Source organism: Tauraco erythrolophus, chromosome 31, assembly GCF_009769465.1.
Source record: "Tauraco erythrolophus isolate bTauEry1 chromosome 31, bTauEry1.pri, whole genome shotgun sequence".
In the NCBI taxonomy this organism is placed as follows: Eukaryota; Metazoa; Chordata; class Aves; order Musophagiformes; family Musophagidae; genus Tauraco; species Tauraco erythrolophus.
In genome coordinates this window covers 1,355,564-1,486,330 of record NC_141495.1, presented here as the reverse complement: position 1 = coordinate 1,486,330, position 130,767 = coordinate 1,355,564, and the positions used below count along the sequence as shown (strand labels likewise).

At 64.6% G+C, this 130,767-nt stretch overlaps 4 protein-coding genes across 7 annotated transcripts; 1 reads left to right on the top strand and 3 right to left on the bottom strand.

The window, feature by feature from the left end:
* Window positions 1–12,808: 12,808 nt before the first annotated feature.
* Window positions 12,809–19,140, top strand: COXFA4L2 (cytochrome c oxidase hypoxia associated subunit FA4L2). Its single transcript, XM_086628584.1, has 4 exons — window positions 12,809–12,865; window positions 16,879–16,967; window positions 18,793–18,853; window positions 19,084–19,140. The coding sequence occupies exons 1-4, from the start codon at window positions 12,809–12,811 to the stop codon at window positions 19,138–19,140; spliced, it is 264 nt and encodes an 87-aa protein (XP_086484710.1).
* A 1,310-nt stretch (window positions 19,141–20,450) lies between these two features.
* On the bottom strand, window positions 20,451–24,776 carry SHMT2 (serine hydroxymethyltransferase 2). Its single transcript, XM_086628521.1, has 12 exons — window positions 24,753–24,776; window positions 23,577–23,774; window positions 23,394–23,473; window positions 23,000–23,200; window positions 22,835–22,916; window positions 22,459–22,581; window positions 22,189–22,328; window positions 21,791–21,956; window positions 21,621–21,720; window positions 21,192–21,347; window positions 20,839–20,946; window positions 20,451–20,698 (listed from the first exon to the last, which is right to left on the bottom strand). The coding sequence occupies exons 1-12, from the start codon at window positions 24,774–24,776 to the stop codon at window positions 20,571–20,573; spliced, it is 1,506 nt and encodes a 501-aa protein (XP_086484647.1). The 3' UTR covers window positions 20,451–20,570.
* Window positions 24,777–26,142: 1,366 nt separating this feature from the next.
* On the bottom strand, window positions 26,143–26,910 carry NXPH4 (neurexophilin 4). Its single transcript, XM_086628579.1, has one exon. It carries the CDS (start codon window positions 26,908–26,910, stop codon window positions 26,143–26,145), a length of 768 nt encoding a protein of 255 aa, XP_086484705.1.
* Window positions 26,911–43,873: 16,963 nt separating this feature from the next.
* On the bottom strand, window positions 43,874–82,790 carry LRP1 (LDL receptor related protein 1). Of its 4 annotated transcripts, none has more exons than XM_086628512.1 (77): window positions 82,743–82,790; window positions 82,094–82,219; window positions 81,345–81,485; window positions 80,902–81,027; window positions 80,560–80,676; window positions 80,325–80,405; window positions 78,005–78,172; window positions 77,458–77,640; window positions 77,087–77,287; window positions 76,759–77,004; window positions 76,219–76,416; window positions 75,520–75,724; window positions 75,207–75,371; window positions 74,547–74,791; window positions 74,120–74,251; window positions 73,783–74,010; window positions 73,457–73,631; window positions 72,724–72,818; window positions 72,335–72,484; window positions 71,954–72,094; window positions 71,512–71,640; window positions 70,134–70,265; window positions 69,764–69,898; window positions 69,548–69,677; window positions 69,084–69,210; window positions 68,650–68,801; window positions 68,398–68,522; window positions 67,769–68,140; window positions 66,411–66,600; window positions 65,805–66,009; window positions 65,384–65,576; window positions 64,799–64,924; window positions 64,570–64,698; window positions 63,909–64,028; window positions 63,092–63,205; window positions 62,470–62,619; window positions 62,402–62,404; window positions 62,040–62,174; window positions 61,383–61,499; window positions 61,018–61,146; window positions 60,440–60,562; window positions 59,858–59,998; window positions 59,596–59,783; window positions 59,144–59,327; window positions 58,847–58,932; window positions 58,367–58,486; window positions 57,818–58,005; window positions 57,420–57,625; window positions 56,995–57,183; window positions 56,634–56,782; window positions 55,977–56,070; window positions 55,433–55,549; window positions 55,205–55,324; window positions 54,556–54,678; window positions 54,056–54,181; window positions 53,693–53,809; window positions 51,700–51,806; window positions 51,358–51,490; window positions 50,973–51,092; window positions 50,299–50,421; window positions 49,888–50,031; window positions 49,671–49,805; window positions 49,289–49,408; window positions 48,728–48,999; window positions 48,460–48,638; window positions 48,066–48,172; window positions 47,728–47,844; window positions 47,197–47,373; window positions 46,658–46,798; window positions 46,405–46,578; window positions 46,147–46,308; window positions 45,764–45,938; window positions 45,317–45,421; window positions 45,063–45,127; window positions 44,714–44,801; window positions 44,390–44,534; window positions 43,874–44,014 (listed from the first exon to the last, which is right to left on the bottom strand). In XM_086628512.1, exons 1-77 carry the CDS (start codon window positions 82,765–82,767, stop codon window positions 43,874–43,876), a joined length of 11,262 nt encoding a protein of 3,753 aa, XP_086484638.1. In that variant the 5' UTR covers window positions 82,768–82,790. The 4 variants fall into 4 exon arrangements, with proteins under 4 accessions (XP_086484638.1, XP_086484639.1, XP_086484636.1 ...); XM_086628513.1 differs by lacking the exon at window positions 62,402–62,404 and adding an exon at window positions 79,263–79,313 and having other exon boundaries at window positions 82,743–82,767; XM_086628510.1 differs by lacking the exon at window positions 62,402–62,404 and having other exon boundaries at window positions 62,052–62,174; window positions 71,948–72,094.
* Window positions 82,791–130,767: the final 47,977 nt, after the last annotated feature.

The window sequence follows — 130,767 nt, the reverse complement described above, 5'->3', positions numbered from 1 at the left end:
GAGCCGGGAACAGGTGCCCGGGCGGGCGGCGCGGCCGGGGAGAACCCGCCCCGGGGCGGGCACCGCGTCGGCGCCGGGGGCTCGGGAGAGGGCGGCCCGGCGGAGGCGGCTGCGCGGGCCGGGGCCGTGACGTGCCGGGGCCGTGACGCCGGCGGTAACCACGGCGACGGGCCGGAAGCGGGGCCGCGGGGGCGGGCAGCGCGGTAACCACGGCGACGGAGGCAGATACCGCGCGCCGCCTGTCGCCACGGCGACGGGGAGCCGCCGGACGGGGCGGCCCGGCCCGGCTCGGCGCAGCGGGGCCGCGATGGTGGCGGAAGCCGCCGGAACGGAGCGGGCGGGGCCGCCGCCTCGCGCGGCTCCGGGCGCTCGGGCCGTCCTGCCGCGCGCCGACCGCGCGGGGGCGCCCCGTGCGCGAAACTCTGCGCGTGACGCGGCGGGCGCGCGGGGAGCGGCGGCGCCCCCTGGCGGGCGGCTCCTGCGGCGGCGCCCCCAGAGCCCCCGGGGCAGCGCCCACCCCGGGGCAGCGCCCACCCCGCGCCCGGGGGGCGCCGCCGCTCCAGCTCCCGCCGCCCCGCTGCACGTGCGGGTGCCCCCTCGTTCCCCGTGCGGCGCTGCGCAACGAGCCGGAGCCGGGGGTCGCTGCCTGCCCCACACCGCCCCCCGGGGCCGGCTGCATCCCCGTCCCTGTCACCCGCCGCCACCACCGTGAACGTTCACGTCCGGGCGCTTGGCGAGCCGGGCTGGGGACGCGGGGGGGGATTCAGGCAAAGCAGCTCCCCCGATGCCCGCCCCCCGGGAGGGCGTCGTGATGCTGCCGGCCCCTCCCGGGGCGAGGGGCGCACGCCGGTCTAGGACTGTCCCGCGGAGACCACGGGCGTGGGCGTGGGGGTGGGTCCCCGCGCTCCCCCAACCCCGCGGCCCCCCAGTCCCGGCCCAGCTGCCCCCTCCCGCCTGCAGAATAATCAGGAGATGCAAATGCATCGAGGGGGCCGCGCTGGCAGGGACGCACCTCCGCTGGAGCGACGGGACCGACGCCGGAGTGGGGGGCGCGGAGGTGGCTCTGCTTCCCCCGCGGCTTTGGAGGGGCTCTGGCTCCCACCTTCTTTGGCTACGTGGGCTGCGTCTCGGAGCAGGAGCTGCTCCTGGTGATGGAGCAGGGAAGCAGGCACCACCTGTCCCTGGATTTGTTCTCCTGGGGGCTTGCTGCCAGCTGATTGGGGAGTTTATGGCCCTCATCCCCAGTCATCTGCCAGTCCTGACCCACCTGGCTTAGCCCAGGTTAACCTCTGCCAGGTCCTGCTGGCACCACGAAGGGCCAGGGGGTGCAGGGTCTCCTGGCCCTGGAGGTGTCCCGGGGGCTGCTGCAATCTGCTGCTGGATGGGGGGCATGGGGGTGGGCACAGATGCCTCGTCTCCGCATTGGAGGTCCTCTTCCAGTCCCAGCACCTCGAGCACCAGCTGGGAGATGTGCTGCTCCGGGGCGGCACAGAATAATGGAAATCGGAGGGTGAGAGGCCGGGGGGGGCAGGAGGGGGGCAGTACACATCTCACAGCACTGTTTCCTCCCTGCTCACTCGCGTCCCTATCTCCTGTCAGACAGCTTTTAAATGCTGAACCATTAAAATTTTCCACCTCATTTGCAGCTCCTCATACGGTTAATTTTACTGGGACCGTCTATTTATTTATTTGCAGAGCCCTGCGGGGGGGAGGGGGGGGCTGCAAGCTGATTTGCTGCATCTGAGAAGTAGGGAGGGGAAGGGGGGGGAACCACTCAGGGAAGGGGGGAGGGCTCCAGCTAATTTAACAGCTGAAAAGAACAACTTAATTAGAGTCATCTGGAAAATTGGGTAAAACCCCTTTCATCAGCCTCCCATTCCCAGACCCCTTCCCTGCCAGCGCTCATGGACTTCTCCGGCAGCTGCACAGGATCGGACGTGCTTTGGGATGGGCAGGGAGTGCTGAGGCCCGGCCCTGCCAGGCAGATGGCCTTCATTACACGCAGGATCTGATTGGATTGATCAGCAGTTAATAGGAAATTAAGAGGTGAATCCTTTCCCCCCTCCCAGCTCCACCATGTGGGTCGTGGCTGCCCGGGTGCTCCTCGCAGCCTCTCCAGCCAGGTGTAACCCAGTCCCCTGCTGCCCTCCTCCTCCTCCTCCTCCCTCGGGGAGTGCAGCTATTTGGCAAGAGAGGTGTGTGGGGAGCATCGTTCGCCCCTGATAAGCGATGGGCTGAGAGTGTCGTGCACCCTGGGGAAGGGTGGGTGGTGCTGGGTGGCCGTGTAGCAGCCACGGGGGACGCTTGCTGCTCTCGTGGCGTGGGTGCGGGTCTGTGTGCTCCAGAGGCTCGGTGGTGTGCACCCACCAGGTGTGCGGCTGCTGAGCGGAAGTTTAGGGTTTGGTGTTGCTTGTGTTTTTCCTGTTCCTGGTGCCAACAGCCTGGTCGTGACCCAGCTGTTTGCAGAGAGGGGCTGTGACTCTGCCGCCATGGGGATGCTCAGCGTCTCACTGCTAAATCCTCGGCAGCTGGTTTATGCAAAGGGTCTGTCACCCACTCCACCCCGTGTAACACATAGGGAATGTCAGAGTGGAGGAGCCACCCTGACCTGCCAGATTAATCACCTCAATTTCTCTCTGCACCTTGTGAAAGGTCAGGAGTCTTTGCAAGGCCCAGAAATTAATTGAAATACTACTGGTCTTGTGCCGGATCCATACATCATCCCATGAGAGCAGCACTGGCATGGAGGGGATGGGGGCATCTGCCTCCTGCGTGCCCTTTCTGGGGTGCACGTGAGGACAGTGAGCCCCAGGGAGTGTGGTGGGAGGCAGAGGTGTCTGGGTGCTGTGCCCCACAGCCTGCCCACCTCTTGGCCCCACAGGTGAGGCCCCTCACATCCAGCCTGGCCCCGAGGTGCTCCCGTCTTCCTGGCTCTGCCTGAATCATCTCCTCTGGCTTGGCAGATGCAGAGCTCAGAGACTGTTCTTCATCTCGAGGCAGGGAAATAAATGCATTAAAATAAACTAAACCATCTCCCCTCCCCACCTGCCCCCCCCCCAGCCATAAATCAGCATAAATGCAATTTACATATTCATGGTATTTATCCAATAACTGTCCTGTCCCAGATTAAACGTGCCCTGGGGATCACTGGGGCTCCTTATCTGTGCCAGGGTGCTCCCGGGAAGGAGCAGCTCTGCTCAGGGATTCGAGCAGCAGGGGGGGGGGTGGGGGCTGTGCTTGTCATCCTCTTCCATCTCTCCTGCTCCAGGCGGGTCTTGGGAGAGAAGCTTGAAGCAGGAAAGCCAGGACTCGGCAGTAGTCCTGTCCCACAGCCCTGCCCTCCTGTCCAGAGCTCACTTCCACCCTGGATCAGCACCCTGCCATCGCTGTCTCCCACCCAGCCCAGTGCCTCTCTCCTCGGGGCTGCCTGCCCTCCCTGCTTGTGCCCCTTCCTTCCCCAGTTTCCCTCTGGCACCAGCAGTGCTGCTGGGGAAGCCCCAGGGTCCCCACACAGTTCCCTGCGCCTTGAGTCTCACCCTGTCCCCACGCAGCAGCGTGGGCAGGAGAGGAGTCCCTCACCGGGAAGGGCACACTTATTTTCCCACTTGGCTCAGAGGGAAGGGCCCAAGAGGAGCTGGCAAGGTTTGGGGGGTGAGCATCCCCAGCTCTGTGGTGTGCTCCCCCATATGCTCCCGCTGGCGGTACTGTGCCTGGGAGGGGGACACACACTACATCTCCCACTTTGACAGGTCCTCGTCAGCAGTAATGACCAGCTTCGAGTCCAGCTGGGCCCCAGGGCTCAGTGCTGAGCTCGTTAGGGGGGATTTAATGAGGGCAGGAGGAAGGCACTGCCTCTGGCTGTTTGTCACACTGTCTCTGGCCTCACAGCCTGCCTAGACCCCGGGCTGTGCCGCACGGTCCCCCACGGCATGGCACAGCACGGTGCCCTCCACAGCCACCAGCTCAGCCCCTTGCTTCCCTCTGTCCCTAGGCACAGCGGGCGGGCTGGAAGGGCAGGCTCTTGCTCTGGCACCCATGCTGGCTGGCTGAGAGCTGATGGAACCAGCATCCCGTCTCAGGGGCTGTTCCCGCATCCAGGCTGCATCCCTTGGAGGCAGGGAACCGCACCGGGGCTGTTTGCATTGCCTTCCCCCCCCCAGGGATAGGCATAAGGGCTCCTGACGTTCCAGTGCTGTGAACAGCCTCCTCACTCAGCTAAGAGAGTAAAGAGAAGGTTATGGGGTGCAGCTGGGCAGTGCCCCCCTCCTGCCCCTGCTCCAGGCTGCCCCAACCTCTCTGGTGCTGCAGAGGAGGAGTAGTGTTGCTCAGGGATGCCTTGGGGTGCAGAGGAGTTTGGGGGCCCTTGGGCTGTAGGGTGGGAGTGAGAAGCACCCGGAAAGCCAGATTTCCGGGGCAGCAGAGCCAGGGGCAAAGGGGGCTACAGCCAGGGCATGGGGGCACGGCACAGGGGGATGGTGCTGGTGTCTGTCCCGCCCACGGAGGTGCGGGACGGGGGCCAGCGGCTGTGCAGCGTGTGTGTGTCCCAGATCCCAGGGGCTGCGTGGTGCTCCGTGGGACAGGGCTGCTCCTAGCTGAGCGCTGCGCAGCGCTGAGCACGGCGGGCGCACGGGGCGTCAGTGCTGGGGGGGCTCAGCCGTGTGTCACAGGCAGCAGCGGGGAGAGCCCGGGTGCCCCGGCTCTGCGGGGAGGAGGGTGGGCTTTGTGCCTGGGGGTACCGTGTGCAGTTTATACTGTCTTTGCTCTGAGACAGCCGGGAGTCCTTGGCTCAACAACAAGCTGCGTAAACAGGAGCTTGCAGGCACCGTTAATTAGTTAAATATTTGGCAAGGGAGGAGGCATAGGCAGAATTTGAAAAGCGGGGGAGGGGGGGAGCTGTGCTGTCACCTGCCCCGCTGCAGAGCAGGGTAGACCCCGGGTGTCCTGGGATGGTTGCATCCTGCTAGGTGCTGCTGGCCTGTCCCAGCCGGGCCAGGGCTGGGACCACCGCCTGCTCCCCAGCGTGAGGCAGCCCAGCCTCCAGAGCAGACCTCCATCTGCATTTAAAAGGCTGCTGGTGAAGAGGGGCCTTCAGGGACCCCCTGCCACTGCCTGTTGTCGATGCATCGCTCTGAGCCCTGCAAACCAGTAGCTCCTCACTCCAGCCCCGGTCCCCGATGGGCCTGAGTCCACAGCACCCATATTTGCCCCATCGAGTTTGCTCATTACCTCTGTGGTCCAGTAATATCCTACATGGGTATTAATCAGGGGCAGCGATGAGCTCTTTCGGGAGAGGCCTGGGAGGAGAAGATTTGTCTCCAGCGTGGGGGATACCCTGGGCAGGGGGTAGGGGAGGGATGCTGGCCAGCGCAGGGATCCTGTGCAGGGCTTCGGAGCAATCCCTGCTTTACCTGCTGCCCCCACCCCGGCTCCTGACCTCCAGACTGTGTGGTCCGCCCTCCCAAATCATTAACTGAGCATGAAACACCCCAAAGCCTGGCTGGGGAGTGACAACCACGTGCAGCGTCTGTCCCCACAGCCCCTGTGATGTGAACTAAATCCATCCTAATTAGCACTGATTTGCATGGGGAAATGAAAATTAATCTAGCCTGGGTTTATTGGAATTAGCGATTCTAGTTGGGCACATCAGAAAGTGGCAGCTGTCCGGGCAGGCAGGACCTGGTGCAGCAGGAAGCCGTCTGCCTCCCTCCTCTCCCTCCCAAACCCTGTTTCAGGGGTGCTGTGGCACAGGGCTGTCGGTGTGCCCCACTCCCCCTGCATCTCCCTAGTTGCAGGATACAGAAAACAGCACTTTTTGGGCCCAGGTGCCCAATCCCACATATTGTTTCTGGGCACGGTAGGAAAAGAACGCAGGGCAGGGGGGACGCAAGCTCCGGCACCGCCAGTGTGGGAGGTGCTGCAAGGCCTCTGGGCCGGCAGGTTGCTGCGGGTGGCAGGTGTGTCGTGCACACTCACGCACCCGCATTCGTGTGCCGCCGGGCACGTGTCCTTGTGTCTGTTTTTCCACACGTCTCGTGCGTGTGTCCCTGCAAACCTGCTCCTGTGCATCCTCCCGTGCATGTCGGCGTGTGTGCGCGCACCCTGTGCGCGTGGCTGCCGTGCACGCCATGCAGGAGCACACGCAGGAGCACGTTCTCATTCTGGAGGTGGGGGCCCACCAGGGAATGGGCGCAGCAGGGAAGAGCCCTGACTGTGCCCCCTTTGGAGACCTCTGGCCCCGGCTGTCTCCTGACACCGGTGCTGCCTGGCCCCGGGGTAGCACCACGGCTCATTGTTATGGGGTGCGTGGCAATGCGGTGAGCAGAATTATCATCACACTCATGAAAAATTAATGAGGAGAAAACAGCTGGGCAGGAGCTTTGTCCGCCAGGGCTGGGGGTGGCACAGTGTGGGCAAGTTGGTGTTGGCCACAGGATGGAGTGTGGTGCCTGTCACTTCCTCACAGGTCACCCCCTTCTCGGTGTGACCCTTCCAGCCCCAAAACCCGGCCGGCCCTCTGGGACTGTGTCTCCCCGCAGGCAGGAGGACCCAGACCTTGGGCAGGTGTGTCCCCATGCCCCATCACCGTCGCTGGGGCACGTCTGGACGTGGTGACCCCTCCCAGCTGGCCTCGGGGATTTCAGCCCGGCTGACAGGAGCAAGACCTCCAGCTCCTGCGGCTGCATTTGCAAGTCAACCACGAGCTCAAGGGCTGCTGGTGGTGGCAGTGGCAGGGACTATCTGTCCTGTCTACCTGGGGACAAGGACGGGGACGTCCTGAGGAGGGGAGCGAGGACAGAGCAAACCCTGCCCCAAAGGGATGGGGCTGTACTATCCCCCCTCCCTATGTGTCTCATCTGGTTGGAGTGGGCAGGGGGTTCTTTTCTGCAGAGCTGTTATTGCCCCCCCCACATCAGGGCTGTAAACACTCAATTAAGCACGAGCGCTTGGTCCTGCCTTCCCTGTCGCTGCTGGTAATTATGTAGGTTTTTCGGTGTCAGGCACCGCGGGGAAGCGCGATTACAGCTAATTGGAGCGGCTCTCCCCAGCCCAGGCCCTTCTGCAGCTGCTGGAGCTGCCACGTGACAGCGGCTCTGTGCCCCCCCCAGATCTGCGCCCGCAGGATGCCCGGATCCTTCCCACCTGCCTGCCCCATCCTTTTGGTGCTGCGGGTCTGGGCACAGAGCCCACCGGGTGCCTTCTTGCTGTGCCCTGCTCCAGGATGGGCTTAACTCCCCCTGCGACATTGCAGCGACCCATTTGGGCTCCCCGGTCACCTCGGACACGGCAGTTGGACAGGGTGGACCTGCCAGAGCCGCTGGCCGGGGCACTCAGGCCTCTGTGCCATGGGCAGGAATCAGCCTGGCCCCAGCAACAGCGCAGGGCTGAGCACAGCCGGGGTGCGTGGGAGTGGGGAGCCAGGGAAGGGGCAGGGGCTTCGAGCAAGAAGGGAGCTGGCCTGCACTGTGGGCCCTGGCAGAGCCGGGGCCTGGTGAGGGGACACGACCAAGGGGCGATGGGCAAGGACCTGCTGCCGCCTGTCCCAGGGGAGATGCATCAGGAGCGCAGCGTCCGCCATTGATTTCTTATTACGGAGTTCAGCAAGAAAAATGAGGCGCTGGGGCTGCGGAGCAGCAGCCGTGATTTGTTGCGTTCTCGCCGTGTCCTGGCGGGGATGGGAATTGATTTTGGAGTCTCTGGCATCAGTCAGCAGGTCTGGGGGTGGGAGACGGGGAGCTGGAGAGGGGCTGAGAGCTCGGCAGGGGCCCCCAGGTCGCGGGAGACAGGACCTGGACCAGCTCGTTGTGCAGAGGGTGCTCCCCGCCCGGGGGGCCCCACTCTGCGTCCGGAGCCACGGGGCTCTGGCAGGACGGGCGGGGGCCCGAGCGCCTCCCTGGGGGGCTGCGGCTGAGGCGCTTTTGGGGCGGGGATCCCCGGTACGGCGCTGGCTCCCTGCGGGCAGCCCCACGCGGGCCGTGTCCGCGGGGGGGTCCGTGTCCCCCGGCGCTCTCCCACGGCCGCCGCACGGTGGGCGGCAGCGGGCGGGGGGCGCGGCGGGAGCCACGGGCCGTCCCGCCCCCGCGGGGCCGTTCGGCGGCGCACGGCGCTGCACAGCCCGGCCCGCGCGCGGCCACCAGGGGGCGCCACGGGCCGCCCGGAGCCCCGGGGCGGCCCCACGCGGGACCGAGCGCGTCTGTCGGTGGCGGCGGGCTCGGCCCCGGGGCTGCCGGCCCGGGCGGCGCGTGTTCCCGCCGCTCCCCGTGCGCGTCTGTACCAGCCGTGTGCACATCTGTATCAGCCGTGTGCACATCTGTATCAGCCGTGTGCACGTTTGCATCAGCCATGTGCACATGTGTATTAGCCGTGTGCACATCTGTATCAGCCGTGTGCACATCTGCATCAGCCATGTGCACATGTGTATTAGCCGTGTGCACGTCTGTATCAGCCGTGTGCACATGTGTATTAGCCATGTGCACGTCTGTATCAGCCGTGTGCACATCTGTATCAGCCGTGTGCACGCCTGCATCAGCCATGTGCACATCTGCATCAGCCCTGTGCACGTCTGTATCAGCCCTGTGCACATCTGCATCAGCCCTGTGCACATCTGTATCAGCCCTGTGCACATCTGTATCGGCCGTGTGCACATCTGCATCAGCCATGTGCACATCTGTATCAGCCGTGTGCACATGTGTATCAGCCCTGTGCACATCTGTATCAGCCGTGTGCTCGCGTGTCTCAGGGGTGTGTGTGCCTCAGCCATGTGCACGCGTGTCTCAGCTGCGTGTTCCTCTGCTCGGCGCAGCTCCGTCCCCACCAGTGTCTTTGTCACGATGAAGGAAGAGGCCATTATGTTTATTAAATTGTATCAAGGCAGCATTACAGCAATTGGCAGCTGGTGACCCCGGTTATTTATAAAACAGGCTTTGGAAATCACAGCTCTGGGCTTGGGCTTTTCTTCAGCGAATTATGGAAAAAAAAAATCAATATTGCGGGACGGGGCCAAGTCGGTGGTTAATTGTGGACTCGGTTCCAGGAAACGCCTCCTGGTGCCATGGCAGCCATGGAAGAGCTGACCTCCCCAAAACCCCCGGCCAGGGCTTCTGTCCTGCAGCCCCTGCCCTCCGTGCTTGTGGGGAACATCCCTCCTTTCTCAGGACCCAGCACGCCGCCTGGGACCAGAGCAGGCCAAGGGAGAGCGGCTCCTTTCTTGCACTGGGGTGCTGGTCCCTGAGCCACGGGGGACAAGGGTGGGCACCATCTCGTCCACCTCTTACAGCATTACCGGGGGGCGGGGGGATGTCAGAGACTCAGGGTATTATGCTGATGTTCCCCCCCTACATCCTGCAGCAGTTGTGGGTCAGAGATGGGCCCTCCCGGTGCTCATCACACCGTGCCCCGTGATTAATGGGGGGAATTAGGATGATAATAGCCCTTTAAATGAAGGTGCCAGCTACAAATGATGTGTGCCCATGCTGCATGATGGATGGTGCCAGGGCCAGCCCCTGGGTGCTGGTAGACAGGCATGCTCAGAGGCACACTATGGCCAGGGCAGGAGCAAAGAGGGGATTGTGATATCATAGAGATCAATATTATGGGGTGGGCATGACATCACACGGTAGCTCGAAGTGAGGGGGTGTGGGACAATCCCAGCACTGTGCGCACCTGGTGGGCTGGCAGGGAGGAAGGGCCACGGTTGCTCCACCATTATCTGGCTGTGCAAGTCATCACGACATGTCTCGATAGTGCTGACGTGTGATGCCCTTCGTGGAGCTGCTGGTGCTGCCCAGCCCCACCAGCCCTGCAGGGCCACTCATGCCCCCTGGCATGGCCATGTGGGGGCCCAGGCGAAGGGTCCTGGGCAGCAGCTCTGCAGGGCCCTTCTGTCCCTGGGAGGGGCTGGGTGCCCCCAGGATCCAGCCCCTTCTGCCTACGCTGGGGCTTGTCCCACAGCGCGGCTCTGTGGGGCCATGAAATATATCCCGTTAATTCACCATTTAATTATTGGCTGTTTGTTTATTGTTTGTTTGCTTTACTTGGTATGAATTTTTTATGATGGTTTCCACTGCGCCCCGCCAAAAGCCAGTGAGATTTACAGCTTCGGCATGAGCAGAGCCTTAACGAGGGAGAGGTGCCCGTTAACAGCGAGAGATGACCCCGTGTCACCATCAGAGGAGGATTTGGGGTGGCTCCTCCCAGGGCTGGTGGGGGGAGGCAAACAGTGGGTGCCAGCTGTGGGGCAGAGAGGCTATGGGGAGCCTGTGAACTGTGGGGCAGTGGCCCGTGCAATGGGGGGCTGTGCAGAGCCGGGAGGCTGGTTGGGTGGCTGGGGAGGGCTGTGTGGGGGTGGGGGGGGCTGAGTGCCAGGGCTGGGAGCCAGAGGAAACGGCATGCTCAGGTGCAGGCACGTTCAGCCCCAAGCTGCAGCATCTCCCATTAATGAAGCACTTCATCACCGCGGCGTTGCGGGGGGGGGGGGCACCCAATTCCAAATGATAAATTCCCCGCGACGGCCCTGCGCTCGCTCGCAGCAGCCGTGATTCTCCTTCATCTTGAATAATATTTTTGGAGTGGTTGTAAAATAACCCGCCACAGCAGCTGCGAATGGAGACACCAAGGCCCAGCGGCTCTCTCCAGCTCCCCCACTCCATTTGTCTTTTCATCTGCCCACCCTGCGGGGGCAGCTCCCCATGGCCCTTGTGTGGGACCAGAGACACGCTGGTACGTGTGTGAGTGTGCACCAGCCACGCGTGTTCGGGTGCCAGCAGGTGTCTGCTCATGAAGACGTGTGTGTGTTCGTGTGCATCCGTTGGGACGGGTGTGCGCAGGTCTCCAGCACACGTGTGTGCAGGTGTGTGTCGCTGCGCAGGCAGGGCTGTGCCTCGGTGCCCGCGCGCGTGCGAGAGCAGGGCTGCCTGGACAAGCACATACGTGTAGCTCTGCATTTGCGGGGGGTGCGTGTCCATCCACGCGCATCCCTGCTTCCCGAGGTCAGCTGCTGTAGTTCTTTTCTCTCTAGGAAGCATTTGTGGGCTCTTGTTCTTCCCCAGGAGCGCTGACCCATCAGATCCGCCTGGTGCCAGGCAGGGGCAGCCATGAAAGAGCAGCAGCTCCTGCAGCATCGCTTTGCTGGTGTTCATTGTGGCTCCCTCAGGGGTGGGGGGAGCACACGGACCCCTCCCCAGCGCTCTGCGGGGCTGAGCCCCTTGCGATGGTGGCTCCCGCGGGGCTGCAGCTCCTACCCAGGAGGGCTTCCGAGCAGCGAGGCACGCGCTGTAATCACCACGGAAGAGGGAAGCACAGCACAGAATTAAACTGTCTCTTAATTACAGTCATTAATGAGCATGGAGGCAGCTGGGCTGTGTGGGCAGGGAATCCCACTGCACGTCTCGGAGAAGTTCTGGGCTCATCTGCAGGGAGTTGGGAGCTTGAGTTCGGCCAGGGTGCAGAGGTGCAGGGTGCCCCAAAACAGACCTGGCTGTGATGGGGCCGGGACTCCCCAGGCATCCTGGGCTCCTAAAGCTGCGGGACACCCGAGGATCCCTGCTCAGCGCTGTGCTCCAAAGGGGTTTGGCACTTGATGAGTCCCACCACTTACACATATGTGCATGTGCACGTACCCTGTGACCCCCTCCCACATTCCTCTGCTGTGACCTTACGCACATCCCCCCCTCCCCACAGCCCCCACACTACTGCCCCTGTGCCACAGCAGCCATTGGCAGAGGAACGCAGCGCAGGACGCGCGCGTGCCTGTGCTGAGGGCAGGATGCACTCTGTCTTGGGGAGTGGCACTTAATCAATCCCATTTCAAAACTCTAATTATATCAACAAAGGCCTCAACACAGTGCTGCTGGCTGCAATTCAGGCCTTGTTTATTTATTTCCACACACTCCAGAGAAGTTTCTCCCCTTTGTCCTTTTATACTTTGCTGAAAGAAATGAGGTTAGGATGGAGTGGCACAGATGGGGCTGTGCTGTGCCGGGCAGAGGATGCTGAGGTGGGGAGGGAGGCTGGACTGTTGGGCTGGGGGGGCAGCGGCGGGGCTCTGGGCATGGATGGGAGAACAGAGACTCCCTGGGGTGCTCCAAGCCAAAACTTCGAAGTGGGGAACACAGCAAGAGCAAGACAAGCCCCCCCAGATAAGGGTCGGGGGGGGCCCCAGTTCCAGCCTGCTGCTTTCAGTTGTCCACCCCGTCCATCTCCTCAGTCTTTTGTTAAGAGCCAGTGGATACAAATAGCTGGTTTCCATATGCACAGCAGCATCTGTTACCGCCAGGGAGATTTGCATTGCTAAATGTAAATTGGGTGTTATGTCATTTATCATAAACGGGAGGGTGGAGGGGGGCGCCGAGGGGAGGCAGCAAACATGGGCGAAGTTGTCATAACAAATCACACGACTCATTGTTCGCCCTGGCAGCAAAGTGCAGAGCAACTTGTGAGGGATTTGCACGTGGAGGGAAGGGGGTGGCCCTTTGTACAGAGAGGGAAACTGAGGCACGAATGCCGTCTGGGGCGCAGCAGCATGCGGGGACCTCAGTTATCCAAACCCAAAGCTCGTTGCTAACCCGGCGATCGGGGCTTGCTACGGGAGAGGCTGGAAGGGGCAGAGCGCAGCCGGAGCTCAGGACCGGGATCCTCAGCCTCCCTCTCCCCTTCCAGCTTGCAGCGTCCCTGGGCCGGGATCCCCATCCCGTCCCGCCCCGTCCCTCCCAGCCCAGCCGCAGACGCCTCCCTCACATCTCCTGCTCACCCTCCATCCTCGGACGGCACTCGGAACCCGCCAGCGCAGTCGGACCTTCCCCACACCCTCACCATGAAGGGCCCCCTCCTCGGACCCATGTTCTCCCGGCATGTCAAGCGGCACCCCGGAGTGAGTCACCCCACACCCTCTCCCCGCAGGGACCCCCCGTTCTTCCCTATCCCTCTGCATCCCTCTTGTCCTCCCATGGACACCCCCGAAGCCCCATCCCACCGGGCTCGTCCTTGCCCTTCTCTCACCAAGTGTCTCGGGGACCCTGTGCTTCCCCACACCCTTTGTCCTCCCCCGCCGCCCTCCTCTGCCCTTTGTGCCCTTCGACAGCCCCCTCTTCCTCCCACTCCCCAAACGCTTTCTCAGTCTCCCAGTCCGGTTCCTCTGCCCTCCCCGTGCCTTCCCAGGCTGTCTCTGCGTGCCGCCTTCCTTTCACACTGTCCTCCCGGCTCTTGCAGCATCCTTCAGGTAACTGGGGTGGTCCCTGCAGCCCCCAGTCCTCATTACTTGAGGAGAGGTGAGACTGCCCTGCACTGCCTGACCTGCTCGCTCCGTCCAGCGCTGCCAAGGTGCCAGGGCTCCTTTGCTGAGCCGGGCTGGGCTTCGGGCACGTCGAGCTTTACATGCACACAGGCTTACCCTGACCGGCACGCTTGGGTGAAGGCTGCTGCTCTGGGTCCTCTCCCCCCTGCTACACCTTGCACCAGGGCATCTTTGGGGGGGCTGGGAATGGAAATCAAGACCCTCTCAGCTCACCCCAGCAGCCCCAGATTTGAAATGCCAACTCCCATCCTTTCAGCTCCGATCTGTCCCTGTCCCGCTGCTGCCACAATTTCAAGCTGAGGGTTTAATGTACAAAGATGCTTAAACCCTCGTGAACTACAGACCCTCCAAGACAGTGGCAGCTGGGCAAGTGTTCCCGCCCTGCCACGACCCTCTTTTGCTGCCGGGCTGTATCCCCTCCTGCAGCAGGGACTTGGCCCTTGCCGGAGGGTCCCCAGCCCCACCTCGCCTGTCCCCATTCCCCAGTGGCCTCCCGAGGGACCTGGCAGGGGCTGGTGGCTTGGGGAGGGTTAACAAGCTGCAAGCACCAGGCTGGAAGGCACGTAAGCTGTTGGCAGTTGAGTTTGGAGCGGGTAGAGCAGCCAGGCTGGAAAGGATGATGAGCCGTGGCTGAGCATCCAGACGCCTGGCTCGCCAGCACGCTCGGGCAGGGGAGGGGAGGCCCGGGCTGGAGCGGGCGGCACTGTGGGGCTGGGCTCTTCCAGGGCAAGGCGGGTGCCTGCACGCTGCCAGTACCAAGAGCACGGACAGCCAGGACAGCCTCGGTGCTTTTCATGTCCTTGGTGAGAGCGGATGGACGGGCAGGACGGGCCGGGGCTCCTGCGCTGCCTTTGCAGCACCGCCGCGTGTTTCTCTGTGCAGAACAGGGGAAATTGGGGCTTTTCTGTTCGTGCCTCTGTAGTTTCCCCAGTGTCAGAGGACTCTGTGTGACTCGGGGGGCACAGAGAGGCCCCCAAACAGAATACGTAAGGGGGGATGGTATTGGGCACCTGTACGTAAAGTGCCTGGCACCATTCGGAAGCTTTGTTGCTGGCAGAAGTTGCTGGGGCAATTTTTGACATGTCATCCTTTACAGCTCACCTGCAGCTCGTGCTGGGCACGTGCATCAGCACTTTCACCTGGCAATAAACTCTCCCATCACAGCGTGCCCAGCTGCCCACCCGCCTGGCAGTGATTAATGTCCCAGGTATGCCAGTGGAGCACTGTGGCAGTGAAGCACAGCAGCTTTGGCAGGACAAGAACCCACCTGGCATGGTGGTCTAGGGCTGCACGGCGCAGTGGGCGCCTTTTGGGCACTGGGCAGAGCCCAGCACTACGTCCCACTGTGCACCCACCTCGGCACATGGTCCTGCCGTGGGAGGGGATGCTCGTCCACACCCTGGCATGAGGTGTTCGTCCTACCCTGTCCAGGCACAGGGTCCCTGCCTCACCCAGCACCTTCAAGTGTTTATTTTCTCCTTCCTGCTATTTTTGTAGCCGGAGTGGTGGGAATGGGGCCAGACCCCCACTCCGGCAGAGCTGGCGCCAGCTCGCTTGGAAGTGCAGGGTGGTGGCTGGGGCTGCAACCAGCCTGCAGCAGGGACCGGCCGTGCTGGGGACTCTGCCCCGGTGCTGGCAGAGACGGGGGTCCCGGGGAGCAGGGCAGCGCCCGCCTCGCTCCCAGCAGGACCCCACGGTCGGGGTTAAAGCGCCAACGCTGCGCACGAGCGAGTGGCTGTTTGTCTGTGTACGCCTGAAGTCAGACTCTCAATGTGTCTCGTTTGGTTTTTGTGTGTCTTGGGGGCATCAGACCCCGCTGCCAGCAACTGCCGCTCCGGAGCCCCTCACCTGCTGCATAAGTGCTCCCCCAGCTCCCCCTACCCTTAACTCTTCCCAGGCATTAATTACCCAGAAGGTGTCAGCAGCAGATGGTGAGACGAACCCGTTGCCCCGAATCTCCTCCAACAGACACGGCAATTCCTGGCGGTGGGGCGTTTGTCTTGATTAGCCACTGCGGTTGGGTAACGGCTACTGCCAGATCCTCTTGGCACCCGGCCGCACGTGGCGCAGAAGATCATTATCTGCTGATGCCTCTAACCTCCCGAGTTGGCGCTGGCATCTGCCGGGCACTCGATCAGTCGGCGTGACTGCGGAGCACTGCTTGGCTTGGGCATGGGCGCTGCTGAGCAGGAGCTGGGGGCACTGGGAGAGGAGGGGGGGGACAACTGGGGACCGAAGACTGGGCAAGGACTGCCTGGGGAGGGGGACACATTTGACTGCTCGAGTGTCTTCCCCACAAGACCCCCTCCCCATGCAGGTCATCGAGGTGCTTGGCAGAGAACAGAGGGGTTTGGGCAAACCCTTTTCTTCATGTTTTAGAGTCGTTGTCGTCCCCCAATCTCATCCAAGTGGGGAAACTGAGTCACTGTGCGGCGGGTGGTTGGGTGGGGGTTTGGAGACACTTGCTAAGAGCTCAAGCTGCCAAGCAGAGCTGCAAATATAACCCAAGCACTCAGTGCTGGTGATGCAAACCGTGTGGAGCGCACAGCTCTCATGGCACCGCCAGCCCCTACTCCCTGCTCCGCGCTAATGGGCACTGCGAGGCGCCGGCTGCGTTTGCCTTCCCAGGGGCACGGGTTGGCGGGAGGTTCATTACGCTCGGACCGTCTTCCCCGGCGCAGGGGCCGCGGCAATTTGGGGGAGGTCAAAGCAGCCTCGTCTCGGCTCCGATTGAGGCTGCGTCCCCCCGGGCACCAGGGGATTGGCAGCGTGAGCGGAGGGGGGAGCAGAGACGAGAAGATGGAGCTCGTCGCCCTGCGAAGGCGTGATGAAAGCCCCTGTGTGCATGGAGGGGGTGAAGGGACCTCCTGCTCACAGGGACACCCGCTGCAGAGCTGGGGCAGCTGCCGAGGGGGTCACCAAGTGCCCCCCCACCTCTGCACTATCGCCACGTTTCCCAGATCTGCTCTGGGTCCGGCGTGATGCCTGGTCCCAGCATGTCCCAGTCCTTCCCTGCTGTAGGTGCAGGGGAAGACGAACTGACCGCTCCTTATCTCGTGCTTCCCTGCGAGATGGTGTGGAAGAGGCGCAGGTCTCGGGGAGGGGTGGGGGGGCAGGTTTGGGGGGACGGGGAACGTGCCCGAGGTGGGCAGCGTGGCTTGGGGCGAAACCCTGCCAAGGCTGCAGCCCCGCGCTGGGCAGGGACGGGGTCCCTCGGGAAGGAACCATTAGCCGAGGCTCAACCCCTGACCAGGGGCACCGTGCGTGCCCGCAACAGGGCACCCGGGCCCTCACCCACGGCCGTGCCAGCCAGTGCCGGCACCGGACAGCAACAAGCAGAGGGGAAGCGATTTCTCATTCCAAATCCAATTCCTCTCCAACACGAGCCGATTTTTCTCTCCCTCTTTTAATTCAGTCACTCAAGCTGACAGCTACACTGTGTACCGCAGCCCAGCTACAGGATTGCTCTGCCATATTTCCCCTGTAAATCTCCCGGTGTGTCAGCTCTCCCTTTCACTCTCCAGTCGGCCTGATAAATATTCATTTTATTGGGGTATTTTTCATTTCTCTCTCTCTCTCTCTCTCTGCAGCTCATTCCCCTCATTGGCTTCATCAGCGTTGGCCTGGGCAGTGCTGTCCTGTACTTGCTGAGGCTGGCCCTGTACAGCCCGGACGTCAGGTATGGGTTGGGGTGCCCTGGGCACCCCTCGGGCACTTGCCCCGTGCCCCTGGAGCTGAGGGGGCTGATGCACAGGTGCAGCAGGCACTGGGGTGCACAAAGCGCCCGGCTGTGCTCTGACATCTTCACGGTGTGTGGGAGTGGGAGGGGGAACCCAGATGCTGGGGGGCCTGGAGGGGGTGAGGGGAACTGGGCACCATCTGTCCTCCCCTTGCCTGGGGGTGGGGGGCACAAGGGCCCCTTCAGCCCGTTGCTCTGGGCCCTGCACTGGCTGCTGCGGAACTCGGGGTGGACAGGAGAGAGATGCAGAGAGGGGACGGGGACGGCAGAGGGAGCGGGATGGATGGATGAAGGAGGCAGATAAAAGCAGTATGTGACTGATGGAGAGGGGGAAAGACAGTGGGGAGGGATGGATTGACAGAGGAATGGGAAACCAGTGGGATGGATGGTTGGAGAAGGAACGGGGAGCGGGAGGGAGGGACGGACAGACATAAAAACTGTGCAAGGATGAATGGAGAGAAAGAGAAGGGAGAGGGAGACGAGGTGTGAGGATGGATTGATGAGGAATAGAGGGTGGATGGATTGGCACAGGACAGGCAGGCATGCTGTGGTGCATGAGGCTGTTTTTTTTTTTTTCCCCTTGTAGCTCAGTGGCCCACGGTCCCTGCAGCCCCACGCTGTCTAATGCCTCTCTAATATTTGTTCGCTCCCGGTAAAACGCTCATTGATTTAATTTGACGCCAGCTGCCCAGGGTACTTAGCTCAGCAATTAACAGATCCAGGCACCTTGTCTGCGATGGAGGAAGCGCAGGGGTGTGCGTGTGGGTGCGCGAGGGGGATAAAACAACAGCAGCACCCCCAGAGCACATTAATGCTATTAAACAGCTCCAGGAGTCTGCACTTCCAGCACAGCCCCCCCATCTCCCAACGTGCGCGTGCACACACACACACGTGCACACACACACACGTGCACGCGTCTTCCCAGATGGAAAATTCTGCTCTTGGCCAACACCAGCAGATTGCTGGGCGACGAGCGAAGGGGAACATGAACTGCTCTCTCCAGGGGCCCATCCCATGGCTTCGCTGGCCTTCCACAGCCCCTCCTGGGACAGGACGGGACGTGTCCTCTTGGAGAAGGCTCCATCTGACCGACACCAGCCACCCGCTGCAGCTGCCTTGTGTGTTCACGAGTGCTGCACACGGCTGCTGTGTCCCTGCTTGCTCACGGCAGGCGGGCACAAAGGGCCGGCAGCAGCTTCCCTGCTCGTACCCCCACCAAACCAGGGAGTGCAGGCTGGGAGCTTGTGGTGGGGTGCGGGGGCTTTTGGGCAAGGGGAGGGGGGGGGCAGAGCAGCCGAGGCTGGAAGGCGGCCCCCGCCCCAGGTAGGGGTGCAGCAGGGCAGTGCCTGCAGAGGTGCCAGCTGGGGGGAGGGAGGGAGCAGGCAGACGTGCACCTCTGCACGTACGGCCAGTGCAGCGGCTTGCGGGCCAGCCCCGTGCTGGGGCAGAAGCCAGGCTGTGGTTTGGGTGAGTCAGGCCATGGCCGTGGCACAAGCTTGGGCAGGGATGCTCTGGGAGCAGCGCCATGGGGAGCCTGCCCAGCCCCCACCCCAGCTCCTCTGCCCAAGGGGTTGGAAGGGCCCAGTCAGAGCCCCCCAACCCACCAACCACAGCATAACTGGGGAGCGCGGGTCCGATGGTGTCTGGGGTATTTCTGCAGAGAGCCGGGGCTGTGGGTACTGGTGGGGGTAAAGGGGGCGGGGGGGGCACGGGCTGTCTCCCCCATCCTCCTTACAGGTGCTAATGGCCCCATCGTCCCTCGCAGCTGGGATCGAAAAAATAATCCTGAACCCTGGAATAAGCTGAGCCCCACAGACCAGTACAAAGTGAGCACTGGGTGAACCGGGGGCCTGGCACTCCGGGGTGGGGGAATGGACATGATTAGGGCAAGACATGGTGTTTTCCTCGGGGAATGGGGGCAGAGGCGCATGAGCCCTCCAGCTGCTCGTGCTCAGATCTGGGGGGGAGCGCTGTCCCCCCACCCTGCAGCCAAAGCCAGGCTGCAGTGACGGCCATGGGGGACACGGCCCCCCTCTCACATCCCTCCCTTCTCCAGTTTCTGGCAGTTTCCACTGACTACAAGAGCCTCAAGAAGGACCGTCCCAGTTTCTGAGCCAATCCTGCGACGTGCTGCACGCGCACCCCTGGCAGCACCGCCACGGCCCCCACCAGCCCTCCCGGCTCCGTGACGGTCCCCGCTTCCCCAGCACCCCCGAACCGTGGGGCCACGATCCCGCAATAAACCACGTCACTCCAGGAGCGACACGACCGATGCTGCCGGCACCCCGCACCCTCCCGCCCTGCCCAGCACCCCACTCCCGCCATTGTCTCACCCGCATTAAACTCGCAGGACAGCACCGACTCACCGGGGGCGGGGGGGCTGCACAATGGGTTACGCCATTTCCCAGGCCCTTCAACGCAGGAGACGTCCCACACCCCACGCCGTGAAGGCTGGACTGGGGGCTCATGTCCCACTGGAAGCAGCGGTTCATGGCCCCCGGGTGTCGCGTTTCCGCTCTCCCACGCTCCAGGGCCCTGGGGGCTGCCTGGGACCACTCTGATCCCAACCCGGCCCCTCGGGAGAGGAAAAGAGCCGGGGTGGTGGGGGCGGGTGGGTGGAGGGCGTCACGCACACACACACGGGCGCTGGATGTACGTGTGTGCGCTGCACGCGCGCCCTCTGCTCCCCCGGGTGCCGTGCCATGGGGCGGGGGCCCTGGCCTTTGCCCGCAGTGGGGAGCCCCGCCGGGCGCTGTGTGGTTTGGCCAAGGCCGTGCGGGGAACTCGCGGCCAGTAAACACGGAGCAGATGACCCACGGGACGTGCCAGGGAACAGGCAGCCGCCTGCCCTGCCAGGGGCTGGGCTGCCTCCCACCGGGCAGTGCTGCGCAGAGCGCGAGGGTCTCACCGCGGCTCTGCACCCTGCAGCAGGACTCGGCAGGGGGGACAGCCTGGGCACAGCCCCCTTCCGTACCCATCCCGTACCCATCTCGCTCCGGGGCGCACCGTGAGCCCCCACCTCTCCCCCACCCTCAGAGCCTGCTGGGTGAGCACTGGGGTAGAGGAGAAAAGGTGGGGGGACGCTGTGGCACGACCATGGGCAGTGAGATCTAGGGGTCCGTGCCCCACATCCACCCACAGCGCCCTGGCACAGTGCCGAGAGGCCCCGGGGCCGCTGTCCCCCATGACGCCTTGTCACCAAGCCCTCCCTCCCAGCCAGCACCCACACACCTCCACGCCGCAGGCTTTGCCCCAACTTTTATTAGCAACCCCCCCTGTAGAAAAGTGCAAGACTTGCTTGGACAGAAGGGATGAGGCTGGAGCAAGGACTGGTCCCTCCCCCCATCAGGGTCTGGGGGGGTGGTGTCTGTACCCTAACACTGAGCAGGACGGGGGTGGGCCACCCCCCAGCGCGGGGAGGCAGCGCCCGATCCCAAAGGTGCCGCTGGGGGCCGAAGGGGAGTGGGGAATGCAGAGGGTGGTTTTCAGCCTCCCCTGGCCCCCGGGCAGTGCTGGCCCGGCAGGAGGGGCAAGAGCCCCCGCTCAGCGGTCACTGAAGCCGGGCATGGGGAAGGCACGAGCAAAGGTCTCCACGCGCTGGCGCAGGTCAGCCAAGCGGCGCTGCGTCTCCGCGTCCTGCAGCAAGAAGGTCTTGAACTCCTGGAGCTTCGCTGGGGGCGGAGGGGCAGCCGGTAAGAAGGGTGGGGGGACAGGGCAGCCCCGTCCCTGCGCAGGTGAGGGGGAGGCAGGCACCAAACAGAGGTTCCAAGTGGCACCCAGGAAGGGGGGGACGAGGCCCCTGCACACTCACTGGTTTTGCTCTTGATGTCCAGGGCCAGCGCGATGCCCTCGTCGATGAAAGCCACGACTTTCTGGAAATCCTCCTCGCAGAAGTGGCGGGAGGTCAGTGCGGGGGCACCTGGGGGACAGAGCCCGTCAAGGCCCAGAGCTGCACAGGGGCACCATCTGCAGAAGCCAATCCCACCGAGGGGCTCCCCACGTCCCAGCCCCCGTGGGGGCCTGAGCCCCTCTCTGAGCCAGAAATTGGCTCCAAATTCCCAAGTGGAGTCCTCAGAGAGGGGTGAAACCCTGGGGATCCCCCCGCTCCCAGGGACGGGGCTGGATGGAGTCAGAAGTCCTCCCCAAGCAGGGCCCATCCCTCACCCAGGCGCAGCCCCCCTGGCGTGAGCGCGCTCTTGTCCCCCGGGCACGTGTTCTTGTTGGCAGTGATGGAGACGAGCTCCAACACCCGCTCAGCCCGTGCGCCATCGATGCCTTTGGGCCGCAGGTCCACCAGCACCAGGTGGTTGTCGGTGCCACCTGCAGAGCAAGGGAAAGGGGTGACGAGCAACAGCCTGAGCACCCCCAGCCACCCCTCTCCCCACCATCACGTCCCAGCCCCCTCCTTGCTCTACAGCGCTGCCCCTGTCCCATCTCCCAAGCCCTGCCCTGCCTTGCACACCCTCCTCCGCCTGCCAACCCGCCTGCACTCCCCACTGCTGCCCAGGGGCACCGAGACCGAGCGGTGCCACTTGTGACCTGCTGCAGCTTCATCCCTCCATGTCCCCAACAGCACGGGGAAGGCGGCGTTACCTGACACCAGGGTGTACCCGCGCTGCAGCAGGGCCTGTGCCATGGCTTTGGCGTTCTTCAGCACCTGATGGCAGTACTGGCGGAAAGCTGGCGAGCTGGCCTGGCGAGGGAGGAAACGTCAGCGTGGGGCACAGGTCGCCCCGAGCCCCGAGCCCACCACCCCAACAAACCTGTTTGAGGGCCACAGCCACGGCAGCGATGGCGTGGTTGTGGGGTCCCCCTTGCAGAGAGGGGAAGACAGCAAAGTTGATCCTGTCCTCCAGGTCGTAGAGTGTCTCCTTGCCTGTCTTCTTGTCCACCGAGCGCACGCCCTTGCGGTAGAAGATCAGTCCTGACCTGGCAGCAAGAGAGAGCTGGTGCAACTCCTCCCGCTTGCCCACCATCACCCCATGGCAGGGGCTCAGCCTCCTGTACCACAGGGCAGCACCAACACCACTAACACCCTCCCGCAGGTCCCTCCTGCTCAGCCGTGGCCGTAGCCAGAGTGTGAAACACAACCCCTGCTCCGGGCTCCCCTGCCATGGGTGGGCATCCTCCCAGGGAGGGGGGCGGCAGGACGCAGCCTCACCTGGCGCCGCGCAGGGTCTTGTGCGTGGTGCTGGTGACCAGGTCCGCGTGCTCGAAGGGTGAAGGGATGGCCTTGGCTGCCACCAGCCCGCTGATATGTGCCATGTCCGCCAGCAGATACGCCTTCACCTCCTCGCACACCTGGAGACAGGGGGCATGGGGGGTCATGGGCTGTCCCTGTCCCCACGGCCGCGAGCAGGGTGTGACTGCCCTGGAGCAGCCGCAGGCGCCAGGGCTCCCACCGCCCGGAATGGAGCCCGCGGCCCTGTACCTTCTTCATGCGAGCGTAGTCGATGAGGCGGGCGTACGCACTGGTGCCAGCGATGATGAGACGAGGGCGGAAGAGCCGTGCTGTCATCTCCAGCCGGTCATAGTCAATCAGCCCGGTGGCTGGCTGCGAAGGACAGACAGACAGACAGCTTGCCAAGGCACATACGCGTCCCTGCCCCAAGCTCTGAGTACAGCACATTTGGCTGAACCACAGGCAGCTCCCAACCACCCCATGGCACGGGAACATGGTTGGGACACAGGGAGGGGAGGGCAGTGGATGGCAGAGCAGTTTAGGCACCCCAGGGGCACCACCGAGACCAACAGCTCAGCCAGCAGATTCCCCCTCTTCCCCCAAGAACCTGCCCCTCTCGGCTCACATCGAGTTTGTAGGGCATCGACTCAAAGAAGATGGATGTTGCTGAGATTCTCTTGATGTCCGACATGTACCCGTGTGTGAGGCTGCAGGGGAAGGCAGAGGCACAGGATCAGGCTGGGCTCCCCAGGAGGCAGCAGGCTCCAGGCTGCCCCATCCTGCTACGTACTGGCCCCCATCAGGCAGGTCCAGCCCCATCAGGCGATCATGGGGCTGCAGCAGGGCTGTGTAGGCTGCGAAGTTGGCTGGAGACCCTGAGTAAGGCTGAACATTGACACCCCAGCGGGCAGGATCCAGGTCAAACGCCTCCAGAGCCCGCTGCTCACACAGCAGCTCGATCTGGTCCACCACCTCGGCTCCCCCGTAGTACCTGGACAAGAAGGGAGGTGGTTACAGGGGACCTTTCCCCCTGCCAGCCCCGCAGCCTCCCACCCTGACCCACAGGAGACCTCAGTGGAGAGGAGAGCCTCCCCTCGGAAGCATCCGCTCCTGCCCTGGCTGTGAGAGGACTCCTGATGCCAGTGGTGCCCTCCTGCCCCCTAGAGCCAGCTCCCCCTTTTTACCTCTTGCCAGGGTACCCTTCAGAGTACTTGTTGTTGAGGCAGGAGCCCAGGGCTTCCAGTGCCGCTCTGCTGCAGAAATTCTAGGGGAAGAAGGGGGTCAGAGATGGGGCAGCAGATCTCCCACCCGAGCAGGGGTCCCCCAGGACCATCAGCACCCCCAGCCCTAAGCACCCCATACCCCACCTCAGAGGCGATGAGCTCCAGCCCCCGGCACTGCCGATCCTTCTCCTTCTGGACCAGGGTCCACATCTCGGGGTCGCTCTCGGCCAGACTCTCCTGCCCCGTCCAGCTGGGCACGTGCCCAGTGGCAGCCGCCACGGCAGTGCCATGCTGTGCCCATTGGCTGCTGGTGGCCACCTGGCCACCACATCGCTGCAGGGCCTGCATAGGAGAGGGGGGGCTGACAGGCTGCGACCCCGCGCAGGCAGCAGCGAGGCCCCCGTACCCCCGAAGCGTCGCTGGACCAGCAGGTGACAGCGCCAGGAGCAAGACCCCGCGGTGGGCACGTGGAGACCCCCAAGGACCCCAGAAGGCTCATGGGGACCCCCCGCAAGGGGGCCCAGGGCCGGGACCGGAGCATCTCGTCTCCGCTGAGCGCCGGTGCCGGAGCAGCACCGCGGCCAAAGCCGCCGTGGGCGCAGCGCACGTGCGCGGCCGCGCTGCACACGCGTGTGCGTGTCCGCGTGCCCAGGCGGGACGGCCGGACCCCCGGCCACCCCCCGGCGGTGCCCCCGTTGTGCCCGGTGCTCCGTGGGGGTCCGCTGCGGCGGTCCCCGCAGCACTCCCCCCCCCTCCCCCTCCGCGAACCACCGTGCACAACGGGGGGGCCTCCGCGGCTTCCCTCAGCCCAGGGCCCCGTCGCGGGGCACGGAAGGGGAAGTGGGCCCCCGCTCTTCGCCCCGCCGGCGGTGCCCGCTGCCGGTGCCCGGTGCCGGGTGATGTAACCGCCGCCGCCACATTGCATCACCCGCCGGGCCCCGGCCGCCGGGCAGGGGCCAAGGCCGGTGGCTGCCCCGGCGCGGGGACTTTGGGATGGACGCGAAGTCCGCGGGGGCGGGGGCGGGCCCGGGGTGCCGCTGCCCCGCCGGGGGTGGCCGGGACCGGGCACCGCTGCCCGCACACCCGCCGGGCAGGAGCTGCGCTTCCCGGCTGCAAAGGGGCGCTGGGGCGGGTGGGGAGCCGAGAGAAATGGGAGCGCAGGGAGCGCCCGCCCTGGCACCGGGACTCGCCGCGGGGTTCCTGGACCCGCCGCGGGCACCGGGGCCCCCGCGAGTACCGCGTCACCCCGCGGGCTGGGGCACCCGCGAGCACCGGGACTGCTGCGGGCGCCAGGGCCCCCCTGCGCGCCCCGGGACTCACCCGGCCCAGTCGGAACGGCCACATCGCGCTCCGCGGTGCAGGCGGGTCCCGGCCGGGTCCCGGCCCCGGCCCCGGTCCCGGCCCCGCCCCGCGCCGGCCCCGCGCGAGCGCTGCTGGGGCGGGGCCGAGGGGCTGCCGGCGCCCCGGGGCCCGACGGGAAACTGGCGGTCCGGCCGCTGCGCGCCCCCGCCGGAGCGACCGCGGTCCTGGCGCCGTCCGCTCCCCCCGCCCCGGGCCCTCCGCTCCCCCCGCCCCGGCCCCTCCGCTCCCCCCGGCCCCGGGCCCTCCGCTCCCCCCGCCCCGGGCCCTCCGCTCCCCCCGCCCCGGGCCCTCCGCTCCCCCGGCCCCCGGCCCTCCGCTCCCCCGGTCCCGGGCCCTCCGCTCCCCCGTCCCTCTTCCCCCTGCGCCTCGGCCCCTGCCCGCGCCCGCCCCTCCCTGCCGGCGGCGGTGGGAGGACGGTGGGCCCCGCCGTGGCAGTACGGGATCCGCACACTCCAGCGTTTTTCCAATGTTTTTCTTTATTTTTACCATTTTAATTTTCTTAAAAAAAATACAGAGAAGACCCCGCCCAGAGCCGGGGTGAGGGCAGCCTCCCCCCAGGGCCCCGCCGGCTGGGAGACAGGGACCCCCGGCCCCCGGCACGGCGGCGGGTGGCCGGCAGCAGCCGGGGGCTGCAAACCGGGGAGAGGGGCGGCGAATCTGGGCAGGGTCCTCCCGGCAGGTGGGTGCGCTCCCGGGGCACCGGGGGTTCGGTTCGGTTCGGTGCCCTCACGCTGCTGCAGCCTGGGCGGGGGGGGGAGTCTCGAACATACCTGGGCAGGTGCCCTCGCACACGCACCGACTGGCGTGCACACACGTGCCCAGATGCACACACGTGTACAAATGCACACGCATGCACGTCTCCCACGGCTGCAGAAAGACAAAACCCCCCCGCAGCGCAGCGGGTGAAGCCTGAGCTCTGCCCAGCGCCCTGACCTGCTGGCACACAGCAATCCCCCCCGCTGCAACCCACCTGTGCCCCCCCCCGGAGGTGACATGCCCAGCCGATGCCATCGCATGGGGCTGTACCCCCCGACTGACCCACACACTCCCGTAGGGCCCAGCCCAGCCCCTGGTGTGGGGCGAGGGGCTGGGCTCTGCACCTGCACCCCCCACCCAGCTGCAGGGATGGGAGCGCAGCTGCAGGGTGGGTGGTGGGGCCGGGACCCTCGGTGCCGGCTGTGCCCCAACTGGGCTGGCCCTGCTCCCATGCCCCAGGGAGGTGCTGCAGTGATGAAGGGTGGGCCAGTGTGGGGGCAGTGGGGGGCACCGTGCAGCCGGGACAGGGCGCAGAAGCCTCGGGCCCCCATCTGCCCCCAGCTCCAGCACCCACTGCCCCTTCCCATCACCATCAGCCGAAGTAGGGGTTGTCGTGCTGGAAGTTGTAGTCAGGGCAGACCTTCTGGACCAGCTTGTAGTCGATGCTGAGGAAGGAGATGAAGATGCAGATGACCTTGAAGGGCTTGGCGCAGAGCCAGGCAGCGTGGCTCTGGGTGTGCTCGGTGAAGCACACCTTGGAGGGGTCGTACAGGCAGGGCTTGTTCTTCCGCGCCCGGTTGGTCTTCTCGTACTCCACGTGGCAGTTGAGGGCCTTTGCTGGGCGCCCCTCAGGCAGGGTGCTCTGCTGGAGGGGTGGGTGGGGGAGCAGCGGGGGGGCTGGCACCAGCACCTCAAAGCCCACCGCTTTGGAGGGGGGCACGATGCTGACCGAGACGTTGCCCAGGCTGGAGGAGTTGTGGCGGAAGTAGACGCTGAAGGTGCCATTGATATGGTCGACGATCTTCCCCGTCACCAGCAGGCTGAACTTCAGCGTCTTGATGTTGAAGTAGAAGTCACCCCAGCCGAAGATCTTCTTGGTGCGGCCAGACTTGAGTGAGGGCTTGCGCCGGGCGCGGGCGCTCGGCAGCTCCCCGGCTGTCTGGTTCTTCTGCCAGTCCCAGGGGCTCCGTGCAGCACCCAAGGATGTCCCCGTGCCCCGGGGGGGCTCAGCCGGAATCAGCCGCCCGGGGTCAAGCATTGGGGGCTTCAGGGTGCCATAGGGGACATCCTTGAGGAGGCCGGAGGTGCCCAACTCCAGGTACCCCAGGGTCTTCGTGATGTGGCCCCCAGCACACACCATCTGGGGGAAAGAGGGCAAAGACTGCACAAGCTGTGCCTACCTCCCCCTCGCTCATCCTCCTGCCCGTCCCCATGCACCCTTCTGTCTCTGGGTACCCCTGCTGCACCCATGCACCTTTCTGTGTCCATGTACCCCTCCTGCATCCCTTCTGGGGCCATGCACCCCTCTGGCACTATGCCCCCCCCACCCCGTCTGCTGCACCCCACTCATGCTACCCCCAACCCTTGCTTGGCCCCACACGGGCCTGTCCCAGACACACCCCAGGAGCCAGAGCTGCTTCTCCAGCATCATCAACGTCCCCGTGACAGGACAATTCATGCCTGCCCGCCCTGCCACAGCTGAGGCCTATTAAAATGCAGGGGGGTGGCGGGCAGCAGCATGTACAGAGATGGGGAGGCATCCGAGCCCCGCGCCGCCTGCCAGCGAAGCCTAATTGCGTTACCCAGCGCCTCTGATCTGCGGCTGAAATTACAGAGACCCCCGCCAGGCTGCACGGCAGCCGCTCCGCCCTCCACCATAATTGCAGCGGGCAGACGCGGCTGAGGAGTGGGGCGCATTGTGTGCAGAGGGGGGCACGCAAGGAATGAGTGGGGACCCCTTGCTCTGCTGGGGGAGGGCAGGGCTGGGGTCACTTTCTGCATTCTGGCGAGGGAGGGAATTTGTAGCAAAAGCAGAAAAGATGGGCAGTGGAGGGGAGGAAAACACCAGACAGCTGCAAGGTCCCCGCACCGGCCTGGGGACACCCGCCGCCATCCAACACAAAGCCCAGAGCCCTTGGCAAGGGCTCTCACAGGGTGGGGAGAGGCAGCTCCTCCCCTGGTGGGGGTAAACCGAGGCAGGGAGCTGCGATGGAGACCAGCTACCTGGTCTTTCCCACCTGGGCGAGCTGCGAGCCCCGTTAAGGAGGTGCTGATGGGCACTGGCACACCAGGACCCTCTGGAGATGCAGCCAGAGCTGGGGTGTCACACAGCAGCTCCCAGTCACACCGGTTGAGAAAGGGACCCCGCACACTGAGGGGGCTGGGACCCCCCTCCCACCAGGCACCAGCTGGCACAGGACCGCAGCATCCCCTTCCTGAGGTTCCCTACGGCCATCGCTCTGCCTGTCCGGCTGCTGGGACCGACACCGTGCAGCTCAGCAGCGGTGAGCAGAGCCAGCTGGCACCTCTTCAGCCCTGGGACCCTGTCTCTGACATGTCCCGTGTCCCTCCCTTGCCTGAGCCCACCTGCCCCCCCACTTCCCCATCCCTCAGCCTGGCTGTTCCTGGCTCTGCACCCCGGTGCCCGGTGTGCCCCTGCCTGACCTGCCAGCTGCTCCCGGCATGCAGGATGCTGCTCCGTCAGCCCTGGCCTCGTCAATCACTGTCGCCTGTGAGCTGGCAGGTGCTCAGGCTGCTCTGGCAGTTTTTGCTCTGGACGACCTGTTTCCCGAGGGTGATGTGGGGAGGAGGGGAGCAGGGAAAGAGGGTGGCGAGCAGAAGCATCAGAAGAGCCTAGCAGGGAACATGGGGGGGCTGTGCTCCTATAGGAAACTGAGGCATGCTTCAGCGCTGAATCTGAGCCAGTGGGGCTGGAGGCAGGGCAGGAGGTGCTGGGGATGGCTCCTGCCTGCCATTGCTGGGGTCTCATCCTGCCACCAGCCACCCTGCAGCACTGTCAGAATGGCTCGATGCTGTTTCCCCCCTCGGAGTGCCACGTGCTCTTCCCATGACTCCCATCAGAGAGGGGTGACCCCCCCGCGCCCCCTCCTCTGTGGCAGTCAGGTCTGTGTGGGGGGACTGGACTCTGCTGGGCACCCACCAGGGATGGAGCAGCACCACGGAGGGCTGCCCCACGGGGCCCCACGCTTGCCTCGTTCCTCTCCAGCTGCTGAGCTGGCGCCTACGGCCGGGCTGCGCACTGCTGTCTCCGGGATCTATTGCCTTATCCCCTAACGCTGCGCGTGCCGGGCTGAGCCTGTAAATCTGCTCTGGCATGTGCTCGCTCTTGCCTGTGCTGCACCGGCACGGGAGGCTGGCTGGGCACAGGAGGCAGCCTGGGCACAGGAGGCAGCCTGGGCACAGGACGCAGCCCGGGCACAGGTCGCAGCCCGGGCACAGGACGCAGCCTGGGCACAGGTCGCAGCCCGCGCTGCTGCTGCCAGCACCGGCCATTCTGCCCGGGCTACCAGCCAGCCTCAGGTCTGTGGGCAGAGGAGGGGGATTTGTGGGGTCTCAGCCCTGCCCGGGGAGCAGGGGCACAGGGAGCTGTGCAGTGCGAAGCTGCGGCTGAGCATCCCCGCAGCCCCCCGCTCCGCTCTGGCCGTCCCCCGGCTCCCCCCCAGTCTCTCTTTGAGCGCGGCTCTGCCTTTGCCCTTATCTATATTTCAACGCAGCTTCAAAGCCGGTGCCTGCACCAGCCGGAGAGAGAGGGAGCGAGCGCGGCAGGACCGCGAGATGCAGAGATAAATGGGGGAGGGGGAGAAGGGCAGCCCCCCAGCACCCCCGCTCCGGCCTGGAGAGCCGCGTTTGGCGAGAGGGGGATGGACGGTGGCCCCAGCGATACAGCAGCCCCCCCTCCGCCCCAGCTCCAGCGTTAATCCCACTCATAGGTGTTCATCAGCCCGGGAGCCCCCCACGTCCCACCATGGGGAAGCGGTGGGCCTCCCTCACCACGAGAGGAGCTCAGGTGGGCGAGGGGCACCGGTAATACCACAGCTAGAAGAGAAGCCCCCAAAACCTGCCTGCACCCACGGGGAGGGGACAGGGAGCAGTGCGGAGACTGCAGCCCACGGGGAACACGTGCACGTGGGCACACGCCGCCCAAGCCCCCACCAGCCCAGGAAAGATTTCTGGAGGTTTCTCTGCTCTGTGCTGCCTTTCCATCTCCGCTAGAGCTGAGAGCCAGAACGACTGGTTCCCCCCAGCAGCGCTACGTGAACCTCTGCAGCCCTCCTCCCTCTGCCTCAGTTTCCCTTTCAATTCACCCCCCTTCCATGATTGGCTGCTAGCAGTGAGGGGGATGCAGTGGAGACAGGGATGGAATGGGGATAAGAACGCCAAGGAAAAGGGTTGTGATGGGGAATTGATGGAGACAGAGATGCAGAAGGGACAGGGACGGGCAGCGGAGAGGGGACGCAGTGGGAGACAGTGGGGACGGGCATGTACTGGGGAAGGAGGCACTGGCAGCAGCTCCCTGCGTTACGGAGGGCTGCGGGTCCCTGGGCCAGGCCTGTGCAGGAGGATGGGGCAGGATGGGGCCAGGGCTGTGGGGCACAGACTGGGCACGGACAGGGCAGGGTAGGGCACTCCTGGGGGAAAGAGGCCCCATCCCTGCAAGGAGAGAGGTGCCCCCCAGCCGCTCTGGGCGAGGGGCCAGGCTAACAGCCTCCCACTCAGCCCCAGGTCCCTCCCCAGGATCTGCTGGGGGAGCGGGGGATGAAAGGGAATTGCAGAGCAGAGCAGTGACTGCCCAGCAGCCAGGGCTATCGATTGCGGCACGAGCGCAGTCCGGGGCCACGGGCAGCACAGGGCGTAGGATGGCTTCCCCTGGCAGGCTGGGGGGTCTCGGAACCCACGGGCAAAGGGCACGGTGGAGCAGGGCCGCAGCAAGCCTCTTCCACGGCAGCGCCGAGGGGAGCGAAGGTCACCCCCCTGCACCCTGCCAGCGCTGTCGGCATTCCGGGCAGGTCCCGCTCGCACCTCCTGATAAATATTCATGGTTCTGCTTGTGAGTGGTCGGGGTGCAGCATGCGCACACGTGCACGTGAACCTCTTGGACACGCTACACGGGTGTACATGGGGGTCCCAGTGCCTCCGAGCCCTGCTCAGGGGTGTGCAGAGCCACCTCCCTCCCTGACTGCATCAGGATCTGTCCCCCGTGCCAGAGGAGGGCCATGCCAGGCTTGTTTTTCACTGTTGCACATGCACGCGCTGCTGCATCCACACATTACCCCAGGACAACGACATGTTTTTGCTGCTCTCAAGCCCCTTGTGCACTTTTCTGCGAACGTGTGGGGCTGTGCAGGGCTGCCACGCTTCTGCAGGCACCTGCGTGTCACTCCGCGTGTGCACAAGCAGCCAGGCGAGGATGCGGGAAGGGCTGGGAGGTGGCTGCGGAGAGACTGGGAAGGCTCTCGGTGCCGGCATCAATTTGGCTTGTCAGGACCAGCAGTGATGGCCACTCACATCCCATTTGCTGGCGGGGCCAAGCGCCGTCAGCTGCTCCCCCGAGACCCACGGTCACCTTGGTGGAGGGGAGCGGATCAGCGCGGGGAGGGGTGGACTGGCTGCCCCAGTGTGAGCTGGGATGAGCTCCCAGCCACCCCGAGAACAGGTCCATGATTGGCGGGGTACCACCTCAGGGCAAAACAGCCTCTGCCTGCGCCAGGAGCAGAGCACCTGCGACAACCCTCACCAAAGGCCCTGTCCCTACAGCCGGGCTGTCCCCTGCACCCGGCTCTGAGCTGCCCCCCTGCCTTGGAGGGGCTTGGTGGCAGAGCAGGTGCCTATCAGCTGATCGGGCTCCCCAGCTCTCCCCATGGGCGCAGGGTCAAGCTGGTCTCTCCCCTGTCACCCCGCTGCCTTCGTTAGTGCAAGGAGATTAATTGGAGGTGGTGAGCGACAATCCCCGTGGGCCCGCTCCCCCCGGCGCGGCGCAGCCCGGGGCGGTGTGGCATTTCCAAAGGTTAGCAGCAAACAAGGTGCCTCTGACAGCTCCCATTTATCTCGCCGGCGCCGCGCGGGTGCTAATGCGGTGGCAGGGTGACGCGGTGCAGCAGCGGGCTCCGCCAGGCTGCGGGGAGGGACCCAAGCACACGTCCGAGCGTGCTGAGGCGTGCAACGCGCATCCGAGTGACTGCGTGTGGGCGAGAGTGCACCGCCAGCCCCGAGTGTGCGTGCTCCCACGCCCGTGTGCGAGGGTGCACGCCCGCGGGCGCAGCAGGTGTGCACTGAGATCGCCCAGTGCCTGCCCAGCCCAGTGTGCACCTGCAGCAAGCATGCAGGTGAATGCAACAAATGCCTGCAGTTGCTCGTGCCGTTCTGAACGTGCACAAACGCCTTCGCGTGTCCTGCGCATCCCTGTGAGCACACCCGCGTGCGTACACGCAGGGCTACACACGCACACATGAAGCGGGGTGGCTCTGCGTGAGCGCGTTTGCCGGGGAGCCTCTGCTCCTCAGTCTTGGAGTGCCCAGGGATGAACGCGTTCCTGTGCCTCCTGTGCCCCAGCATGTGTCGGGGTATGGCAGTGCCTCTGCCTCTGCCCCACTGGGCTCAAGCGCGCTGCTCCGCCTCGGCAGGCGCAGAAGAGGCTGGCGAGTGGCACGCTGCTAATGAAAGTCCCCGTGAGGCAAATCTGCAGTGATGGCTCCTCGGTGCCAGGGACACAAATTAACCTGCCACGAGGGCTGAGGGACACCTGGGCTGGGTCCAGGGTGCTGGTGGAGCTGGGAGGAGCCCAGGGGCTACAGATCAGAGACCCAGCCCAGCTGCCCGTCCCTGCCTGGGGAGGCTGTGGCCGTGGGTGCTGCTCCTCCAGCAGCGAGGGCTCAAGGGCAAAGGGACGGGGCTGCAGGATGGGACGTGGGGCAGGTGAGGGGTGTCCGGGTCGGCAGCGGTGCACAGCCCAGCGGGGGTTACAGGGGAGGACTGCGGGCTGCAGGGGGATGCTGAACCTGCCCCAGTCCCAGGCACCGAGGGGTCGAGCAGGTGACAGACAGGGACAAGCCGGGATGCGCTCATGCACGGCCACCCTGCCCCACGCACACAGAGCCGCGGTGACGGCCAGACAAGTGCTGCCCTGGAGGGGAGCTCAGCGCGAGCACCCAAAGGGCTCCTCCGTCTTTGCTTCTGCGCTGCGGCCACAACCACCGGCAGTTCGCACGCACCCGGTCACAGCCCAGGGGGCCGGCGGCGGCAGAACCCCCAGCACCGGGAGAGGGGAACCCAGCACCGTCACGTCCTCGGGAGCGGGAGAGCCCAGACAAGCTCCCCAGAGCTAAAACCACCATCAGGTCATCACGGCGCCCCAGGGCTGCTGGCACCCCCCTCCACAAGCAGCCCGTGGCGGTGGCAGGAGCCGCGGGGGCCGCGTTGGGGTCCTGCTCCTGGTGACACCCCGGCCTGAAGCAACGCTCGTGCAAGGGCCAGCGTCACCTCGCGCGGGACCACGGTCTGCGTGGGGCTGGGGGAATCGGCTTCCCACAGGGGCATTTGCCTTCACCCCCTAAACAGACACCTCGGTCCTCACAGACGGAAAAAATATGCAAATGCTGCGGCTTTATTAACGCGCTCGGCACGCGCTGGCTAATAAATATTTCATAGCCCGAGTAGGACTTTTTTTTTCCTCCTTCTTCTTTCTTTCGTTTTGGTTCCTTTTCCCTGTCACTCGTTTCCTGCCTTTTCTTTTCTCAGCCATTGTTTTATTTATTTATTACTTTTAAGGGCTTCATGGTGAGACAGGAGCTGGTAGGTGGCTGGGGGGGAGCAGGGAAAAACGTACATCCCCAGTCTCTCCCCCACGGGTGAAAAAGAAAAGTGCTGTTAAGAGCAAAGGAAAAAATATAATAGAAGGGAGGAGACAGCACCAGGCAAAGGATTCAGGGCTTGTGTGACTCATTGGACTCAAGGAAGAAAAGAGAATGAATGAGAAAATGAGAAGATAAACAGAGCGCAAGGGGGAGAGGGGTGCGCAGGCGGGTGCGCACGGCCCGCGGCGAGGGGGCACGGGGGCGGCGGGAGCGGGGCGACCCGTGGGCTGATGGGCTCGGCGGAGATTGAGCCCCGCTCGCCCTGGCAGCGCAGTGCCACCGTTCCCCGGAGCCAGCCCAGCCCGGCCTGCCCGAGGGCACGGCGTGGCACCGGGCACCGGGCAGCACCGCTGCGCGCCCAGCGAGAGCCAGGGCACCGGGGCCACAGCCCCCTCGGCGGAGCCGCAGCAGAACGCGGGCAGGAGCGGGCAGCTCACACGGAGGCCGTGCGGGGAAATGCGAGCAGAGCCGGCAGGGACCAGCCCAGGTCCCTCCTGCATCCCCGGCAGCCAGGGATGCCCCGCCGGGATGCCCGCATTCCCCCTCCTCGGCTCTGTGGCCCTGCCTCAGTTTCCCCACAGTGGAACAGCCTGTGGGGGTCCTTCCAGAGCTGCCCCAGCTCTTTGGAGGACGAAGCCCTTCCAGGGGATGCAGAGACACGGCAGCTTCCCCTGAGCCCCCTCAAAACCAGACGGACCCCAGACCCTCAGCGACACAGCCTCCTGCCCAGCTGCCTCTCCGCCCCCCCCAGCCCCCCCCACCCCCTTGCCTCACCATTTCACTTTATTATTGCAATAAATGTAGCCATAAAAGTGGCAGGTATCAGCGTACGAGGAGATCGCTTCTCCTGAGCTATGGAAATGTAATTTCGAGTGTGCCCGGGAAATTTTATAAGATCGTATCAGGCGGGATCATAAATTGCATTTCCAGCCCCCACTCCCCCCTGCACCACACGTCCCCCCTTCCCCAATGAGATGGGGCCAGCGCGAAGGTCACCACAGAGAGGGGCAAATGTGGGGCTGTGCCCTCAGTGGGGACCCTGTCCCCGTGCCCCCCCCAGCACTGCGCACCCCCCCGCTGTCCCCATTTGCCCTCCAGCACATCCCCACCGCCAGCTGGGATTTATTCTCCCCAGGAAGAGGAGGAAGGGAGGAGCAGCAGCAGGAACATGGCTGTCCCCCGCATTCCCCCCGGCAGCAGAGGCTGATTAAAACTCTCCGAGAGATCCAGGGGTGCAGGGGACCCTCAAGGGCATCGCCGGGGCCACAGCTGCTCTCGGGCTGTGCCATCCTGGGGTTACAGGAGCTGTGCCCGGCCACAGCTGGGCATGGGCTTCCACCAGGAGCAGGGCACGATGGGTCCCTGCAGCCCACCATTCTCTGGGAGCCCCCTCGCAATCCCGGGGCCAGATTCAGCCCGACGTTGCACGCCCCACCCTGCCCACGCTCCCAGTCCCGAGCAGGTGCCAGGCAAAGTGGTGTAAAGCATCGCTCTGCTCGCCGAGGAACCGAGGCCAGAGGCTCCGCTGCCCAGTGCTGGGGCAACAGGAGGGTCTTTGCCCACCGTGACGCCCGCCAAGGCCAGCCCAGCTGCTGGGACAGCCACGGGGGCTGGATGGGGTCTGCGCTGCTGGCGGCACTGGGCTGAGCAACGTGCCGTGCTCCAGCTGTGCAGCAGCCAGCCCCTGTCTGAGCAACAGGGTCTGCTGGGGATTTATTTGGGGAGGGGAAAATTAATCCCACCATGAGCGCAGGGCCCTGCAGGCTCTTTGCAGCTGATCATTTCTGCAGGCTGGGCGCTCATTTCCACAATGACTTTCCTTTTGCAACAGCGATCAGGAAAAAAGGCGAGGAGGGGGGAACACGGGCACAGGGACGTGATTATTTCTTTAGTAGCAATCCAAGCGGCTGGAGAGGAAGCTTCATCTTTCCTGGGCCATTTACCTTCGGCGCCCGAGCGCGAAGGCTGAGCCAGGCAGCTCTTCAGAGATGCTGGAGCTTGGCCAGGGCAGGCGGGGGGTGTTAGAGGCTTTGGCTGCTGGGGGTCTCAGCGCAGCCCACTGTTGGGCCACCAGCTGCCAGGACTTTGGCTCCCCAGGAGGAGGAGCTGTGGATGCAGGGAGGGGGGGCAAAAGTCATTAATCTGGGAGTGTTAATTGGCATGGGTGTGATTAGCAGCAGGGCTGATGGGCACACAGCTCACGGCTGCTGTCGCAGAGGGAAGCACCTGCTTTGCTGGGCACCTCGCTGTCCCAGCTTGGGCCACCCCCTCCCAGCCCCCCTGCCAGCACCCGGCAGAAAACTGGCAATTGAAAACAAGAGGGGGAAAAAAGCAATAAAGCAGGCCCCAGATTTCAGCCAGAACAACACAGTGGAGGAGCAGGAATGGGTCTGGCCGGGGGGCATGCCAGGGTGCCCCCCCTCCCCAGCCGCTGCTCCCCCCACCTTGGCGGGAGGCTGAGCTGCGCCACGCTCCAGGCTCCAGCCTTATTGAATCTCCCAGCTCAGGGTGCAAAGGGCACCACAGGGAAGAGTTATTAAAAAAAGGGAAATGAGTCGCTTGGAAACCTTCTTTCGGAATAACAGTGTGTGTTTGTTTGGCGATAGATTAGCTCAGCCATGCTGAGCACACAGCACCCGCCGCAACGACGGTCAGCTCAGGAGATCTGCAGGAACCAGGGGAGGGGGGGACGAACGGAGTCACTCCCCTGGCCCTGGCAGGTGCCATATGAGCACCACGCTGCCGGGGCTGGTCCCTGAAGCTCTGTGCCCGGAGGGACCCTGGCCAGACAGGGGCTTGCAGGGCTGTGCCACCACCCAAACCCCATTTCTGCTCCCTTGGCTCTACATGGGGTATAGGTCTCCGAGCCATGAAAGGGTTAAATTCTCACCATTAATGGGAGCTGGTGAGGGGGGTGAATAGGGGTGTCCTTGCACCAACAGGGCTGGCAGCATCTGCTTAAGAGCAAAGCCATCTGTCAGCCGACAACCCCGTAGACGTGTGACAGCTCTTGGGTGACAGCAAGGGAATGGGACCGAAGCGGGGTGAGTTTCCCGGAGGCTGTTGTCCTACGCCACCAGCCTCCCGCTGGCACGGCCACCGGCACTGCAAAGCAGGATTTTCCTGGGAAGGGTTAATCCAGGAAGGAAAATCTGCCAGCAACACTCCAGGTGCTTCGCAGACACCCGCTATCTCACCTCCCTGCCTGCCAGGAAGGAGGGAAACCGAGGCAGCGTCGGGGAGGCACTTTCCTGCAACGGCACCAGCAGGCAGCGGGGCCAGAGCAGGGCTGAGGGAAGACACCCGGTGTCCCCAATCCAGCCCCACTGCACCCCGCTCTCCTCCCAGACAGCCCGGCTGCATCCTGGTCGCACTTGCCTGCTCTGGGGCCAGGGGCACGTCACCCCCCCATCCCCTGCTGGCTCTTATTCAGTGCCCGGTGTGGATCACACTGAGCAGGATGCAGATCGGTTTGTCACCTGGGCATCGAGGACCACGGGGCTAAGTCTGGCTTCTGCTTCCCGGGAAGGCCAGGAGGTTGCTGGCCAGGAATTGCCCTTCCTCTCTGCAAAATTACAGCTGTGCCTTTGAGCCCAAGGACGACTGCAGGAAGCGCCCAGGAGCTGTGCCCAGCCTGTGCCAGCTGTAGGTCTCTCCTATTGCTCCTGGGTGCACTTGGGGGGCTGGACAGGACTTAGACCAGTGGGAAGCCAGGGCAGCCCTACTCTGAGGGACCCCCAAGATTTAATGCTCAATGCACAGAAAAAATCTAATACATAAACCAGCAGCCTGAGGAGGACCGAGGCAGGGAGATCACCTGTGGGGAGCACTGGGCAGCATCTCTCCCGTCTGCCCAAGCGCTGCCATCCTGAGCCCGGGCACAGGGAAGAGGGTGGCAGATCCTGGGCAGCAGCAGCCATGAAGGGCCGGGGGGAGGTGATCTGCACACACACGGTGGAGACGGGCACCCGCTGGGCCGGGGAGCGTGTCCATCCCAGCAGGGAGACGCACACAAACGCTCCCCCGGCAGGGACGATCGGCAAACACGCGGCGTGGTGGGAGACACCCCGGGGGTCCGTCCTTCCTGCAGCGGGAACGCTCGCACCAACACACTCCCCAGGGGCGAAGGGCCCCGCTGTACACCCGGTGCTCGCCTGGGAAAGGCAGCCACATCTGCCCCTTCGCCCGTCGCTCCCACCACAACCCCGGCCCCGGAGGGACGTGGCACTGGGGAGCTCAGGTCCGGGGCAGCAACTGGGGTCGGAGGGAGCCAGCGGGGCCCCCCCGCCCACCAGGCTGCCTCCTGTCCCCCAAGAGGGGCTGGGAAAGTTTCTCCCCAACGGGGCCAGGGGCTTCGGGTGCAGGATCGGCTCCATCTCCCTTCCCCTGCAACCTGGCTGGGTGTGCGGCTGTGAAGACCCCGGCCCCTCCTGCGACCCGTCCCCACTCCAGGAAGCCACAGACCACTGGCCAGCCCTGGCCCCACACCACAGGGTTGGGGCTCACTGCCCCTGCCAGCATCTCCCGGGATTATTCCCCACACACGTGGCAGGAGGGTCCTGCACCCGCGTGCCCGCCCTGTGCCCTGGCATGGGCCTGCTCCCCCTCGCCACAAGCTGCCACCTCATCCCTCACTGCTGCTGCCTGCGCGGGCAGGGAGGGGGACAGGGGCAGCGCCCTGCTCCCGATTTCATCAAAACAAACCCATTTGTCTTGAAGCAGCTCCAGCACCGACAGATGCTCTGTGTTAGATGGACACGGGGAGGGGGGGTCACGCAGAGCCACCCCCACACACAGACACACAGACACGTTCACATCTGTCTGTCTATACGTACAGAGAGGAGCACGCCAGAGAAAGACAAGTTGCAAGAGCCTTCGCCTGGGGGGTAGGGTTGTGCAAGGGGGGGCGTCCCTGATGTGCATCCAATTCCCGAGAGGGAATTGACTCGTTTGATTTTATTCATGAAACACAGAAAGTAAAAATGGAGTGTCAGGAAATCAGATCTGCTGGGTGATGAGCCTGGCCCCCCCAGCAGGCCCAGTGGGCCACAAATCCCCCCATTCATGACCACCACAAACACTGGCACCAGATGCAGCTGTGGGCCCCCAAACCCGACAGGCTGGGGGTGGGGGGGGGGGGGAAGCCTCGCTGGGTTCCAAGAGGAGGTGGCAGAGGGGAGACATGCAGGGGTGAGTGGCCTTGGGAAGCATTTGGTATCTGAGACGGAGGGACATCACGGGGAGGGCTCTGCGGGCGCGGAGGGTGTCTCTGCATCTGCAACCTCTCCTCAACCTCCACAGAGGGGTGATGGAGCTGGTGGGAGATGCCTTCCTGGGCAGAGGCGGAGGCCACGCTGGTGCTGGAGCTGAGCCCGCCCCAGGTCAGGACAGAAATGAGGCATCACCTCTGCAGGTGGTTTCAAGGCTCGCACCCTCGGCAGAGCCAGGGAAACCGCTGTCACCCCAGCTCTGAGCGGGGCGCAGCAGGGCCCCCCAGCACCGGCCGGCGGGGGGGGCTCACCCACCTCCCCGTGCCCGCTGCCCCACGCCCACCCGCAGGTGCGATGCAGGTGCGGGGGGTGCGGGACAGGTGCTCCACCCGCCCACGCGTGGCCGCCCCCACACTCACGCTCCGTCTCGCGCGTCTCGCTGCCCCCCCCCCCCCCCCCCCACCTGCCAGACGGCGCCTTCCGCGCTCTGCAAGGGGGGGGGGGGCTGCTGGCAACCGTGGGGTGCAGGGCGGCTGCACTGGCGGTGAGACCCACCGCTGCTCTCCTCGCCCCACGCCCCCCCCCGGCCCCCAACTCAGCCCGATGTCCGAGCGCGGTGCCCCGCACCCCCCGCGCCGAGTCCGGGACAGCCCCGAGCCCTCTCCAACTTGGGGCGAGCGGGACCCCCGCGCCGTGCAATCCCCGCCCGGTGCCCCCCCGCCATACAACTCTCCCATTCACCGCCCTGCAAACGTCCGTGTCCCCCCCGTCATTGCGAGACCCCCTCCTCAGGATGGCACAAGCCCCTCCGCAGTTGCCCGCTATCTCCGCGACTGCTTGAGCCCCCGCGCGATTGCTCGCCCACCCCTCCCGAACCGCACGTCTCCCCAGTAGCCGCACGTCCCTCCCCACCACCGCACGATCCCCCCCCCCCCGCCAAGACTGCACGTCCCCCCCCGCGGAACGGCACGGACCCCTCCAGAATTGTACCATCCGCTCAACAATTGCACGACCCCCCCCCCTCTTGGAACTGCAAACCCCCCTCGGTAATTACACGACCACCCCCCCAAGAACCGCGCACCCCCCCGGCGGCAGCAGCAACTTTGTCGCCCGCGGGCGGGCGCGGCCGGGGCGCGCCCGGTGCCCCCGTACCTGCAGCAGCAGCCAGGGCCCGAGCGCGGGCAGGCGGCGGCGGAGCATCGCGGGGCTCCGCGGGGCTCCCGGGATGGAGGGAGCGCGGCAGGGCGGGCGGCGGAGGGAGGCGGCGGCGAGGGGAGGCAGGAAGAAAGTTGGAGACTTGCTGGGGCCGGGCGGCGCCTCCGCGGCGCCCCGCCAATCCCGGCCCGCCGCCCCCGGCGGGGGGGGCACCGGGCGGCGGGCACCGGGCAGCAGGCGGGGGCGGCTCCGGGGGGCGCCCCGGGGACCCTGCACCAGGATCGCCAGACCGGCTCCGCGCCTGGAGAGGGGCCAGAGCCGGGGCTGCCCCCCTCTCCCGGGAGACCCCAGCACCCCGGGATGCTCTCGGTTATGCCCCCTCTCTGCCGGGAGACGCCAGCACCCCAGGATGCCCCTGGTCCTTCTCTCCTCTGCCAGGAGATGCCAGCACCCCGCTCTGCTCCTGTCCGGGGGGATGTGCTAGCACCTGGGGGGGACAGTCCCGCCCATCTCCATCCTGCCCAGCTACACCTGCGAAGGGGAGAGGGTCCCCTGCTGCTGGGCCCCTCCCCAAGGACTCCAGCAGAAAAGGGGGACCACCCTACAGGAGGGTCTTTGGGGGGCAGCCCCCAGGCCCTGCACACACACCGAGGGTGCCTGCACATGGGCACCCCCACCTTGCACACCCTGGAGCGTGCAAACACCCCCACCTGCAGCAGCACACACCGCGTCTCAGGCTGGACATGCAACCCCCGTCACCTGCGCGTACACGTGTGTGCACGTGCACGCACACACATGTGCCCATCTCTCCAGCCTGGTGCCAGGCCCCTCTCAGAGGGGGTCTGCCAGGTGTTCTCATATCCCGCCCCCCAGCTCCGCAGGGATCCCTCCCCAGCACTATCACTGTACCGTTATTACTATTATTGTTACTGTTATTACTATTATTATCTACTCGCCTTCCCCGGGAAGCTGCCGGCGGGGGCTTCGGTATCAGCAGGGCTGGGGGCAAGCACAGGATGGGGGGAGCACTGCAGAACCACACGTACGTGTGGAGACAGAATGAATAAAAGGTAAAGGAGAAATAAGCAACGTAAAGGGAGAGGGAAAGAAATGAAGGGAAGCAGGAGAGGAAGGAAAGGGAAAGGGCAGTGCCGATGCAGAGTGGGGGACGAAGGCGTTCTGGCACGGCGGGGCTGTGGGGCCCCAGCCAGCCCCATGCCGGCTCCGTACAAGCCCCACACCCAGACCCACAGCAGCTCTGGGCAGTGCGGTGCTGGCCCGGGTTGGCACCTGGATGCAGTATCGCCTCGGCAGGGGCATGTGGCACCTCGCGCTCAGGGTCCACAGCTGGGGTGCAGGGGAGCCCACCCTCCAGGGAAGGTCCCTATCTCAGCCCTTCTCTTGCTGCTGCCGCGATGCCAGCGCTACCAGCTGGTGTGAGCCACTGCCAGCCCCACAGCCCGAGCTCCCCGCTCCTCCTCGGCTCCTGGCTTCCCACGCTGGCAGGAGCCTCCATGCTCCTCTCCTTGCCCAGCCCCGATCCTGCAACAATCCCACCAGGGACTCAAGCGCCGGCTCCCCCCAGTGCTGCATTTACCCTGTTTGCCCCAGGGCCGCAGAGGGATGGGGCCCCCGAACCCCAGCCGGGGGCCGCGTGGGGCCAACATCACCAGCACGGCCCGTGGGCCCTTTAGACCCGCTACCCCGCTGCGGCCAGGGCCTCACCCCACATCACCAGAGCAAACTCCCAGGGAGGTCCCAGTGTCCTTGATGGTCTCACCGGGAAGCAAAGGGACACCAGGGGCTGCAAGAGGTCCAGCGGGCCCCTCCCGCACAATTAACAGCCACTGGCCTAAGATCTGGGAGGGCAGAGGCACGGCGGGGGGAAACAAGTGAAGGTTTAAAAAAATAAAAAAGATTGAAGGAAAAAGAAGAGAAAAGCGGGGGGAGAGAGAGGGGAAAGAGAGAAAAAACCCTCTAAAGGAGATATAAGAAACCGATAAGTGAACAAAGAGCCGGGATGGAAATAGATCTGAGGGCCGCGCCGCGCTCGGGCCGCGCCGGATCCCTTTGCGGATTTGGGGTTCGGGGCTTTCAAAGGCGGCGGCCGCGGCTCGGCGCCCGCAGGCGGCCGGGGGGGCTGGCACCGAGGCGGGGGCTGGCAAGGAGGGTGCCGAGGGCTGACCCGCTGCCCAGCCGCAGGACTGGGGGCGTCGCGGGGCGCTGCCACGGCCCGGGGCTCCCGGTGCAGCCCGCAGCCCTGGCACATGGCGAGGCTGCGCGTGGCCGGGTGCAGCTGCCAGCCCCGGGCCGGCCAGCGCTGCCCTCCGGCCCCGCCGCCGTCGGGGGGCGCGATGCTCCGTCCCGAGCGCCCCCGCCCTCAGCGCCCGGTGCCCGAGGCCGCGCGGGGCGACGGCGGGACGGGGAGACCCGCGCGGTGGCTGGGGCGGGCACAGCCGTCGGTCAAGCGACCCCCCCCCGGGCACCGCCCCCCCCCCGGCCGCCCCGCCGCCCCCCGGCCCCGCTCGGTTCTCGGCGGCGGCGGCGCCACCTGGTGGCGGCTCCCGGGACGGCGCGCGCCGCCGGTGCCCGGTGCCCGGTGCCCGGTGCCCGGTGCCTTGGGGCGTTTCTGCTCCTCGCAGCGCAGCGGAAGGAGCCGCCGCTGAGGCCGCAGCAGTTCGGGGCCCGGGGTGCTCAGCGGGGGCCCGGGAGGTGCCGGGGGCGGCGGGGAAACGTCGCGGCACGTGGAGCGGCACTCGGGCCGGCACGGGCGCTGCACCCCAGGGGGCACCCGGGCAGCGCGACGGGCACAAGCCGCTCAGTTCTCCCTTCCATCCACCCCCCGGCCCAGCGTCCTGCACGGAAAACCCCGTGCCCCCGCGTGCGCACCCAGGGCAACGCAGCGAGAGGCCCCGGTGGGATCCTCCTGCCTTACACCACCCGTCCGAGACACCCCTCTTCGCCGCTGCCTGGCCCACGACTGGCGCTGCTGGACTTCCAGGGCATCAGGGCTGTGGCACCCGGTGACCTGGGGCCCGGCTGGCACCAGTGCCTCGGCCTCCCCCCCCCCCCACTGCCTCCCTGGCATGTCCCTTCCCACCAAACAGCAGCCTGCTCTTCAGTTTTTAAAAATTTTATTTATAACAATATCTGTTTTGTTTAGTTGTAAAGTAATCCAGCAAAAATTATTAAAACATTTCCCCCCAATAAAAGGATGGGGTCGCCCCCCGCCCTCCCCCCACATGCGTTTATTTATTTCCACTACAAAAGCGAGATCATCTCCAGGGCTGTTTGCTTCCTGTTAAAAAATGTGCACGTTGGAGAGCGGGCGAGGTGCAGGCAACAAGCCGGAGCGAGGGGCCGTAGGGCCGGGCCCGCCGGGGACCGGGACCCTCCGCACCACAACGGGGCTGGGGGCAGCGGTGGGGGCTTTGTCCCTGTCCCCTGTAACAGTCGGGCAGAGCCGAGAATGGCGGGGAGGGAGGGAGGAGATGGGCAGAGGATAAGGTGAGGGAAGGGAACGGGGCCGAGGGAGGGTTGCAGAGGCCAAGCTGGAGGAGAAGGGGGGACCCGGGGAGCAGCAGACTGGGGGGCGGAAGGAAACGGGACCCCCATGGAGGGGAGCTGCAGGGGCTGGGGGGCACGGAGCCAAGAGCTGGGGAGCCCCCGCTCTGCCTCCCCCCTGCCGGCACCGTTGCTGCCTGTGCCCCGCGCAGCGGTAACCCCGTGTCCCCTGCCAGCCCTGGCTGCAGCGGCCGCAGCGAGTTCGTGCCAGCGCACCGACCGCAGCGCCGTCCCTGCTCCCAAACACCAGCTTGTCCCGCGGGTGGGATGGGGAGGGAGGGGGGGGCCCAATGTAAAGAGATTTAAAATAAACCAAAGCCGGATCTGGCAATGAGGGGCGCTGAGGCCTGGGACCGGGGAATATACAGGTAATAATACTGCTCACATAGAAAAGTAATAATCCTTCATTTGTACATTTATACAGTGGCTCTTGGCTCCCCCGGCCCCCGCCTCTCTCCTGCAATGGGTGTCTGTGCCAGGCCCGGGCGCCGCAGCCCAGCGGCCCTTCGCCCCCGTCCTGCCCCTATGCCAGGGGGTCTGCCAGGTCGTCGTCCGCGCCCCGCGACAGCAGCTCCCGCTTCTCGTCTGTGCTAGCCAGCGAGTTGCGGCTGTTGTGGGCGCCCATGTACAGCGTGGCGTAGACGGGGTTGGTGAAGTTGGTGGGCTGCGGAGAGGGTGGAGCATGTGGGAGGGGGCATGGACACCCCCCTCCCCAGCAGCGCGGTCCCAGAGATGTTTCTTGCCCCAGGGTGCCTCAGCAAGAGCCCACACCAGCCACAACCTCCTCCCAGTACAGCACCACTGACCCTGTGGCTGCCGCCATCCCTCCTCACCGCCTCCATCCCTCCCCACCGCCTCCATCCCTGAAGCCTTTGTGGCCCCTCGGAGGCTCCCAGCACAGAGAGCACCCCCACGGAGCCCTGACACTGCCACAGCGACGTGCCCCCCGCCTGGGCACGTGCCCCTCTGCATCCCCTGCTTCGGGCTGGACCTTGTGCAGTCAACGGCCCCTCCGTGCCATGGTGGCCCCGCTCCTCACCTTGTCAGGGTCCAGGGCAAAGTCTGCATCCAGCAGCTCCCCCACATCATCATCAGGCTCCCCCTCGTACATTTTGTAGGTGGGGTTCCCGATCTCCACGTTCATGGCACCATTTGTCATCCGCTGGTGCTGGAAGCCCTTGGCACTGGGGAGGGTGTGAGACAGGGGGTCAGTGCCAGCAGCACCGGGTGCAGCGAACGGGACCCCCACCCCACGAGCAGCTCTGCTCATTTGCCCCACGTAACCGAGGCTTTCGAGCCCCGCAAGGAGGTTCCTATCAGGGCTGGGTAATGCTCCCTCCTGGCACCCACAGCCTGGACTCACCCTTTAATCCTCCACTTGTACCAGACAAAAGCCACCGCGGTGAGGAGGATGAGCAGCAGCAGGATGGGGATGACAATGGAGGCTGCTCCTGCATGACGAGAGGTGCAGGTTCGGTCAGAGCGTGCGTGGGGGCTGGCGAGTGCGCGCCGCGGGCAGCAGCGGGTCCGCAGCCTGCACTGGCCCTGCCTGCGGGAAAGGACCTGCCCCCTCTGCACCCGAGAACGGGGTTCGGGAGTTGCACGGGGACACCACGTAACCCTGGCTTCACAGGCAAGAACGTGCCCCCGACCCCCCCGGTTTGGTGTTGGGCCTCGCGGTGCCCCCCGGGGCCGGACTGCCCCTTACGTACGGTTGCTCTGCTGCTCGCTGACGATGAAGTCCTCGCAGCGTGTCCCCGTCATCCCCACTGGGCACCTGAGAGCGCAGGGAGAGCACTGGGGTTAGCGGGGGCAGGATGGCATGCAGGGAGGGGGAGGGAGAGGTGAGGCACAGACGTGGGGGTTGAGGAGGGCACACAGATTGGGGTCTGTCAGTCACTGCTGCCTCTGCTTGGAGGGGCAAGTAGCCAGCCTGTAGCCCACCCCCAGCCCCAGCTCTGCTTACAGGCACTCGGGCAGCTGCGTCTTGTCGCTGACGGAGCAGGTACCACCGTTCAGGCAGTAATTGTCGCAGGTCAGGCAGCTGGGCGCAATCTTGCCATCCGGGCAGCTGTGGGGCAGAGGATCAGGCACATGTGTACCCCTGGCCTGCCCCGTGTCCTCCCGCCCGGCACCCAGGACTCTGCCTGCGGGAGGCTGTTACAGCTGTGCCACACTGATGGCTGCTGGGACATCAGGACGAGGATGGCCTTGGGGGAGAGACACCTCCGTTGTCTCCTCCCGGGGCCCTGAGGTCTCCCAGATCTCTTGGCTGCCCTGAATTACTAACCCAGCCTCTCTCGGCTGCAGCCGATCCCCAGCGATCCGGCCACAAGGACACAGATTTTTTTTCTTGGGTCCTTGTGCCCACCATCCCCTCTTCCTCCCTGAGTTCAATGTCCCCGGCACCTACATGCAGGAGACTTCCCCACTCTGCTTGTTGATGTTGCACTTGCCCTCCTGGCACCGGGAGCACTTGTTGTCCTGGCACTTGGTGCCTTCGAACTGCGGAGGGCAGCGGCACTGCTTGGCACCACTGGCCGTCATCTGGCAGATGCCCTCGTTCTCACAGTAGTCGAAGCATTGCCCTGCAGGGGACGGTGGGGTCAGGGTGGGCAGCCCACGCCAGCCCCTCGGACTGCCGGCCCCTCCAGAGGGCTGCTCGTGGCCCCGGTCCCCCCCAGAGCACCACTACCCCAGGTCCCCAGACAGCGTTCCCCAGAGAAGGGGGATCCGGCAGTCCGACCTCCCAGGCGCCATCCCGCGCCACCCTCGCCGCGAGCGGGCGACACTCACGGTACTGGCAGCGGTCCCCGATGAAGGTGGGCGGGCAGCGGCAGTTGGGCTGGTTGCCCTGGTTGACGGTGCAGCTGCCGTTATTCAGGCAGTAGTCGGTGCACACTTGCTGGTTGCACCGGGGCCCCGTGAAGCCGGTGGGGCAGCGGCAGGTGGGCATGCCTGAGAACGAGAGCCGTCAGCACGCTCCCCATCCATCCGTCTGTCTCTCTGCCCAGGACCAGCCTCGACCCCCGCGCTTGCCCCCGGAAGCCTCACCCGATGGGGAGGCGGCGCACGTGCCCCCGTTCTGGCAGTAGTCCCAGCACTGGTCGATCTGGCACTTCTCCCCGTTGTAGCGCGGCTGGCAGCGGCACTTCGCCTGCTTGCGGGCGTTGAGGAAGCAGCTGCCGCCGTTCAGGCAGACCAGGTCGCAGGTGTCGGTGGTGGGCACTGGGAGGGCGGGAGGGACGGAGGTGAGCGGGGCTGTGCCAGGCAGGACCCCCTCCTTCTCCTCCTCCGCACGACGTACCGACAGGGGAGACGGTGGGCGAGGGGATGACCACGCAGGTGCCGTTGTCCAGGCGCTTGCCGTTGGGGCAGGTGCAGACGGGGCCGCTGGGGCTGAGCAGGCAGAGCCACTCGCACTTCTTGCGGTCGCAAGGGTTGGTCACTGCCGAGAGGGGAGGGAACGACGTGGGCTGAGGATGGCGGGGTGACCCACAACCCTTCTGGCCAACAACTACCCCCCAACAGCTTTAGGACATCCCCCGTGGCCCTACGGCTGCCCAAGCCCCGTGCCTGTCCCTCCATGCCCTGGGGTCACCAGCTGGCAGCTCGACATTGCAGCTGGTCTCCCCCCAACCCTCCCTCCCTCCCCACTGACCCCTCCTGCTCTGTCCATCCAGATGCCCCCCACGTTGGGCAGGGAAGTTGGACGGCTGAGTCCCCTCTTGGCTCAAGCTCTGCCAACACTGCCCTCGCCTGCTGGCACCTCGCATCACAGATCAGACCCTGGGCACCTCCCTCCCACCCCATGAGCAGGGTGGGGGTCCCAGGGCTGGCACGCACCCTCCGGTTGCTTGTACTGGTGGTAGAGCACAACGTCGGTGGCGTGGTTGAGGCCAGACGTCAGGTTGGTGACAGCCTTGTGCCCAAACTTGTGGATCTTGAAGATGCGGTTGTTGATGTAGGTGACACCATAGATGTAGTCCTCGAAGATGTCAATGCTGAAAGGATGGCTCAGCCCTGGGAAAGCAGAGAGGGGACATGTGCAGGCAGAGGTGGCACAGCTGGCTGCTCGCTGCCTTGGGCAGGGCTGATGAGGGATCCTGGATGGATTTTGAGGCTACAGGCTCCCACCCTGCACAAGGAGGATGGTGTCGCAGGGACAGCAGTGCCAGCAGGCTCCGGTCCTGCTGTGGAGCATTTAACAAGGAAAACCCACCCTCGCTGCCACCTGCTGAGCGTCCCTGGCTCAGTGCTGGGGTCTGCCCCGCAGCACGACCCAGGGGCCCTGGGGGGCTGGGCTGTGCCAGGACCCCACCCCAGGGACACTGACCCTCCCTCCCCATGCTCTGGCTGGTCCCGGGTGGTGCTCACCCTTCTTGTTGTCGATGGCCACGACGGGATCCGTGCCGTTGAGCCGGATGCTGCCGATGACAGAGAGCTTGGCATCGGCCCAGTACAGCCGCTCGTTGTGGTAGTCCACGGCCAGGCCTGAGGGGCACACACTCCCAGTGAGGTACAGGCCCCTGGCCCACCCCGAGCCCCTCTGGACCACGCGACCAGCAGAGCAGCCCCCCAGCTGCCCCTACACACTCCTGCCACGGGGCTCAGAGCTCCCAGGCTCAGCCTCCCCAACACGAGTGGGTTGTGTGTCCCTCCTGCCAAGGCTTTTGCCAGCCCTCGTGCCCCTCCTGGCACCCGTCTTTGTTCACCTGTTGGCCACTGGATGTTGTCCTGCACCAGGGTCTCACGCAGTGTCCCATCCATAGCAGCAGTCTCGATCTTGGGGTGGTTGCCCCAGTCTGACCAGTACATAGTCCTGCAAAAGACACGGGCAGGTCATTCCCAGCAGGTGAGCAAGAACGGGAAGAGCAGGACAGTCCAATGCCCCATCAGCAGAGAAACCCTTCCACGTTCTCCCCACGGCGTCCTGGAGTCACTGACATGACCCCAGTGGGCCGACTGACTCCACGGCACAGCAACTGGAGCTGACACAGACAGTGACGCTGGGGCACAGGGAGCTTCCACCACGGACGGGCTTGTTGGTGAGAGAAGCCAGGGTGAGGGCTGGGCAGAGGGGAGGCAGAAAGGGCTCCAGTCTCTCACCCCCTAAGCGGGTCCACTACGATGGCATGGGGCTCATCGATCATGCCCGAGATCAGCGTCTTGCGATTCTCGCCTTTCATCTGTGCCACCTCAATGACATCCCGCCCAGAGTCTGTCCAGTAGATGTTCCCAGCAACCCAGTCGATGGCAATTCCCCGCGGCATCTTCAGCCCCGAGATCTGTGAAGGGCAGAGAGTGGGGAGAGGTGAGGGCACAGGACGGCGGCAGCCCGGCCTCGGTGCCTCCCGCTGCGCCCGACAGCGCTCACGTTCAGGTGGGTGACGCCGCCGTCAATCTGGCGCCGGTTGCGGTTGGAGGCGGTGGAGGCAGCGGAAGAGGCAGGCAGCTCCCGGTACGAGATCCTGCCAGTGTGCCAGTTGGTCCAGTAGATCTTGTTGCCCTTGACGTAGATGTCCATGGCGTCGATGCGCACGTTCTCGTCGCCCTGGAAGGCTGGCTCGTAGGCTGAGTTGGGGTTGAAGGGGTACATGCTCCGGATCTTGTTGTCGTCCGCGATGTAGAGGATTTGGTGCTCGGAGCCTGCAGAGGAGGAGCTGTTGGCATGGGCTGGGTCGGGAGCAGGGAGTCAGCCCAGCTCCACGGTGGGGCATGGGATGAGGTCGCTGGGAGCTTGGCACTCCCCTGGGGCTTGCTCTGCCAGGGAAGGACAGACTGACAGCACCACCAGAGCCCACACCCGCCCTTGGCAGTGCCAGAAGGAAGGGTGGGCAGGGGTGCAGGGGGAGGAACAGGGAGGGAAGAGTGGCTGGGCTCTGCACGGTGGCACGGGCAGGCGCAGGATGTGCGCACAGCCCTGTTCCCTCCTGACCTTCTGCCTTGCACATGTTGTCCGTCTTCATGAAGTTCTTGGCGCAGCTGCAGACGTGGGAGCCCTTGGTGTTGTTGCAGAGCTGGGAGCAGGTCCCAAAGCGCAGGCACTCGTTGACATCTGGGCAGCAGGAGACGAGAGTCAGGGTAGAGACCAGGAGGGTGCCCCACGCACGGCCAGGGATGGCCCCTCTCCGGGGGGTGGTCTGCACTACCCAGGGCTCGGAGATCCCATCTCCCCCAGTTCCCCATGTCTGTGCCCAAGGACAACGTTTCCGATGCCCCAGCCACTCCACAGGCATGAAGACACATCTTACTGACAAAAACCAACCGTAAACCCGACGGCCTGACCCCAAGCCCTCTCTGGCAGTGGCAGGAAGTACCTTGGCAAGAATTCTTGTCTGGCACCTTCTGGAAGCCTCTGCGGCACGTGCAGTACGTGGTGGACTGCGACTGAATGCACTGGGCCTCATCTCCGCACATGGTGGTGTTGGTCATGCAGTCGTACGACTTGTGGTCTGGGGTGGGACACGCCGTCAGCCCCTGCGCTTCCCCAGCGTCCACCCGCGGTGCCCACCGCCCGCCCAGCTCCCCACCCACCGTGGGAGCAGGACTCCTCATCGGAGCCATCGCCACAGTCGTCAAAGAAGTTGCAGCGGAGGTTGGCGCTGATGCACTTCTTGTTCTCGCACAGGAACTCGTTCTTGTCCTGGCTGCAGCTCTTGGGCTTGGCTGTTGGTGACTCTGCGGAAGCGCGGGCAGGGGCTGTGACGTGCTGTGCCCCCTGGCACCCTGCGGGAGCCACAGGGTGCGAACGGCACGGGAGGGGACCAAGCAGGGACCCTGGACACCTGCACCCGCCTCCCAGTTTTGGGAAGAAGGAGTGGGCAAAGCAAACACCAGCACCTGGGCTGAACCCAGGGCTTGGCGAGGATCAGCCTGAGGGCAGCGGCGACACGCTGCCCTGTCCGCGCTGGGCACAGGGTGGTGCCCACGGGCAGCCCCACTCACCGCAATCCTTCTCATCCGTGTTGTCTCCACAGTTGTCGATGCCGTCGCACTGTCGACCGATCCACAGACACACGCGGTCGTTCTTGCAGCGGAACGGTCTGTTGGGGGGACACTGGAATTTCACTGCACCAGCAAACAGAAACAAACGGTGACGGTGAAAGGAGACGCCATGGCCAGGCTGTCACGCTTGTCACGAGCCGCTGCTCAGCCTCTGCCCGCTCTCCAGGGAGACCTGTCCCACGAGGGCGAGCGGGCTCCGGAGACTAAAGCAAAGAGACTGAAGCAAAGACAATTGCCCGGTTGCTGGCCCAGCTGCAGGAGGGTCAGCCCTCTTCTCACCCGTCCCCCTGCCCACTCAGCCCCCTCAGCCCCCGCTCCCCGCTGCCAGCCCTGCGCCCGGCTCAGCACTTCTGCAGCTCAGCTCTCTCGACCGGAGTCACCTCCTGCCCCCTTGGCCCCACCAGCCACCCCGAGGGGACTCATCTAGACGGGACGTGCGGAGCTGCCAGAGGCACCCACAGCCCCCCCTGGGTACCTGCAGCGGTGCCCGCGCTCTGGGACTGTCAGCCCTCCCCGGTGCATGGGTGCTCGGGGCAGGCTGCCGCCCCTGCGGGCACACGTGCGCCGGGCAGGGCCGTGCCAGCAGCAGCCAGAGGCAACGCAGCGTCACTCACAGCACTCCTCGGGGTTTTCATCCGAGTTATCCCCGCAGTCATCCTCCCCATCGCACTTCCAGGCCAGGGGCTTGCACAGCGTGTTGTTGCACTGGAACTCGTCCAAGGGGCACGTGCGAACTGTGACAGCACGGGGCAGGAGGAGACACGTCAGCCAGCGCTGCCTGGCTGCCAAAACGCCGCTCTGGGGCCGCGATTCCAATTTCCAGCATAGCTGGGGGCTCTCCAGGGCTCGGAGATGTGTGCGCACATGCCCTGGAGCTGGGCAGAGCAGGGCTGACACACATGCAGGGGGGCGCTCCCACCCACAGCGGGGACACAGGGGACACGAGGGCACGGGGAGAAGACGACCAGCCCCGAGGGAGCCGCGCAGCGCTGCTGTTACCCCCAGTGCCACAGTTCTCCTCGTCAGTGCCGTCCATGCAGTCCGCATCAGCATCGCAGCGCCAGCGCATGGGGATGCAGTGCCCGTTCTTGCACTGGAACTGGTCGAACTCGCAGCGCGGCGTGCAGTCTTTCTGCAGGGGGAGGACGAGCGACAGCGGTCAGCAGGGACAGCCCTGGCTGCCGCAGCCTCCTGTCCCATGACTGCATCCAGGACCAGGCTCAGCCCTTCCCCTGGTGGCAGGGGACCCCTGGCACAGACAGACTGGGTGGGACCTGTCCCCACTCCCACATGTGGGCAGGACGAAGGTACTGGCAGAAGCCCCTGCTCAGGGTACTGTACCTCATCAGAGCCATCCGCACAGTCATGGTCCCCATCACACTTCCACCTGCCGGCAATGCAGCGGCCGTTGGCACACGAGAACTCGCTCTCCGAGCAAGGTCGGGGCGCTGCGGACAGAGAACATGGGACATTGCCCTGAGCGCGCGCTGCGGGCAAGGCTGCGAGGGCAGAAGGTCTCCCTGGCCAACAGCTTGGGGGGCACAAGCTGACACAGACACACATCCAGTGGCACTGGGGACAGGGTGGGGTGCAAGCAGAGCCAGGGGAACTGCCAGAGATGGGCACGGCTGATACCACCTCCCAGCCCCCTTCCCATCCCGCGCCAGGGCTCCCAGCTCCCTGCGGGGAAGTTTGGGGGTACTATGGCCATACAGACTCGCTTCTGGCGGCTTCGCGGCTGCACGTCTCCCAGGGTATTCTCCGAAGGTGGCACTGGCCCCACAGCTCCCTGCTGCCCATGCCTGCTGCCCCACAGCAGCCGTGGGCAGGAGGAACGGCAGCGGTGCCCCGGGCAGGTCTGGCAGAGCCAGCACACCCGTCCCCCCTCACAGGGCACGGGGACAGAGACCCCCTCGCAGCTCAACGCACCCGCTGGGCCAGCACTGGCACAGTCGGTGCCAAATCCGTCTGCGGGAGGACGGCACGCGGCACGGCCTCCTGCCCAGGACAGCGCTCGGGACCCTTCCCTGCCCCACTGCCCGGGAGGTCCCGGGTCAGGAGGTGTGGGGGCAGGTGGCCCCTCCGGCCGCAGCGCAGAAGCTGACAGGGCTGTAGGGGAAGAGGGGGGCAGGGGGTGCCCAGCCAGAGCAGGAAGGGCCGAGTGGGGACAGATTTTGGAGCCAAGTATGAGCCATGCATGGGCCCCGGCAGTGGAGGCAGCCGGGTCGGATCCTCCCTGACTGCGGCTCCAGTGGAGGGAGATGCTGGTGCTGATGTTCAGTAAATCCACCTGGGCTGTCCAGTCCCGACCCCTCTGCCCTCACCTAGGATTTATTGTCTTCATTTATTTTAGAGAGACTGTACATGGAATTAAAAGATTTTGGCAGGAACCTACCTCTGAGTGCCCCATAACGACAGTGTGAAAATGGAGAAAAACATAAGATGAAGTGAAATGGCACAAACTCAAAACCACAACGTGAAATCAACAGAAAATAAAAAAAAGTTGCACCCTAAGAGAGCTGCAGGGAGACAGAGGGACCCAGGGCGGGTGCTACGTAGTGGGAAGAGGGTCTGGCTCTGCCCGGGCCCCTGCAGCTGGCAGCAGACACCGGTGCCATTCTGTGGGCAGCCCGGGCCCCTCCGGAGGGACAGGACCAGGCTCCTGCCCACAGCAGAGCCCCAAGAACCGTCTCGTCCACGCGGACGGTCCTGGTCCTCTGCTGCTCAGCAGAGCGGGTGCTGGCACAGCTCCGCTAACAAGCAGGAACTCATTAAGGGGCAGCAACTTCACCATCTGCTGTGGCTTCTGGGCACCAGCCACCTTCCCACGCGCACTCCGGGTTTGTCACCCGGGTTCAGGTGGTTCCACAGTCCCGTCCCAAAGGCTTAATGTGTCCCCACCACCTTCCCAGGCTGCACCGTTTCAAAGGGTGCTGCCTGCCGGGCTGGGGCCAAAGCACGGGGCGACGGTCTGCAGCCAGGCTGCTCCACCGCGAGCAGGATGAGGCACCCGCGAGCCCCTCAGGCGCGCAGGGCCGTGCTGGCCCGTGCGCTGCCGGCTGGGGAGGGTGTTGGGGTCACCTCTTCCCTCCCACCTGTCCCACTTGGGGCCTCTCCTCTGATCCACCAGCAGCCGAGCCCTGGTTGCGGGACTGGGCTAGCCAGAGGGAATTCTGCCCAGGGAAGAAGGCTGCTCGTCGGCCCCCCGGCCCCCTGCCCCAGCCAGCCTGATGCTCCCTGGCCCGTGGCACCAGAGGGGCCGAGGGGACTTGAACCGCTACCCCTCTCCATGGCACAGCTCCCGCGACAGCAAAAGCTCGAAGGCGGCACGTACTGCAGCTCTCCTCGTCCGAGTTGTCCCCGCAGTCGTTGTCGTAGTCGCACTGCCAGCGACCCGGCACGCAGCGGTTGTTCTTGCAGCGGAACTGGTAGGGCTCGCAGGTGCGTTCGTCTGGGAGGGATGGGACAGGGACAGGCATCAGCACTGCCCCGCGCACAGGGAGGGATGGCACTGCCAGCCCGCCTCCAACCCAGCCTTGCCCACGAGGTTCAGAAAAGGAGCAGCTGAAACCTGCCCCGGCTCCAGGCACACCGCGGAGGTGAAGGGACAGTCAGTGCCAGGGCAGCCTGACCCTTGGGGAATGGGGGCCACAAGATGCCCTCTGGGCTCATTGACCCAGCCCCAGCCCCTGCTCACCGCATTCCTCCTTGGGCTCGTCAGACCCGTCCCCGCAGTCGTCCTCCCCGTCGCACTTCCAGCGCGCTGGGATGCACCTGCCCGAGTCCTTGCACCGGAACTCGTCCACACCACACGTCATTTGTGCTGGCGGGGAGAAACAAGATGAGATGGATGCAGGGAGGGGAGGTGGGGTTGGCATTGGCCAGGAACATTTCTTTCTCCACAGGGCTGACGAACACCTTCCTTGTGCCAGCAGCTTGGAGCTGAGCGCAGCACCCCTGCAAGTACTCCCTGTCTCAAGTTCTTCTCCAGGGAGAAGTCAGAGAGAGGAGGATCTCGGTGGGACAGACCCAGGCAGAGCCCCCACTACCATCACCCACTGCCTGCAGGGACTGAGCGGGGCCTGAGCGGGGACCTGCCATCCCACAAGCAAAGACGCACAGACGTGTCCGGCTGCGGGGGAGCTCCCGGTTTTGGTGTGGCCAGACCCACCCCCGGCCACCGCGCTGGCGTCTTACTGCAGTTGGCAGGTTCGTCCGAGCCGTCCACGCAGTCGTTGTCCCGGTCACACACCCAGACGCGGGGGATGCAGCGCTTGGTGATGGCGCACTGGAACTGGTTGGGGGCACAGGTCACCTCCGCTGCGGGCGGGAGAAGCAGAGTCAGGAGAGGCCGCGGTGCAGGGAGGGCTCTGCAGCCACCGCCCCACAAAACCGCCCCACTGAGCAGAGGCTCTGGGCATCACAGGCGTCCGACCGTGCTTGGGGACCACGTGTGCGAGGCGGGAGGGGAGTGGAGCCCTGTGGTGACCCCGGAAGACCCGACCAGCTGCAGGGGGACAGGGCAGAAGCCACGGGATCCCTCAGCTGTGCAACAGGCTCAGTGCAAATCCACGTCACATACTGAACTTGCCACTCTGAGGGATTTAAGGATTTCATTTCCACTGGGAAACAGAAGTGTCTGTAGGGGCAGCAGGGTGACGGTGGACAGAGGCTCTGTGCAGAGCAGAGGTAAGGAGAAAGCCCCCTGCCCGGGGGCAGTGCCACCCGCAGAAGTCAGCCTGCAGAGAAGCCACCATCCAACGACGGATCTGATGCAGCGCTGAGCTCCTCACCCCTAACCGTGCACGCTCCCCGGCCCCAGCGCGCCTAACGGCTCCCCGCTTACGGCAGTCCTTCTCATCCTCGCCGTCACCGCAGTTGTCCTGACCATTGCAGCGGAAAATGCCGGGAATGCAGCGGTTGGTGTTGGTGCATTTGAACTGGCTGGGCAGGCAGACGTGGATATCTGCGAGGGGAAGCAGCACGGTCAAAAGCTGACGCTGCGTCTCTGCTCCACTGGGATGCTGTAGACCTGCTGGGGTTCGAGGGTGGCGAGGGCAGGTGGGGAACCTACCACAGTTGGCTTCATCGGAGTTGTCCTGGCAGTCATTGTCCCCATCGCAGATGAAGGCCGGGTTGGTGCAGATCCCCGTGGAGCACTGGAATTGCCCCGGTCTGCATTTGAACTCAGCTGTGGGGCGAGTAAGACAGGGAGAAACATTCGCTCTGGGGAACGTTTTCGGGGCAAACCTCAACCTCCCGCTTTCCTCTCTGGGGTCCTCAGCAGGGACTGAGCAACCAGCACCCAACCCCGGGCCCCAGAGCAGGGAAGGGGCTGTTGTCCTCTGCAGGGCAACACCCCGGGCAGGGACAGAACGTTGTCCCACGGCTCTCTGAGCGCCGCCGATGGAGTAACCCTCCTGTCCGCCGGGGCTGCGCAGGGAGCGGCAGGGCTGGCCCGAAGCCAGAGCAGCTGCAGGGCTCTGGGGGGTCAGCCGCAGCGGCAGCGCCGGGCTGCTCCGGACGGCACACTGATGCCACAGGGCTGCCAAGAGCCGGGCAGCGTGGCCGGGGTGCTGGGACGCCGCGGGCTGTGGTCAGCCACGCTCAGCACTCACGGCAGTCCTCCGGCTCGTCCGAACGGTCCCCGCAGTCGTCCTCGGTGTCGCATTTCCACCAGAAAGGGATGCACTTGTCATTCTTGCAGACAAACTGCGACGGAGAGACGACTGGTGAGGGCGGCTCAGAAGGGGAAGAGAGGACCCCAGAAGGCTTTGTTGCCAGGGAACTCTGACAACGGCACCGATCTCTGTGCTGTCCCTTCCCAGACACCCCCAGGACACTCTGTGTCTTGACTTGGAGCAAAGTCTTAACCCTGAGCCCACCACACACAGCCCCTGGGGGTTGACGGAGGGGGCAGGAAGGTCATTCCAGAGCTGGAGGGTCTCTGGCTCCCCTGGGCACCCCCAAACGACCGCAGTCTGTCTGCGCTGGGAAGTGCCACAGGAGGGAGGTGTTGCCCGCGCCTGGTGACAGCGCACACCAGCAGCCAGATGCACAGCGCTGGCACCAGCACAGAGGAGCTGGGACCTGGTGAAACCACGGCAGGAGGGACACGCACATGAGCACAGGAACACACTCACTGCAGGAGATCTGTACGCAGGCAGGGGCAGGCAGGGGCAGGCAGGGGCGGGCAGGGGCGGGCAGGGGCAGGCAGGGGCGGGCAGGGGTGGGCAGGGGCGGGCAGGGGCAGGCAGGGGCAGGCAGGCTGTTACCTGGCTGGCTGTGCAGTTGGAGACGCAGGTTTTGCCATCGCTGCCCAAGTAGAAGTTGGTGGGACACGCACACTTGTGCCCCCCGCCCGGCGAGAGGAGGCAGAGGTTGCTGCAGCCCGCGTTGTTGGTCTTGCAGGGATGGTTGGGAACTGGGGAGAGCGGGGAGACAACCACGAGTCAGACCAAGGCGGGGGACCCTCAAGGTGGCACGTGAACTCCCAGCCGCAAGACCCTTCTCACCGCACACCCCACTCCTGCACTCTCTGCCCAACCTGGCGTCCCTCTGCCTGTCGTGCCCAGCCCTGCCTGCCCACCCAGGGCTGCTCTGCAGCACCGGGGCCGCCACGGCGCCACAGCTCACCGTCGGGCTGGCGGTAGGGGTGGTAGATGTGGATGTCCATGGGCCGGTGCAGCGTGCTGATCAGCAGCGTCTTGTTGGCTCCCGTGGTCTTGTGGGCCCGGTTGATGGACTTGGTCTCCCAGTCGGTCCAGTAAATGAAATCCTCAAAGAGGGTGAGCGCAAAGATGTGCGGGATGTCCTGGCTCAGCACTGCAAGGGGGAACGAGCAGCTCAGCAAGGGGCTGCCCCACATCCCCCTTCCCACAGCGCAGCCTTCCTCCAGGGACAGCTCAGCCCGGGAACAAACCTCTTCCTCCGGTCAGAGGCACAGAGGAGCTGCTGGAGCTGGGGACCGTGCCCAGCAGCCCTGGCTCCTGCTCCCACAACTGAGCCAAAGCCCCAGCCCGCAATGGCCCGGCACGTGCTGGAGGCCCCAGCACTCTCACCCGTGTGCCGGTTGGAGCCGTCCAGGCTGGCAAACTCGATGTAGTCCTCCCGCGCGTCGGCCCAGTAGATCCGGCTGTTGATGTAGTCGAGGGTGAGGCCATTGGGCCAAGTTATCTTGGTGTCAACGATGACGCTGCGGTTGGTGCCATCCATGCCGATCTTCCCGATGAGGGAGTGGTCCCCCCAGTCTGTCCAGTACAGGTAACTGGGGATGAAGCAGAAGAGCGGAAGGATGCTGAGTCCGGCCCAAGCCACAGCAGCAGCCGCACGCTGCCCATTGCGTGGAGATGCCCGGGCACCTGGGTGCAGGGCAGGAGAAGCAGCCAGGTGTCTTGGAGACGACCTGCCAGCCCCCTCCCTGCGTCGAGGGGAAGGTCCGGGTCCCCCAGGCTCTCACCCATTCTGCACGTCCACCACCAGAGCGCGGGGCTCACGCAGACCCGAGTTCACCAGCACGGTGCGGTACGCGCCGTTGAGCTTCGACACCTCGATGGTGTCCCGACCTTTGTCGCACCAGTACAGGTTGCCTCCCACCCAGTCCACTGCCAGCCCGTCAGGGTTGCTGAGGCCGGTGCGGTGAAGAACCTGTTGGGAGAAAACAGAGATGTTGGGACTGGACAGGGAGAACCAGATCCCATCCCGGTCCCCCAGGGATGACAACATCCCCTTTCCTTGGCACATCGCCCCTGCAGATGGTCCTGCCCAGCTCCCTTTCCTCACTCCTCTCTCCTCCAACCCTCCTTGCCAACTGTGCTGGGGCAGCATGGAGCCCACCTCTGATTGGGACAGTGCTGCAAAACATCCCTGTAGCAACCTTGGCTGATGCCCAGCAATGGCCCCACGGCAGGGCCCGTGCCCACTTCCCCCGTGGCCTCTCTGTGCAGGGGGTGGGTGAGGACCAGCTGCCCAGACCGGGGGTGCCCGAGGGGCTACCCCAGTCCCCCACCTGAACGTTGCTCCCGTTGATGTGCATGCGGCGGATCATGCTGCCCTGTGTGGTGACATCTGTCCAGTAGATCATCTGCTCCCGATAGTCGAAATCCAGAGCCACCGCGTTGTTCAGCCCCTGGGAGGAAGGGAGAAGCATTGAAACAGCCTCACCCACCAGCACAGGGTCACGGCAGCTTTACAAAGACCAGTGAGCCCCCAGCCTCAACCCCCAGTCCCTGCAGCAGAGAAGTTAAAAGCACCTACAGACAACTGTTGTGCAGCCCCCACCTTACACAGCTCTGCCAGCAAAGAGCTGCTGACTGCACAGCACCTCCTGGACACCCACAGCGAGGGCTGCTGTTTACACAGGACCCATCGACTGCCCGGGGAGCCAAGAGCCCAAACTCCCAGGCCCCTGCAGGGCCACTCTCCAACCCTGAACCCCTGGCATGCGGGGCAGAGCTGGTGCCCCTCCTGCTCCCGGCTCCCCTCGCACCTGCTTGAGCAGCGTGTAGTTGGAGCCATCCAGGTTGAGCTTCCTCAGGTAGTACCGGTTGGCAAAGATGAGGAAGGGCTCTTCATCTGCACAAGGAAACCATCAGGGAGGCACTGCTGGGGTGCGGGCAGATCCCCTGTGGACCTGCCGCCCTCCCTGCCCCACTGCTCCTCAGCTCTCCGTGAGTCAGGTGCAGCTACTTTGCCATGCGGAGCACCGTGACCGACTCCAATGCCAGCAAAGTCCCACGGTCATCAGAAGAGCATCTCCACCTCTGAGTCCGCTCTCAGCTCTCACCTGTGACAGCTTTACAGCTGGTGGGGTCGTCAGGTTTGAGCTTGTAGCCCTCTATGCACAGGCACTTGTAGCTCCCCAGAGTGTTGATGCACTTCTGGCTGCAGGGGTAGGTGGTGGAGCACTCGTCGATGTCAATGCACGTCTTCCCGTCGTCCTTCAGCCGGAACCCAGGACGGCATCTACACTGCAGGAGACAACTCGGAGCTGTTAGACATATCCCGGGCCCGCACGCTGGGACATGACAGCCATCTCCCTGGGCTGAGCGGGCTCGGGCACGGACAGCTTGCAGATGCAAGAGCAGCACGCACACCACAGGCTGAAAGCACTCGCGTGCGCACCCCTGGCCCAGCCGGCGCAGGACGGGAGCGACCCGCGTGCTGAGAGCGTCTGGGGAGGGAGAAGGGAGTGGGAGAGCAGCCCCCAGCCGACCCGCCCAGCCTGCGCGCCCCTACCTTGTATCCGATCTTGAGGTCCTCGCACTCCTGGGAACAGCCGCTCAGCTTCTTGTTGAGACACTCGTTGATGAAGCAGTTGAGCTCGTCGGAGCCGTCCGTGCAGTCGTTGTTGTTGTCGCACAGCAGCGCCTCCGGGATGCACTTCCCGTTCTTGCAGAGGAAGAAGGAGTCGTTGCACTTGTTCTCTGCAGCGAGGCGGAGGGGTGGTCAGCACGAGGCGCCGGGCGGCCCCGCTCCCCGGCCGCGGCCCCGCGGGTACCTGGGCTGGAGCAGCGCGGGTTCTTGGGCGCCTCGTCCGAGTGGTCGTGGCAGTCGAACTCGCCGTCGCACTCCCACTGCCTGTTGCTGAGGCAGCGGCCGTTGGCGCAGCGGAACTCGTGGGGGCCGCAGGTGGGGTACTCTGTGGGGGGGCAGCGGGCTCAGACGGCGCAGCCCACCTTCCCCAGCCGGCGACGGCGGCACCGTGGCAGGTGGGCTACACGGAGCCATGGCACCGGTGCCCAAACCTCCCTGCAGCCTGCTGCGGGACACGGCCGCACCGCAGGGGCCCAGGAGGTGGCAAACGCGAGTGGTTTTGGATCTCTCCAAAACTGTGCTGTGCCAACGCAGCCGCCCTGCAGCCGGGCTGGGGGGCACAGCTCTCCTGTGGCTCTCTGGCACCAAACCCCTCCTGCTCCCTCTCCCGGTTCCCCCTCACCCTGTTCTCTCGTCAAACCCTTCTGGATGATGATGACCCTGCCAGGGTCCCATCCCAAAGCCCAGGAGACCCAGCATGGCCACTAGGGCCAGTGCTACAGGAGATGTGGCCCTCGCTGTCCTGCCCCGGCCCACGGACACCCACCGCACTCCGGGGACTCGTCTGAGCCGTCGCCGCAGTCGTCATCGTGGTCGCAGACGAAGTGCTTGGGGATGCACTGGCGGTTTCCGCACATGAACTCCCGCTCGTCGCACGTGTTGTTGTACACTGTGACGAGGCACCGCCGTCAGCCCCCGCCAGACCGCTCTCCCATCAGCCCCCCGAGCCCTGCGTCTTGGGGCACTGGGGACACGAGCTGAGGCACGGCGCAGTCGGGATGAGGACCCCCACTCCTGTGCCCCCAGCCTGTGCCCCTGTCCTGTGGCTGTGAGCAGCACCCAGGCAACATGGTGCCTGTGGCTATTGCTCCGTGGGATGATGCTCCTCCTCTCCTCACAGTCAGGGAAAAGCACCCAAACATCCCCGTGTCCAGGTCTGCTGGGACCACAGCATCACAGTTTCCGCCTGCGAGTCTGCAGGGAAGCGGCCAGGACGAGGCACCCTGTCTGCTCCCAACCAGGACCCCGGGGTGTGGGGGTCGCCCTCCTGGGCAGCTCTGCCCACACCACGCTCGCTCCTCTCCAGCCCCTGGCCCACCACGAACCAGCCCTCCGGGGACTCACGGCAGCCAGCAGCGAGTGTCTCATCAGCTCCGTCTGCACAGTCCTTGTCCCCGTCGCAGAGCCAGCGCTCTGGCACACACACGTAGGTGCCCGGGCACTGGAAGGATCCCGTGCTGCAGGTGGTCAGCCCTGAGGAAGGGAGAAGCAGGAAGGAGGCCAGTCACCCCCACGGCACTCCTGGGCTACATGCCCCCATGTCTCAGGGGGTCCCCACGCTACAGAGCCCAGGAGAAGAGCAGTGAGGAACACGGCACAGAAAAGCAAGGGTGGGAGAAGGGATGGGCAGGGGCAGGACCACACGGAAATGGAGCAGCAGCGCAAGCAGGGGCCGAGCGAGGTCAGAGCAGGGGCTGGAGCAGACTCACGGCAGCGGCTGTCCTCATCGGAACCGTCCCCGCAGTCGTCTGCCCCGTCACACACCCAGAGCTTGGAGATGCAGCGGTGGTTGTTGCACTCAAACTGCACGGGGTAGCAGAACTTGTCTGGGAGAGGAGGAGAGGGGAGGAGGGGTGAGAGCCAGGGCAATGCCAGGGAAGGACATGGCAGCAGAGCACAGCCAGGCTGGGCCAGCCAGGCTCCAAGGCTGGAGCCCAGGGTGCTGCTGGGGCTACCGCTCACCCAGAGCTGGCAGTGCCCACACGCCATGCTGACGGGCACTGCAGCTGTAGGGCTGGTGTGGGATTCCTGCTCTGGAGCTGGGGAGGTTCCCCAGTTCCTGAGCACCGTTTGGGCTTTGTTCAGGGAATTTTGAACTAAAAATGTAACTCAAGTGAGCCGCAACTGGCCACCTTCAAAGTGCCCACGGACACTTGTGCACGTGCTGAGCAAAGGAACGCAGCAGGACATTTGCATCGGTCACAGACAAAAGCCCAAGTTTGTGGAATAACACCACAGCGGGGGAAGAATCTGGAGTCTGGTCGTTGGCAAAGGGACGTCAGAGAGAGGAGAGGGTCTTGCCTCCCCTCCAGCACACTTGCACTCGCCACCCCGTGCTGTCGCCCCGGGGTCCCTTCTCTCCCCACCCTGCCGCTCACTGCAGTGAGTCTCGTCTTCGCCGTTCTCGCAGTCGTCCTCCTTGTCGCAGGTCCAAGTCATGGGGATGCACCTCCCGCTCGGGCAGGCGAAGTAATTGGCTGGACACTTGGGCTTCCTCCCACCTGGGTGTGAAGGAAACGTCAGTAGGGGTGGTGGTGTGGACGTGTCCTGCCTCCTCCCAGCCCACAGCTGCCCGACTCCGGCGGGTTCCTCCCCAAAAGCCCTCTGTGGTCCCACACCGATCAGTGCCCTGGAGCCCCCTCCATGCAGGAGCTGCGTGGGTGAAGGATAACGGTCCCGGAGTGCAAACAGAGCATCCACCACCCAAACAGATCCCAAAGGGGAGCACCAGCTGTGGGTTGGGGTGATGGCCCGGCTTGCCCGGGCCCGAGCCCCCTCTCCTCTCCCGGCTCTCACCCGGGCAGTTGCGCTCGTCTGAGTAGTCTCCGCAGTCGTTGGCCCCATCGCACACCCAGCTCGGGGCGTAGCACAGCGAGGTGTGTTCGCACTTCTGGAACGTGGTACCCTTCACCCCCAGCTTGAAATAGCTGCTGCAGTCAGTGGCGGCTGCAAGGAACCACACCGGGAGCACGGCGTGACGGGCGCTGCTCGGCGGCGGCACAGCCCTTCGGTCCGGCTCCCACCGTGCAGCACAGACCCTCGCCCTGCTGCTGACAGCCCCCACTCCCCCGAGCAGCACCGAGCTGACTCTGCCCCATATGTGCCCCGAGCTGCTGCGACCACGTCAAGTGCTTCTGATGGGCTGTCGAGTGGTGAGGTGCCAAGCATGGCACGGGAGGCCGCGGCGATGGGCTGGGGCTGCTTCCAGCCAGTGGGCTGCCCTGGGCTGGCCTCTGCTGCCGGGATGGGACCCAGCGCCCTTCTCCCTCCCTGATTCAGCACAAGTCCCAAGGACTGAAACGAGGTGCAGGGACCCAGGCCCTGCCCGTGGGCACAGAGGGCAGGAGCATCTCCAGAGCTACATGAGGGCAGAGCTGGGGAGGCAGCAGGGACAAGGGACAGAAGCTGGGGCACTCACTGCAGTTCATTTCATCCGAAGCATCCTCACAATCAATGAACTGGTTACAGCGGCTCGAATTCCCAATGCAGCTCCCATCTCGGCAGCGAAACTCGGTAGTGGCACAGCTGGTTTCTGCAAGGGGGAAGCCCCCGCAGCGGCTGAGGCTGGGCTGGGGGACTCAGCGTGTACAGCCACCCCGCAGCCCCCACCCACGTTGCAGACGTGCACGCGTGGACATCCCCCCACTGCCCAGCACAGGTACGGACCGCCCGATCCCGCGCTCCCAGCCCTGGTGCCCTCCTGGCTGAGCCCTGGTGCCTCCGGCTCACGCGCTCTGCCTGGCAGCCTGAGCTCGTCTCCCGAGCCGGCCCGTCGCGAGCAGCCCCGGACGGGCTCAGGGAAGCTCCTGACCTTCCCCGTCGGTTCGGAACCAAGACAGGCTCCTGCAGCCCTGCAGCTCGGAGGGGACGCTGCCCTGGGGGTGCTCGGGTGACATTTTCTCAGGAGCACAGGAGCCACGAGGACCAGTGACAACGTGCCTCGCCATCGCCTCGTGCTCCTCCTGGGTGCCACAACCACTGCTCTCGGGAGGCTCTGGGTGCTGCATGGCCGTGCTGGGGAGTTCCTCCTCCCAGCGGCCAGGGAGCGAGCGTCACAGAGCCGTCTGTGGCACCAGCAGCACCAGTAGGATTTAGACCTTGGCTCCCCGTTAAGCCCTGGCTCTACTCTGCTCCTGTCAAGCTGAAGGTTACTCTTTCCCGAAGCCTCTGCCCCTGTCCCAGACAGCTGACGGAGCCCTGGCAGGGGCTGGCCGCGTGCCAGCCAGCCCGCTTACTGTTACACGGCACTTCGTCCGAGTTGTCCCCGCAGTCGTCCACGCCGTTGCACCAGTAGCGGCTGGCGACGCAGCGCCCGTTCATGCAGTGCAGGTAACCCTTCTTGCACTTGCGGCTGCCTGCAGGGAGGAGGAGGAGGAGGAGGAGGAGGAGGAGGAGGAGGAGGAGGAGGAGGAGGAGGAGGAGGAGGAGGTGAGCGCGAGGGGAGGGCCGGCACCACCCGGTGTCTCTGCTCCTCAGGGACCCTTCAGCAGGGGAAGGAACTACACGGGCAGGATGAGGAGACACGCTCCCTCGTGCTGTGCCGGCGACATCGCAGGGTTAAGCTCGGCCTTCGCCCAGCAGAGACCCTGACCCACCGAGGAGGAGCGAGGGCTGGAGCGAGGGCTGGCATTAAGGGAGGGCGGCACAGCCCTCGCCAGGTCAGCTCAAGGTGTCTCAGTCTCCAGCCTGCCCCTCTGGAGAAGATCTGGAGCCTTTAAAGCCTGGCTGGGCCTGTCGCTGGGAGGGCAAGAGGGACTGCGAGCGCTTGAGGGCCATGAGAAGACTCGGAGTCCTGGCTGCCTTTGCCGGGCAGAGCTGACAGCTCGAGCAGGGCGCCTGCGCGTGCCGGGGGTGCGTGTGTGTGCTTGAGCAAAGCAGCAAGAGGAGGAACCTTACTGCAGTAGGACTGCTTCTCGTCTGACTTGTCCTTGCAGTGGACCACGCCGTCGCAGGTCCGGCTGAAGTCAATGCAGTCGCCGTTCCCGCACTCGAACTCGTCGTGCACGTTGCAGGTGGAATTCAGGGCTGGGGAGGGCACAGGGAGCGTCAGCTCTGCCAGGCTGAGACCGGCCTCTCCTGCTCCCTTCCCCATCCCCATCAGCTCCCGCTTCCGCCTCCCCCCCACCTTTGCAGGTGAAATCCTCCTGCAGGACGCGCTCGCCACGGCAGGAGCAGTTGACGTGTCCTTTGGGCGTGAGCAGGCAGAGATCCTGACAGCCGCCGTTGTTCACCCGGCACGGGGACAGCTCGCCTAGGAGAGACGCGGAGCAGTCACACCAGGGTCAGTCTCAACAGACCCTTCCCCTCGTCCTCCCTGCTGGGCAGAGGAAAAGTAGGGGTTCCTCCCCGGGCTCTTCAGACGGGGCTGGGAGGGTGCATGGGGCTGGGGGCATCCAGCCTCCCCACATCGTGCAAGGAGGATGCCCTGGGAAGAGCATAAATGCAGTAAATTCTCTCTGTCTTCAGCCTGGACAGGGTTTGGAGATGGACAGGCTTTGGTGTGAGGGTCCCGAAGGGGCAGTGACCGGCCAGGAAGGATGGTGGGATGGGCTCCCTCGTCCCCTGGCCTGCAGACGGGCTGGAAGAGCAGCGCTGCCTAGCAGGGGGCTGAGCTGCCCGGGAGAAGGGGCAGAGGCCTGGCAGAGGCCGGGGGGAGGGGTCCTGCCATGGTGGGGCTGCAGGTGCCAGGTGGGGTGCAGGGGGTCCTTACAGCTGTCGGTGTCGTTGGCCACGGCAATGATGCCCATGGGCTGCTGGGGGATGTCAACACGCAGAAGCTTCATGTCGGTGCCCACGTACTTGTTGGCGCGTTGCACAGCCCGGCGCACCCAGTCGGTCCAGAAGATGTAATCACCGTAGACGGCCAGGCCGAAGGGGTGCACGGGCTCTGACTTCAGGATCACCTGTCGGACATCGGCAAACCCTGAGCACGAGGGACTCTGGCTGCCAGACGCAGCCCCCAGCACCACCCCAAGCGCTGCCCGTCCCGTGTGCCCGTCCCAGGGGAGGGCCTGACCCCCCCCCATGCCCCGGGAACAGCTCTGCTCTCCTCCAGCCACACGCCAGCCCCAGTTTAACCACTCGCTGCTCTCCTCCCCCATCTCTGCCGCTGTGGCCGGGTCTGGACTCACGTGGCGGTGGGAGCCATCATATTCACAGCGTTCGATTTTGTCCAGCGTGGCATCAGAGAAGTAGATCTTCTCGGCCTTGTGGTCAATGGCCAGCCCGTTGGGTGTCCGTATGTCCTGGTCAATGATGATGAGGACGTTGGCACCAGAGAGAGTGGCACGCATGATGCTGGGGTGCTGCTCGTTCCAGTTGGTCCAGAACATCAGGCTGGAAGGGAAGAGACAAACGATGCCTTTGCAGCCCCAGCTCTGCCATGTACGTGTTGGCTCAGCCCAGCCCTCTGCTGCTGTGGGGCTCTGGGATGGACGGGACATGGTCCCTGCATGAAAAGGGAAGGGGATGAATGAGGACACTGCAACCAGCCAGGAAACATGGTACCCCATGGGACCAGCCGGCCAGAGAAGGGATGGGACGGGGTATCTGACTTTGCTTTGGGGTGCTGAAGGACATGTGGGGAGAAGGGGCACAGGGCCTTTCCCCCCTGGGGTCCAGTGCTCTCTGCTGGGAGCCAGCACTTCCTCGCCAGTGAAGAGGTGTCCGTCTGGACGCTGGCCCTGGGACCACCTGGATCCCCAGGCAGGCTGGCCGGACCACCAATGGCCACTCACTTCTGGCACTCGTCCAGCACGAAGGCCCGGGGGTGATCGTCCCCCGACATGGTGATCACCGTCTCCCTCTCGAAAGCCCCCAGCCGGCTCTGGTCCACGGTGTGGCGGGTGATGGTGGAGGTGGTGTAACTTGTCCAGTACAGCGTGTCCCAGCCGCGGTGGTACGCCAGCCCCTCCACCGAGCCCACGTCTGCAGAAGGGAGGATGGGCAAGGGTCACGTCCAGCTGTGCCCCTGTGAGGCTGCCCCGCTCCCTCCGCACCACAGCGCTGACTGTGACACTGGGACGTGGCTTCTGCAGCAGCCTGAAGTCATTGCTTTTAATCACATCCCCCAAAAAATCCCGTGGAGGCTCTTGGCTGCTCACTAACGCGGTACCAACGTGGCAGCACCTGAGGGGACCCAGCAGGGTCGTTAGTGTCTGTGCTAACGGGTGAGCTGAGACCCCGAGACTTGAGGGGCGCCGGGGGCAGACCCCTGCAACCAGCAGGAAGGCTGAGCGATGTTCACCTACGATGACAGGACTCGAACTTGGCTTCCAAGCTCATCTCCCCTGCGCCGGCCAGGCCCTGCTCCGGTCCCCGTCCCGCAGCAGTGGTGCTGGGCAGGGGTCTCCCTCTGCCCAGGGAGAGCCAGGGCCCAGAGGCACAAAGCCACAAGATGAGGACTCCTGGCTGGCCAAGGAGATCTCCCCTGCAGCTCTCAGGCCAGGGACTTGAACTGCACACCCATCCCTCCTCGCTCGTAACAACCAGCAAAAGGTTTAACGAACTGGCTGTGGGAGACGGGCGCTGCTCTCCCGGTCCCAGCGATAACGGCGTCCCAAGCGCCGAACGGAAATACGCCCATCAGCGAGCGCATCTCCAGCCCCCGCCGGGGTGCTCCCCGGTGACGCAGCGCCACCGACGTGTCTTTTCGACGCTGCAGGAGCCAATAAACCCACCCGAGCACAAACCGAGGGCTGGGGCTGAAGGCAGGGCTGGGTGCGGCGAGGCGTGCTCAGGCTCGACGGGTCCGTCTTGGACGTCAAACGCAAACACAGAGCACGTCCCAAGCACACCCCTGCTTCCAGAGCGACGCACCCACGTGCGCGCCTGCGCCTCGTGATACGCTCCCCCTGCCAGAACAAGCTCTGCGGACGCCTCCTGCCACTTCCATCCTCTGGCGCAGAGCTCACAGCTGAACCCCTAACAGCTGCCACTCAAAACGCCTCTCGAAAACACCAAAAAACGTCAGCTGAGAAAAGGAAAAAAAAGTCCTTGGGCGAGAAAGGAGGAAGCTGAGGAGGAGGAGGCGGGGGAGAGCTGAAAAGAGAGGTGCGAGGGCAGAGGCACATGGAGGGAGCCCCGTGACACTCACTCTCCACGATGGTCTTGCGCCCCGTGCCGTCGTCATTGATCTGCTGGATGTTGCCGAAGTGGATGTCGCTGTAGAAGATGCGGTTGCTGCCCTTGGAGCCGTAGCGGTAGTCGAAGGCCAGGGCGATGACGTTCTTCATGTGCTCCGCATCCTCGAAGGGCTTGATGGGCGCGTTGAGGTTGTTCTCGTCCGACAGGTGGATGCTCTTGAGGATGGTGCGCTCCGAATAGAGCAGGTAGCCGTCGTAGTCGCGGCAGCTCACCCCGTCCTCAGACAGCATGCCGTGGGCACAGGCGCACGTCCGCTGCTGGCCGCCCCGGAACAGGCAGAGCTGCTGGCAGCCCCCGTTGCTCTGGGCACAGATGTTGGTGCCTGGGGAGGAAAGGGGGGATTGTTCAAGGAACTGGGCAGCCTCTGTGCAGGAGGATGCTCCCACTCAGCTGCTTTTCCCCTCTCCCCGCTCCCAGAGGAAGTGGGCGAAGAGAAGGACTCGGCCCACGGTGCGACACAGTTCTTTGAGGAGGACACAGCAGCCCGTTTGTTTCTGTCCCCCTCCCCACATCTGCCTGCCGCGGGCGCACAGCCCGCGCCGCTGCCAGCGCTCGGCAGCGCTGCGCTCCTGGACGCACCCTTCTGCCGGGCCCGGTTGAAGACCTTGATGTCCTTGAGCTGCACGCCGATCCCTGTCCGCAGGGACACTGACTCGGTGGCGTTGTCCTTGTTGCCTCTTTTGATGGAGCCATTCGCGTGAGTCCTAGGAAAGGACAGAGTCGCTGAGCAACCAACGCGGTGCTCACCTTGGCAGCACCCTGTGCTGAGACCCGTCTCTGCCACCTTCCCCATGGCACCCCCAGCACCCCCAGACCCCGTGGGCACTGTACCTATCGCTCCAGTAAATGTAATCCTCGAAGACCGACACTGAGAACATGTCCATGTTGTTGCTGGACAGGACGACCTCTCGGTTTTCACCTGTCTCCAGGTCGATCCGTTCGATCTTGTCTGTCCGAGCATCGCACCAGTAAAGTTTCCCACCCTGAGGCAATGAGAAAGGGTCCCAATTGGCACGGGAGCCGCACGCCAGGGTGGCACTAAGGCACCCTCCGCACCTCCCACCACCTCTGGCAGAAGGTCCCGGTGCTCACAAGGCAACCACCCTGGACAACCCTCCCTGCACTGGAGAGGAGACCCCAGGGCCTGGGGAGGGCAGCCGTGTCCCCAGAGGCCCCGCAGCAGGGACGGCTGCAGGGACCCTTAGGAGCGGCACGCTCCTCGCCAGGCCCCGGCGCGGCACCGTCCTCCCAGCCAGCGGCTGTACCTCGTAGTCGACAGATATCCCGTTGGGCCAACTGATGCTGACGTTCACCAGCACCATCCGCTCAGTCCCATCCAGGCGCGACCGTTCGATGCGGGGGTACTGCCCCCACTCCGTCCAGAACAGATACCTGCGGGGACAGCAGGGACATCACCACGGCGCTGGCCAGAAGCAGCATCCTGTCCAAAGCTGGAGCCGGTTTGGGGAGGCTCCACTTGGATTTTCTGAGGTGCTGACACCCACGAAGTCACAGGGAGCTCCCAGGAAGCTCAGCCCATCAGCAAAAGGGTGGTTAAACCCAGGTGGTTTGGACCCCGGGGGCCTGTCCCCTGGTGTGGCAGGAGACCTACGAGTCCTTCTCCACTGCGGGCAGACTGCACAGCTCAGGTGTGAGGGCGCCGGGGGTCGCTGGTACATCCCACCTCCCAGCTGATGGCCCTGTCCGGGCAGCTTTGTGCGTGTCTCACCCCTTCTCTGGATGGACTGTGATGGCCCGTGGCTTGTCCAGCCCCTGCGAGATGACCACGTAGCGGAAGGACCCGTTCAGCCTGGCCACCTCGATGACGTCGAAGCCCTGGTCCGTCCAGTAGATGTTTCCTGCAGAGAGGGGACAGTGAACACCTGCACAAGCCCCACTCCCCAAGCGCCCATCCGCTCCTCCCTGCTCCAGAGCCCCGTCTCACCGGCGATCCAGTCCACGGCGATGCCCTCCACGCGGCCAATGCCATTGGTGACCACATCCTCCCGCCACGTCTGGTCCCGCTTGGCGCGGCTGATGGTGCTCAGACCCATGTCCACCCAGTAAATGGTGTCGTTCTCTGAGAGAGGCCAGGCAGGAGAGTGCGTGTCAGTGAGCGCCTCCGGGTCACCCCAAGGGTGGCACAGACCCCAGCTGAGCTGCACCCGCAGCCCCAGCACGACGACCCGAAACCCTCCCTCCCCCGGAGCTGCCGCGGGGACGTGCTCCAGGACAGAGCACTGCCAAAGGAGGGTCTGGTGACAGTCCCCTCGCGCTCCCCCTTCCCAGCCTCTCCAGCCCAGTCCTTACGTCACCTGCATGGAAGTCGATCCCCACAGCCAGGGAGGTCCCGGACACAGGCACGAGAGCATCCGACTTGTCGTTGGGGTCCAGAGGAATGCCACGGATCCCCTCGTGGACTGAATACAGGAGGAAGGAGCCAACACCTGTGACACAGATGTGGGGACAATCAGATGCATCCCCTGGACCACATGCTGTCCCTTCAACGGACAGCCACAACCCGTGGAAAACTGTGGCAGCAGCTCTGTGGAGGAGCACAAGCCTGGCAGGGCTGGTGGGAGGGCTCGACCCTGCCACGACAGCGGCATCGCGAGTCCCCGGCCTGGGCAGACGGCCCGGGACAGCAGAGGGACAGGCAGGGCAGGGCTGAACCGCGCTGGCCGGACCTGCCGGCAGGCTGAGCGGCTGCCTGAAGCGTGCCCGCACGGGCAGCCCCTGTGCCCACCTCTCGGCTGACTCTGAGGCTGACACACGCGAGCCGTGGGCTGGCAGCGCAGCCGGACACCGAGTGCCAGAACCTGCCCACGGTGCTGCGGCCGGGGGCGGCGTGTTTGCACGGGCAGCACGTGTGCGGCACGTTAGTCCCCTCTTGCGCAGGGACTAACCAGGATGAACATAAGGAGAGAAGCCTGTGACAGGATGGGATGGCTTTCACCATCACACTGGGCAGTGGAAGGAATGGCAAACCTTGGGAAAGAGGGCAGGGAATAACCCATCCTAAAGCAAACACGGACATAGGGACGAGGTTTCTGATGGCTGGGCAGGAACCCGGGGAACAGCCGCACAGCCCTTCCCCGCTCGGCTCTGCCAAGGGGCTGCGTTCTGGTGGGCCCTGCCCGGACCTCCCTGCAGGCTGAAAGCCCCGGAGCAGCCCGTTCAAGGGGCCCTGACCCTCGGCGGGGCACAGGGGAGGCACGAGCGAGGCCTTTTTCCAGAGCCGCCTCCGCCCCCGCGCGCTGGCAAAGGCTCCGCGCCGCATCTGGGTCAGGGCAGCGCTTGTTATTCAGTCCCTGCCCTGACCCAGATGGTGCCGCAGCTCTGCCAGCCCCCTCCGAAAGCACCCCGAGCATTCCGCACACAAACAGCCTTTGAGAGGCCCTGGCAGTGACCGGGGAGCGGGGGTGCTCTTCCCTCCCAAGGGGGACCACGGCAAAGCAGGCAGGGACGGGGCATCTGCAGAAAGAACGCTGTGCCAGCTGCCCAGCCCCGTTCCCGGTGACTGCGGTGAGTCAGTGACCCAAACCCGGCGCCACAGCAAGAGCTCCCTTCTCCTTTGACAGCTCCCACTGTGCCAGTCCTGCTGCCCTCCTTCTGCTAAATGCCGAGCCTTCAGTGCCCCGTGCTCATCACTGCCAGCCAGTTGGGGCGAGGGCACAGGATGGGCAAGCTCACCTTCGCAGGACTGCTGCCCGCTCTTCAGGCTGTAGCCCGCGGTGCACATGCAGGAGCGGGAGGTCTCAGCCGTGGGCAGGCAGAGCTGCGAGCAGTCGCCGTTGTTCAGGCTGCAGGGGTTGGTCCCAGCTGCCGTGGAGAGAAGCGGGGTGAGGGGCAGCCGGGGGCCGGGCACAGTGGCCGAGGCTGCGGGCACCTGGGGAGCGGCTGGGGCAGCCGGGGCCAGCGCTGCCTGGGGCAGCCGCAGGAGAAGAGAGTGTTCTGTGCCAGCCCGCAGGGACCCGGCGCGAGGGCAAGGGCTGGGTCCGGGCCAGCGAGAAGGGATGGGGTCAGCTGGCCACCCGGCCACCGTGGGCCAGGCTCCGGCCCCGCGGGCACCCCGGCAGAGCAGAGGAGCCACTGCCCGGCCCCACGGGGTCTCTGCCCAGGACCGCGCACTCACCTTGCTGGACGCTCTCATCGTACACCTTCATGTGCATCACCAGCGTGGTGCTGTTGCGCAGCACCGTCACCTCCGTCCCGTCCTTCTTGTTGCAGGTGCCCATCCTCTCGGAGGCCTGGTCAGCCCACCACAGCTTGTCACCTGCAAGGAGAAGGTGGGAACATGCAGCAGCTTTCCCCATCCTCTCCCACCCCGGCAGAAAAGAGCGGTGGCTCCGCATGGATTTACATGCGATGACCTGGAAAAGGGGGTCTGAGCCTCTGGTGGAGAAAGTCCCCTCCACGGTTGCCAGAGGTGGCAACAAGCCGTCTGTGTTTGGGCAGGGGCCGGAGAAAGGGAAAGGGCTTCACGAGCCGCCCCCACCGCCGTGCCAGCTCTCACCCATGATGGCCAGGGCGGTCGCCTTGCTCAGCTGACTCTTCACAGACTCGATCACCTCCAGGTTGCTGCCGTCCAGGTCGCATCTGTTGATGGTGCCGTTGCCAGAGCTGATCCAGTACAGCTTGCTCTCCGGGTAGTCAATGGCCAGGCCTGGAAAGGAAGGGACCAACAGCATCCAGGTGGCACACAGGGAGCGTCACCATCAGGGTGGGGTGGGACTGGCAGAGCGGATGAGGTGATGGAGAGAACGGGCACGGGAGGTCAGGGTGACGCAGCACAAACCACCCGCCACACCCCGGGGACAGGGATGCCAGTTGGGACTTGGGGCTTCTTGGGTCAGCAAGGGCACCGCGAGGTGGGTGGCACCCAGGGGCGCAGGGGGTGCGTACCAACGGGCCCCTTCTGGTTGGTGAAGAGGAGGGTGCGGTTGCTGCCATCCATGTTGGCCACACTGATGTTGTCCCCGTCCGTCCAGTAGAGCTTCCTGCACCGGTGAGGGGACACTGAGCGGTGGCTCCAACGGCCCCATGGAGACGGCCCCCGCGCAGCTCTGCTGCCCTCTCGGCCCACCTGGGCTCTGCTGCTCCTGCCACCCCAGCCTGCTGCCCCTGCCACCCCAGCCTGCTCCCCCTGCCACCCCAGCCTGCTCCCCAGGCTGGGGCCACCCTGCCATGGCCCCCCCACCCTCTCGCTGCACAGCTGACGGCCTCATCTCTGCTGTGGGACCCTGGAGGGGGTCTGGTGTTCGCAGGCGCCCGCACAGCCCTGCCCAGCAGAGCCCTGTGAACGCCCGGGCTGGCACACGCTCATGGGCACACACTTATCTGCAGCCCGTTCTCCTTCACGCGCACACTCGCGTGCACGGAACGCAGCCCACTCCTTCGCGCGCCGACAGCCGCACGCCTCCCGCGCTGCGGCCCCGTCTCCTCTCGCACCCCTCCTACACGCACCGGCGCACGGAGAGCCGCCCGTTCTCCTCCAGGGTGCACGGGCACCGTCACGCACACACACACGTGTGCGCTGCCACGCGCACACACACGTGCGCCTGCATGTACACCTCCTCCTTCGACGCTTCCAGCCTGACCCCGACCCCGCGGGCCCTGTGTCCTGCCAGAGACTCACCCCCGCAGGGGGTGGACCACCAGGCAGTGAGGCTTGTCCAGCCCCTGGATCACCGCGTTCTTGAAGGAGCCGTCCAGCCGCGCCACGTTGATCTGCTTCTTGTTGGCGTCGTAGCTGGTCCAGAAGAGGTTTCTGGAAACCCAGTCTACAGAGAGGCCGTGAGCGTTGGGCAGGTCTGAAAGGCAACGGAGAAGGGAGACTCGTCAGCTGTGAGAACGGGGCTGGGACGATGCTCAGAGGGATGGAAAGGGCCGATCTCATGGAGCCGAAGGCTCTGGAGGGCTGGCGGCTCTGCCCCATCCAGGGCTATGCCCCTCCGCACCCACCCGCAGAGACGACGGTCTCCACGCCGGTGCCGTTGATGAAGGCTCTCTTGATGGTCTGGGTGCGGACATCGGACCAGTAAATGCGCTGCTCCAGGGCGTCGTAGTCCACCACCGTGACGTTGTCGATGTCGGGCACCGTGAAGGAGATGATGTAGTTGTAGTAGGGGTTGTCGATGTCCACGCCCCGGATCTCCATCTGCCGCGCGTACAGCAGGAACTTCTTAAACTCTGGGGAGGAGGAGGAGAGGGGCAGTCGTGAGACAGCCCGGTCTGCAGAGCCGGCTCCAAAGAAGCCGCTCACCCTCCCCGTGCCGGGGCGGCCGAGGCAGAGCCCTACCGTAGCACGTAGTGTTGTCCTTGTCCAGCTTCATGAGGTGGGGGCAGGCGCAGGACAGCGTGCGGTTGTAGTTGATGAGGCAGAGGTGGGAACACGGCCCTTTGCCCCCGTTGGCTTCGCAGGGATTAGGAGCTGCAAAGGGCACAGAGTCAGCGACGTCCCCGTTCCAGGGGACACCCACCCAGGAGGCCCCGGAGCGCTGCGGACCTCCCAGACCCTCCCTGCCCCGTTGAGGAGCTCTGACACACCAGCCCCATCACCCTGGACCCTTCTTTGCTGAGCGGCCACAGCGGAGGATGAGAAGGGGCAGTCGGGGGGTGGGAGCTGCTCCCACACGGTGCTCCGAGCGGGTGCGGGTGCACACCGAGTGCTGGTGCCATCTCCCCACCCCACCCGGTCCCGCTGCCTCCGCTTCCCCAGCCCTCACCCAGGGGCTGCCGGGAGGGGTGATACACTTGCAGGTCGAAAGGCTGCGTGTTGGTCCTCTGCACCACTGTCACGTTGTGCCCCGTCCACTTGTTGGCCTTGGCCAGCGTGTTGGTGCGCCAGTCGGTCCAGTAGACCTCTCCCCCGTAGAGGGTGACGGCGAAGGGATGTGACAGGTACTCGTGTCCCCGCAGCACCTCGATGTGCCCCGTCCCATCGTACAGGGCTGAGTAGATGGCGTCTGACCTGCGCCCGGCAGAGACCAGGGGTGAGAGCAGGCAGGCGGCCGGGCAAGGGGCACCGGGCACAGGCAACAGCCAGGCAAGGGGCACAGGCAATGGCCGGTCTGCAACCCCACCGCAACAGCCCACAGGGTCTAGGCAGTCACCGCTGCCTCTGCTCTGCTCTGGAGGAGGATGACCACTGATTTACACCAGGGACCGCAGCCCCCCCAGAGGAGACGACCCACAGCAAAGGCTGGAACGTGTGGCAGACACAAACAGACCCCACGGAGCGAAGGGTTCCGCTCCCAAACTGGCAGCCAAACGGCAGAACAACACAGACGCAAGGGGGAAGGTGCCGGAGCTGGGAGGAACGGGGAGGGGTCCAGAGGGGTCGGGGAGGGGGAGGCGTGAGGCAGAGATGGGTGTCATGGTCCCACCTGGCATCAATCCAGAGGATGCGCTTCTCCAGGTAGTCGACGGTGAGCCCGTTGGGCCACCCCCCCGAGCCCGTCTCCTTGTGGATGGTGCGCCGGCCCGCGCCGCTCATGGACGCGGCCTCGATGCGGGGCAGGCTGGCATCCCAGTCTGTCCAGAAGAGAATCCTGCGAGGGACAGCGAGCAGGGACGGTCAGCACGGGGACACCGAGCTCTGCCGCCTGGATTGGCAGTGGGGTGTGTGCCCAGACAGGAGCCTGTGTCCTGGCTCCCCGCGAGATCCCAAGGGTGCCACCGTGTCCCCTCCTGCCTTACCCGTAGCGGGGGTCCAGGGCAATGGCACGGGGGTGCTCGATGTCCCCAGCCAGCAGCGTGGTTCGCATGGTGCCATCCAGCTTGGCCACCTCGATCTGGTCCAGGTTGCTCTCCACCCAGTAGATGTTGCCGGCGATCCAGTCCACGGCCAGCCCCTCGGGGGTGGCCAGCCCGTACTGTATCACCACCTCGAAGCTGGTCAGAGCTGCGGGCACAGCGCGGGAGGGCTCAGGCTGGTGCCTCCTCCCTGGCCCACCCACCACCACTGTGCCCCAGTCCTGAACAACTCCACCCAGCCTGACTGAGGCCGTCGGTGGGGGATGCTTCTTCCCCAAACGGGGCCTGAACCCCAAAGGGCTCAGCCCCGCGTCCGCAGTTGCAGCATTGAGCTCTCGCTGCCCCCCTGCAGGTGCCACCCCCTCCAGCTCTGCAGCACCAGTGGGGAGGGGGCCTGGCTTTGTGCTCCCAGCTGGTGGGCTGCGATTACCATAAAGGAAGTGCTGGGAATGCTAATTAACTCCTACATAATGAGCGATTTTGGAGAGCAGAACAAGATCACTACAGGGGCTGTGGGCTCCAGCGGCCACACCATTGCGAGGTGCCACGGAGTCACTGCCGGCACCCCATCCCAGAACTGCACCCTGCTTTCCCACCCGTCTGGCCTCCCCCAGCTCGCTACGCACCCCCAGGGCTACGCACCCCCATTCTCAAGCAGCTTTCCCCTGTAGATTTTGTCCTCCACCACATCGGTCCAGTACAGCGAGCTCTGGTTGAGGTGGAAGTCCAAGGCGATGGTGTTGCGCAGCCCGGGCACCAGGACACTGTAGTCGCCCCGGTGCAGGTCAATGCGGCGGATCTCGTGGCGGTTGGAGAATATGATGAACGGCTTGAAGGGGTCTGGGGACAGCAGGGCAGGGTCAGGAGAGAGGCATGAACAAAGCAGGCGTGACCGGCAGGGGCCGTGTGGGACCAACGGTCCCCACTCCTGTGGATGGGAGATGTCCCTGGCTCCCAGCCCCAGCCTCAGCCACGGGACCACCCACACCCCTGCACCGTAAAGGGCAGCTCATGCCAGGTGGGGACAGTGAGGGGTTCACCAACAGCAGGCAGCTTCCCCCAGGACCCGGCTGTGCCCATCAGCACAGTCCTCAGCTCTGCTGCTGCTGCTTCCGAGCGCAGGGGGACACCCTGTGACAGCCAGGGGGATGCTGCCAGCCCCTGCAGCCCACCCGCACCCACCCAGGCTGCGGCAGCTCTCGCCATCGGGCTCCAGCATCCAGCCCTCGTAGCAGGAGCACTTGACGTTGTACTTGTCCTGCTCGCACTTCTGGCTGCACTTGAGGTGCTTGGCACAGTAGCTCTGGATCTGGCAGGTCTTGTTGTCCGAGCCCAGCTCCATCCCCAGGGGACAGGAGCAGACGATGCCCTCGCCGGGGGCCACGGTGCAGTTGTGGCTGCAGCCGCCATTGTTCAGGGAGCACTGGTCTGCGGAGAGAGGATGTGCTCGTCAGGATCCCGCTCCCGGCTGGGACAGACCCCGCGTCCCGGCACCCAGCCCCACGCTCACCGCAGAGCTCCCCCTCGTCAGAGCCGTCCCCGCAGTCGTCTGAGCCGTCGCAGAGCTTCTCGGGGGGCAGGCAGATGGAGGTGGTGTTGGCGCAGGTGTGAGAGGGAGGTTTGCACACCAGCGACTCGCAGTTCTCCTCGTCGGAGTTGTCCTCGCAGTCGCTGTCCCCGTCGCAGACCCAGGCCTTGCTGATGCAGCGGGCTGCCAGGGAGGGGGCAGAGCAGATGTGGAGATGTTGTGTCAGGCGCTTGGGGTCCCGGCTGCCCCACAGCTGGCCCTCCATCGCTGTCCCTGTCCTCAAGGAGCTGAGGAGGGTCCCAGCCCCTCCCCCGGGTCCAAGAGGCAGTGGTTGCCCCCTCCCCTGCTCTCACCTGAGTCCTTGCAGCCAAACTTGACGTTGGGGTCGCAGACGTGGGTGACACCCTCACAGTTCTTCTCGTCACTAGAGTCCATGCAGTCCGTGTCGCCGTCGCAGCGCCAGCGCATGGGGATGCAGAGCCCGTCCAGCCGGCACTGGAACTCGTCGGTGTGGCAGCCCCCAGGTGGGCGCGTGGCTGGCAGGAGGGCACAGGCACCCGCTCACTGCCTGCGCGCCGAGAAGCTGGGAACTGGGTGGGCTCAGGGGGTGGGAGGACTGGGCACTCAGCCAGGCAGGGAAAGGGTGGAGGGCACCCAGAGGTGCAGGAGGGGGGTATCTGGGCATCCAAGGTGGGCAGAGGAGGCTGCAAGATTTCCTGCCTGGAAGGGGGCACTGTGCCCAGGGGGGCTTTCGGCTCCCCAGGCAGGACAGCAGAGCTGATGCCCGGGAGGGTCCATCTACTGCTCCCTCCCTCCCTCCTGGGGCAGGACCTGGGGCCCACAGGAGAGGACACCGAGCAGCACAGGGGCAGCCTGGCCCTGCCGCGGCCCGGGGCTCACCCTGGTTGGTGCAGTTGGCATGAGTCTCGTCGCTGTAGTCGCCGCAGTCGTTGTCCCCGTCGCAGGTCCAGTGCACGGGGATGCAGCGCCCACTGTTGCACTTGAACTGGTTGCTGGAGCAGGAGTGGCTGCAGCCCGCCTCGTCGCTGTTGTCCCCGCAGTCGTTGTCTGGAGATGGAAGGGGGGCGGGAAGGGGCTCAGAGAGGGCCCAGCCGGCCGGGAGGGTGGCAGAGGCATGGCAGGAGGGAGGAAGGCAGAGACCCCCCGCCCGAGGAGGCGGACGGGGGAAGCAGGGAACAACGGCGATCGGACAGACCACGCCGGCAGACAGGACACGGGGCAACGGGCAGCCCCTCGGCGCTGGCGACGGGACCCGCGCAGGCGAGGCCAGGCTGAACGGAGACCCCCGGCCCCCGGCCCCCCGCCCCTCCGCACGCTCACCAGGCGCAGCCACAGCACCAGCAGCGCACAAAGAAAATGAAACACAGAAACTGCATAGATCAGCCATGTACCTGGGGAGGCTGGCAGGGCACCAGCGCCAAGGGGGCTGCTCCACTCCAGGCGGGGAGCGGAGCTGGGGGGACAGTGCACCCCTTTACAGGGCGCGTCTGTGGGGAGATGGGCTGGTGCGGCCAATTGGGGGGTGGGAGTTTGCCTGGAGGAAACCCCATCGCCCGCTGAGGGCGCAGGGAGCTTTAGTCTGACGGTGCCACGACACTGGCAATGCAGCCCCGCTGCCAGCCCTGCCTGTGCCAGCACAGGGCACGGCATCAGCCGGAACCACCGCAAGGCTCTGCTCTGCTGTGGACGCCCCACCTGAGCTCAGTAAAGGGCCTTTGCCTCCCTGTGCCTCTGTCTCCCCTGGCACAGGGGAGCTCACGACGGGCACGGGACGATGGCGCTGACGGCTGCTGCGTAGCTGCCTCAGCAGCCCAGCTCCTGCGGCGGCAGAACCAGACCTTTCCGAGCTCCCACCAACAGGAGCTTCCTGAGCCACTCTGCTCCGTGAGCCGGGAGGGACGGCTGCTTCGCTCCCCGGCACCTGGCACGGCCCTCCTGCTGCTGGAGCACAGGGGGCATTGCCAGCAAGTGCAGGGGGCATTGCCAGCGAGTGCAGGGGGCATTGCCAGCGAGCGCAGGGGGCATTGCCAGTGTCTGGAGATGCAGCCCACAGGGCTCGCAGCACTCCGGAGGGGGCAGGTTGGGGGCTGCGTGGGGCCAGGTTGGGGGTCTGGTGCATGTTGATCTATGCACTAACCGGTAGGCTTTGGACAGTTCTTTTCGTCAGAGCCATCCCCACAATCTTTTTCTGAAACACAGAACCAACCAGACAGGAGAGTGGGCACAATGACAAACAAAACAACACGACATGGCACACGCACAGAGAGCGGCACAGAAACACTGACGCCGGGACGTGAACACCAACACGGAGAGGGACGCAGGGAGAGGCGGCGCGGGCACAGCGAGCGGCCGGGAGGCGAGACCAGAAGCAGTGGCGGGTGCTGGGGGAGCGCAGGGCACCTGTGGCTCCTGCCCCGTGGGTGCCTGGTGAGGCTCTCGGCTGCACAGAGGGGCTCCACGCCGGGGCCATCGCTTTCTGAGCGCCTGGCTGCCAGCGCTGGGGGATCCCCAGGAAAAGAGACGGTCCCTTGGCGGGGACGGCTCAGCGGTGGGGCTGCCCCGGGAGCAAGAGGCCACTTGCTGAGGAAGACCCCAGGGAGACACCTGCACCCTCAGCTCCCCACTAACCCCCTACCACTCTGCAGCTCTGAATGTGCTCCTGAAGCCACTAATTAAACCTAACGATGCAGAGCGGCTAGAAATACTGAAATAAACCAGTGGGGAAGGGAAGCAGCCTTGGGACAACCCCTCTCTCCAGCCTGGCCCTGCGAACAGATCCAAGGCCAGACCTGAGCTTGTCGGGAGACCTCTCCTGCCTTCCCCGGGGCCACAGCCTGGCTCAGCCCCGCCAGCAGCACACGCTGCTCCACAATCGTCTGAAGCAACTGGGGCAGAGTTTTGGCCACCTTGCAAAGAACGCCAAGGTCTGATGAAATGATTCCTGCCAGGCTGTTCCTGCAACACACACTCCCCCAAGGGCAGCCAAGGAAAATGTGGGTCTCGGTGTTGCAGGATGCGCTTACAGCTTCAGCCAATGCCTCCTCCCTTCAGGGCCGGGGCTCTGCTGTGTAGCACAAAGCTGAGAAGTGGTCCTCGGGTCCTTGCAGGAGCAGGACCCCTGCCAGGCTGGCACCCCTGCGTCTGATCTCACCGTCCCCGGCTGTGCCCCCCTCGGCAGCTGCGGGACCGTGGTCCTTACCGTTGTCACACCGCCAGTTGATGTTTATGCAGCGGCCGTTGTTGCAGGTGAACTGCGTCAGGGGGAAGCAGGTCGGGTAGGCTGTGGAGGAGGCAGAAGCACCATCAGTGTCGGGGAGACACCCTGTGCCCCAATTCTCACACCCGGCCCCACCTGTGCCCCTGCCCCATGGTGGGGTGAGGAGCAGCGCTGCCCAAAGGGCCCAGTGCTCCCAGCGCTCCCCGTCCCAGCTCACCGCACGAGGCAGACTCGTCGGAGCGGTCCCCGCAGTCGTCGTCCAGGTCACACGTCCAGGAGATGGGGATGCAGCGCCCACTGGCACAGGAGAACTGGTTGGGGGAGCAGGTCCGAGCTGGCCGGGGGAGAGACAGAGCTTTAGTAGCTGTTGGTGCCTTCACTGCTGGGGGAAAGCGGGAACGAACCCCGCGGGGGTCCCGGGGGGCACAGGTGCAGAAGCCAAACTGGCTGCAAGGTGTGCAGCAGGGACGCCCGAGGCCCCGGAACCCCAACCTCAGCCCCACGGCGCGCAGGGAATGAGCCCTCCCTCTGCCCCCCGAGGACCAGGCAGGCTCCTCACCCGAGCAGGTGGAGTTGGACTCGTCCTCGTTGTTCCCACAGTCGTTGTCCCCATCGCAGAGCCAGCGGTTGGGGATGCAGCGGTTGTTCTTGCACTTGAAGCGGTCCGAGGGGCAGGTGTGCTGGTCTGTGGGAGAGACTCAGCTCAGGACCTGCCCTTCTCCATCCCACCCCTGCTCCTCCTCCACGTCTGGTGGAGAATAACTGAGACAGAAAAGGGCAGGGAGCCTCAGACAAACCGGGGACAGAGGATCCTAATCACCCTTTCCCCCCTCAATCGCTCGAGCCCGCTCCCCTCCCAGAGCTGGGGAGGGGGCACAGGGGTCCTGGCTGCCTGACCCCGTCCCAGCCACTGGCCCCACGTATGGGGGAAGCTTAGTCCGTGTCCTGCTGCCCCAGGAGCACGTAAACCGCTATCCCGCCGCTCGGGAGGCAGCTACGCACGGCAGAGCTCAGGGGCTTCGTCGCTGTTGTCCAGGCAGTCGTTGTCCCCGTCGCACTTCCAGCGCTCCTGGATGCAGCGGTTGTTCTTGCAGGCGAACTCCCCGGGCTGGCACTGCGGGGGGGGGATGTAGGACGGGTTGGCTGGCAAGGGAAAAGCAAAGGGAGGGGGTGATTTTAACCAAGTGACCAAGTGCAGGGCAGCAGCGAGGACAGTGCTGTGTCCCCAGGCTGGCGGGATGTTTGCAGGACTGCCCAGCAGCCCTGGCAGCGTACACAGACCCTCGTGCCCACGTGCACCAGCTCCTGAGCACGGAACGAGAAGCTGCAGCCCACGATCGAGGGGGAGAGGCCCCGGCTCAGCCTGTGCGCACGGGCTGTGCCAGCAGAGCTTCACCCCTCTCGTTTACGCTGGCGAAGCACAGCACTGCCCAGGCTGCCCACCCCGAACCCGGCTCTCCCCCACGCTGGCAGCAGAGCAAACCGCCCCGACTGTGGATTTCCACCCGCTTCCCCGGGCAGGCGGCCGTCCTGCTGCCATCATGCAAGAGGAGGAACTGGAGCCAGCACCATGACTTGTCTGCAGGCTCCCATGGGTGCAGGGAGCACCCACCTCCCTGAGCCCCCGGCCAGCCCCCACCACGTGAGGCACCACTGCTGATGTTCCAGAGCAGAGCTGCAGATCCCATGTCCCCACCCATCCCTTGCGGAAAGGGGGTCCCCACCGGGGGCCGGGCCCCGGGGCAGCCTACCCTGGCAGGTGACAGAGTCCGACCCCAGGATCTGGTCCTCAGCACAGGCACACTGGCGGCCCCGGGGGGTGGCCAGGCACAGGCTGCTGCAGCCACCGTTGTTCACACGACACTTGTTGGAGCCCACTGCAGAGGTGAGGAGAAGGGGACTTCAGTGCTCAGGGAACCTGCTGACCCACGGCGGGCTGCTGCGTGTCCCCAGCCCCTCGACTCCCTCAACAGGCTCCACAGCTGGAACCCAGCTGGAGACCCCTGCTCATCAGGCCACGCAAGGCAGTGGGGACCCCTCACTGGCTGGAGACCCCCGTCCATCAGGCCACGCAAGGCAGTGGAGACCCCTCCGGGGACACAAAGCCCGGATGAACTAGCCAGGAAGGCTGGCAGGCAGGGAGGGAGGGAGGAGGAGAAAGAGAAGATGGGCTGGAAGGGCAGGGGATGAGTGATAGCAGCGTTTACAGAGAGCAAGACAGGGTCCGTGGGGATGGACAGACAGGCAGGGATACGGCCGAAAGGAAGCGAAAGAGGCGAGGGGCTGCTGGGGCGAGGCACTTCCTCAGCCTCCAGTCTCCAGTCTCATCCCTCATCCAGCCCCGCCACATCCTCATGGGTGGCAGGTCCCCGTGATGCCCAGCAGAGGTGGCCCCAGCACCTTGCTGCTGCTGCGCGTCGTACATCCGGATCTCGAAGATGGGTGGGCGCTCGTTCCGGAGCAGGCTCACCACCTTGGAGGACTGGTCCAGCCGGTAGATGCTGCCGCTGCGGTACTCGGTCCAGAAGAGGAAGCTGCTGTAGTGGCACAGCCCGAAGGCGTGATTCAGCTCGGGTCCCTCGTACACGATCTGCGGGCGCAGAGAGGCACAGAGGCTCGTCGTTAGCTGGGACGGGTGCCGGGAAAACCCCACATGACGGGAGAGGGAAAGGGACATCGGAATGGGAAAGGAGGGGACGGACAGCAGGGGAGCGTGGCTGAACGTGGCCAGCCACCCACCACGCAGACCCGCAGCAGACGCAGCCAGCCAAGGTGATGGCTGGGCTGCCCACGGCCCCAGCTCTGGGGCCAGCAGCCTTCAAGAGCCCATCGGGCCTCCACTTGCCTTCCGCTCGGTGCCGTTGAGGTAGACCATCTCGATGCGGTCGTAGAACGCGTCCACCCAGTAGAGGATCTTGGCCGGGATGTCCAGGCTTAGCCCGTTGGGCCACAGGACGGTCTTGGAGGTGATGAAGATGTTGCGGTTGGAACCATCCATCCAGGCTCTCTCGATCTTGCCCCTCTTGCTGTCCTTGGGATCCTCCTCCCAGTCCGTCCAGTACATCCACCTGCCGCAGACACTGAGCTGTTACGGGGGCAGACGAGTTGGGCTCAGAGCCCACCCCACCGCTGATCTGAAGAGCGATCAGCTCTGCCTCCACAAACCAGGTGTGAACCCTGCAGCTGCTCACAGAGCGGCTGACACAAACCAGCGGGAAGGTCCCGCTGCCCTGTGCCCACCACCAGCCCCAGCCCAACCGCCCGCCGCCATCACCGCGGCCGGAGCTGCCGCCCCGCCTGGCCCCACTGTCATGGCTTGGGAGCCACCGCCACCACCTGGAGACGCAGCAGGGCATCTGCAAGCCACGCAGAGCTGGGGACCCAACTGCCAGCTCCGGCGGTCCCCGCTGCAGCCAGAAGCAGCCGCGTCCCCCACGAGCCAGCCCTGCCCACCCAGGCACCCGCACCCGTTCAGAGGGTCCACCACGATCGCTCGAGGGTGCGTCATCTTCCCCTCGATCAGCGTCTTCCGCGTCTGAGCGGCCTTCTCCAGCCGAGCCACGCTGATGGTCTTTTTGGGGCCATCATCCGTCCAGTACAGGTTGTTCCCCATCCAGTCCACAGCGATCCCTTCCACGTTGTGGATGCCTTTGGGGAAGAGCAGGAGCGGGCGCTCATCACCAGGGCTGCGCAGCAGCCGGAAGACGAGAAGTGGAAGCGACAGCCCCGTATGATCCACGGTGCGTTTGGCACTGCCCAACCCCAACTCAGACCCCCCCAGTCCCAGTGCCCGCAGCTCCCCCACAGGTACCACAGCCACAGGGAGCCTGGGCTGGAAAAAGCCAAATTCAGGAGTGTCCTTGCCTGGTTTGCCCAAGGCAACACACACATGCTTGGCCGGCAGCGTGGAGCTGGACCGGCTGCCCTGCGGAGCCCCAGGGACCCCGATGGAGCATCTCCCATCCTCCTGCCATCTGACCAGACCAGGGTGCGCCAGCTCAGGCAGGAGGGGGACGTCCAGGGACAGGGGTCCCTCTCCGGCCCCTCCTGGGGCACGTGCTCTGTACCCGTCTCTCACAGCAGCTTCAAACCTCAGTTTTAAGGGTCAAAGACATGAGGGAGAGGACAGAAGCGCTGCCATTACGTGAGGAATCACGTTGATGGTCACCACTGCCAGCACCCAGGGCTGACCGCATCGAGCCCCTCGGCCACGCACCGTCCTTCAGGATGGTCTCTCGCTCCGTGCCGTCGATCTTCTGGCGCCCGATGAGGTAGCTGGTGGTGTCGGCGAAGTAGATGAAGCCGGTCTCGGCATGGAAGTCCAGCGCTCGGGGGTTCATGAGGTTCTCGATGGGGATCATGTGCTCATCTGGCACCTTGGCCCCCATGTCCATCCCGCGGATGATGCCTGGACGCCCCTTCCCATACACCAAGAACAGCTCGTGCTCGGGCTCTGCAGAGATGGGAAGAGCCATTGCCACCAGTCAGGCCAGGATGGCACTGGGGGTGGGCAGCACGTGGCACTGGGGCTTTCGCGAGGCTGCAGCTGTGATGTACGTGCCAGGAGGAAGCACCAACCTGCCCCCACAGGCAGCAGGTCTGCGGGCACTGCAGCGCCCAGCAGGCTGCCCACAGCTTAGGGTGGGAAGGACAGGGGTGTTTGCAGCTGGGAGGGAAGGAATTAAAAAGCACTGCTGGCCCTGGGCCCATGGGCTTCCCATCGCCTGGCACCAGCACCTCTGCCCACCCCGGTCCCTCACAGAGAGGGGCGGCCACTGGCCCCCCCACCTCCTTGCAGCTCTCCAAGAACCAGGACTCACTTTTGCAGGACTTCCCGTCGCTGCCCAGGCTGAACCCAGAGCGGCACCGGCACGTTCGGGTCTTGTGGCTGTTCCCGAGGAGGCAGATGTCCGAGCAGCCTCCCGGCTTGCCGAACTGATCGGGCTCGCAGGCATGGCTCCTCACTGCAACACGGAGCGCGCGCTGCAGCGGCCGGAGGCGACCAGAGCCGCGCAGAGGAGCCCTGCCCAGCGGCAGGTTCACACCGGCCCGGAGCGCGGGCAGGCAGGGAACACTGGTCTGCAGCCACAGGGGTACAGGGACGGTCTCATGGGTGCTGGCGGCCCAGCTGCAGCTCTCCAGGCTTTAGAGCCCCCGGCCAGACAGCCAGGGGCTGGGCACCACAAGGACAGACAGCGCGAGATGGGAAAGGACCTGCCCGAGATGCAGGATTGCTGTTGAGCAGAAACCAGCACGGCGTGTCCCAGCACACGGCCATGGCCACTGGGCCACGCTGGCCCCGTCCTGCCAGCCCGTCCCTGACGGGCCATGGCGAGAGCGGGGCTGCCCGGCCGTGCCACAGACAGCACTGGCAGGATGAGCCCCGGCGCAGGAAGGGGCAGCGCTGGCCCGTGGAGCCCCCTCAGTCACACTTCTGTGCCACTCAGAAATCTCCTGATTAGTTTTATATTCTGGAAAATGCCAAGCAGGCTGCGGACGCTAAGAGGATTTTAAACGGGTAAATTGATTAACTGCAGGAAGGTGCTGGGGGGGGCGTAGGCAGACAGGGACGGACGCGGGAGGGGACGGCGTCTGCAGCTCCGAAGCCTTTCAACGCCCTGGGAACCCCTCGGTGCCCGGCAGCACGGCCCCGATGAACGCGGCGGCAGCAGGAACCGAGAGCGTGTGGGCACCGCAAAAAGGAGCCATTAATATTTCAAGATGCTGCATCTGCTCCAGCGTTCCTGCGCGCTCCAGCGAGACGCCGTCAATGAGCCACGCAGCGCGGCTGCCCAGCCCGCAGGGACGGCTGCCACGGCTCCCGCAGGAGGAGCCGGAGTGACAGCGGCGGCCGGGGGCAGCCCAGGGCGGGCAGCAGCCCAGCAAGCGACTGGCCCCACGGCTGCCCGGGGAGCAGGGATCCCACACAAGCCGCTGGCTGAGGAGTGCTGGCAGCGGGATGGCAGCTCTGGGAGTCCCTGCGGACCACAGCCGGGCAGCCGGCTTCTCCATCCCTGTCCCTGGGACAGCACATTTCGGCCCGCCTGGCACTTGGCGCCCTGGGCAGGCTTTGGCAGCACCCTCCACTCTGCTGCCACCCTCCGCAGCGAGGGTCCCACTGCCAGCCGCCTGTCCAGGCGTGCAGACGGGGTAGTTGGGGGCATTTCGGCTGGGCCTGGGTTGCACATGGCTCCTCAGTGCCACAGGGTGCTACCGACGGAGGCTCCTGGGCAAGTGAACCTGTCCTGGGAGTCTGGCCCCATCAGGAGAGGGAATTCAGAAGGCGCAGCCCGTTCCCCCCACCGCCCAGCCTTCGGGGTCCAAGACGCCGTGTTTCCCGGGCCGGGGTCCCACCTGTGGGCTGGCGCCGCTGGTGGTAGATGTGCAACGCTCCTCCCTTGTCCACCCGCGTCACCACCTGGTACTCGGTGCTGTTGAAGCGGTTGACGCGGATGACGCTGGTCTTCTGCTGGGCGTTGGCATTGTCCGAGTTGGTGGCGTAGAGGTAGTTCTCGAAGACGGTGAGCCCGTAGAGGTGCTCGATCTGGAAGGCACCGCACAGGTGTTCACGAGGAGCGTAGGAGACATGAGAACCCTGGCGCTGAGGCGTGCGAAGCGCCCGATCCCTGCCCCAATCCTGCCCTACGGCTCTCGCCCTGCCTCATCCAGGGCACGAGATCGGGCTTGGCAGGCAGGTGCTGCCGGACTCAGTGTTCAGCAGCTCATGTCTTTTCTTTGCTGGACCAGCAAAGCTGAGCCTGCGGACCAGTGCCCGCAGCCAGCTCGGTTCAGACGTGCCCCCAGCACACTCTGCCACGAGGCCCCCCTGACCCCAACCTCCCTCTGGCCCTACTCACCAGGATGCCCTGAATGATGGTGTGTCTGTTCTTGCCTTCGTAGTCCACCACCTCGATGTAGTCCAGGTAGGCGTCAGCCCAGTACACCAGCCGGTTCACCAAGTCCAAGGTGATGCCGTGGGGGAAGACGATCTTGCTGTCCACCAGCTTGGTGCGGTTCTGCCCGTCCATGTCGCAGCGCTCCACCTTGGGGATCTGCCCATAGTCGGTGAAGAACACTTTGCTGTGTGAGAAGGACAGAGGCCGGAGCTCAGAGCCTGGTTCCCACGTTCGACCCAGCGAGAAGGAAGGCGCAGACGTACAGGTGGCGCTTGCCCATGTCTGCAGACACGGGCTTGTTCCCTGGGTGTGGGGGTGGCTGGGGTCCCCAACAGCAGATCCCAGTCAGGGCTGGCCCGGGGAGCTCCTCGCTGCCTGCAAGGCCGAGCTGTGCCAAGGGCTGACAGCACCTGCCTGCACATGCTGCCAGGCGCACAGCACCGGGAGCTCGGAGGGATCTCGCACGCTGCTCTGCCCTGCCCACCGTGGCCTCGGCCACGCCAGCTCCTTGCTCCCAAGGTCCAGTGGCCACCACGCGTGCCCCAGGCTGCTCCGATGATTCAGCATCCCAGCCTCCCCATGCACGGGATTTTGCAAGATGGCCTGGGAGCTGCCATCCGCCCGCAGCGCCCCGGACAAACAGGCGCAAGCGGAGCTGCTCAATCCGTGCAAGTTTCTGACTGTTTCAGTTCCCGAAAGCCGGTGCGAAGCCGTCACCACGCAGCCACGTGCTGGAAGCGGCCGCTTGTCCCGAGCCGGGCAGGTCTGTCCTGCAGGACCGAGCACCGGCAAAGCTGCTGCTCTGGGCAGGTGGAGCAGGAAGTGTCCCTCCGGAAAGGGGCTTCTAGACACGGGCATGGAGGTACTGGAGACCCCCCCAGCCCCAGAGGGAAGGGCCACACGCGTGCCAGCTGTCGCCACGGACAGTTAATGGGAAAAGCCAGGCTCATGCTGATGTTCCCCAGTGCTGCACTGATCCAGCTCTGCTCCCGCACCAGTGCTGTCCCCAGTGCTGTGCCAGCCGAGCAAAGGTTGGGGCTGCTCTGACCCACCCCTGAGGATCAAACCTTCATCTCTTCCAAAACTGGCTGGTGCCAGTGGGCTGCTGAAAACGCTGCTGCCACAACTACCCTACAGCACGCAGCCCCAGTCTCAGCCAAGGGAGGGAAAACACTGCCATGCCCCCAGTGCCAACGCCCAGGGGGACCCTCGTGGGCATGTGAGTAGCTGCTCCAGCAGCATCCCTGCCACCCCTCTCCACTGCCGCAGCCGGTCCCAAACCCACGGCGCAGGTCCAGGCACCAACGCTGAGCCCTCCCACCCAGTCAGGACTCTTACCCCATAGCTGGGTCCAGCGCTATGCCCTTGGGGTTGTACAGCTCCAGGTCCAGCAGCGTGACGCAGGTGACCCCGTTCTTGTTGCAGACAAAGATCCTGTCATCGATGTCATCCACGAAGTAGAAGTTGCCCGTGAGCCAGTCGATGGCCATCTGCTCGACATCTAGGCCGTGGGAGGAGGAGATGAGGTTAGGCAGGGCGGGAGCCCGGAGCCCCACGCGTGCCTACGCACCGGGTCTCCGACTGCTTCCCGGCCCCCCCGGCACCTCCAGCACAGACGTTGCTGAGGAGCGAGGCCGCGTGAGCGACGAGGGAGCCGTGACCTGCACTGCGCCGGGGACCTGCCCTGGCCACCCCACGTGGGTTGGCACAGCGACCCATCCTTTCCTCCCAGGGGAGACGGGACCTGCCACCCCCCAGGCAGCCCCGCTGCAAGGGCACCACTGCTGGGGACATGGCACACAGCCGGGAACGCATCCCACGGGAACGCTGGACGGAGCAGGGGGACCGGGAGGAGGGAGGATGCAAAGCTGGTTCCTGGAGAGCCGAGTGAGACGGAGCGGGCAGAGGCTGCAAGCGCAGCATCGGGCTGGTGAGCGCCTGCCCGGCCCACGGTCGCGGCAGCGCGGGGACTGCGGCGGCCGGGGGCCGCAGGCAGAGCCCCACTCGGGCGAGGGAGCCCGGGCAGAGCTCGGCCAGAGCTGCACGGGCACCCCGAGCCCTGCGGCGGGTGAGACACGGCCTCTGGCACGCAGCGTCTAAGCATTTCATTAAACCAGTGAAAGGCTGTTAAATCAGATAAACTCAGCGCACCCGGATTCCTTCCTCGCAAGCAAGTCAGCGCTCAGCGCCGCTCAGCCCTGCCCACCCCCGGCCCCCTCCCCAGGCCAAGGGCCGGGGTGAGGGGCTGCAGCTCACAGAGGCTCTGGTGCTTTGGAGGCCCGTGCCTTGGGTCAGTGCCCCCCTGAGACCCTGCACCGCCGCTGCATCGACACGGCAGCGCCGCAGTGCCAGCACTGCCGCTCGGCTTCACCACCGGCACGGGCTGGGCAGAGCGGTGCCGGGAGCAGCGGCAGCCCCCGGCCTGACCACCCCAAGGACACTGGGACCCAGACAGCCCCGGGGAAGCGGGGTCAGACGCCGCTGAATTATTAACCGGTGCAGAAGCTCGGGAATGCGGAGTGGGGGAAAACATGAATCAATCCGGGACGTTTTGCAATGCCGCGCGCTGCCCCCGCGCGCAGGACTTGGCCCGGCAGCATCGAGCCCGTCCCTTCCTGCGGCACCGCACGGTGCCGTCGGGGTGCTGGTGAGACCCCACCAAGGAGCACCCCGGGGTCTGGGGATGCCCCGTCCGAGCACAAACCCCAGCCCCACGTCCCTGAGTCCTCCGGGCCACATGCCTCCGCCGAGCCCCTCGTGTCGAGGCTGTGGCCCCAGGGACGGGGCCGTCCCGCGGGCGGCGATGCCCGGCGGGTGACCAACCACCCCCTCCGGAAGGGCGAGGCCGTGGCACTCGCAGCCACCGCCCGGCGTGATGCATCTCGTAAAATCAAGTGGAAACAGCCAGAGCCAAGGAATGAGCACCGAAGCGGCCGAGCCGAAGGCGTGCGCAGTGCCGCTGCCGCGCTGCCCGGTGTGCCGGAGCTGGCGGTGGGGCCCGGGCAAAGTCGGGGCTCCTGGTGCAGCCACAGCCCTGCATCCTGCCACCCGGATCCCGGGTGCCGCTGGCGAGAGGCTCTCACACCGAGCAAAAACTGCCCAAAAAGGGGCAGGGGGTGGCAGCGGGTGGCGCGAGGCGGGCGAGGGCCATGCTCTGCCGCCGCGATGGGGCCGCCTGAGTCACACTGCCCGGACCACCGCCCTCGCCCCCCGCCCTGAGTCACCCCTCGGACGGGAGGAGGGGATGGCCGAGCCGCACGCAGCGCCGTCCGGGTGAGGAACGCCTCAAAGGGGGCGCGAGAATTCCCCAAAAACGCCGGGCTTGGCCGGTGCCTGCGCGGCTGAGTCAGAGTCACAGGACCGGGGGAGCGATCCAGGCAGGGGCGGCCGGGGCGCGCACCGTGGGACGGCCGTGGGCTGCAGCTCTTCCTCGCTGCCTTCCTCCCAGGGGGCCACCGCCGCCCTATCGCCGGCACTCGCCCGCGCCTCGGTGCTCCTTTACCCCTGCTCTCCCCCAAAGCCCCCGGCACCGCGGGGCCGCCGCCACCTCACCGGCTGCGTCCCGCTGAGCCGGAGCCGCGTCCGGCGCGTCCAGCAGGGAAGAAGTTCCCCAGCACGGCGCTCGGAGGCTGGACGGGCATCAGAATGGCCACAACGAGCCACAGGTTTCCAGCCGCTCGCAGCGGGTTCCGCGCCGGTCGCCTCTCCCCATCAGAGGAGGGGTCCCGGTCTTCCCGAGGGTCTCCCGGTTGGGCCCCAGCTCCGGGCGGGCAGCGCTGGGCCGGGGAGCTGGGGATGACGCAAGCACCCGCGCTTCTCCCAGGCTGTATTTTTGCAGCTGGAAAGCATTACCCGCCTCAAAGGCTTTTGTTTTTCAGCTTGCTCCTTCTCTCCCTGCTCACCATCCTCCTCCCTCCTTCGCAGGAATCAGTTTTTATTTTTATTATTATTATTTTCAGCTCTTTCTTGTAGCCTCAGCTAAACCTGGATTTCCTCTTGAACTTTCCGTGGAAGTCAATTCAGCAAATGTCTATTTGTAACCCCCGGTGTCAGCCCGCAGGGAGGCATCCCCCCACTCACCGCTTGGCTTTGAGAGAGAGGAGTGAGGGACCCGTCCTCTTCCCCTCCGGGCACCGCATGCCCCGCGCAGGAGAGCGGATGCCCCGGTCAGCCGTGCAACGGCCACCCATGGCTGGCAAGATGCGTGGCAAGGACCCAGCTCAGGGACACCAGCGGGGACCAGCCCGTGCCCGGGCACGGGAGGGGCCCTGTGAACAGCTTTCATGGAAGGAAGGAGCCGGGGGGCAGTGACCACCCCTGTCCTCCTGCCCGCAGCTCCCAGCGGCAGAGCGGGGCTGACTGGCGAGTGCATCCTCCCCACCAGTTCCCATCCCAGAATCAAGTCTTGCTCCTTGCTCAACCATCGCTGGGCGTTGCAACATGCAAAACTAATTTCCCAAGATTTATTTATTTGCTGGTGTTTGAAAACGAGCTCGTGGGGGCAGAGAACAGGGAATGTCAACTTTAAAGGCTCTTCCTGGAAGAAGCTAACTGACCTCGTCAGGCCGGCGAGCCACGGGCCGCGCCAGCCGGCCCTGCTCAGAGGCGCTGGCCAGGAGTGCCGCCGGCTGAAGTGGGCTTTGACCGTTGCCATCCTTGTGGGGAGAGGGCAGACACAGACAGGACAGAGGGGAGAGGGAGCACCAAGAAGTTCATCAGTGCACAAGTGGCACGTTGCTCAACGAGCGTGAGCTGGCAACTTAGCAAACTCCAAAACCCACCCTGCACAGATGTTTCCTGGTTTCACGCTCAACACGAACCGAGGGATCCTGACCAAGCTTTTGCTGAGGTCCTTGCCATAAAATAATCAATGTGCTTTGATTTTCCCCTTCCCTTGCCATGGCCACCAGCAGAAGCAGCTGAAGCAGCCCCTGGGGCCAGAGGCCCTGAGGAGCCAGTGCCGGGGCCAGCCGGCTGGAGGAGAAGGATCCCACGTGTTCCTTCCAGCCCAGACTCCTCCGACACTGGTCTGAGACCTGTCACAGCACTACCAGGGCACAACTGGGGAGAGCAACCATCCCAAGAGGCAGCAGAAGCATCTAGCCTTCACCCAAGAAGTTCTTGGCCCCATCAACTCTTACAGTTTTCCCCAGCGCTCTCAGCAACAACCTCCCCCCTCTCCAATTCCGATTTCATCTCGTGCTCGACGCGGCTGGAGCATCTCGTGCTGCTCAGAGAGCTCCTTGACACAAGTGGGTCATCAACCCAACGCTGTCCACAGGAGCTCCTGCCAGAGGTTCTCCTGCCCTTAACGCCAGCCATGGAGCATCTGATTTACCCCACAACCAGTCACGCACCACAAGGCTGTGGGGTTTTGGGGAACCAGCTTTGCTGACCCAGCACATAACTTTCGTCTGCATGAATCAGTTGTTGTGCAGCCTGCAAATACATCAATTGTGGCCTGACACAAGGAGGAAGGAAACGTGCAGTCTTCTCCAGCCTGGATTTCGACACAGTACTGCAACAGCTGCAGGGAAGATGCGGGCAGCTCAGCAGCTCGCCCCGGCTCTCGCAGAGTTAACTGTGGAAGAAGAGAAACCGCCTATAGTGGTGATGGTGCACAGAGCTCAGAAATGAGTGCTCTGTGCTGCAGCGGTCTGGAAGAAATCCCACTTCTCGATCGCTCCCAAAGGGAGCACTCCCCACGGAGCGTCTGGAGCCGGGCAGGACAGGGACACTGGTCAGGAGAGGTCCAAGCTCTGCCGGGAACCCTCCTTGCAAGACCGCCCTTTGAAGCAGCTGAAAACATCCCCACCTCCCAACAGTGGGCACAGAGGTCTCCCACCAAAGGCCTTTGCTCCCCGTCCTGCTGAGCTGTGTTTTCACCCTTGTCCCGGCACACGGGACAGATAAAAGCGCCGGACTGTGCCCTGCTGCGGACATTCGCCTGTTGTTTTCACATGAAGAGGATTTATGGCCCAGTGCCCCTACTAAGAGCAGCCCCATTTTTTGCAGCGGTGGGTCGCACCCAACACAAGCCCCAGCAGTGACAAGTGCCTGAGGCATCAGGGCTGCAGCGACCGGCCGCTGAGAAACGCGCACAGACAACGGCGGAGCCCACGGCCCAGGCAGACATCCCACCACAACTGCTTCTTGGACGTGGAGAAGCCTCCCGGAGAGCAGCCTCCCGGGGCACTGCGTCCTTCTGCTCCCGGCAAACCCCACGTGAGCCAGAGCCCAAGGGGCAGCGGAGGCCACGTCCGACGTGCCACCCAGCAAGAAGCCCAGGCGGGCAGCCGCGCCGCACGCCCCGCGGCACCGGCAGAGCCGGCAACACGCTGCTCTTGCGGAAAACAGCTTGGAAAAGTTGCCGAATGTTTCAGTTCAAAAACGCCTCCAGAAGAGGAACGGAGGCTCGTCAGGAATGCGGTCCCCAGGGCTTCTCAAATACACTGGTTTCCTACTTTCCTTTTTATAGGGAATGATCCGTTTGATACATTTACATAATACCATAATCTGGAGGAATTTCTGTCTCTTCCCTCCACAGACATCCTCTCCCCCGGAGAACAAGACCGTCTCTGTAACGGCAACATGCTCCATGGATAAACACTGCTCCTGGGGACAATTTTCCTTAATTAGAAGTATGTTAACAGGACAGGCACGAAGACAAACTCCAGCCCTGAAGGGCACCGGCAGCGGGACGGACGGGCACCCCGTGCCCCTCGAGGGTCCAGCACAGCTCCCGGGAACAGACACCTCCTTGTACGAGGGAGCTGCCACCTCCAGCCTCGCCGCCAGCTCCGCGATGGGGAAGGGACTGCGGACGGGCTGGACATCGGCGCACAGAGCCACCGCCATCACGTCAGCCCTGTTTCCTTAGAAAACCAGGCGAAAAAGTAAATAAATTTAAACCCCCTCTGTGAAGCTGTTCAGCTCAGAGGAGGAGCCGCTGGGTGGAAGCCGGTGGCCCATGTCCAGGACGTCTGACTCGGCACTCGGAAGGATCCTGTGGCCTCTGCGCACACGCACGCCCACGCCTGCGCGAGCCAAACCCTCCCCAGGAGGTAAAACCAGCCCCCCCGGGGCTGCGCAGCCCCCCAGGCACGGGAGAACAGCCCACCTCGTCCATCCCGGGGACAGTGGAGCAACTGCCGGTTAACGGAAGGTGCCAGAGCATCGCCCGTCCCCAGGGACGCCCAGGCTGCCCGGACCCCTGGCTCATGGGGTCTCCAGACCCCCACCCCGGCCGGCACAGCATCGCAGCCGCGTCCTCAGGGCAGCACTTGGGGGCCGCCAGCGCCTCTCCCGCACCGGGCACAGCCCCCGGCTGACGCAGCCTCCGGCTTCCCAGGGGGCACAGCCCTGGGCAGCATTTTGTCACCCAGCTGCCAGGCAGCTCATGCCTCTGCCCCACTCCCAAACCTGTCCCCCTCCCCACGGCTGCGCTCAGCCCCGTGGCATCCCTGCGCGAGCCCGGTGGCGGCACCGGAGGTTGGAAGAGCAGGGACAGAGATGGAGCTGCGTGGAGGGCAGCCAAGGGACTGCTAATTACTCTGCCTTAATGAGGCCGTTCCAGAGGCACAAACATTCAGGCGAGGCCGATGGAGGGACAGGCACTCGGCTTCCTTCTGGGTGAGAGGAGAGGGACACAGGCTCGACGGGAACCCGGGGAGCTGCCACCAGGACGATTTTGAGGGGTGGGGGGGGACGAGAAAATGAAAACGGCGCCAGTCTGGGCAGAGACGGTCCCAGCAGGGCTCGGCTGCGGCACGGTGAACCCGGCACGAGCACGGCAGGCGGTGGAGCGGGACAGACAGACAGACGTGTGAGGGACAAATACGATCCTGTCCATTGGAAACCAAACCTGTTCCTGTGCACGAGAGGATCAAACTACTCGGGACATGAACCTCACGCTTTTGTCTCCAGACACGTGGGAACGTGGCCGCGGGGCCGGCCGGGGGGAGCAGCTCCCATTGCGGACGGCCCCTCCAACCGCAAGCGGCTTCTCTGACCCAGGAAGGGGGAGGCAGAGGAGACCCTTCCCCACTCCGCCACCACCGCAGCCGGGGGGTCGGGGCAGCCACAGGGAAGGGAGATGGCAGCTCAGGCAGCAGATCTGGCCGAGCCCGAGCGCCGCAGAGCCGTCCCCTCCCGGCATACGGATGCTGCCGCCCTCGGAGCACTCAGCAAACCCTGGAGAGGAACACAAACCCCCCACAGCCCAGCTCACCCCGCTCCACGGGTCTTGGTCCCATCTGGGACTTTATCCCCATCCCACATCCGGGGAAACACCGAGGGGTAATTAAAGTCAGAGGTGCCGGGCAGAGCCGCACGCCAGAGCCGCCTCCAGGCTGAACGGAGGCCGGCAGACAGTTAACAGATAAAGTCGTGGTGGCCTTCGTCCCCTCCAAGGCGAAGGGCTGATGCACCGGTGCGAGCGCACCGGCCCCAGACACGGCACCCATCCCCTGCTCTCATGTGTCGCTGCTACAAGAACAGTCATAAACAGTTAAAAGAAAAAAAGAAAGAAAGGAATCAGCAGATGAAATTACCAATCATCCTGCTTTCTTGCCAAGTAAGTTCACATTGGAGCCTCTTTCTTGGCTAGGATGAGGCAGCGAGGAAGAAAAATAGCTTTCCATGCAAAGTGGGGAAAGAAATGTACTTGGATTCCTCTGCAGAGCAACATCTCCCTGAAATCAATTTGTCCCAAACCCTACAGCTCTTCTGCTTATTGGCAGCAGGACAGGGCATGACGAGGAACAGGGCTGAAAGGGAGTCAATGAAAACAGCCTCCCAGACGCGCCTGTTTGCATCGATGCTGCCCAGGAAGGCATTTTAATAACGGCCAGATTGCTGGCGTTTAGGGTTTATAACGTGCTCGGGATCAAATGCCCTGGCATTTCAAACCCCTTCCTGGGGGCTTGTTTTATAAAAGAAAAAGAAAACAACAAACCTTAAAACAAGAAATAATAAATCAAGGAGCCTCCACAGCCCTTTCCCAGCAGCCCCGGCCACGTCCCGCTGAGCAGCCGACATTCCTGCCCGCTCCGCCGGGGAGCTGGCGCAGTCCCCACGCCGGCAGCCCCGGGCAAGGCCAGCGCAGCCCCGGCCCCGTTACGGCGGGACACGGGCAAAGCCACCACCACCGCCCGCGCTGGAGAGCAGCGAAGCTCCGGCCACCTGTGCTGCCGCGGCCGAGCGGCACTGGCACCGGTGCCCTTCCGCATTCAACAAACCCTGAGCCGCGGAGCTGCCGGGTCTGACCGCGCAGAAAGTCACGCGTCGGGGAGGAAGGGGAAAAAGAAAGAGGGGAGCAGGGGAGGGGGAGATGCCAGGAGACCCGCCGAGAAACCCGCGCTCTGGTCTCCCGACACGCGTTCTGCAGTGCTGTTCCACACAAACGCAAAGGCTCCCGTCTGTGCCGAAAGCGGAGGATCACTCGACCGCACCGCGGAGGAGCCCAGGCTTTGACGCCGCCGTCGCAGCGCTCGCGCAAACGACGCGGAGGGCGGGAGGCGGCTGCTGCAGCCGACTGACGGTGCCCTCCCAAGGAGGGCTCCCGGCGCCCCCAGAGCCCCGCGTGCCCGCTGCGGGGAACCTTCCCACCTCCTTGTGCCACCTGTGCAGGACGGGGGCACAAATCTGATTTAAGGTGGCACAAATCCGACTTCCCTCGCCCCTCTCTGTCCCAGCCTCGGGGTCCCAGGCAGAGCTCAGGGACTTGCCCAAGAAGCTGCAGTTGGTCCCAGCCCCGGGATGAGGGGGGCCCGGGCAGCGGGTTGGGCTGGGTGCCAGGAGAGCTGGGGGCACAGGGGTCTCCAGCCAGGCCGTGGGAGGCGGCGAGCGATCTGCGCACAGAAATGGCGACAGGAAAGTTGTAATCAAGGCAACCGCCGCCATCCCGGCCGGGACCCACTGCTTCCCCGGCACAGAGCGAGGCTGCAGATCGACCGGCGCCCAGGCAGGAGCTGTCTGGCCCCATCCCAGCCCCGGGCAGGACCTGCTCCACACCCCCACCTCCATCCCTGTGCCGGAGGAGCTCCAGCAGCGCCAGCCTGGGGTCACCGGGCTGGGGGACTAAGCAGCACAAGGGCCTGGAAGCAGATTTTTTTTTTTTTTTTTTGGTGTGCTGTTTTGCTTTGAAATTCTTTGGAAGCCCAACTCCAAACAAACGAGGACATTGTCTCAGCAAACACGTGGAGGCTGGAATCTGGTTGAGAAAACCCACCGGATCAGAAAGTCCCCGGAGGTCAGGGATTAGCTGCCGGGAAGGTGGGTCCGCAGGGACCAGGGCAGCCCCCCGCCAGGCACGGCAGGGCCGGGGCGGCCCCTCTCCTTCGCGTCTGTACCAGAGCGGTGCCGCTTCGGAGCCAAACCTGCCCTGGTCCCCAGCTGGCCCCGGCCCCGCGCAGGCAGCAAGGCTGGGCCAGGAGGGGTCCGGGCTGGGGGGCTGGGGGGCTCACGGGGAACTCACCCCACACCACCTCGCTCACAGCAGCGATGCTCAACTGGTGGCACTGGGCGAAGCAGTGGAGGAAAGCCCCTACGTGCTCCGGAGAGCCTCTCTGTCCTCGAGCACGAGCGGACACGTGATGCCAGGATCTGTCCCGGTCAAAAACAGCGCTGGATTTTCACACGGAGCAGAGGACAGGGAGAGAGAGGGGTTGTGGAAAGGGAGAAAGAACAAGACAAGTTCCCCTTGTTGCAATTCAGTGCCGGCAGGAAGGATGAGCCCTCCCTTGCGCCGCTCCTTCGCCACGGCACGTGTGCTTGTGCCCCATCCTTCTCCCAGGGCTGAGCCCCGGGTGTGCTCCGGCGGGCTCTCGACAGCCAGGGAGCAGCTCCAGGGGAAGCCATGCTCCAGGGCTGGGCAGGAAGGTGCCACCTGTGAGCTGCCCACGGAGACGGGGACAGGCAGGACTCCTGCCCGGTGAGTGGCCGTGCCGGACCCCTGACTGGTGAGGGGCTGCACCGTCCCCACAGGCGCCTGCAGCAGATTCGGCTGCTCCGCAGCACCAGCCAGGGCTGCCCTGGCCGCGCAGCGCGGCCATCGTCACTGAGCCCCATGCGTCCTCTCCCTGTCACCTCCACGCTGGAGAGGTGCTCGAGGCTTCCCGGCCACTGCAGTGGGCTCCGACGGATGGCAGAGAGGAATAACTCAATTCCAACGTGAAGTGGTTTTTTGTAAGAGAAATAGATGGAAGACTTCACCAGTCTCTGATTTTTAGCGTGTCCCTGGAAAAAGACCTGGGGGTAGGGAGCCAGCTCAGATCAACTGAGAAAATCACTGCCTGTGAAAAACGTTGATGGGCAGCGTGTTTTCGGGAGCCCAGGGACAGTCACTGTGAAAAAGTGCATCGGTACTCAAGACTGCGGAGGGAAAAAATGATTTAGCGGTGCAAGGACCAGGGGAAGAGCAAAGCTTGAGAGTACAGCGGGTCTCGCCAAGCCCCGTTAGTAGCACTCATTTAACACATCTCCCACAACACGAGTGACACTAATCTCTCCGCAGGAAGGGAGCGGCGACAGAGGCAGGGAAGCGCGGCTGCTGTCGGAGCCGGGCTGTGACATCTCACCAGCCCAGACCTGCCCCTGACAGCTGGGGGCTGCTAATTTCCAGCCCGTCAGCATCAGTCTTCCCCCATCAGATGCCAACTCCAGCCCCATTAGCAGCAGGCACCAGGGGAGCCCGGCTCCTGCTGTTAGCAGATAATGCCATAAAGAAGCAAATAAAGAGGGAAACCACTAATTGGATTCACAGGTCTCTCCAGTGTCCTGACAGAGGAGTGGGGGAGTGACATTATCTCCTCATCACAACCCCCAGCATCGCACCCAGGGCTGGGCGAAACTCACCTACCCGAGCGCGGTCCACAGGCAGCGAGGCTGACGGTACGACCGCACCGCGAGCCCCTGTCTCGGGGCTGAAAATCAGAGCCCAAAAGCCTGGCTGTGCTCTGCAGCCCAAACCTGAGGTCGTTCCGCGCTTCCACACCGGAGGAGGGACCCCCTGTAAGCAGCCACCACTCCACAGCAGCGGGAACCACGCGCAGGAGCTGCTGGCCCCCCCTCCCCTGCGGATGGGAACCCCCCCTTCATCCTGGGGCCGGGGCAGCTGAATTCCCCTCTTCCCACTCGGAGCTATCGCAGCTGATCAGGAGGCCAAGCAAAGCACCGCACCTTTTCTTGTTCGGGCTTGAGCGCGCTCTTACGACGAGCTCCCTTCCCCTCCTGACCACAATTAAAAGGTCACGTCTCAGACAAGCTTCCTGGAGACGGCGCAGCCCAAACAACCCCCCCCAGCGCCTGCGGGGCCGACGACTCCCCTGGGTACAGCAGAGGGGCTGCGGTCGGTGCTGCGGGTCCCAATCCTGCACGACACCGCACCGCCGCGCGCTCGTGCTCGGGGCGGCCGCTCCTCCTGCGGCCACCGTGATTCCAGGGCCACCGGTCCCCGCGGCTGCTGCGCCCTCAGCCTCGCGCCGTGAAGGCACCCAGAAAGCTCAGGACCCCCCAGCGGGGGAGCCCGGCTGCGGAACGGCACCCAGGCTGACTTCAGGAACGCCCCCAAACCTCCCACCCGAACCCCCTTCCCCGGCAGCGCCGGGCTCACGCGCCACGCACGAGCCGCAGCCCCGTGGCGATCCCGGCTCAGGTACGGCTGAGCTTGACGGGAAGAAGAGCCAGAGCTTCAGGCGACGCTGCTGTCCGCCCCTCGGAGAACGATGGGGAGACCAAACCGAGCCCGAGGAAGCCTGGAGAGAGGAGCCAGAGGGGCACGTAAAGGCAGAGACCTCCTTAAACCATCGCGGGGAGCGCGGAGCAGAGCCCAGCCCCGTCCTGCCTGATTTCAGGGCAAGAGCAAAGGGCGAGGCCTCTCCCTAAAAATACACACTGCCCTAAAAATACACAGTGAAGCCCAAATTAACCGCGCTGCACACACCCTCGGAGCGCGCAGCAGCCGGAGCCTGCGGAGCCCCAGCCCCAGCGCAGCGCCAGGGGCGTCGGGGGCTCACAGCTCCCGCCGGGGCTCCAGCCGGTCCCCCCCGGCAGCCGGGCACTGCGACGCTGCCCCCGGCAGAGAAACGCCCTCGGCTCCCGGATCCGCCCGACACCTTTACTCATTCGCGAAGATCCGTTCATACACGTTCCCCTAATTCGCTGCCTGAGCCATTGCTCATCGCACCGTCCCGTGTCTCCGCAGGGGGAGATCCCTCTCGCAGCCGGCGCTGCACAGGCTCCCCCGGCATCACCCCTGCCTCCAGGAGGCAAAAGCCAGTGGGAGGATGACACCGGGGAAGCTGAGGGCTGCAAACCCCGACCGTGATGCGCTGCAAACCCCGGACACCCCCAACCTCGCCCGGACTGACTCACTCTGTGGTTTCACCGGATAACCGTACAACACCAAGAGCAGTTTCCCACTGTACGGCTACGGCACCCACCCACCCAGAGGGACCCACCACCCCACTGCTGAGCACCCATGGGAGCACATGAGGAAGGTGCCTGGAAGCCCACGGCTTCTGCCGGGACCCCTCACCGGGCAGAGGCTCTGGGGAGAGTTGCCACAGGCCCACGGCAAAGAGCACCGACATCCCAGCAACCAGCTCTCCTTCCCGTCCCGGCTGAACTGGGAGCGGCGAGCCCAAACAGGAGGCTGAGCTGTGACCGCACTCATTACGGCTGGGGAGGCACAGGAGGAGTGAAACCACCATCTGCCGCTCACGCCGGTGACTCACGCGGCCGCCCGACCAGAGGCACTTCTGCGCTGGGATTTTGCTCCGTCGCTGCCTCGGGTGGGGACCAGCACCCAGCTCGGCCAGAGGGACACGGGGTGGAAACCAAAAGAGGAAGCGATGAGAACTGCTGTCCCCAAACCCGCTGCACAAGTGCCGTCTCCACCCTTCACTGTATCATTTTTCCTCACAGAACCACCCAAAGAAATCACAAAACTTGCTAGAAATAGTGAGAGAGAAGGAAAAGGAAAGCCAAACGCTAGGTTTGTGCTGTAGCCTCGGTGCCTGGCCCCATGGAAAGCTGCCTCCTACCAAAATACACCCCGGCCTCACCCACCGCTGGCTGGGACGCTCAGGCTGTCAGAAGCAGACGGGGATGGGGGGAGCATGGACCGGGAGCAAGGTCCAACAGGGAGCAGGCACTCACGGTGTAGGCTGAGGGAGATGTTGATGGAGCGCTCTTCCACAAAGCCCTTCAGGTTGGGGATCTTGGCACACTTGAGGACGGTCTGGGAGGCGCTGTCGCCCACGTGAACCCAGCAGACCGTGTCTTCAACATAGTTGAAGTCCATGGCCGTGGTCTGCTTGGCACTGGTGGGGGTGATGTTGGGCACAGGGGCTCCGCTCAGGTAGGTGGCCAGGATGTTCTGGGAGTTGGCAATGAGCAGCACGGGAGGACGGTCCACAGGCTCTGGCAGGGAAAGGAGGGAAGAAGGGTGGTCATGGCAGAGCACCCAAAGCTCATGGATGCAACACCGTATCAGCCCGGTCCCTCTGCTCCAGTGAAAACAGACCATGACATGCAGCCCAACATGTGCAAGAAGGTGGAAGCACAGGACAGTGCTCAGGGAAGGGCACCCTGCAGTGAAGACCGGGGGCAGGGGGTACATGCACGGCAGGAGGCCACGGTTTGCAGAGCTGCCCAGAAGCAGCACGCTTGCTCCTGCCAAGGGCCTCACCGTTCTTGGCTTTGCAGGATCTGTTATCGGGCTGCAGGAGGTATCCTTCGACACAGCTGCACGTGTAGGAGCCCTCCGTGTTGGTGCATGTCTGGCTGCAGGTCCCATAGATGGTGCATTCATCAAAGTCTGGAAAAGAAGGCAAAACCCGTGAGGTTTGGGATTGCAAACACCTCTCCTTTGCTGCCTTAAGAGGGAACAAAGGCTCCCGCAGGAGGGCTGCTGGGGAGGACATGATCCCCCAGCCGAAGGGATGGCCATGACACCCTCCAGAGGAACACCTGGAGGAACACCTGGAGGAACACCTGGCCAACGTCACCGCGCGACACCGGCGGCCAGCCCCAACCTTCTGCTCCAGCATCAGCAGAGAGGCGGCAAAGGGACAATCCCCACCGCACAGCTGAGCCTCTTCAAGGCCTAATTACCCACCGCCCCTCCCCCTACTCTGCAAAATCTGCACCGAAATTTCCAGTCTGAATTTCTCTAATCTTCAGCTTCCAAACCCCTGGCTCGCGCGCTGCCCCTTCTTCTGCCAGATGAAAGAGCCGTCCCCACTGGGAGCTCCTGCCCCAGAGCTGCGCAGCCGCTGATAACGGCCCCTTCCCCTCCGCTCGGATAAATGAAAGAGACGGAGCCGCCGCAATCTCTCGCTTCCAGACTCGTTTCCAGGCACCGCATTGATCCGATCGCTCCTCGCTGACCCTCTCCTATTCTCCAGCATCCCCTGAGGCACGGACACCGGGGGCACGTACGAGCCCAGTGATGGCCCCTGACTCCGTGCACAAAGGCACAGCCTTTTCCTCACTCCCTCCCGATATTTCTCACTCGGGCTTTCAGGAGCTGCCTCCACATAATGGCCCCACAGCAGCAGGGAGGCAGAGTCCCGTCCCATCCCATCTCATCCCATCCCATCCCATCCCATCCCATCCCATCCCATCCCATCCCATCCCATCCCGTCCTGTCCCATCCCATCCCATCCCATCCCATCCCGTCCTGTCCCATCCCATCCCATCCCATCCCATCCCATCCCATCCCATCCCATCCCATCCCATCCCATCCCATCCCGTCAGCCCCCTGCGCTCCCCGCGGAAGGTCAGGGTCTGCCGAGCCCCAAGTCCCCTCTGCCGCACGGCCAAGCTCCAGCACTGCTGCCGAGACGGCGGCATCGGCCACAGCCCAGAGCAGCCGCCGGCACCGTGTCCGGTGTGATGGCTCTGCCAGCCCGTCCCGACCTTTGCAGCTCCTCCTGTCCTCAGCCAGCTGGAAGGAGTTGTTGCAGTAGCAGGCTGGTCCGCTCAGCGTGGGCACGCAGTGGTGCTGGCAGGCCAGGGCCGTGCAGTTCGCCAGTTGTTCTGCGGAGATGGGGAAGACGGAGCAGAGGGAACATCACCAACGTGCCAGCAGAGACACCGGGCGAGGGACAGGATGGACGCCCAGGTGAGGGACAGGAGCCCAGAGCTCGTGGCCGCCCATGTCCCCACAGAGGCAGCACCAGGCTCAGGGTCAGGGTCAGGGTCGGGTGGCCCCGGGGCAAAGGTGGGACCAGAGATGTGCCCCCCCCCCACCAGCTCACCGCCTCCCGCAGCTCCATCTCCATTAGCAGCCACAATAAACACCAATAACGCCCGTCACTGACTGTCGGCCCTTTGTTGGGGGTTGGTTTATGTTGGGTTTGAGTTCCACCCTCACCCTGCCCGACCCCATCACTTGGGCCCTCGGAGGGTGCCAATCTGCCGGCAGAGGAGAAACGGCAGCCACCCAGGCACGAGCCTCTCCAAACCGAAGGCATCCGGCCCCTTCCACATCCCGCTTCGAGGCGCTGCGAGAATCCTGCCCCTCGCATGTGGAACCGTTTAACGAGCCGGGCAGGGCCAGCCGCTTCATCGGCGCTGGCAGCCCAGCTATTCATGCCAGATCCTTATCTCTCGGCTAAAGCACCAAATGCATCCAAGAAAGCAGAAAAACCCCCAAGAGTGCTGGCTCTGCAGGAGGGGGACGATGAGGGGAGTTTCAGCGCCGAGGCTCCAACGGCATTCCCACCCCGTGGATGTCCGCAAGGACAGTGCAGGCTCCGCGGCTCCCGACGCATCTCTGCATCAGCACCTCTGCAGGGCAAACCTCCGTGGCTGCGGGCACAGCCCTGGCACAAGGGGTGGGCGGCACGATGCTCCAGCAGCCGGAGCGTGAACACGATGCTCCATCAGCCGGAGCGTGAACCGGGGTGACAGCTCATCTCCCCGAGCCCGGGGCGGGGGCGGGCTGGGGCTGGTGACCAGCTGCGAGGAAATGCCTCACCGGGGCGGCGCCGCCAGCTCTCGCCCCGCCAACCAGCGGGCAGGGGGGTACCTCAGCATCCGGCACAAGCGCTACCCAGAGCTTACGTCCCCAACGTGCCCAAACCTGAGAGCAGCAACTGCCCGGACCCGAGGCCTGCCTGTGCCCAGCCCTCGCCTCGTGCACGCTGGTCACGTGCTGCCCAGCTGCGAAAAGATCCCGTTTAAGTAATGAGAACTATTAGCGAAATATTAATTGCCAGCCCGGGCACGGATGCAGCAGCCGCCCCGCACCCCTTCTGCTGGAGCTGGGCAGCGGAGAGGAGCAGCCGTCCCAGCTCCGGGGCCGGGCTGCCCGCCGGGAGGCTGTGGGGCAGCGTGTCCCGCACCTGGATGGGGCTGAGCAGGGCAGGAGCCCTCGGCCCCGGGCAGAGGAAGGGCTGGGGAGGAAGGCTCAAAGGCACAAAAACACGCTCCTCCTCGCCCAGAGCCTGCAGAGACCCGGTTCCCGGGGTCAGCTCAGGACACGCGTTTCTGCGCGACTAATCTGCACACCAGCGCGCCGGCGCGCACCGATTTAGGGAGAGTTTTCCAGCAGGATTAGCAGCTGGGGACAGGCCAGGAGGGGGGACAAAGCTCCTGGAAATTAGGAAAAAAACAAACTGGTATCTCTTATCTGAAGCAGAACCCCAGCCCTCCAAGCTGTTAAACCCAGGAGACAATGCAGCTATTTAGGGGCCTGCAGGCTCAGGAATGACGGGCATTTCACCGCAAGCTCTGGCTAATCTCGGGATCTGCTACCGGCCTGCGCTGAGCTGCCCGGTGCTGAGCTGCCCCGCGCCGCCGGGAGATGGGAACGTGGAGCGTGGTGGCACCAGTGCGAAGCCATCGAACAAAACCAAGGTGGGGCTCACACCGTGCAGCCAGAAACCAGGGACCAACAGGGACCTCATGGCTCTTACCAGGGTGGGGGAGGAAAGGAGGCAAGGGCAGGATCTCACGGGGCAGCCCCGCTACCCACAGCCCCTCTTTGACCACCATCCCACCCAAACACCTACCTCGACAGTGCGGCCCCTCATCGGAGCCGTCAAAGCAGTCGTGGAGCCCGTTGCACAGTTTGCTCATGTGGATGCACAGCTCCGTGCCCAGGCAGTTGTGCTCGTTGGGCTGGCACCGCGACACCTTGCTCTGAGGACCTGCAAGACAGCAGAAGGCAGAACTGTCACCGAAGGGAGAGCGCGACGGCTCTGCAACCCCATCGCCCGGAGGAAACACCCAAAACCTCGAGGGAACTCTCGGCCCCAACATTGCCCTGCCGTGACTCTCCAGCAGCGACCATCACCCGCCAGACATGGCCTGGCACGGTGAGATTTTGGGTAAAAGCTCTTCGGGCAGACGCAGGGGTTCAGGGAACCTGGTGCTCCCCAGGACATTCTACGGGAACGTTTCTGCAGTGGCCGATGGCTGACGAGCACCGTGCCGGCGGCGAGTGCGGGAACACGCTTTGATTCGCTCTGCCCAGAGGCGTGTGAAATCCTCCTCGTTTCGGATTCCCCTGCCCGGCACGTGCCTTCCAGCAAAAGCAGCACCCATCATCACCCAGCAAGGCCAGTCCCAAACCCTCCTGGCTCCCACAGGAGCTCAAGGGCAGAAAAGGTTCAAACCAGGCTCTGCTCCCTCCAGCATCCCTCGCTCACCCTGGAGGAAGCTCGTTAACAGACACTGCATTTCCCTCTCGAAGCCGGCGGACCCGCTGCGGGCGCCGCTCTCCCGACCCATCTGGAGTGAACTTTCCCTTTTCCATCACCTCCGCAGTGCGTGGCCCAAGCAGGAGCACCGTGTGAAAGCGCAGGAGACTCAGGGCAGACAGGGACCCTCTGCTCAGCCCCGACGACCGTTGGCAGACGCGTGCCCACCCTCAGAAATGAGCCGGGTTGACGGGGGTCCCAGGAGGAAAGTGATCCCGGACCTCAGCAGCCCCAGACTCCCTGTTTTGAGCTTCCGCAGGTCACGTCCACCCTGGGCTGCCCGGACACGCGGCTCTGGGTGCCCCTCACTGCTGGCTGGGCCAGGGGCACGTGGGGTCCGGCAGTGCCGAGCACCCCGAGCACAGCCACCCCGGTCTCCCTGGCCCCTCGGTGCCCCAAGCACACCCTCAGGTGCCAACATGCTCTTTGTTAAGAGGCCACTGGGCAGGCAGGCTTGCGGGGGGTCATTAAGAACCAGAGTTACGCAACACAAGGAGACTTAATCTCCATTATTAACTAGAAAAATTACAAAGGAAGCAAGGCTTTATTTTTAAGCTTCTCTGAAAAGAAGCACGGCATTGAAAGAAACAACAAAATACACCATAAATCGACCGACGTGCTGAAACCCCGTGAAAAGCTCCAGCAATGTCTTGGCTCCAGCACTGCCTCACCCCAGGCTGGAAGGCAGCTGCCCGGGGGACGCGCTGCCGGCAAGCCCTGGCAGTGCCGGTGCAGCGAGGGCTTGGTGTCAGCAGCCCACCGGCACGGCGCGGCACGCGGACCAGAGCGCTCCGCAAAGCCCCACTCCCCTCGGCAGGCTCTGCTCTCCTTCCTGGCCCCAAACCCCAGCTTGGCTTTCGGGCTGCACACGCAGCGTGCCGCCAGCTCTCGCTGCAGCCACCAACACGCCTCTGCTGGGTCAACGGCCTCACGCAAGAGAAAGTCCCGTTCTACGGGGAGCCGGTGGCCGTCCAGGCCTTCCCTCGCGTCGGCAGGGCAGGCGGCACATCGGCCCCACCGGCAAAGGGACGGTGGCAGAAATAGCTCCTGAGCTCCCCGCGGACTGCCCCGTCCTTCGCAGCAGGCAGAGCGCCAGGCGAGCACCGAGAAGGGCACCTGCAGCACATCACGCGCCAAGCGCCTTGTCCAGGCACGGTCCCATTTTAGACCAGCAGTCACCTTCGTCTAAGACTCCACCGGTGGAGTTTGTCCCAAATAAGCTTAAACTCTCCTTGGAGAGGAGCGTTACATCACGCGCAGCTTGCAGGGGCCAGCCCGGCACTCCGTGTGCCCGCACAGCCCCTCCGGCACACTTCCTGCCCCGCCAGCGCGCTCCCGGCCAGCGCGGGCTCGGTTGCTCCTGGGCACCGCCGGACAAGCTTTTAACCTTCATCCTCAGGCTCCGAGCAGGTGCTGCTCCGGCGGGGGCCGAAGGCTCCCAGCAGCACACGTGGCCGGGGAACAGGCCCTGCGAAGCCCAGGGGACGACCACCGGGACCGCAGACACCCCGGCGGGCAGCCGTAGCCCCAGCTCTTGCCTCCGCCCCAGGGCTGCGCTGGCACTTCTCCCCAACCGCATCTCCCAGCGCCCGCCGCCGTCCCAGCCCCCGTTTGCAGCACGGATTTGGCACAACTAACGGGAGACTGAGGTTAAATCCAGGGGCGGCTCCTCTCGGATGGAGCCTTCCCCAGTGAACCTGAGCCCCTTCTGCGGGAGGCAGCCGCGGGGACACTGCCCCGGGGACGGGCAGGGCTTGTGCTGCCCACGCTGCCCGCGCACCCCGCGGCTCACAGCAGCACGGAGGGCGATGGAGGAGAAGCCCATCTCGCTCCGCTGGGCGAGGGCCAAGGGGACTTTGGCCAGGGGATGGACAGGACCTGCTGGCTCCGACCCTGTGGCTCCTCGGACCTGCACAGGACCCCTCTGCACGTCCCCGTCCGATGCCTTCGCACCCCCATCCCTCCACCCTCTGGATTATGAAACAGCAAATTGCTCCTGGGGGAGCAGACGGAGCAGGTTGGGTTTCTCCTCCGCCCTTCTCAAACGCACCAAAGCCTTCGCAGAACTCAAGTCCAGCAGGAAATCTTCGACGAGCCGCGCCATGGCCCGGCACACTGCAGCTCCCACGGAGATGGGCTCGCTCGGCTGCCGACACACGCGGCCCCTGCTCGCACAGGAGGGGCCCAAAGAGCAGAAATCTAACGGGCTCCAGATGCCAGAGCGCTCCTCTGCACGCAGCCTGCACGTCACACACGTCCCAGTATGCTTCCAGTCAGCCAACCGGCTCAGCACTGGGGCAACAGGCTCCTCTGGATGGGGATATGGAGCTCAGGGCTCCCGGGCTTTGTCGCAGCCATTGGGGACGTGGGGTTCTCCTCTTCCTCAGCCCAGGGCACCCAGCAAACGATTCCCGGGAGAATTTCTCTCCAGGTGCAGCTTTGCAGCTTCTGTTTTTCACAGAGGGCTGAACAACAGCACTATCCGGGCACCGAGTAATTGCAAATTAGGGGTTAATTAAGTAGTATCAATATACTGGCCAAAAGAACGAAGGCTCTGCAATAAAGTGCACAGTTCATCAGTCAAAACTGATCTGCTGTGTCCATTATTCCCCTGCAAAGAGCCTGGATCAAATGACTTATCACAAACAGGGCAGGATTAATCTACGAGCCACTTTGTTTGCTTTTGACTGTGTCGGTGAACTAATAAATGAGCCAATTTATTACATGTGACAAGCTTGCGGTACACCCCAAGGAGCCGAATTAGACCGGAATTTTTAACCTTTAAAAACCACTTGGAAAGAAAGGAGGAGGGAAGAACAAAAGCAATTCTTCCTCCTGCAAACACGGCCTGTGGTTGATTTGGCAACAGCCCAAAGAGACACGGACGTGGGGGAACGGACAAGGGAAGAGGCAGGAGGAGTTGGGAGCAGGACGGTCCCGCTCACCCTGCCGGGACGGACGGCAGCGCCGGTAGCTGAGCACCAGCAGAGCTCAGGCCAGGAAGGTCCCGTCGCTGCCTCCCGGCTGCGTCCAGCACCAGCGCCGCAGGAAAAGGAGAGCGCAGGCTCTGCAGGTGACTGGCTCGCTCGAGATGCGTCTGAGCCCACACAGGGCCACGTCACGGACAGGTCCAGCACCGGGCCAGCGCGGCGAGACGAGAGATTTTACACCTCCTGAACCCTTGGATCGATGAACCACTTGATGCCAAATCCTCGCAAACGTCCAGGTGACCGACGGCTGCGGACCCACGGATTGATCCGCAGTGAAGCAGCCAGGGGAACGCGCAGCGGCAGCTTGTCCATCGCGCTCGCGGGCAGCGCCCAGCCTGGCCGGGGCACCCGGCGGAGCCAGGGGAGCTCCGGGCACACAGCCAGCCCGGACGCAGCAGCCAGATGACAGTCGTAGCTCAGCCACGGCAAATTCCTTCCTCAGAGCCCCACGTCTCCTTTGATTTCCAGCAGGATGGAGGCTCTTGTCCAACCTTTTTTTCCCCAGGAAAGCTCCATGGAGTGAAAAACCAACTGACCGGGCAAGAAGCGGGTACAAGCCACTCGCACAGACATGAGCACCGCACCGAGCTTGGAGAGGGAACTCTTCCTCTGCTCAGCCAACACGTGAGCAAAGCCAGCAAATACTTAAAAGGATTCCCCAGGGAGGAAAACCACGCACATAATAGGCAGCATTTCAAGAGACTCTGACATGAGTATGTTAATGCCATGTAAATAACCCTGCCGCGCGGGCAGGGCGCAAAAGGGTGCGCCAGGCAGCGCGCAAGAGCCGCGTCTGCAGCCCGGGCTTAAAAAAAAAGAGATTAAATAATAGGAATAAAAGTCATTCTCTCCCTGCCAAAAAGATAAGGAGGATGAGAGGCTGCTGGAAGCCCCGGTGCCTAAGTGGCGTGAGAAACGCTTGCCTGGCAATCCTGGAGACACCAGGCTCTGCGCCCTGCGTGTGCCGACAGGTCGGGCTCCACTGGCACGAGCCCGGGCAGGAGCAGGCAGGCAGCAAGCAGCAACCGCCGTGCACAGCCCCTGCCGTGGGAACGGCACGGATGGGCGCTGTGAGCGCCAGGACAGACGCGCACCAGCGCCGCACCGAGTGCCGCCGGCGCGGAGGGGCCGATGGCGATGACCGCGGACCCCAACCTCCACGTCCTGGGGCACAGCTCCGTCCCGGTGCTCCTCAGGCTAACGTGGTCTTGGGGCTCAAAGCGGGAAGTCGGGGAGGGTGAGCAGAGACCCTCGGAAAGGCTCAGCCCCTCCAGGACCCCAAACCTCAGCGGTTGCTCCTGGAGCTGGGGAGTGAACCGCTCCCAGGAAAAGAGCGTTTCCAAGGTTTGGGGTCTGCGGCGGCGATGGAAGCTCGTGCTCCGTCACGCAGGCGGCGGCAGGGCGGACAGCCCCGCTGCAGGGGACAACGATGCTTTTTGGCTCCGGCGGCAGCAGGTGCAGCTCTGCCTTCCCCGTCCCGGGGGGAGACTCCGTCAGCCCCCACCAGCGGTGCCTTCGCAGAGAAGAAAGAGGACGAAGGGGATGGAGGAAAAGCATCCGAGGGGTCCGTTTGCTGTTCACCTGTCCACGGGGATGGGGCGGTGAAGCGGGCGCAGGCACCGCAGCGAGCGGAATATGTCAACTAGGACAGATTTCTTCCAGCCAGGGAAGGGCCTCCAAGTCCTCCCGCAGTAATTTTCCAGGGCTGCTGATTGACTGGAGCCAGACAGCCCATTCCAGCCCCCTCATCCCTCCCACGGAGGGATGGTTGCATCATTTTGCCTTAAGAAGTAAATAACCCCAGTCCCGAACCAGAGGCTGCTTTGGAGGAGACCTTTATGCCAAGCGCAGCAGGAAGCAGGAGCCTGGGAAGAGTCTCTGGGCCAGAGGACGAGAGGATTTGCTGGTCGCTGGTGAGCGGTGGCAGGGATGAGCCAGGCTGCGGCTGCCCTGCCAGCGTGGCATCTCAAGGCCGCTTTCCTGACGCGGTGAAACAACCCAACGAGGCAGCTCCAGCTCCATCAGATGGAGGGAGAACCTGGGGCACGGGGAGCGGTGGATCCTCGCTCCAGCCCGGCTGGGGCAGAGCCCTCGGCGCAGCGCGGTGCAGCAGGACCAGTACAGCTGCCGTCCCGGCAGAGCCCCGGGCGCCAGCGCGGCTCCAGCTCACACCCCCGTGCAGCCACAGACACCCCATCCCCATCCCCATCCCTCGCACCCCTCGTCTAACCCAGCCCCGTTCCACGTTTGCTTTGGGACCGAGACCCGACTGCCCCGTCTGAGGCCCCCGTGCCGGGGCTGCTGGCACCGCTGCGGCACAGTGGCTCCGACAGCCCAGGACAAAACCAGCAAAACCAACACGGCATCCTAATCCACGCACATCTGGGGGAGGCGGCGTGGCTTTTCCAGCTGTTCCCCAGGACTCCCAGAGATCTCCTTCCCCCCTTCAGCCCAAACCTGGCTCCAAGCGCCCGGTGAACGCCAGGCTCCAGGGGCACAGCCGTCAGGCTCTGGGGGCACAGCTGCCTGGTTCCAGGGGCACAGCTGCCGGGCTCCGGAGGCACAGCCGCTGGAGGAAGGGATGCGGCAGTGCCAGAGCCACCCCTGTGCCAGCGCAGCCCTGCCCAGCGCCTCAGCTCGCTGCGTCCTCGCCGCTGGACCCTGCCTTCCTCGCAGACATCCGTTTTGATGGAAACAACAAACAAATCGGTGACCCTCCGTTCCCAGGAGGCCGTTTCGTTACGATGGAGCGCGGCCCCAGAGCCAGAGGCCCCGGAAGCAGCGGCTGGGGAGATAAAGGGAGGACGGACAGATGGACGGCTTGGACTGCTGCCCCGAGCGGTTCCCCCCCCCAGAGCTGCTGCGGACTCCGGGTACTACAGGAAAAACAGGAGCTGAGGTAGAGCAGTTGTGCGATGCCGCCTGTTCAGGACCCTGGAGCGACCGTGCAATGAGAGAGTGGATGAAACAAAAGCAGAAGAACACGATGAGGAAGGAGAGGCATACATACATATATCGGGCGATTCATCCGAGCCATCCGGACAATCCTTTTCCCCGTCACAGCGCCAGCCCTTAGATATGCACGTAATCTGATCTTTGCATGCAAACTGTTTAGGGCTACATGTCTTCGGTGCTAGATGGGAAAAGAAATAATAATAATAAACAAGATCAGTTTCTTCCCAAAGACAAGTTATTTTAAAAAAAAAAAATTAAATTAAGGACTAGATTGCTTTTAGTTTGATTTCTTTCTAATGGCTCAGCAAAAGTTTTAGCCTGGCATCAGATCCATCAACCCTGCCCCTAAGGAAAGGAAAAAATTTAAACTGAAGCATTAATTACACCGCGAGAAAACAGGAACCGAGATCCATGATGCGCTAACAGATTTTAAAGATCATTTAACTTGGATGAATTAGCTCCTGGGAGCCAAAGGCGGTTTATTGTCTATGCCAGACAGTAAAAAAGACAGGGAAAAAAATAAGAAAACCCAAATGAGAGCAAATTAAAAAGTAACATTTTTAAATCACAAAGACAGCAGCAGCAGCAGGAGGATGGGTTCTCCATCCATCCTGCGCCCCGGAAACGCGCACGTGCGTGGCCGTGGCGGCGCTGTGCGTGGCGGCACGTGCAGGACACGCAGAAATAAAACGACGTCACAACAAGACCAGCAGGAAAACCCAAACCACAGAGCGCGACACGCCGGGGACAGGAGCACGGTGGGGAGATCCCCGCGTCCTCCAGCCCGGGCAGCGCCGGACCAGGCAAGAGCTGCAGTCGGGAAGGGTCGAAATGTCGTGAAGCCGTGTCGGCTTTGAACCCGAACCGCGTGCTGGGGGCTCGCGGGCAGGGCCACCGCCCCGGCACGCGGCAGAGCCCGGCACAGGGCCACCGCCCCGGCACGCGGCAGAGCCCGGCACAGGGCCACCGCCCCGGCACGCGGCAGAGCCCGGCACAGGCAGCCCCGCAGCTCGGGCTATCTTCTCGCCCGTCTTTCAGCATCTCATCTTCTTCCCAGAGATCCAGCTCTCCGCAGCCGACGCTTCCGCGCCGACTGCAGCTTTCGCTCGAGCCCTCGGGAAGGCCGGAGATTGTGAAAACCCAACGAAACGCAACTGTGCTTGCTAAAAGCAGAGGCAGCCCAACACACGCCATTCCCTAAACGCTTATCTCGTGTCATCCCTACTCTTCCGCTGAATTCCCTGCTCCGAGAACACATTTAACTTTCCTGCTCAGCCCGTGGAAGGAGAGTCTCCGCACCCGCCCCGCTGCAGCCGCGCCGGGCGGCACCGCGGGCAGGAGCCGCGGCAGCTCGTTCCTCGCGTGTCGTGACGCCGCTCGCCTGCGGGCTCCTGACCGGCGGAGAAGGTGCCGTCGTTTCTCTCCAGCTCCTGCCATGGGAAGGGAATGCCACGGCCAGGACCGGGCAGTTTCTGCCCACTCTGCAGCGGGGATGCTGCGAGGGGAGAGGATGGGGATGGTCCGGTCCCTCCAGTCCTGAATCCCAGGCTCCTACAGGGTGGGAGGGAACTCTCCCCACTGTGTAACGATGCTAATTATTGCTCAGACCTGGAAAAGGGCTTTGTCTGATGTCATTTGGTTGGATTGTACCACCTCCTGCAAACCTCCCTTCCCTTCTCTAAAGCATCGGCAGGGCTGGAGCCGCTGCGCAGAGGGAGGCTCGGCACCGCGACGGGGAGCTCGGCGCAATCAAGATGGAGACTGGACGTATCAAAATGGATGAGATGTCCCCGGTGACGGGCAGATGCCTCCCCCTCCATCCCCCCACACCTTCCTTGGGCGAGAGAGGACTCACAGACGGAGCCTTCCTCCCGCCGGAGGCGGCTGCGCAGGGCCAGGAGCTCGGGGACAGCCGCCTCCTGCATCCAGCTCTCCTCCAACGCTCCGCCGCCCCCTCTTCCCGGAGGAGCTCCTCTTCCGCCTCCACCTCCCCGCCACGAGCGTACTAAATGCAAAATTCATTATGAAAACCACAGCAAAGAGCCGACGCTCCTTTGGATTTCCGGCTCTCCCTCCTCCTCCCAGGTCCCCAGCAGCCACAAAGTGACCGATGGTTGCCGCAGCCACTGAGCTGACCACAGCCAGCACCCGCAAACCTGGCGCACCAACGGCGGCCGCCGGCTCCCCCTGGTCCACCTCAGCTCCCGGCTTCTCACCTGCCCCCTGCTCCCCGAGGGAGCGGGCAGACCTACGAGAAGAGGGCGAGCAGTTCCCAGCCTCCTGCCCCATCCCAGCATTTCAGGATCGCGCCTACGCGGAAGGAGAAAACAGAGCCAGGGCAAGATCTTGTTTTGCACCGGAGACACCGGTCCTGGAGCAGAGATGCTCACCAGCGGCACAGAAGATCGGCCCCTCGCTTGAAGGCATCGCCCCCAAGAACCAGCGCCTGCGCCTTGCGGAGCAGCCCCGTCTCCAGGGCCGGCAGCGCTCGGACTGAGCCGAGCAGGTTCTCCTGCCGCAGGCAGCAGCTCCACCACGCAGGAGCAGAACACGTGGGGACCTCTTCCAAGCACTGAAACATCGCTCGCACACGCCTGGTCAACCCGCACACGTGTCACAGCTCTCCTCGAGGGAAGGCGCCCCCGAGGGCACGCACCCCACTCGCACCCGCCCTCCTCGGAGGTGCCGATGCTCCGGTTCAGCCCTTCCCCCGGCGCAGGCAGACCCCTGGGAGCCGTCCTGCTGCCCCTCGCCACGGCAGGGCACGCCGACCCGCACCCAAACCCGGCTCACACCGCCGACCGTCCCCCCTCTGCCATTCCCGAACACGAGGACGGCTTCGGCAGCACGAAGCCTCACGGCTTCTGGAGCGGCTTTCGCACGACGGCCAGCGCTGCGGCTGCGCAGGCGGAGGGACGGAGATCGCTTCCCCTCCCGGCGGCTCCCCGGGCTCCTCGGCCACCCCACACGCTCCCTGTTCTTGCACAGCGTGTTCCCAGCGAGCCAGATGGCCCCGGAGTCGGTGTCGAGATGCCTCGGTGCCAGGTGGACAATCAGAGGAGGTGTCTGTTAATGCCCCCTTCACACGGAGCCAAATTTCCTCCCGAAAGCGGGGCGGCCGCGCCAGCAGAAGCGGCAATGGCAGCGGAGAGCCGAGCTCCAGCCCCCGGCCAGAGAATAAAGGCGCCTTCATGCAGCGCACAATGGGCGGCTCAGAGCGCGGCCGGGGCAGCTGCACGGGCTGGCCGCGGAAAACACGGCCCCGCCGCGGAAAACACGGCCCCCTTTGGCAGCCGGGGAGAGATCCCGGCTCAAAAGGGATGCAAAGGGGACAGAGGGGAAAAAACGCTACTAAAAAGTGGCCAAAAAAGGGCTATTTGGGTGCAAGAAAGGGGATCCTTCTCCTGGGGTGTGGGTGGGAGCAGACGCCCAGCGGGGGCACGGAGCGGCCAGGGGGTCCTCCCAGGCGGAACGGGGACCGAGAGCCCGGCGGTGCCCCCCGACACCCACAGCCACGGGCAGCAGAGGCTGCGCCTCGGAGCGCGAAAAGGGCTGTTGGAGCAGCAGCAAAACACGATTCACTTTTGCCTAAAGCGAGACATCGACGCTTCCCTGTGAACGGAGTATTTTGGGAGGCCGGTGAGCCGGAGCTCCGCGCCCAGAGCAGAATCCAGATCACCTTCGGCGCACAGATGAGCACAGCTCAAACACCCAGGCAGACTGGGAGCAAACCACAAAAACACGACAGCTCCTTCCCCGAGCAAGCCGTTACCTTCCTCTTCAGCCCAACTCCTCCTCCTCTCCGCGGGAAGAGGCGATCGGCCGCTGCTTCGCGAAGGAAACCGCGCCGGCCGTAAGCACGGCCCGGAATGAGCGTGATCCGCAAAACAGATGTTCTGGGGCGGGAAGAGAGCACGGGAGGGAGGGAAGTAAACGCACTCCGCGTTCCTCCCGGGTCTCCCTGCCCAGCTGCCCCCTGCCCTCCGCGCGCACACCCCATCCCGTGCGGCGAGGAGCCTCCCAAGCGCGCACCTCTCGCGCCGTGCGGACGGAGCCGGGCTCACCCTGCGCCCGGCGTCGGGAGTCTGCAAACCTGCCCGGCACGCGGGCTCGGCCCCGGCAAGAGCGGCAGCAGCCGGGGCCAAGGGGTGGCAGGGAGCCGGTGGTCTGCAGAGGCCCGGCCGGGCACCACGCGCCCGCAGGAGCAACGTGTGCGGCACGGCCGGCCAGGTGCCACCAGCTCCCAGCACCGCACGTGCGCGCTTGGCCTCGGCAAAACAGAAACCCACCAGGGTGTTCTGGAGGGCAAAAGCCAGGCAGGTAACCGTCGGACCGCGGGGCGGGGGACAGGGAAGCCCCGGCGAGCAAAGGCGGCATCCGCCGAGCTCCTGCCCCATCAAGTCACCACCATCTCGAGTGCGTCGGCACGACGGGTGTGCCGGTGAGCGCCAAGAAGGCTTAACACGTGCCACGGTGCAGGGGAGCCGCTGCTACAATCTGCTCCGCTCCCCACCACCGTTTCGGCCAAGTTCGGCCACTTGCGGCTGACCGCCGTTCTCGGGGGACAGCCCGTCCCGCAGCCAGCTGAACACCACGTCTTCATCCCGCTGTCCCTCCTCTTCGCCGTCCCTCGCAGCCGACTCGGCTCTCGAGACACCACTTGGCCGGAGCCCACCCCAACTCCGCGGCCGCCCTCCCCAGCGACGGCAGAGCCGTGTCCCTGCAGGACCCCCGCCGCGCCGGCACGCAGCCCCACGGCATCGAGTGGGCAGATGGCCCAATTAACCCAACACAAAAACCAGAGTCACCTTATACTTTCATTCTTCTCCCCTGCATGGCCCATCCTTCATCCTCAAATTTCAGGAAAAACGTGATTTGTTCCTTTTCTGCACTTTCAGGACTCTTCAGATTTCCCCGTTTCCCTGCAGCCCCGGACAGGCACCAGGAGGGGACGAGGCACGGAGGCACGTGCCCCCCTCGGTGCGGGGTCTGGGGCGGGTACAGCAGCCACGAGGCTGATGCGAAAACCCCAAATCCCCGCAGGGGCGCGGCGGGCGCAGGAGTTCGTGCAGAATTTTCAAGCTGATGACGAAAGTAAACGTGTGGCTCCAAAAGAGCCGGCCGGGGCAATAGAGACGTTTAAAATCACAAACCCCAAAGTCTGTAGGCGCGTTTTTCCAAGGGGAAGGGGAAAGGAAGGCTTATTTGTTTGCTTGGCGTTTAAATGCAAGATCTCCAAACAGTTCAAATGCATTTTTGCAATCCTTCCATCCGGCCCCTCCAAAGGGAAGATTCAAACCAGATCCACTGCTCCATCCCAGCCGCCGCTTCCATGAATGACGTCGCTGTGCGCTCCCGGCCATTCCCGCTGGAGAAGCCGCAGGTATGCGCGGCTGGGCGGGGGGGAGGGGCCCGTCCAATTGCTAAGTAAATATTGATTTAAAATACATTTAACTTTTTCCCCCCCCTTTCGCTTTCAGGCCTGTCTATTGCACCGAAATCACGAGGCATCAACCTTCCTTAATAAAAAAAAAGACAATTTTGAGAAGAAAAGCCGCCCCCGCGTTGCCGGAGAAGCGGTTTGCGCCGGAGCCTTTCCTACGGACGCGTTTCGGTGCTGTTCAGGCTGGAAAAGCATCGGTCGAGGGTGGCCGGGGGCTCCTGAGCGGGTTTGCTGCGACGCCCCGTTTGTAGACACCAAGGAGGAAAAGCTGAAAACCACAGAAGCCCAAGCGGAGCCGAGCGCCGGCAGTGCCGCCAACCACGGCTTTGGGCACCGATCCGGCACACCCCGCAGCACGCCGGTGCCTTCCCCGGCTTTTCACCTCTGGCTTCTCCTCGTCTCCCCTGACCTAACGGGGGGATGCGCTCGAGAACCGACCGGAGGCTCCCGTCCCGGGGCACGGCTGCGGCCGTCACGCCCCGCGCCAGATCCCTCTGCCAGGAGGGACGGGCAGGACGGGTCCCAGCTGCTGCCCGAGAGCTGCTGGGCTCCCAGGCGGCCGCGCTCGAGGCCACTCCAGGCACTCGAGCACTCAGTGAGAAGCTCGTCACCCACGGCGGACAGCCCGGCCCCCAACCCAGCCACCCCCACAGCCCCTTCCTGCCCCGGCCATCATCCACCCAGGCGCTCCCCACGCCAAGGGACACCCACCTGTCCCACGGGGACAGGGGACACCAGGGCGAGGATGGGGAGCAACTGGATTCGTGCAGCGGGTACCCCAGGGTGCAGCAGCAAGGGGGAGCCTCAGACATGTCACCCCGCAGAACTCTGGCACCCCGGGGTCCATCCCCAGTGCCACCCAGCACAGCCCCGGCACCACGTGCACTGGGACAGGATCTCCACCAGGTGCAGGACCTGCTCTCACCACCTCCCAAAGCGAGACGGAGGAGGAGAGCGGAGGGAAAACCAGAGGGAGAAGGAGGATGGATGGGAGAACGCGCCCCTGAGAGAGGGTGGAAGATGGGGGGGTCCCCAGGAGCATCCATGGCCGGCGGGGAGGGGGAAGGGGAATAAAATCCTATTGTGGCTCCCACGGGCTGGGCTCATCCGCAGCAGCACCGCGGTGCCCGGACTTCAAAGGGATCCGGGGGGAGACAACTGAAATGCGAACGTGCATCAGGAAATCTGGATGTGCAGGGAGGAACGTGGTCCCCTGTGCCACGCAGCCCCTGCCCCTCCTGCAAAAAAAAAAGGGCAACACCAAGGGAAAAAGGGCAGCACAAAAAAAGGGCAAAACAAACAAACAAAAAAGGGCAAAACAAACAAAAAAAGAAACTAAACCAAGGAGATCTGTGCTGGAGTGCGATGCCCCCTGTCCCCCTAGAGGGGTCCGCGTTAGAATGAGCTGAAAAATGGCAGGAGATGGAACCAGATGAGATGGAGCCACAGCATTTTCAGAACTGGAAGAAAAAGGAGCTCGCTGACAGAGAAGGTGGTGGGGAGGGGCAGAAGAAGCCTCCAGCCACGCGGCGGAGGGGCTTCCACGGAAGAATCACGCTTTTTTGATTTCTTTCTCTTTTTGCAGCTTATCTGCAATTTAAATGTAAAAAGAGGAAAAAGAAAAAAGCATTTGCAGCCATGAGAAAGGGGCTCAGGTCCTCCAGGTGCAGGCGGTCGGGGGGATGCCCCCCCCCCCCACCAGGGTGGCCCTTCTCCATCCCCATCCCGGGGTGGGGAGGGGGCAGTGGCTGCGGGCAGGAGACCCCACCAGTCGGGGGGGCTGGAGCAGGACCCCCGCCGCCCCTGCCTGCTCTGAGAGGTTTTATTCTCTTTATTTATTCCAGGGAGAAGTGGGATGCTGATACCGCGGGCAGTCGGGAACCCGACGAGCGGAGCGCGTTCTGCGCTGGGGCCGTTATTTATGGCCGGTGGCTGCAGCTGATAACGCTCCCTCCAGGGACCGCGCCGCGCAGTAACGCAATTGCCCGTTATAGATTAATAGGCATTTCATCGGAGCGGCTGCGCCGGGGCCGGGCGCTGCCAGGGCTCAGCGGCCGAGCGCGGCCCACGGGGGCTCGGCTGGGGCGGGAAGGTGCCACGCTCCCTCCTGCCCGGGACGGGCATCGGCTCGCCAAGGCTTCCCAAGCGCTGGAGCGGGGCCAAAACCATTGGCCTTAATTCATTAGTCAACTCAATTTCGCTGCCTTCGCAAATAAGGACTTTGTCTGAGATGGGGAAGCGGAGCAGAGCGGCTATTGTGCGCCGGGAGCGGCAGAAAGGGCCCTTTGAGAGGACACTCTGCTGGAATAAAAGTCACTTTTATCCCAGAATAATTAGCGTGCTCCGAGTACACTAATTATTCCGGCATAAAGGGACTTTTATTCCCAAGCAGCACGTCCGTGCGGGGAGCTGCTCTGGATTCTGTTCCACCTGCCCGTGTGAACGCAGCCCCCGCCCCAGGGCCACCCGCCCGGTCCGCGGATATGGGGACCCACCGGCCGCACCGGGGCGGCCACCCCTGTGGGTCCCAACCAGGGTCCCACCCCCACGGAGGCACGGGGAATTCGCCCCCCATCCTCACCTGTCCTGCCCCCCCGAAGGCGTGAGGGGGGTCCGGGAGGCCAGAGAGCAGCAAGAGGGGGACGAGGACCTGGAGACCCATCCCCATCTCCAGCCACCAGGGCCCCTCCGGAGGTCCCACGGGGGATGCTGTGGGGAGCATCTCCCGGCTCTGGGGAGGACAAGGGCACGGAGCCACCGTGCCACTCGCCGCACAACGCGATCTCCGGTCTCCTCAGGGGAAACCAACCCACGGCAGCACCATGGCCCTCGCCCACCCTGCCAGAGCCCCTTGCCTGCCCTGTCACCTCCCGTCCCCGTCCCCAAAAGCAAACCCAAGCCCAGCCCCAGCAAACCGCTGCCTCCCAGCCGGGGTGGGGACGCGCTCTGCTGCCAGCGGACACCACACCTGTGCCAGTGCGTTCCAGGCACTGCCGCGGCAAGCGGTTGCCAGGGAGGCAGCGGTGCAGGACAGGGGACGGTTTGGGGTTTCCTTGTCGGTGCATCCCGGGAAGCCACATCCTGCAACAGCCCGAGGGGGTCCGTGCCAGGAGCTCGCCTCTGTGCCGCTCCCCGGGTCACCGCACTCCGAACCAGAGCGCGGGGCATCCCAGCGACAACAGAGCAGACCCTAAACTCGGCGCCCGGGGTTGTCACTGCTGCTGCTCGGATCAGCCGTGCGAATCGCAGAATGACCCCGTGCGTCCCCGCGTGCACCGGGGCCAAGGGACCGGGGCAGGTTTGCGCGGCGGCACCCGCTCCTCAGCACCCAGTCCGCTGGATTTTAAGAGGAAAAGGACAAAAAAAAAAAATCCTTGGCGTGGCGAAACGTCCCATCTGTTTATAACCAGTACAAATGATTAAAGAGGATTCCGGTACGGTGATGTCTGCTCTGGTGCACCATCCCAGACGCTACACTATGCCCTTGGCATCTCGACCAGGGCAGCTTGGCTACGCTGGCAACGAACCGCTTGCCCGCGTCAGCCCGGATGCTCCAAGGTGGTCCCTGCGGGTCTGGGATCCCGGTTTACCTGGTGTTACCTTCTGCAAGTTGCAGAAAGAACCTTTAAGATTTTACAGAGCCGAAAGGGCACGGGGCTGGGCGGGTTTCGAGGGACAACGGCACCGGAGCAGCTGCGGAAGAGAAGACCGAGCCGGTGAGTAAGCGCGGCACTAGGCTCCAAACCACTCTTCCGCCGGGAAAACTCGCTCCGGGCTGCACGAGGAGGTGCTGAGCGAACCCATCTGGAAGGGCCGGCGGCGGCCGGGGGCTGCGGCAGGAAGCGGGGCCGCAGCACGGGCACTGACCCAGCGACGCTGAGCCGGCGTGGGGCCGCCAGCCCTGCCCGGAGCAGCCCCCGGCGCAGGCAGGGGATGTGTCCCAGGGCACGGAGACGAGGCCAGGGGCCCGCAAACATTCCAGCTGATGTTTTCAGGACTGGGGGAGGAAATTCCCCTCCGTGGAAACAACCCGGGAAGCGCGGGTCCCCGCTGAGGGGCAAAGGCAGCAGCCCCTGGCATAGGCACAGGCTCAGCCCAACCCTCCGCACTGCACTTGCCCCCAGCGCCCCGCGGCATCCGCCCGGACCGCTGGGAAGGCGGCTGCCGCGGGAAGTATTAAATCCAAGTGCTTCCTTTTCCAAACAATAAAAAAGCATCACAATACCCGCAGCACTGTGTGCTGGGAGGAAACCCTTCGCAGCCCTCTTCCAGCATCCAGAGGGATGGCGCCCAGCACTGAGCTGGCACACGCGCCCCAGGGAGGACAGGGCCACTGCACACACCGTGTGCTTCGGGATCCCACTGCCCGCTGGGGTCAGAGCTGCCCTCGAGCATCGTTCATCAGCTGGAGCTGCTCTCCCAGCCGCGAATCCAGCTGAGTACAGCCAAGGGGCATCGCTGCCAGTGGCTGGGGACAGTGAGGGGTCTCGTACCCAAATGACGCTGCTCAGAGCGGCTGCGGGTGGGCACGCGGAGGCAGGCGGGCACACAGAGGCAGCCGCACGGTCAGCAAACCGGACTGGTGTCTGCAGAGCGGAGAGGGGCAGGGCAGGCAGCAGCGCGTACTGCTGCTCCCCGGTGCCGCAGCGTCACGCTTGTGGCACGAGCGCTGGCATCCATGTGTACTCCTTTAGGCCACGACATTCAAATTCTGAGCACGGCACGAACAGAAAATCACCAGGCACGTCCGCGGGGTGCCGGCGCGTGCCGCTGCAGCATCGAGGGGCTCTGCCTGCCGGGGTGCAGCAAAGCAGAGGGAGGGGACACCAGTGGGGACTCAGCCCCGAAGAGCCTGACGCCGCAGCACGAGGTGCGGGCACCCTGGCGCAGCCCATCCTGCCAGCGGCAGAGACGCTCGACTGTTGGCCAGCGACGACGAGCCGCGGTGCGGATGCGGGACCCAGCGAGCGCTTGGTCCCCCCGCTCAGCCGGCTGCAGCGGCGCCTGCAAACAAAGACCTGCGCCGTATGGAGCAAATGGACGAGATTGATGGGCTTCAAAGCTCTCGGCAGATTAAAATAACAATTTGCCTGGCAGCCCGCAGCAAGCAAAACCCGGCCACCGCCAGCAAGGCCGGGCAGGGGAGCAGCAGCGCGACGGCGCAGAAAGCCTTTGTCTCCCTCAGCTGAAATCCTCCTCCTCAGTTCCGTCGCCAAGGGATGGACCCAGAGCCCCCAGTCCAGCAGCAAGTCTAAAAGCAGCAACCACTTCCCTCACCCCCCACACCAGCAACCCCGGTTATCACCCGGCAAACCGCACGCTCACGGTTCACCGCGCCCTTCACCTGCCCGTCACCGGCTCCTGCACCAGGATGCGACCGTCAACGCCTGCCCATCCTTGTCGCGGTCTCATTTGGAGAAACGGCATCTTGCAAGAGGCTAATTAGTCCACTCAATTAAAGATGCAACTTCCAACTCAGTTGACTCCCTCCCGGCCACCCGCAATTCCCACTGATGCCTCGGTCCATGCGTTTTGGACGTTACAGACCTGCTCTTGCCTTCTCCATAGGCTGAGGCTGCCCAGAGCCGAAGCTGCTCTTCCCACCCCCCCCCCACACCAGCACCTTGAGCACGGTCCTGCCAGAGAAGCTCCAAGCTGCCAGCGAGGTCGTTATCCAACATTTCAGTTCCCAACCCCGCAAGCCCTTCGCTTCAAGCAGTGCTGGGACCATCTCTGACCCCGCAAAGCATCTGCATGATCACAGCTCTCGTCTGCTCCGCTCCCCCAGCTAAGGCAGGACATCGCGGGTCTATATTTAGCCCCAGAAATGGCAGGAGCGCGTTGGGGAAAGCAACCTCGCACAACAGAGAAACATCCAGCAGAACACTCCTCGTGGCCTACCCAGTACTTTTCCTTCTTAAATAAGAGGCGCAGAGTGAAGAAAACAAGAGGCTTGAGCCGAATTAGAAAATGCTGAAAATATTTGCTGCTGCTTTGCCGCTGGCGGGTCAGCCTGCCAAGGTACGTTAGATGGAAGTGACTGAGAAGTTAAGTCAACAGCAAAACCCGGGCTGTAAATAGCTCCACTCGGTCTTGCACCGGCTTGCAAAATCCGAAGCAGAGGAAAACGCATCCCCTCGACAACAAGCTGCGGCGCGGACGGAGCCGACACTGTTTGGGAGAGCCAGAGGAAGATGGTGCCGGATGCAAAACCTCCCAGGCGCTCGCTCGGCAAGGCCCTGGCATGAGCCATCTCCAGCCCAGGTGCTGCCGGCCACCCCAGCCACCCCCGGGGTGCACCGGGCATCCTCCGCACCCCCCGGGATGGCGCCACCCCCCCATGCGGGCAGCACTCGGTCCAGCACCAACGGTGCCGGCTGCTCCCCCAGAGCAAAATAAGTGGCAGGAGAGACGCAGCCCCCGAGCAGGGCCGGAGGTCTCAGGGGCACAGAGCAAGGAGTTTATCTGCAGGGTTGGCACAAAGGCGGTGCTCAAAACGGATCTGGGAAATGAAATCATTTCAGTGCCTAGAAGAGGAACCGCTTGCCCCATGACAAAGCCACAGTCTCATCCGCTGGTGACCGCCGCGCTAATCGTGCTGACTCAGCAGGACCGCGGCACAGTCTGTCCCACCCCGGGCGCTCGACAACTCCCAAGGGTCCAACCCTGACCACAACGCTCTGGGCTGCCCCGCGGTTTCGGGAAGCATCCCCTCGCACGGCCTTCCCAGGGCAAAGGGTGCTTGCAGGGGCATGTGCCCCCCATGCCGATTCGGAGATGCAGCTCGGGGCCCGGGCTGGCCAGAGCCGTCCCAAAGGCACAGCCACAATGCCAGGCTGCCACGGGCGGTCACAGACGTGGGCTCAGCTCCCTCTGCCTCCCGGGGCATCGGTGCCGCGCGGGGCAGCAAAACCCCCCGCCGCCGGCACCCCTTCCTGGGGGAAGGTGCCAGGAGAGGGAGCGGCGGAGAGCACGCGGGCAGCCCCCGCTCCCTGCAGAGCTTCCCCAGCGCTCGCGAGATGGTGGAGAGCCCTCGTCGGCAGGATGTGCCTGACAGCGAGAGCAGCTCCCTCCTCTCCGCCACCGGCTGCTCGCACTGCTGCTGCGCAAGAATGAGCCATGCGAACACCCACTGGCACACGCACGGCACCGGGCAGCCCACGGCACGCGAGAGAGCTGCTCCGCAGACCCCCGTGTGCCCAGTGTCCCCACGGTCACCTCTGTGAATGGCAACGACGCTCCTGGTTTGTGCCCAAAGGGCTCCTCACCCTGCCCTGTCCTCAATCATCCTCCCCGATCTCAGCCCACAACCACAGCCAACATCCAGAGATAACCGGGATGGTACCGCAGCCCTCGAGTGGCAGCCGGGTGCCCCCGCACCCTCGCCAAGGGGGAAGGAGAGGGGCTGAGCTCAACCTGCCCGTGGTCCTTCCCAAACACCCTCATCCCCGACAGCCCGAGGATGGTTTTTGGGGCCAACCCTCCTGCCTCGAAGCTGCTCGTGTCACACTGTGTCCCCACCCGGCGGACTCGAGGGCTGTGGTTCTGGGCACCACACGTGGCAGCGGTTTTACGCAGCTTTTCCCTTAACTCGTCTCTGCTTTCCCGCTCTAATCCTGCTGTTTCTGCGAGGAGATGGGGATGCCACGTGTGGCAGAGCGGAGCCCGCACCAGCCAGTGTACCAGGCAGGCAACCGGCCGGGAAACCAGCCGTGCCGGGCAACTGCGGGTCAAGCGCAGGCGAGTGGCGAAGAAGAAGCGATGAAGGCCAAAGCAGAGCCTGCTCCTCCAGAACAGGAGGCTCCGAGCGCCGGGGCCTTTGAGGAACAGGCAGGACCAGGGCGGTTTTTGTCCCCCATCAGCCTGACTGGTCCTCAGCATTGGAGGAAAAGCATCAGCAGCTGGAAGGTGTGAGCAGCCCCGGCTCCTTCCCAGTTTGCAGGCTGCCGCAGAGCACATCGAAACAGCACGGAGAGAAGACAAGGGGCGAGTGGTGGGGTTGAGACACCAAAGATGAGGGGGATGCCACTGCTGTTCCCACCTCCACACCACCCACAGCACCTCGAAACAGCTTTGGAAGCAGTGAGAAGGCAACGCCTCAGTTTCACCCCAAAACGGGCAGCTCTGCCAGGCTTTGCCAAGGATGCTCCACCACTGCCCCATCCTCCTGACGTCAGTGCACATCACCGGACAGGGAGCACGTGGGATGGGCGCCAGAGCCCAACCCTCTCCTCCGGACACTGCAGCTGCACCCGGGCATGCTGGCATCCCATGGCACAGCACCTCCCGTGCATGGGCAGAGCCCCACGGGGCTCCCAGGATCCCCAAGCTCAGCAGAGCGGAGGGTCTCGCCGAGATGCTCCATGCAGGGACGTTGGGCACTCTTCCCTCCCTTGCACGGAGGAGCCCCAGTTGGTCGCTGTGGGCAGGAGCCCCTCCGACAGCTCCTGCCTTCTCCTCCCAGCAGCCCCCGAACACTCCTCTCTTCACCTCTGCTGAACCCAGCGTGGCTCTGGGCACGTCCACGCATGCCCAGGAAAGCAGCGTGCACGCACACGTGCACACGCGCTCCCATCGCGCGCACGAGACGCGCCAGACCACCAAGGTGGCAAGAGGGAAGTGCTGTGCCACAGCCACCCCTACCCACAGGTGTTTCCAGAACGGAAGCGGAGCAATCCCTGCCTGCCCTCGCTCCTCTCCCAAGGGCTGCCCAGCTCTGCTCGCCGAGGCAGCGGGACCCCAGGGAGGCTCCACACCACCCCAGCAAGCTGCACTGCAGCTCCAGTAGACAGGAGCCGCATACCAGTGCCCTTTGTCCCCCTGGAAGAGCTCCCCCACCCCATGAGCTGGACTTTGCCTCCCCCTTCTCCTGCAGCTGAAGCGGGCAACAAATGGCAGCTTCCAGCGCTGCACATCGAGGCAGCGGGTGCAGGAAGTTGGGTCTCTGGACAAGGATGGGGACCCTGCAGCTCACTCCCAGCAGCACCAGGGCAGCGCCGGCTCCGCCATGGCTCCCCCAGAGCCCCACCATGCCGAGCTCGTCCCTGCCCGCAGTGGGCTCAAGCAGCAGGAGAGCTGCAGTCAGGGAAACCAGAGCCCGGCCAGGATCGCCAGGGCCAAGGCACCAGCTCAGGGGTCACCAAGGTGCCACCTTCTGCTTCCCAGCCAGCCCAGGCACAGCCCTGCCAGAGCGGGGGCCTTTGAGAGCCCCCTCTGCATCCTCCCACCCACAGACTTGCACAGCCCCTTCCCCGCTCTCCAGAGGAGCCCTCGCTCTGCTGGGCTGCCCAAGGCTTCGTGGGACCAGAACGGGACCTCAGCCCCATGGGAGCCCCCTCGGAGGGGAGGGTGCCGCCGGAAGGAAGGGGTGTCTCTGCGCTGGCTTTTGCCCCGCTCCAGCTCACGGGGTGGAGAAGAGGATGGAGGAACTTCCCTCCAGCACATCATCGTTCTGCAGCCTCGTTTCCAAAGGCAACGCAGCTTATGCAATGAGTGATGCCTGTCCCTCCCGCCCCCACGAACTTCTGGATCCACCGGCTGCTCCAAGTCACCATCGAGCAGGGACGACGCCTCCGAGAGCCAGGGTCCCCGGGAGCGGGGCAGGAGCAGACCCGGGTGGGCTCAGCCGTTAACCGTCACCTGCGCTGCTGCGCCCGCCAGCGGGTCAATCAACCCTGCGCTAACGACCGCACGGTGTCGGCTGAGCAGGGGTGGCTGTGGGGCACCACGAGCTGCCCTGCTCCTGCCACCTCCCTTTGAGGGATGCTCATTAAGTGCCCGGACCCGCAGCGGGGCGAGCAGGGGCTGGAGGGATGGAAACACGTGCTCCAGCCTCCTGCAGCCCCAGACACTCATCCGGGGCAGGAATCTGGCGTGTGCCTGAACCTCCTCATCCATTCCTCTGGTGTGGCGACGGGTCAGGCGCTGCCGCTGCCACGACACCAAACGCCAGAGGCTTCACCCAGCTCACTCCAAGGTGGGTGAAGACCGGGGACAGAAATCCTTCCCAAAAAACCCTCGCCAATCAATGGCTGCAGTCTCCCGCCTTCGCCAGGCCGTTTCCATCTGGACAGAGGGGATTCATAAGAAGAAAGTCGAGGAAGCCAGCTCAGAATCCCCATCTCTCTGCTTTTAAAGGGAAAAACGGCCTCCTGCCCCGTGCATTCAGGCGTCGCAAGGAACTTCTCCACGGCTGGTTCCCGGATCATTCGGCTGCCAGCTCCTAAACGCGCTCACGCTGCCAAGAGCAGCCCCTTGTACATTCAAACGCCCGGCCACTGAGCTGACGAGCTCGCTAAAGTATTTACTGAATAGATCAATAAGAGCAGGGAACGAGACGTGCGCAGCTTGGAAAAAAGCAGCTGGCAAGGGAGGCTGGACAGACAGACAGGCGGACAGACAGCCCCATCGCTGGGTAAACATTTTCCTAGTGCCACCAGACCGGCCACGGCCAAACTCCGCAGCGGGGCTGTCGTGGCTCCAGAAGCGGCCCCGGTTATGCAAGAGCGGGAACGCGGGGCGAGGCCGGGCTGTCACGGCCATCCCCGGGGAGCGGGGGGGACCCGGGCCCCCAGGGACCCCCAGCACAGGCTCCTGCAGCGGTGCCGAGTTCCAACTTTCCTGCCTGGCTGTGGGGACAACTTCGGATTCCAGAGGAAAACGGGATGGCAGGCGGGCTGAAAGTCACCAGGAACTGGCAAAGAGGGAGAAAATGGGGGGAGCGAGTGAGCGGCCACCCGCGGCTGCGGAGGGGGGACGCATCCTTCCATTGCGGCGCGGCAGAGGGGCGCGGGGGAGGGCGGCTGGCGGGGAAGGACACGCCGCCCGAGTCCGCTCCCGGTGCCCCCCGGTGTCCCCCCCAGCCTGCGGCGCGGCGGGGCCGGGCTGCGCCCGCTCTGCTTTGTCACGGCGGCGCTGCCCGCCGCGGCGGGGGACGCGCGGCGGCTCCCGCCCCCTCCCCGGCCCGGCCGAGCGCTGCGGCCCCGCCGGAGCCCGGTTGCTCCCGGCCCCGCGCCCCCGACAGCGGCCGCGGGGCCGCGCAGCTGCGGCGCTCCCCCCGCCCCACGTCCCTGCCGCCCGCTCCGCACCGCTCCCCGCCGGGGGGACCGACCCCCGCCCCGCACGGCCCCGCACTCACCTTCGAGGGCGCGGGCGGCGGGCGCGGCCAGCAGGGCCAGCAGGCACCCGGCGAGGGGCAGCAGCGGCCCCATGCCGGCGGCTCGGCGGCGGCTCCGCGGCGGCTCCTCACGCCGTGCTGCCCGCGGGGCGGCGCGTCCCGGGCCCGCACACCGACATCCGCGGAAGGAGGGGGCGCGGGCGGGGGCGGGACGGGACGGGACGGGACGGGGCGGGCGGACCCTCCGGGCTGGGCGGCGGCGGCGGCGCCGGGGGCGGCGAGGCGGGGGCGGGGGGCTGCGCGCGCCGCCGCCGCCGCGGAGGGATGGATGGAGCGCGCGCGCCGCCGCCCGCCTGACGTCACCGGGCTCGAGCCGCCGCCGCCGCGCGCGAGGTTGCGGGGGGCGCCCGCGCAGGAGGGGGGGGGGGGGGGGGGGGTCGGTCCTACGCATGCGCGTGCAGCGGTGGGGCTGAGCCCCCCCCCCCCCCAGCCCGGGCCCGGGGGCCGGTGTGGGCCGGGGCTGCCCGCCGCACCGGGGGTCCGTCCGCCGGTGTCCCCGCCAGCTCGGGGCTGCCGGCGGGGGCCGCGCTGCGGGGGCGGCCCTGCTCGTCTCTGCCGGGAAGGGAATCGGGGATCAAACACGGGACGGGAAACAAACGGCTCCCGGGACGGGGCAGTTGGGCAGCGGCCGGGACCCCAGGGGCCGCGTCAGGAGCGGGACCGACCCCTGGGCGGAACCCCGAAGCACCCAGGGGTCCTTCTGCGGAGGACGGGGCCCACCGCGGTCCGAGGGCAGCGGGACCCTCGCCAGCCCCCGGACGTTCCCGCGGGAGGGAGCGGAGGCCAGGACCGGGGGACGGGGGCGCAGAGCCCCCGCCAGCGGGGGGGTTTCACTCGCCCAACCTCAGCGCTGCAGCGAGGCAGAGCCGGGAGCCCGCGCTCGCCACCGGCCGTGGCCCGGACTGGCCCGGCTCGGCCCCGCGAGCCCACCGCGGGGTTTCCGCGGAGCTCTGTCCCCAAAAAACAACCTCGGTTCTCTCGTCTCCCCAAAACACCCTATTCTCCGCAGGGAACGTCTCATCCTGCCTCGGACGTTAGTTAATGAGCCTCCATCACCGAGTCTGCGTTTTTGGCTGGTCGGCGCTGGGGCTACGCTGCCAAAAATTGCAACACTTTAAATGGCCCCGGGGATCCCGCTGGCTCCAGGGCCCCAGACACGACCGAAGCTGCAGGGGGGCTGCCGGCCAGGCGGGGGGCTGCAGGCCGGACCCCTCCCCAGGCCGCGCTGGCTGCCCGCCTGCCCCAGGCTGCCCTGTCCTTCCTCCAGCTGCGGGTCCCGGTTGGACCGGCTTCCTTTCGCCACCCCAGGAGAGCCCCTCCTCACTCCCCTGCTACCACAGCTGGGCTAGGGTCTCGGAGCCAGAGTCGTGATGTCAGAGCCAGAGCCGTGACGTCACTCATCTGCCACAGCACCATGCCATGCCGCTGCCTGCAAGGCGCTGAGGCCGGGTGCCGAGGCGGGGAGATGGGGAGTGTTGCTGGCACCCGTCATCAGGCAGCTGCCTGCGCTCCCCCGAGTGATGTCACCTCTTAAAACAATGATGTCACATGCCTGCCCCCACCCCTCCCTGACGAGGCAGCAGTGCTGGCGGAGTTAGCGGGAAGGGGGAAAGCAGCCCAGAGACAGCCCGCCAGGGTGGGGGCTGGTTCAGGCTGCTGCTGTGCCCAATGTTTGGGAGAAAGGTCCAGATGTTCCTGGGAAGCCGCCCTGCAGAAAGGCCGGCGAGGGCACAGGCAGGGAATGCCCCGGGGCCGCTGGGGATCTGAAGGGCTGCTCTGTGCCCCTCACCACTGCACCAGAGGCCCCGGAGGTTGCGCAAGCCCTGCGGAGCAGAGATGGCCAGGACGGCTGTGACGGCGTGCTGGCCAGGATTCCTCCCACGCGTGGCCCGTGGCCAGCGCCTGCCCGAGTGGCTCTGCACAGCCCCCTTCCCACCGGCAGTCACCTCCCCACGCACCCCCTGCCCTGCGGCACTGCCAGGCTCTGCTGCCCTGCAAGGCAGTGCATCCTATGGGCCCCCAAAGCTGGCGGGATGCAGGCCGTTGCCACCCCTTGCACCCCTGGAGCCTTGCAGGGGTCTTGCTGCAGACATGGGCAGCTGGGGAGGGGAATGCCATCACCGGGCACCCTGAGGCCACCCTTCCCCGGCACTGGTTAATCATTGAGCCCCTCCTGGGTAAAGATGCTGCCAGACTTTGTCCCACTGCGGTTCTGAGCAACGGGTGGAGGGACGTCTGTGATGGGGTCACCT

Coding starts and splice junctions, on each gene's coding strand:
- COXFA4L2 (XM_086628584.1), top strand. CDS start 12,809: ATGAAGGGCCCCCTCCTCGGACCCATGTTCTCCCGGCATGTCAAGCGG. Junction 12,866..16,878: donor ATGTCAAGCGGCACCCCGGA/GTGAGTCACCCC, acceptor CTCTCTCTGCAG/CTCATTCCCCTCATTGGCTT. Junction 18,854..19,083: donor GCCCCACAGACCAGTACAAA/GTGAGCACTGGG, acceptor TCCCTTCTCCAG/TTTCTGGCAGTTTCCACTGA.
- SHMT2 (XM_086628521.1), bottom strand. CDS start 24,776: ATGTGGCCGTTCCGACTGGGCCGG. Junction 22,917..22,999: donor GACCTGCCTGATGGGGGCCA/GTACGTAGCAGG, acceptor CTTCCCCTGCAG/CCTCACACACGGGTACATGT. Junction 21,721..21,790: donor TGGCTGTGGCCCTCAAACAG/GTTTGTTGGGGT, acceptor CTCCCTCGCCAG/GCCAGCTCGCCAGCTTTCCG.
- NXPH4 (XM_086628579.1), bottom strand. CDS start 26,910: ATGGTGTGTGCTGGGGGCCACATCACGAAGACCCTGGGGTACCTGGAG.
- LRP1 (XM_086628513.1), bottom strand. CDS start 82,767: ATGTACGACGCGCAGCAGCAGCAAG. Junction 72,485..72,723: donor CAACCAGAAGGGGCCCGTTG/GTACGCACCCCC, acceptor CTTCCTTTCCAG/GCCTGGCCATTGACTACCCG. Junction 45,128..45,316: donor ACGCAGCTGCCCGAGTGCCT/GTAAGCAGAGCT, acceptor CTGCGCTCTCAG/GTGCCCAGTGGGGATGACGG.